The sequence below is a fragment of the Colossoma macropomum genome, unplaced genomic scaffold (genome assembly GCF_904425465.1).
Source record: "Colossoma macropomum unplaced genomic scaffold, Colossoma_macropomum, whole genome shotgun sequence".
Taxonomy (NCBI): Eukaryota; Metazoa; Chordata; class Actinopteri; order Characiformes; family Serrasalmidae; genus Colossoma; species Colossoma macropomum.
This window is the reverse complement of record NW_023494809.1, coordinates 11,582,729-11,726,907: the sequence shown is the minus strand read 5'-3', so window position 1 is coordinate 11,726,907 and position 144,179 is coordinate 11,582,729. Positions and strand designations below refer to the sequence as shown.

General features: G+C 38.5%; 7 protein-coding genes across 9 annotated transcripts; 5 read left to right on the top strand and 2 right to left on the bottom strand.

The window, feature by feature from the left end:
* Positions 1–33,776: 33,776 nt before the first annotated feature.
* Positions 33,777–69,089, bottom strand: LOC118799206 (upstream stimulatory factor 2). Of its 2 annotated transcripts, XM_036558941.1 has the most exons (12): positions 68,998–69,089; positions 66,680–66,753; positions 64,614–64,654; positions 64,376–64,494; positions 61,193–61,300; positions 59,668–59,824; positions 54,884–54,971; positions 51,328–51,366; positions 45,954–46,012; positions 45,567–45,661; positions 37,434–37,562; positions 33,777–34,992 (listed from the first exon to the last, which is right to left on the bottom strand). In XM_036558941.1, the coding sequence occupies exons 1-12, from the start codon at positions 69,079–69,081 to the stop codon at positions 34,915–34,917; spliced, it is 1,071 nt and encodes a 356-aa protein (XP_036414834.1). In that variant the 5' UTR covers positions 69,082–69,089; the 3' UTR covers positions 33,777–34,914. The 2 variants fall into 2 exon arrangements, with proteins under 2 accessions (XP_036414834.1, XP_036414835.1); XM_036558942.1 differs by lacking the exon at positions 51,328–51,366.
* Positions 68,214–80,018, top strand: etfb (electron transfer flavoprotein subunit beta). The gene is made up of 7 exons (XM_036558943.1): positions 68,214–68,317; positions 72,534–72,692; positions 74,247–74,405; positions 74,899–74,961; positions 76,107–76,265; positions 77,566–77,779; positions 79,139–80,018. Exons 1-6 carry the CDS (start codon positions 68,264–68,266, stop codon positions 77,734–77,736), a joined length of 765 nt encoding a protein of 254 aa, XP_036414836.1. The 5' UTR covers positions 68,214–68,263; the 3' UTR covers positions 77,737–77,779; positions 79,139–80,018.
* A 5,751-nt stretch (positions 80,019–85,769) lies between these two features.
* On the top strand, positions 85,770–100,826 carry vsig10l (V-set and immunoglobulin domain containing 10 like). The gene is made up of 8 exons (XM_036558599.1): positions 85,770–85,969; positions 87,534–87,863; positions 88,877–89,146; positions 90,201–90,467; positions 95,812–95,925; positions 96,837–96,877; positions 97,900–97,992; positions 100,502–100,826. The coding sequence occupies exons 1-8, from the start codon at positions 85,777–85,779 to the stop codon at positions 100,568–100,570; spliced, it is 1,377 nt and encodes a 458-aa protein (XP_036414492.1). The 5' UTR covers positions 85,770–85,776; the 3' UTR covers positions 100,571–100,826.
* A 901-nt stretch (positions 100,827–101,727) lies between these two features.
* Positions 101,728–112,939, top strand: LOC118798924 (myelin-associated glycoprotein-like). Its single transcript, XM_036558550.1, has 7 exons — positions 101,728–101,865; positions 102,023–102,074; positions 104,019–104,390; positions 107,700–107,993; positions 110,785–111,054; positions 111,661–111,937; positions 112,795–112,939. The coding sequence occupies exons 2-6, from the start codon at positions 102,035–102,037 to the stop codon at positions 111,915–111,917; spliced, it is 1,233 nt and encodes a 410-aa protein (XP_036414443.1). The 5' UTR covers positions 101,728–101,865; positions 102,023–102,034; the 3' UTR covers positions 111,918–111,937; positions 112,795–112,939.
* Positions 112,453–123,950, top strand: LOC118798528 (myelin-associated glycoprotein-like). Its single transcript, XM_036557910.1, has 6 exons — positions 112,453–112,456; positions 112,795–113,061; positions 117,426–117,686; positions 117,871–117,970; positions 120,908–120,969; positions 123,790–123,950. Exons 1-6 carry the CDS (start codon positions 112,453–112,455, stop codon positions 123,819–123,821), a joined length of 726 nt encoding a protein of 241 aa, XP_036413803.1. The 3' UTR covers positions 123,822–123,950.
* Positions 123,951–127,561: 3,611 nt separating this feature from the next.
* lim2.5 (lens intrinsic membrane protein 2.5) lies at positions 127,562–129,361 on the top strand. Of its 2 annotated transcripts, none has more exons than XM_036558619.1 (4): positions 127,562–127,847; positions 128,411–128,560; positions 129,054–129,188; positions 129,300–129,361. In XM_036558619.1, exons 1-4 carry the CDS (start codon positions 127,673–127,675, stop codon positions 129,359–129,361), a joined length of 522 nt encoding a protein of 173 aa, XP_036414512.1. In that variant the 5' UTR covers positions 127,562–127,672. The 2 variants fall into 2 exon arrangements, with proteins under 2 accessions (XP_036414512.1, XP_036414511.1); XM_036558618.1 differs by having other exon boundaries at positions 127,562–127,888; positions 128,344–128,560.
* Positions 129,362–133,018: 3,657 nt separating this feature from the next.
* On the bottom strand, positions 133,019–135,819 carry si:ch211-231m23.4 (free fatty acid receptor 2). The gene is made up of 2 exons (XM_036558649.1): positions 135,709–135,819; positions 133,019–134,091 (listed from the first exon to the last, which is right to left on the bottom strand). Exon 2 carries the CDS (start codon positions 134,071–134,073, stop codon positions 133,138–133,140), a length of 936 nt encoding a protein of 311 aa, XP_036414542.1. The 5' UTR covers positions 134,074–134,091; positions 135,709–135,819; the 3' UTR covers positions 133,019–133,137.
* Positions 135,820–144,179: the final 8,360 nt, after the last annotated feature.

Genomic DNA, 144,179 nt, shown 5'->3' with positions numbered 1-144,179 from the left:
AAAGGTACAGTGTGTAAGATTTAGTGGCATCTAGTGGTGAGGTTGTAGATTGCAGATCATCTGAAACCCCTCCCTTTCCAAGCGTGCAGTAGAACCTACGATGACTATCATGTTTTCTGCTGTCGCCTGTCCCGTTTTAGTTTTCATTCTCACCTACTTTTTCTTGTGCTAGATAATAAGTATCATCCTCCATTTGTCAAAATTTGGGTTCTCAAACTTCTGACAACACAAAATGGTTAGCCAGCACTGGCAGCAACCACTGATTCCTCTTTTTTCTACGTCCTTCAAGAGGTACCACCAAATTCAAGCTCCGACCTCAACATAAAAATGTCAAAGACGCCCTCTAGAGTCAGTGTTTGGTTTGTCCATTCTTGGCTACTGTAGAAACATGGTAGCACAACATGGTGGCGCAACATGGTGACCTCTGCTAGAAAGAGATCCGCTCCCTATGTAGATATGAATGGCTCATTCTAAGCTAACGAAAACACAAACATTCATAGTTACGGGTGATTACACACTAGTGAAAACATGGTTTTGTAAAATATATCCCACTTCTGCTAAAAGATCCCTTTAAATTTTACACACTGCACCTTTAAAGATTCTATATCCACTGTATTTTGTTTGTTTTTCTTTTGTTACCTTTATTCTAGCATTTATTACATTTTGAATGGAGTGGGGTGCAAAGAAATGTAACCATAAGGGACCACAAATGTTCAGGAACAGCCTTTCCCAGAACTAGAGCTTTCCTAGTGGTATTTATTTGACATGGAATAAAATTCCATGGACATAAAATTAGTCATTATAACTAATATTAGTAACAGTATTTGGAGTGTTTTTTTGTAGATGATTAATAAACTCTTAACAGATTATCAGTAACACACTAACAACATATCAGTAAAGTAGCAGTAGTGAAGCATCTGAATACACTGAAGTAAATATCTTGTAGATGTTATGTAAATACATTACTTACATTTAGTAGATGTCTTGTTAATATGTTACTTCCATTATGCAAAACCTAATCTTACCCAAAACCTAATCCTAACCCTAACCTTAACCTCAACCCAAAACCTAATCCTAATCCTAACCCTCATATGTTGTTCATATGTTACTGAGAGTCTGTTTAGTTTCATCTAAAAAGGACCACTCAAAATGAAGTCACCCTAATATTTTTCATAATAAGACTATTGTATGAGTTGTATTGTATTGTATTGTAAGACTATTCCAGAACATAGTCAGTCATTCTTTTATGTTTTAAGTCAGTTTATTTAGTGAAATAAATTTCTTACTCCATTCCGGAAATCCATTACTCCAGACCGGAAGATAAGCAAAATGATCAGCCAATGGAATTACACTACTTGAAGTAAAATATCTATAATCTTACAATATTCCTACATCAGTCATAAGAAGCCATATTTGATATATTGACTAAACTGAAGATGATTTCACTTGCCAAGCTAACGTTAACTGTATTATTAATCCATAATCTATATTGTTAGGCTCACTACTCTGAAAATGCTGTTATTTGACTTAAGAGAGACCTTTTACAGAAACAGTATTTTTCTAGGACTGATTGGGGATTTCTGGGTGGCCTTTCTGAAAATCGTGGTCACTCTAAGCCGATTGTAAATGATAGAGCATCACTTTTGGGAAAGTATGTGTACTGTGCCAGTCAGGGTACAAGAAGTGCTTTTTTGCTGGTGTATTTATTTTATTGGACAAACAGAATGTTTTTCAGTGGCTAACTGGCTGGCCAAAGCTGATATGTGCATATCATATCACGTACAGTACTGTGCAAATGTCAGAGACCACCAATTTGTCTATTTAAGTTTATTTAAGAAGCTAGAAAAGAATGGAAGCTGTAATAAAAGTAAAGAGTGATGCACTAAATACTGAAAAGTTTGATATTATATTTAGTTCTTGAGGTGTCTGTGTAATTTTTAAGTTTAATATTTGGTGTTTAAAATATGCTGCCCTGTGTTTTTGTACTGGAATTAATAAATGAAGGGGGTCTCCGTTTTTGCCCATTACTGTATCATCATGTGAACATTAAACGATGAATGGACTGATAGATATGGTCCAAAGCTATGTGTAATAAAAAGTACATTAAAGTACATTTAAGTTTTTTTTTCTTTCCATAACATTATATCTGTTATGACAGCGAAGATACATGTGCATCCATACATCCACGCATTAGTCTATATATATATATATATATATATATATATATATATATATATATACATATGAGTGGGCCCAAAAATTTGCCCCAAAATTTCTTGAAAAAAGTCTGATTCCATTGACTTCTATTAAAGTTACCATTTTGGAGATATATAAAAATATATTAAAAGTGCCATAACTTTTGCACAGGCCACATTTTGTGTTTTATTGTATCCCGATATCTTAAATTAATCAAATAAGCAGTAATTGCTCATCAAAATGTGCAGGAGTGTGTTCTCTGTAGAGGATGTTTTGACTTATTTTCATATAGAAAATCAACAAAACATTTTATTTGGCCAGGGGCGTCCTAACTTTTTGCCCACGACTGTATGTGTGTCTATACATGTGCACTTGTGTGTGTGTGTGTGTGTACGTGCCAGTGTGAGTAGACTGTGTGTGCCCCAGAGAAAGGGACGCCAGCACTATCAGAGAGGATCTTCTGGTCAAACAGTAGCAGGCTCCAGCAGGACGCACACCGTCACCCTGACAGGCGCCAATTTGCCCCCCTTTACCTCTGTGCTGGTCTGGGCCAATGACCTCTCTATCTCCCTCTCACTGATTCGCCTATTCATAATATACTTTCACTAGTCCAGTCCTAAAGTTACAGAACTCATTTTGCTCCTTTCATGGTCCTATTCCACCCCACCCACCCCCACAGCTCCCCATTTACTACAAAAACAACCAACAGCATGTTGACCAGTCTTACTCTCTGTGTCGAATCACCTGTTGAATATCAGACACAGAAAGCCCAAACAGAATGTGTTATGAAACTAGGTCAGAACATGTACTTCTGACAGGAAATGCCTGCCATGAATAGAATTTCTATTTCAACAACAGTGGTCACTCAGATGCCTATGTGCTCTATGTGTTGCCATTTAAACACTGCAGCACATAAAAAAGTATTTATTCAACATTCAGCAACAAGAGTCAAATGAATTGTGTGATGTTCCTATAGTTGTGTTTAAGCCTTATGGAAAAGTGGACAGTCCACAGACCAAACCCTAGGGCTGATCAGCCATGTGCTAAATGCTACCATGTTCTAACAAGACCTTTCTCAAACAATGGGACCAAACCAACTAGCCAACCCTGACCCAAACATTGTATTCAACCTGCCCAGCCAACCCTGCCTCAAACTTCAACCTGCCAACTCTGTCCAAAATTAGAATCTACATGCCAGAACCTGGGAAAAACCTAACACTTCCTAATCCCTGGAACCAACTGGCCCAACAATCCAACCTAGTTCCAAAGCCTGAGCCAACTGTCCCAACCATGTCATAAATCCTCACGTTGACAAGCCAACCCTGTTCTACACTTTGGGCCAACCAGCTCAGCCAACCCTGTTCCAAAACTGGGAACAACCAGCCCAAACATGTGAAAAACAAGATAAAACCTTCCTAAACCCTAGGACTGACCAACGCTGTTCCAAACCCAAAGGTCAACTGGCCTAATCCTGCCATAAATCCTGGGGTCAATAAGCCTAAGCAACCCTGTTTTAAACATTTGGGCCAACCAATCAAACCCTGGCCTTAACCATTGAAACAACCAGCTTAACTAGCGCAACATCCTCCTTATCCCTGGAATAAACCAGGCTAACCCAACCAGCCTTAAATCCTGAGGCCAACGCATCCAATCTCATCCTAAACCATGAGATGAACAAACCTAACCAATCAATACCATCCTAAATTCTGGGACTAATCAACCAGTCCCTTAAAAAGTATACTTAAAATTCATTCTATTAAGTAAGCTTAAGTTCAAGTATTTCCCCAAGTAAAATTTATGTAGTAAGTTTACATGTTACACTATTTCAATACTTCCTGGGACTAAATTGGCCCATTTTTCAGTTTATAAAAGTGTACTTTTAAGTGTTCTTTGGGTGTAAGAGTAGTAAACTTTAAGCACACAACTAATTTGTTTAATCTAAGTTTGTTTAATCTAAGTTTTATGTTGTACTGCAAGTGTACGATGAACTACACTATAAGTGAACTTATAGGTACTAATTATATACTTCTATCCCACCATTTAGTTTATGAACGTGCTTTTTTAAGTAAACTCTCAGTACATTACTAGCTTAAAAGCTTTTATACTGCAGGTATACTTTTCTAGTTTTCTTAAAATGAACTTAATACTTATAGTTTATTAGGTATTTATTATTTTTGCTTTTTTTTTGTTTTGTTTTGTTTTTTTTGTTTTGTGGGGGGGGGGTTGCTTTTTCCTAAGTATACTGCCTGGTTTCTATTTAGGTATTATTTTTTATACTTGAAATATATCCAACTGTACTTTAAGTAGACTTAACTAAGTTAACTAATGTGTTAATATGTGCATTATGGACAAAAACCTAGACATTCAACATGTTTTATTCATTCTTACTCAACATGTTTTTTCATGTATTTTCCATCCTGGAGGCATATTGATTAATAGAAACAAAACATCTCTTCTGTTCCAGGTCAAACTGACCCTTTCGATTCAAATCACACTAAATGAGCCGTGAGTCCAACAGAAAAGGTTTCACGCTCCAAAAATTATGTAAAACATTTTTCCTGTATTTTAAAACTTTGAAACAAGTCAGTTTGACCCACAATATAACAGGAAGGTTACGTATAATTTACTTTAGTACACCTCTGATAGGTACATACAAAGTAACTAACCTCATAAAGAGCTATAATAATAGCACTCTTGAATAAACCTCAACCATCAAACCTAAACCCAACCCTGTCCCAAACTTTGGCCAACCTAGTCTGTCCTTAAGCCTGGAACTGCTTGAAATACTGTTTCCTTTTTTTAGGTACTCTAAACCCCTTACAGGACCAGGGGCCCAAAGTTTTATTACACACCTCTATAACCTAAGAATAGCTCAGCCGATTTGCATTCAAGTTCCTGTGGTTACTGAATAATAAGCCTTAGTATGTAATAAGACTGAGGCTAAAACTACATGACCCCTCTGCTCTGGAACTTCCAGCCCTGTAGCAGCAAACCAGTGTGAAGCAATGGCCTTTTCCCCTCACTTGGGTATGCACACTGCGTAGCTTCCCGCTCTCTGGAGCGCATCACTTCCTGTTCCAAACCACTTGTCTGTTCGGTAAAGTGAGAAAGTGCTGCTGCTTTTGTTGAGAATAGGGAAAGGAGCGTGGGGCTGTGTAGTGATTAATGAAGCTCTAGATGAGAGGCGTCGGGGAATAAAGGCATGAACCTGTATGAATAAATAAAGGCGACAAGCTGCCTGGCTGTAGTCATGCGTACACAAAACCCTGCCACCGTGCAGCCTGGCCACACAGACAGAGACAGCAGACAATGGCAGAGACTACAGAGGCGTTTGTAGAGTGTACAACTCATCCTGATGAACAAAAATGAAGTGAGGGGCTACAGCAGTAGGTTTATACTCATCACTCTGGTGAAGCTAAGGTAGAAAAAATGCTCAAGTCCTTTGGGTGGAGCGCCGATACTTTGAGGAAGTATCCAATTCAACAGAACTGACCATTAAAATTCTTAAATTGCTTGAGGGCAAATAGCTGTGTTTTCACCTTCTTTCACCATTCAAATTCACAAAGCCTTGACAGGTTTACCAGTGGTCCATAGCCAAATGACCTCCACAGACCTTGTGACATCTGTTTACTACCATAGGCTCCACTTACCATATAGGTGCACTTTGTAGTTCTACAATTACAGACTGTAGTCCATCTGTTTCTCTGCATACTTTGTTACCCTGTTCTTCAGTGGTCAGGACCCCCACAGGGTGGTGGATGTTTCTCAGCACTGCCGTGACACTGATGTGGTGGTGGCGTGTTAGTGTGTGTTGCGCTGGTATAAGTGGATCAGACACTTGCTAGCTGTAAGGTATGAGGTGAAATGTGACTAGGCTTGTAATGTTAGCTTAGCCTAGCTTTCCTGTCAAAATAAGTGGCACTGATAAACAAAAATCATTAAAATGTGTGCTTGCAAGACGTTAGCCTTAAAAAGATGGTTCTTTAAGGGTTCTTTATAGAACCTTGAACACTCCAAGAACCGTTTGCATGCTTAAATGTTTTTTTGCATGGTGAAATAGTTCTTCAGATTGAAGGAGAATGTGTTGTATGTGGTTCTGTACAGCATCAGCTACTGTTACAAGCTTGACAACATAAATAATAGAAGAAACTTTGGCAGCACTTGAAGGGTGTCTACATAACACATTCATAACATCTTTCATAAACACTTCGTAACATGTTCATGAATGTTTAAATCAACATTTATGAAGTATACATGTTTTGCATGATATTAATATAGACTACTATGTAACTTACTGAGATACAGTATATTATTTTCAGTAAAATGGCTCATTTCTAGACAGGCAAAATAAAAATGACCTCGCTTCATCACTTGGTTGTTAAGTGCATGCTTTGCATGTCACTTTTTTCCTTATAAATATGCTTAGGAACAGTCATTTGACTGAATCTTAGCATGATGGTGTGCCTAATTGTCAAAGCACTTAATGACCAAAGGGGTAAACTGAGGTCATTTTTATTTTGGTTGTCCAAAAATTTTTTCAAAAAAAAGAAAAAAAAAACCTGCCAACCTGCCAACTGTGTCCAAAATTAGGATCTACATGCCAGAACCTGGGAAAAACCTAACGCTTCTTAATCCCTGGAACCAACCGGCCCAACAATCCAACCTAGTTTTTCAAAATAAAAAGAGAACTTTTATTTTGAAAAACATATATCTCAGGAAAATGACATAGTAGTCCATATTGCTATCATGTGAAACATGTATGCTTTCTGAATGTTGAATTTAAATGTTGGTGATTATGTTATGAAGTGTTTATGGAAGATGTTATGAATGTGTTATGTACCCTTCAAGTAAAGTGTTACCAAAACTTTTCAGTAGTGTATGGAACCCTTTTCAAAAAAGTTCTACATAGAACCATATCCAACATAGTGTTCATGGTTCTATATAGAATCATTGCTTTAAGTAGTTGTACTTGTGCTCAAGGGGCTGTTTTGAAAGAAAATGAAGTAAAAAGTGGCACAATGTTGTCCAACGCATAGAAGTGTCCACAACTAAGGCTATTCAAGTAGTCCTACATCTGCTTCAGTGTGTCATTATTGCACTTTTCACCACTGCTAATATGATATCCATAAACCCTACATACACCCTCAACATCACAAAAAACAATCACATATCTACAAGCCACAACAGCTTAGTAAGCCTCTACTGCTGGCTATTACAGTAAGTGTGGTATTTGCGCAACACTGGTAGGCATGAAAGCCGTGTAGTGGAGAGTTGAGGTAATCGTGCGGTGGTAAACACTGGAGGGACACCACAGTGTAACAGCCCGACTAGGAGAGTTCAGAGATCAGTCAAACAGTGCAAGGGACACACAGACGCCGGCCTGTGTCTGACCGGTGGATGACGGATGTGCTAAAAGAGTGGACAGAGGAAAACAGTGACCGACAGTCAAGGTTAAGGTGAGGCAGCTGTGAATCAAGGCAGGCAAACCAGGGCAGCAGCAGCTAAACAAGGCAGAAGAGGAAGGACAGCGGAGAGGAGAGGTAGATGGATTAGAGGTGTAAATCTCTGACCTCAACATGATTCGATTCAGCTCCCGAATCGTGATGATGATTCAATGAATCAAAATCTCAAATTCCAACACTGTTTTGATTGAAGAACTTCAGATTTAGTTTAAAAATATAGTAAATACACAAATGAGACTGAAGTATACAAAGTATATGTAAAAGTATACAATATACAATATATATATAAAAGTATACAAGGTAGCCAAATATAAACAATAACAGCAACACCCAATAAAAGAAACAGAACAGCATTCACACCAAATGTGACATGTCAGCACCCTTCAAATCTCAGGCTTATTATTCAGTAACTACATGCACTACCATGCAAACTGCTTGAGTTATTCTTAGGTTATAAAAGTGTGTAGTGACACTTTTGATCCACCAAGTGGTCCTGGCTGTCAAAGGGGTTAGATGATGGGAACATTGGTGAGAACATCAGCTCTTTTTCTCCTTTTCTTTTTTTTAATGAAACAGTTTCATGGCAGGTTTAACCCCTTACATGGCCAGGGCTCACTGACCGACCCAAAGTCTTATTACACACTTCTATAACCTAAGAGTAGCTCAGGTGGTTTGCACTGAGGTCCTGGTAATTACCCCTCTATGTATTAAGCCTGGAATTTTAAGGGGTTAAAACTTAACACAACTTAGCACAAACAACAGATGTTTTTTTTTAGGTGAAATCACAATCACAAGCTTTTAGTGTTCATGGCAGAGAAAATTCTCTCACACACTGTTAGTACAGGGCAGGAGCCGCTCTGTACCTACTAGGCCAACAAGATCATCATGTTTCAGTAAAAGTTTGTTTTAAACTGTGGTCCAACCATATCAAATCTAATTTGCCATTTTATATGTTTGTGAATAAACATACTAAACATAAAGTGATACAGAAAACACACTTTTATTATTGGTAAAATCTAAGATCAATAAGACAAAACTGAGCTGACAATATACAAAAACTGTCATCAGAGACAATGAATTCTGTTATTTTTCAAGCAGTAACAAAACTGTAACGAAAACATTCTTGATTGTCATACGGTGGCCAAATCCCACCTTATTTTCACTCCTGCCTTTTGTTTTCGAGTGTCACCTTGACCCTCAGAACTGAGTTACAACAGGTAGTGGTTGAAATCTTCCCTACGAAATGGGACCCTCAAATAAAAAAGAACATTACTTCATTAACAGGCGACTAGCGCTGCTCTGTAGGCAACCCTGCCAGTCTGCAGTGACAGCAGAGGAGGGTAAAGTTCAGCAACCTCACTGCTGGGCTTTAGTTAAATATAGGGAATCATATGCCTTCAAAGAGGCAATTATTTATTAAAGCCCACCCATAATTCTTCAGTGATATGAAGCTGAATTTAGCTATTCCTCAGCTTCTCGTTCAAATTTTCCGGTTCCACTTTAAATGGTAACTGCTGCACCATTTAGGATGGAATGTGAAATTTAGCTAGCTAGCTATTGAAATGCCAGCATAACACTTGCAATTTTTTTGTCCTGGTTATAAGGAAAAGGACCATAATATATTGAAGCAACATTAAACTAAGATAATACCATGGTTATCATCATTTATTAACAGAGAAAATACTCACATTTGAGGTTTTCCTTGGTTGCTTGTTCAGCCATCTTGCCAGTTTTTCTTTTTTTTCTCATAACACTCTGTTTGGAGTGTTCTTCTGAAAAACCTCTGTTTGGAGGGCCATGTAGCCCTAACACTTCACCCTACCCCTCTATCTCAACAAAAATCAGGACACCCTACCCCTAGACGTAAACATGCAAAATGGGATTGGTCCGGTCTTGATACTCGACATGAACTGTGATTACAGGACGCTTGCCTAACGTCCCTCATAGAAACCGTAGAATTCCATACAGACTTTTTTCTGCTGTTAAACGTGTTAACATTCAAAGACGTTGTTAACAAAGTGATTTTGACGCTTTGTGATGGACCTGTAGTTTTCCATTTTGTTGCATCTCCAATATTAAATCTACTTTAGAACACCATCAAAAATAGGAGTGTGTAATTTGACTGCGTCTCTGCTTCACTCATGTGCACAAGTTGAAATAAACTGGCAAAAAGTGGCACAAAACACAGAAGGTCATAAGGGTGCGTGTTTTGATGATTGAAAATCATTTTGAAATATTAATTATAGAGGCAGCGCACCTGTTCTGTCAGACAGACGACTAAAAAATGTCAGAAGCACATCCACTATGAATGGGCCATAATGATAAAGAAGCTTTTTCTCTTTTTTTTTTTGGACTTCTATCTCTGCAAATAATAAAAGGTAATAAACAGTCTGTCTTCCTTGAGTAAAAGACTTATAAAGTGTTAAATCCAAAAGAAGAAAGTTCAGAGCAGGAGTATTTATTATTCTCTCAGGTAAAAGCGCAGATGTGCGCTGAGGAAGGCCATTTTTCTGTGAGGATTATAAATACTCCGTAAATTATGCTGCCTAAACCTTTTCTACTTTTTATACCTTTGAGGATTTCATTTTTGGCCAGAAATTGAGCAAATACGTTATTTAATATTGTCCTTCGGATGCATTTTTATGACCCTAAGAGATTTATGCATCATATCTCAAATACACTATATAGACAAAAGTATGTGGACACCCCTTCTAATTATTGAGTTCAGGTGTTTCAGCCACACTTACACTAACTGGTGGATAAAATTAAGCAGTCTCCATAGACAAACACTGGTAGTAGAATGAGTCGTACTGAAGAGCTCAGTGACTTTAAACATGGCGTAGGATGCAGAAAACGATTGGAGAATAGTTGGAGAAAATGATTGTTTTAGTATCTACAGTAAGGATGAGTTTTTGAAATATTAGCACATGGAATAGCTTTCTGTAAACTACTGTGTTTCCTATCACTGTGTAAAAGATGCATGAGGCTCTTTTTAATGCTGGATTGCTCAGAGTAATCGGATCTATAAGTGCTTATACCACATTATTAAATTAAGAGTAACAATAAAACGTCTTATTTATTGAGTATGTTCCTATTCAAGTGTTTACTTGTTCAAACATATAGTTTGTGAGACAAACTAAACAAAAATCTATACATTTTTTGTCAGGTCATGTTCTTTACAAATCAAAGAAACGCAGCATTCAGAAATCAGTTTATTAAATGAGAAGAACAGATTAAACCTCATAAATAAGTTTTTGTTTGGCCTTAAAAGGTTAATATTTAATAACCTAATGGATTTGCTCTCATACAAAGTTGGGGCTGTGAGACTCGAGTAGCTGCAGCTGCTTTAGTTTCTCTCCTGAATATTTACTGTGATTTTCTTTCTTTGTTTCATGTCTATTGATACTGAATTCTTTACAGTCTTTTGACATATGAGGGCACGGTTGCTGCAGCTCTCGATGAAAAAGCCAAAATAGTTCTTAATGTTGAGTTTAAGCTTTATGGCTGTAGACTGGATTAAATGTCGGTTAGTAAATGAAACTGTAGGTCTAGTCGGAGAAGAAAGGCTCTTATACTTTAGCGAACTTCGTTGCCACAGAGCGGCACATTACACTGTAATTTTACAGAACTGCTGCCACCATCAGGTGAAAGGAAGAACTGCAGTGTACCGGCTGGCCACTTATGGCACACTCTAAAACAGAAGTCAGGGGCTAAAATCCGCCCACAGGCTGCATTTGGCCCTGGGGCTGGACTTTGGACACCCCTGCTGTAGATGATGTTTAACTTATTGTCACTTAGAAAATCAACAAAATGTAATTTTCGGCAAACTTTTGCACACAAGGGGCCCAATGAAGATTTCAGGAGGCCCCACCCCCAGTAGTTACACCACTGGTCCTCTGAGCTTCAGACTGATGCATCAAATGAAGAATAGCATCGAGGCGAGGCGTGACAGAGCTGAGTTACGATGAGCTAAAGTCCCACAGTCCAGCACTGACCCAGTCTATCCATCAGACCTCTCACTACAGACCAGGAGGGTCAGCAAACAAACTACCCTCACAAGTCTTTCTGTTTTACTGCCATCTGTCTTTTGCAATAGCTTTTACAAAAAAGAATCAGAATCAGTAAGACATGAATAGATTGATAACCCTAACCCTCAGATTCATTTTAAAATGTAATATTTCATGCCTTGCTATGTTCAATAACACTACTTCTGAAAAATGCAACACTAGAAAAGATTTGACATATAAATGATGCACTCTGTGAAAGCCATAACATACAAAGTGATGCAAGATTCACCAGCAGGCCTTCTTACCTGACAGTGGGGCAAGATGCTCCTTTTAAAGAGGTTCATATGTTTATATGTTCATGTAACTGTATATAGATTTATTGTAGGTCCTGTAGATGTTAAGCTCGTGCACAGACCTGTTTTAACTTTGCAGTAAATGGACATTGGTCCATTTGGCTATATTTGCAATGTAGACATTGTGACCCCCTGGTTCCTACGACCACCACGGTAAAGAGTCTCTACAATCAACAATTTCACACCAAACCACTCATAATAACTCCGTTTACACCTCAAACACTGAATTACACAGAATTCCTGATTAACCATTTACTTATACACGAAATTTTGGAAAATTTGGTGCAATTCCCCTTTAAGGGAATTTGCCCTTGCATGTTTTTAAAATGTATTTACTGCTGCCACCTGTCGTACGCTTATTAGCAGCACGTCCCTTCAGGGGGAGGTGTGTCTTTGCTTTAATGCCTCTCGTGCTTTTGGTGGAGTCAGAAGTGAGATAGTGCTGGTCCCATGTTCAGTGAGCACTGTCAGGTCAGATTAGCCTGAAGGGTCCAGGGTGGCAGACAGTCCAAGGTCAAATTTAAAAAGGTTAAAGGCAAATATATTTTGTGAAGCCTGCTGATGACAGCAAAACGGACGCTGGGGAGTTGGGTAGAAGCAGGCTAGCCATTGTTACCTCGTAAAACTCAAGGTAATGCCTTGTTTTTAGGAAGTCAGGCCTTTGTTTTTCCCCTTTAGTCCTTTAGAACATGTTCTTTAAGTGTACGTTACGGCCATATCCAGATAAAATCCCTAAGCTAAATGTTTCAAAATGGCCAAAATATGTTGCAAATTCAAGTACTGAGAGTAAAATAAAAAAGATCATTTAGATACAAAATTATTACTCATTTTTACAGTTTTTGCTTTCAATTTTTTCTATTTCTTTCTGATATATTTGCTTATGGAATCACTCTTTTGCTTCTGAAACTTCTTTTGTCTCTCAGGTGTGTTGGGCAGGAAATCTGCGGTGCTGTTGGTCGAGGTAAATAACGTAGCGCTGGCATAAAGACAGTAAATGGTTGAAAACACTGCTAAAAGTTACTGCTGCTGTGAGAGAGTTGATAGACAGTAACGTTTAATCACTACAAAAGGGAATGAAGTTGATCTGTCATGGTTGGTTGTTATGTTCTGGGGGTTATGACGGCTGTTTTGTCAATCTTGTTTCTACTCACAGAATCCCTCCATGTCAGCCAATGAAACAGGCTTCCAATTGCTGCACAGCGGTTTACAGAACACTGCAGCTCCAAACCTACATTAATACAGTAAACTTACAACAGACATTGTGGCATCGGCGTAGAATAAGACGCAGAAGACATTGTGCCTTGAAGGTGAATTCTCTTTTATGCTTCTTCAAAAGAGCCTGTGTAGTGTGACAGATAACATGGATGTTTGTCCCAAAATACTGTTTAAACACTGTGTAATGATACACTGTTAGCTAGATAATGCTAACGTATTCATTTTAAACCAAATTGCATTGCTAATGTTAGTAACTCAGTAAAATGTACCATTTAATTTCGCTATTTTTGTCTTTTTTTGTATTTTCAGGGACAGATCGGGCAAAAACAAACATAATAAAAGAGTTTGAGCATGAATATAAAGTTAAATGCAGCGGATTCTCACAAAAGATCTTGTTTTTGTGAGTTGTCTCAAGCCTAAATGTGTTAATTGTATTTAATTTAGTTTTTATTTGGATATTAACGACTCAGGAACACAGTTGCGCACCAGTTTTCACTGTTTTCGTGTATGGTTTGCCTGCAAAAGTGGGCCAGTGCTTTAGGTTTTATAGGATTACTTTTAATTACGTGTGGCTGAATGAAAAACAATAATGAACTGGACTGGCTTAATATTTTTCAAAATAATGGACTGGACTTGGGCATGTTCCCTGCTGTGGCAGTGATCCATAGCTGAGGCTTTCTCTCTGTCTCTCGCTTTCTCTCCCTTTCTCAACTTGTTCTCTATATTCTTTCACACTACCTTTCTTTCTGTGAGCCTAATTCTGTTAGCTGGAACCTTCCTGATGCTTTTTCTTCTCTGTCCTCTCCTTCTGGACCCTCTCGTTTTGCTAAAAGGGATAATATGGTAATAGTTTGTTGAATCGGGTCCATGTGCGTCCACATAACAGCGTATTAATATAAAACCCCGTAGGCCTACAGGGAGTGATCTACTCTTGTTCAGTGTCTGTGCATACAGGCTTCTTTACACCACTCAGGCTTCCATTAGCAGCTTAGTGTTCATATCTGTGTACCTATACATACATAATTAGGCCTCTTATGAAATGTTCTGATAACTGTTACATGCTGTAGTGTCCATTACATGCTAGCTCTTAAAAGAGTGCTGGTAAATCATTATATCCCACAATGCTTTCCAAGTTTTTCCCAGCATGTTCTGCAAAACTGGACAGTACTTAAAACCCACTCTGTCAAAGATAATTATGTAATGATATATCGCTGTTGTCAGAAGAAAACCTCATATCTCCATTTTTGACGTTTTTCAGTTTTTGACATCATTTGAAAATACCTGTTACCCTTTACATTGTGTGTAAATTTCATGATGACTCGACTCAAAGAAACAACCCAAAATGACTTGGAAAAAACTCTGGTTCCATTGACTTACATTAAAAGTAAAGCAGGTTTTTCCTTTTCCTGTAAAGTTACCATTTTGGAGATGCAAGGTTTTCTTCTGACAACAGCGATATATTGTTTTTCATTCGCCAACCAGAAAAATACAAGAGAAGTTGATTTTATCTTTATACATCTTTATGTATTAAAAAAGCATTCTGATTTGTCAGTGTGTTAACCATCAGATTATGTCCATGCCCATAACGATGACGCCAAACCAATGAAAACAGCTGCTGAATGACAAACATGATAGTTTCATTTAATTGGCTGCTGTCACTCAAAGATGCAGCTTTGGCTTTTACCCACTTTAGTTGAAATCATCCTGCATGATTACAGCAGTGTACGCCCCCCCCCCACCCCCACCCCCAACCAAGATTATATGTGACACTTATGTTTCCCCACAGGAAGCTCTGCAAATGTCAAGCTAAAAAGAACAATTATTTCGAAAATGCAGTCGTGCTGTTTTAACACTAACGGATTAGCATTTTCCGTCAATTTGTTATTCACGCCAGGTTTGGGATGTTAGTAAAACTGCTATATTATTTTCTCTGAATTGGTGACATGCAAGACGTTAGGAACATGAACTGTTCTTGTTTTTTTTTTCCTCTCCACATTAATAACTAACTTTGTGTTTCCTCTAGGATTGTTTTTTTTCAGCAGCGGTGGCAGGCCCACGCTTAAGGCACCTCACCCCCCCACCCCCCACAAGCACAGTTCTCTGCAATCCCAACCCCCCACCTCCCCCTCACACTTCCCCACAGAGAATTCATATCAAAAGATACTAAAATTATGACCTTTAATGGTTAAATGTGCAATATTACACTCATTCTGTTGCTTTGCATCTTTTTGTCATCTATTTGTTTGGCAGTATGTGTCAAATCAAAAGTAATCAAATGTAATAACTATTAATTATTCTACTGATCTTTACTGAATTAACGTTACGGGTATTATGATTCACTAATCATGATACCTAATACCTAGTTTGCTAATGTTAATGTTAGGTTAGCTGGACCATTATGCCACGATATATTTAATGTTATCTAGTTTAATCTACCTTTCTTTCTTCTCTCTGTCTTTCTTATTTCTCTCCCTCTCTCTCTCTCGTCAGATGCATAGACATAGGAAGACCAAGTTGAGTGCCGCCAAAGTCCTTATACGAAAGTCTGTTCACTCGATGGCCATCTTTGCAACGCCACCGGGCAGTTATTTCCAGCCATACGAGACCAGACTCCTATCTCGCTGAATGGGGAGAGACCTAAATAATTGAAACTGAAGGTGAAATTACTGTTTAAAAATACATTTGAAATCACTGATAAAACCTGACAAAAGCCTCATTAATAGCTTGTAGCATTTGGCTTAATAATGCACAAAAAAATGAGCTCTGTTTCTTTAAGGGCAGGACACTTGCAACGTTACCAGCAAGCTGATTGGCTCTTTTCTTGAAGGGCCAGGACTTACTCTGTAAACAGACACCATGTTGAGCATTACAAGCTTTCCCATGCATATTTCAACCAGTGACCGGTCTTCTCATTTATAATGTCTCTGGTGCCGTCACATATCTCTGTGTGTCTATATCCATCATTTCAAATTAAAAGCCAAACATATATACCAGAAACACTGTAAGCTGATGAATCAAATTAGTTATCAACTGATCAATAAGAAATGCTCTGGTTCTGGTCTCCAGTGGTCAGAATCAACTTAGCGTGAAAATAATAATAACAACAACAAAGCTACTACTATTATTATTATAATTGTTATTATTATGTAGATAATTATCATTATGTGGGAACCACTGGCGCTTTGTCCTGAGCAGCACTTGAAAAAAATACAATGCTGTTAGCAGTGTGTAAGATTTAGTGGCATCTAGTGGTGAGTTTGCTGATTGCAACCAACTGAATCCCCCTCCCTCACCCCTCCCTTTCCAAGCATGCAATAGAACTTACGGTGGCTGTCAGGTTTTCTGCTGTCACCTGTCCTGATTTCGTGTTGCTTCTTCGTGTTTTTGCTTCTGTGATGATGAGGATTCACTCTCCATTGCTTTTTCTTGTGCTAAATAATAAGTATGATCCTCAATTTGTCAAAATTTGGGTGCGTAAAATTGTTAGCTGGCACTGGCAGCAACTTTCTGATTCTTCTTCTACATTCAAGCAGCTGCTTCAACATAAAAATTTGAATGGCTCAACATGGTGGCCTCTGTTGGAAGAGGACCTGCTCCCTATGTACATATGAAGAGCTCATTCTAAGCTAACGAATACATTCTGATTCGTAGTTACAGGTGATTAAACACTAATGAAAACATGAACCTGATTTCTGCTAATAGATCATCCTAAATCTCACACACTGCACCTTTAAAGTGCAAGAGTTTAAAGTTCCTGAAAAAACATTTATTTTTTGACTTAAGAAGTCTTTAAAAACACATTAAAGGAAAATGCCAACATTTTTCTCAGACACGTTTTCCAGTTTTCAGAGTGTTAAAAAAGTTGTCATTGCAGCAGAAACACATCACTACCCACAACATTCAAACAAGCTGTAAAATAGTCCTGGGTGGAATTATAAGATTACATGTGTTATAGTTTTTCATTAAGTCTTACCATACGTGGGAAATAATCGCGCAACTGTTGCAGAATATTGCGTCACTGCAGTAGTGGTGTACTGAAGATTCCAAAAGCAGTTTTCCAGTGTTGTTGTATGCCCTGTGGAAGCCTATGTGATCTTACCTTGAAAGCACATCTCAAAATACACGGGTCTCATTTATAAAACATACTCGATTGTCAGACTGAATTTTCTCATGAAAAGCTCCCAGCATTTGCATATGAATGATTTATAAAAACAAGCATGCAGCTTAGTCGTGCAACTTGATTAATTTAAAAAGCCACATTTTCAGTTTCTTGCCTTTTATTTATTATATCTTGTTGCATCTAATACAGGAAATGCACATGATCCAGGCATTTATCGTCTATTTAAAATCTGTAAATGTAAAAACATCTATGGCTCTTTTAAGCTATATTTCAAAGTGAAATTCTATGGAGCCCTTGAAGGGACTTGGTACATATTTTTAGGTAAAAATCAGGTGTGCACCAGACAATATCAGGTGTGCACCAGATACTATGTGGTGAGCACTTGGTACTATTAGATGTGCACCAGACAATATCAGGTGTGCATTAGAAACTATGTGATGAGCACCTAATACTATCAGATGAACACCAGATACCCATAGTGTGTAGTGCACAGCAAATGGTATCTGGTGCACACCTGATAGTATTGGGTGCTCACCTCATAATATCTGGTGCACACCTGATTTTTTACTAAAAAAAAGAAAAACAGCTTCAGGGGCTCTGTACATTTAGGACATGATTCCGCAATAAATACATTTATAAAGAAATAAATAAAGACAAATGAAAGGTACCCAGATATACATATAGTGAAAGTCAGAAGTGTACTAACATTGAAGGCTGGTCACATTTGAGAGCAAAAAGCAGTTCGTTTGCAGCATTTATAAACAAGAATAAAGTGTGCGGTTTCCTGGAGCTTTTGTCTTCTGAGGGTGTTGTCAATGACATTACAGTATGTGCTTACCAAGACAGTCAATGAGCCAATCTGCCACCTATGTAATGTATCTGATATAAAGCATTAGACACCACCAACGCAAAAGGCTTCTGCTTCCCTTTTGATATGTCACAACAATTTCATACCATTTTAACTCTTGCGGCTCTGTATCGTCAGTGTTTACTAACTAATCTGACATCTGTTATATTATTTTTTCCATATCTGTAAAAAAATTTTAGAGCTTGAAACAACAATTGTTCTTTTTTTGTTTTCCAATCAAATGAATAAGCAGCTGTCAAATAAGAGAGGGTCTGGTCTCACTGAGCACGGTGGTTGATAGCAGCCCTGGAGCCACTGGCGCTTTGTCCTGAACAGCACCTAAAATAAAGGGCAAAGTTATTAGTCACTTTTAACCCCTTTAGACTCATTTCCAGTTCAAGAGTGCAAAAGTGCAGTCAAAGTGTTCAGCTTTTGACTTTGAAAGTCTTTACCAAACACACCAAAGGCTGTAGTTTTCAGTGGCATCACTACAACAACATTCAATCAAGTTGTAAAACTAGAGTAAAATTATAGTACAGCTGCTGTTAATGAAGCAAGAAGACAAGAAAAAAGACTAGAGATTACAGATACATTATGAAAACATGGCGACCACTAGGAAGATTATTTTGAATTCTGCTCTTCTGCACCAAAAATGATTTTTTGACCACAAAAATGCATAATTTTATTCAACCTCAACTTTCGTAGATTACAACTCACTCCACTAGTCACTGTTGTCTGCGGTTGGCATAGCAACAACCAAGCTGACCAAATGCTTGTGTCCCAACTATAGATATACATACCTAGATGTTGCGTTGTCTCTTGTTTTCTATCTGAGGCGATAGGTCTGTGGTTCGCCATGTTGGAATGGTCAAGAACCTTTACTTTTAACAGCTTTTTAGCAACTCAAAGCTGAGCTACACACATCCTGTTAGGTTTTCTTAAAGATGTCTTGTTTCTTATTAATTAGTCCTTATAGAATTACATGACTTAAAATGAGAAGTAATCCAAAAGTAAATAAAGTGACTTTATTAGATTATATATTTCTAGAAAATATTAAACAATCTGTAAACAGAATACATTTTTAAAGTAACCCCCCCAACCCAGTTTATAGTGCATTTTCTCTGCTTTTCATATGGTTAACTTAGATGCATAGCCACGTTTTTAGGCTGGAGTGGAGGTCTGTACTCCCATGGGACCCATAGGATCTAGCGGCGCAGGGATAATTTTCAGTGTTGTGCGCAGAAACCCTGACTGAAGCACACATGAAGAGAAATCCCGCAAAATAATGATCAGCCTAAAAAAAGTAGAACGATCACTAAATCCTTCATAAACAATACAAAATTATGACAGTAAAACAGTTACAATTAATGAAGTCATTCTAAAGAGCTGTGAAGTAGTCGATCATGTGAACAACGCACAAATTCTCGTAGGAGCCTTCACTCTGACGGCCACAGCTGCCCAGCAAAACACCAAAAATAACTGCTCTGTAGTTCGATTCCTGCTTTGTGTTTACTGCGAATAAATGGCGTTTGGTGAAGTTCACAGTGAGGCTGATGGCCCTGACTGCTATGTTATTTCAGCAGAGAATAATGTATTTGTGAATAGACTCTGTCAGATATTGGATGTCCGTTCGCCTTGACGGAACCGTGCAGGTGGGAGCGGGCCAAAACGCTTTGGTTGCAGGCGGGACAAAGGATTGGACTCATTTGTGAGTGTCACATCCACCTCTCTTTTACAAATTTTAAAAATGGGGCTTAAAAATCTGTATGAAAAAACAAGAAACTCACTAAAATACCCAAATATCTATAATTAGACTTGAATGAAGTAGAAGAGTTGGATTATCAATAAAAGAGAAATGTGAAAAGCAGTGATTTTTGAATAAGCTGAATAAGCTTTTATGTAGCGCCAACAAAAGTTACGTGTTTGCTGCAACGCCCTCTCAGCTATTTGCTGCAGTGATGTTTCTAGGTGTTGAGTGGGTGATGGGGAAGTGGAACAGCAACTTTGAAATCCCCCCATTGTATGCGCCATGAATGGTGGGCAAGACTGTGTCGTACATCACAAATGCCTCATGTCATTTCTAGGAATTTGCACAGAGCCATAGTTAATTGCAAAAACTGATTCATTTTCTTTTACCGACTTTCAGGAAATTCAGTTAAAATTGTGATGCACTTGAACAAAAACACAGCTTGTGTTTAAATATTGACACAACACCTCATTAAAGGTGCAGTATACAACAATCCAATACGCTTTCTGTCAAACTCCTCTCCTCACGGTCTGCCTCCTCTCCGTTCTGTGTGCGTGCTGGATAAAAATCTGATGTTGGTATGCAGTTCTGGCTCTGTAAATGAGAAATTAATGTCTCAGACTGAGCCACACAACCCTGTTCCAGCCAAGAAACGGGAGGAGCTATGGGCTGAATTCCACGCATCATCAAGAAGGAGAGATGGCTGAGCAAACAGCCAAAGAGGAGAAGATCTGAAGAACAAAGATTGAGAAATAAGTTCTTAGATCAGGGTGGGACGAAGAGCTGTGTACAGTGGACAGACCTTGTTGGCTTCCTATTCCCATTTTCCTGTTCCACCTTAAATGGTGCTGCAGATTGATTGTGGCACCTCAGCCACCTGAATGTAACTGCTGCACCATTTAAGGTGGAATCTAGGTAATGTTAGTTACATTACTTACTGTTGTTGTTCACTCTAAAGTTATATCATGGTATTTGTCCATATATTGTCTGTATTGTCTGTATTTGTCTTGTTTGTTATTAATTAGTCTTCCAAAAGTAAATAAAGTGATTTTGCGAAGGATTTTATGACCATGAAGATCTAAATACACAAGCCAGCCCAGTGTCAATCATGCATGTCCATGAATTTGGGGGCGGAGCTTCTAAAAGAGCAATGAAAAAAGGGGGTATTTGTTTTACTCTTGAGCTCAAATATCAACAGTTGTTCTCCAGAATCGTATACTGCACCTTTAAGGCGCACCATATGGACACTGCAGATAAAAATGCTTTCTTTTTTTCTGTTGACATACTGATGTTGTTTTGCTTTTGTTTGGTACCTTTATGGCTACACAGGGTGAAATATTGCATCAGTAATTTTGGGAAACCCAGTGAAATTAACAAATGCCTTATTTACATGCAACTGCTTGGCTAGCATTTGCCAATTTGATTAATTTGGGGTATAAATAAATAATGCTTTCAAACACTGTTGGCATTATGCGGCAAAAAAGGGTTGCAAAGCTCTCACCCTGTCACTTTCTTTGAAATGTACCCACAGCCCAAAGTAGAGAGCACCTGCACAGGTACAAGAATAGCACAGTTGCAGCGTGTTCTTCTCTCCAGACTTGAAGTTAGCTGTTGGCACAGGCTTCTGGGAAGGGACGGAGAAGAATACTGTCCAGTCTAAATCTCCGGTCTTCCCCAGACTTGCAGACACATGGACTTGATATGCATGCTGAGTAGAAAGCCCACAGGGTTCTAAGACTGTCTAATTCTGACATAAATCTAGGCTGTAAGGAAGATATTGGAGGCTTTAGCAGACTTTGCTTGTGGAATTCACTCTGAATGTGTAGTGAAACCCATGTGACAACATGTAAAAGACAATCAGAAACATTCAAACAAATGAAAAATGTCTTACCATTGTAACTAAAACACCATTGATGCAAATGTGCACATTTTGTTGTCAGTGTCAACTGTGGAAGTGAGTCTAGCTGGAGTTTTCTCTTACTACTGCTTTTTATAGGCTTGCATCCTTACAGCCTTGTCAGTGATGTTGAGCACAGGATGTAGATCCAAAGTACATGAGGATCAGAGTTTATAAGCCATTTATCATAAGCTAAATTTATCAAAAATAACGTGAAAATGTGAATTTTCACTTATAATAACATTAACATCATATTGAATGTTGTACCAGTGAGGCTTTAGGTCTTACTCAGAATTGTTTATTTTGTTTTTGCTTTAAGAAAAATGTCAGAATTTTCCTGTAACCTCTGAAAATCCCAAGTTTATTACATACTTATTCAGTAACTACAGGGACTTCAGTGCAAATTGATTGAGCTACTCTTAGCTCTTAGCTGAGTCTAAAGCCAGTACCCACCTTCTCCTCCGCTGAAGCTGCAGTCCAGGGCTTCTCTTGCTGAGGAACTTCATTTACAACAGCAGGCCATGGCCTTCACTCCAAGTCAGAGGTCACCAGCGCTGTTCGTGCGACAAACTAGCTAATTCATCTTGACTGGCTGGATCAAGTGCACTTACAGTGGGTGAAAAGACTGGGGGTTGGGGTTGCTGTGTGGGTATTTATGCCCCCATCAGTATCTGTAACACCCCCTGCGCTGAGGCGACCTCTTCCTGTCAGCTCTTACCCAACAGCTCTGGGTAAATTTACACTGATAAATCAAATACAGCAAAGTGCTGCTATGAAAAGTTTGTATAATACAAGACTGATTTTGGGACCACAATGCATTTACTATTAGTAGTAGTAGTAAGAGTAGTAGTAGCAGTTGTTGTAGTAGTAGAAGTACTGTAACAATAAACACAATTGAAAGGGTAATTGGTAAATTATGTTAAAAATCTGTTGTGTTGGATGTTTTTGTTGTTAGGAGTAGCAGCAGCAATAAAGTCTTTAAACCTGGTGTATGAGTGTTTAGTGAACTTCATTAGTCTACATCATTTCTATACTGTCCTATCTTCCTGAACTTTTCCTTAAAACTGCACTTTGTAAGTTTGGCAAATTAGGGGAATACTGGCCAGCCTGGCTTATTAAACAATAGAGGACAAACTTTAAAGCAACAAAAACACAGCCAATGTGCTAATATTAGCCAAGTTATTGGCTAATATTAGCACATTAGCCAGCTAACGTTAGCTATACAGCTAAAACAACTTCACAATTACAAGTTTTCCAAACAAAAAACAAATTTTTAAGCAAAAAAAGGCACTGTTAGCTAAGTAATTGGCTAATATTAGCACATTAGCCAGCTAACATTAGCTATACAGCTAAAATAACCGAACTCTGAAGCAAAAGACACTATTAGCCAAGTGACTGTACAACTAAAACAACCTCACATTTACAAGTTTCCTGAACAGAGAATGAATTAACAAAAAAGGCACTGTTAGCCTATATTAGCAAATTAGACAGCTAATGTTAGCCATACAGGAGCAAAAGCTTAACAATTACACAGCTATATTACATTACATTACGAGGGTAACATTAATTTCCATAACAGTAATAATCTGACTGGTAATAACCAACATAACTTACCTGTCGCTCAATAAAAAGCCAGTTCAGCATCATTCCTGAGTCCCTACAGGTCAGGGAGCTGTCACAACCTCTCAAGTCAAGCCAATGTTGATTCTGGTTCTAGCTCAAGCTCTGTCGCTCTCCCTTAGCTTATCGGCTTTCTTCAGCTTTCTCCACAGGTGATGCCGCAGAGGACGACTAGGTTTGGTGTTCCAGTGTCTCCATATTCTTTCCATCCTTTCACTTTCAGCTCTGTACAGATCAGCATTGTGAGCAAAGCCCCCACCAACTTTGTTCAAGGGTAACCAGCCCATATTGAGTCAGACTTTCTTTTTGGGTCTGTGTGTATGGTGTCAATACGTAAAGACGCCTGACGTGGTCTGAAAAACTCCTGTCAAATCCAACCCGACAGCTCTGACTTTTAAATGAATATTTCAGGCTTCACAGGGAGACTCACAGCAGCGCAAGAACACCACGTTTTTGAAGATTATTTTGCCTCTTGCTCAGTATGTGAATTCTTTCAGTTTTAACAAACAAATCTTACATAGTGCAGCTTTAAACCGGCTTTTACATCTAAAGTATCTCCAACATGAGCTTGATCATCTTTTTCCATTACATATTTGTGGTATGTAAAAGTATGATACATATGATTATGTACAAATATAAGAAAATACAAGCCCACCAGAGCTTGCATTATGACCGAATTAGATCAGTGCATCTTTTTTTTAGTTGTTTTATTTCAAAAGTCAATTACAATAAAGAACTCAGTGCAAGACTCACCACCTCTAAACTTGGGGGCTCGATTTACTTGTCAATACTGTTTTATTAAATTATTAAATTAATATCTAAGTGGCTGGCTGATGCAGGTATGTGTCATCGCCATCAAAAGAAAGCCTTGTAACTTGTCATAGTCTCTGTCTCAGCTCTGCCCTTTCATGTTTCCTAGCCAAGTGCTTTTGATTTTGTTTTGGTTCAGTTCCCTTGTCCTGCATTTTCACTGGTGTTCCCACCTGTGTGTAGCCCCTCTTTTCCCACGAGTTTCAAGTTGTGTTTTATATTTACAACTGTTTAAATTGTTTAAAAGTATACATCCTGCTTCCATTGCCCACCATGTTTCACATATCTCGTAATCCTTTAGGAACTCCTAATAACTATTTTTTTTTCATGATTTGAAAATGCCAGCTTCTTTATTATGTGAACATTGGGTCAAAAATTGATAAATAGAAATGATGTGAAATATTTTTACATGCACAGAATCACTGTTAAGAATTTTGTTCTTCCTACAAAGTTACTGTCAATAAAAATGGTAGTAATTGTAGTTGTGATGGTGGTGGTGGTGGTAGTAGTTGTAGTGGTTGTGGTAGTTGTAGTAGTGGTGGAGGTAGTGATTGTAGTTGGTGTAGTAGTGGTGGTAGTTGTAGTCGTGGTGGTGATAGTGATGATAGTTGTAGTAGTGGTTGTGTTAGTGGTGATAGTTGTAGTATTTGTAGTAGTGGTGGTATTAATTGTAGTAATGGTGGTGGTAGTGGTGGGAGTTATTGTAGTAATGGCTTTGGTAGTGGTGGAGGTTGTAGTAGTAGTGGTGGTGGTAGTTGTAGTAATGGTGGTGGTAGTGATGGTGGTAGCTGTGGTGGTGGTAGTTGTTGTAGTAGTTGTGGTAGTGGTGACAGTTATTGTATTAACGGTGGTGGTAGTGGTGGGAGTTATTGTATTAACGGTGGTGGTAGTGCTGGGAGTTATTGTAGTAATGGCTTTGGTAGTGGTGGTAGTTGTAGTAGTGGTGGTGATAGTTGTATTAGTTGTAGTAATGGTGGTGGTATTTGTAGTAGTGGTGTTGGTAGTGGTGTTGTACTAGTTGTAGTGGTGGTGGAAGTTGTAGTAGTGGTGGTAGTAGTGGTGGTGGTAGTTGTAATAGTGGTGGTAGTTGTTGTAGATGTAACAGTGGTGGTGGTAGTGGTGGTAGTTGTAGTGGTGGTGGTAGTTGTAGTTGTAGTAGTGGTGGTGGTAGTTGTAGTTGTGGTGGTGGTGGTAGTTGTAGTAGTGGTGGTGGTAGTTGTAGTTGCAGTAGTAGTAGTAAAAGGTAGCAGCAGTTTACCTCTGCTGGTCAGGCCCAATGACCTCTGGCTCATTTACTTAATCACTAAAACTCCTACACACATTCCCACTCACCACTAAACCCTGTTTATTTCCCTTTATGGTCTTATTCTAGTCCTCTACTGCTCATTCACTACAAAAACAACCAACAACAGCTACCACATGTCAAACCACATATTCCAAAGCAAATTTATTTATAGAGCATCTTCCATACACTGCGGTCATTCAAAGTGCTTTACAAATGAGCAAATGCAAAGATAATTCAAATTAAAATAATAAAAAAAAAAGATACAAGAGAATAGAAATTAAAAACCTGATTAAAACCTGATTAGGTTTAAATAGATTTAAAAGAGAAGAAATTGAACATTTAATTAAAAATCAAATTAAAAATTAAATTAGGATAATAAAGTGCTGTCACAGGAGAGAAGTGCAGTAGAGCTAACAGTGTGTTAAATTGGGATGAAAGCTGCGCAAATAGGAATGTTTTTAGCCCGGATTTAAAAGCGTCTAGTGTCTGGGCTCTTCTGATGTCTCTGTCAACTCGTTCCAGATCAGACACAGAAAGCCCAAACAGAATGTGTTATTAGAAAACCAAACCAGAATGTCTACTTCTGACAGGGAAATTGCTGTCATGCTTATATTCCATTCCAACAGCCAATGGTCACTCAGATGCATATGTGGCCGCTGTATTTTGATTTTAAACACATATTAAAACATATTTATTAGTCATCATAGTTTTCAGCTGTGAGAGTTGATTGAGTAAAATTGATTACTTTAGATTCTTACAGTTGCAGTTATAATTTAGAAAGCAAACCTTAAGCCCTACAGACTACTGGACACACACTGTTCTAGCCATGCAGCCAAATTGTGGGCTAAAAGATGGGAACAACTAGCTCAACCAAACAGTCACATCCTAAACCCTGGACCACTCAGGTCAACACAAGCCAACCTTGTGAAAAACACTGTCAAAAACAGAGACAACTAACACAATCATCCAAATGTGTCCTAAACCTTAGGGCCAAGCAGTTCTGTCCCAAAAACAGTCAACCTGCCCAATACTATACTAAACTTTGGGTCTAACCAGCCCAGCCCAGCCCTGTCCTAACATCTAGATCTAAACCTATTCTGTACTCTGCAGCCAACCAACCTTGTCCGAAAGCCTTTGGTCAACTAGCCCAGCATTCCGAACCTGGGACCAGCCAACCCAACCATGTAATAAATCTGGGGAACACCTACCTCTCATCCAGCTATCCTAAACCAACTAACCCAACCAACTTTCACTAATGGAAAATATGCTCAAGTCCTCTGGGTGGGCAAAGTGTAGACACTTTGAGGAAGTTATTCAACAGAACTGACCATTAAGAATTCTCTGTGTTAGCTGTGTTTTCATTTTGTGACAATTCAAATTCACAAAGCCTTGACATATTTACTGGGGGGTCAAACTCATTTTTGAGGAGACTTCTCATGGCTAGCAGATCATGACCAGTAGAGCCTTTATTGGTCAAGCTATCGTCAATTATGGCATGCAAGCACTTCTATCAAACTTCATCATTTATCTATTTTTTTTCTACTCTGAAATGTTGAATTTACTCTTCAGGGTTGCCTTGTGGTTTAATGGAACGAATGCCATACCATATAAAAAAAAATGGTTCGACTGGAGATTTCTGTAACTCTTCAGCATCTCCACAACATCCCTGTCCAATTTACGTTCTTCAATTTATTGACGGTCAGATTAGTAGGAACTTTTGTGGTTCTAATAAGAAATGAATCAACCATGCTGCAAGAGATTTTAGTGCATATAGCACCATAAACCTCCTCTATACCATATTACAGTGACAGTAACAGTACATATATAGTGTGGTGCATTCGAGCAGTTTAAGTAGCACTGTTGGAAGGCCTGAAAACCACGAAGTAAACAACTCCCTGTAAACAACTGGTATTGAACACTCGCGGGACGCCACGGTAACAGTCCAAGCAAGAGAACAGGGGTTCAGAGATCAGTCAAATAGCACTAAAAGAGAGGGCAGAAGAAAACAGTTAGGTGGTTAAGGTGAGGCAGCAGTGAATAAAGGCAGGGAACCCGAGCCAGCAGGAGCTAAACGAGACAGAGCAGGAAGGACAGCGGAGAGGAGAGGTAGATGGATTAGAGGTGTAAATCTCTGACCTCACCACAATTTGATTCAATAAGGATTCTTAAGGAAACAATTCTTCACTCTCAAAGAAGGTTATACAGCACATTTTGTGGTAAAGGTAACTGTCCTTTACTGAACACACCATGTGTATAGTTAAAGGGGAATTCCACCCATTTTTTCAAAAGTTCTTTATATTTCAGTCGTTGAGATGTAAACAGTCATTCAGAATGGTTTGACGTAAAATCATAAAATCGAAAACTTCCAGACTCAGATTTCTCTACAGTGTTGGTGGAAACAGGGGTCACCATGACTACAACACGAATATAGCTATTTTATTTACTATTCAAAACCATCAGTGAACCTACACAAGTTATTATATGTAAAGATGGTGAAATAGTGAAAATATGTTTTTGTTAGGAACTCTGTTGCTTTACAATGCCCTACATGTACCCCTTTACCATGAATGGATTTAATACAAAAGATTTTAGGCCAAAACCTTCTTAACACCATCGTAAAAGTTCTCAGGTATCAGGCAGTGTATTCATAACTATTTCATGTAGTAACTTCCTGTGAGGAAGCATTTAGAGGCATTAAACTCTTCAGCGGTCTGGTTTCATTCACCACCACTATGAACAATTCTCAATCTATAAATTTCACATCAAACCACTCTATATGACTGTTTACATTGTAATGATTTAATTATACAGGAATTTTGAAATTGGTGGAATTACCCTTTGAGGATACAATGCGGTTTTTATATATTTTGAGAGTGAATGCATTAAAATCTCTCATTTCACCACCTTTTTATTTTAATAAAAGTATTATTTTACCAGTTGGTAATTTTTTTTCTTCTACTCCATTACCCAGCATTCAGGTTACCACTGTAAACCAACTGTTGGGTTATTATTTCTTTTTACTAGATCTGTCTGTTTGTTTGTCGGTCTGTCTGTCTGCTTTTTGATTCCAGGGAATTTTAATAATTGTTATATAGTGTAAACAATAGAATCATAGTTTGAAAAGTATTTACAATGTGTTCAGTTACCACTATTATTATTATTATTATTATTAGTAGTAGTAGTAGTAGTATCAGTAAAAAAAAACCATAATCCATGGTAAAGATAACCCGACTCTGAGTTAAGTCATTGTAACAACCCAGCACAATGGTTAAATAATGTAAACCAGCCAGTTGGGTTAAAATAACCCAGCATAAGTTCTGGCCAATATTAACTTAAAGCTCAGTTGTCAGGTAACCCGGCTGAATTGTTTTCAGCCCAGCATTTTTTAGAGTGCAAGACAGATGCAACAAATAAAGAATTTAACACTCATCACCATCTCAAATTTCACCAAGATTTGACAATTATTAAAAAAAAATTCACAAATGTGACTGAAGGTCTTATATGCACATCAAATTCATAAAAACAATAACAAAACACCACCATTTATTTTGGAAGTTAATGTCAGAAAATGGCCAGAGAACTTTATTTTGTTCCAATGTTGAGTGAACACATTCTAGAACAGTGTGGATAAGGAAATAATTCTAGAACAGTGTGGTCGGGGGATCTCATTCTAAAACAGTGCGGATGGGCGGATCATTCTAAAACAGTGTGTAGTATGGGGATCATTCAAGAACAGTGTGGATGAGGGTGCTCATCCATGAGAGGGAGCATTCTAGAATGATGTGAACAGAATGTGGACGGGGGGCTCATTTTTGAACAGAGTGGATGAGGGAGCTCGTTCTAGAGCAGTGTGGATGGGGGAGATCATTCTAGAACAGTGTGCATGGGGGAGCTCATTCTAGGTGAATGAGGGAAATCATTCTAGAACAGTGTGGATGGGGAAATCATTCTAGAACAATGTCACTGAAGAAGTTCGTTATAATGTAAATGAGAGAGGATTCTACAGTGATGCAAATGAGGAGATCATTCTAGAGCAGTGTAGATGGGGGAATCATTCTAGAACAGTGCGAACAAGGAGAACCTTTTAGAATAGTGTGAATGGAGAAAATCTTCTAGAGCAGTGTTAACGTGGCCGCACATTCTCGAACAGAGTTAATGAGGGTGTGCATTCTAGAACGGTGTAAATAGGGGGCTCATTTTAGAACAGAGTGGATGAGGGAACTATTGTAGAACAGTGTGGACGGGGGGAGTTTATTATAACGTCGATGAGAGGGAGCATTCTAGAATGATGTGAATAGAAAGAACCTTCTAAAACAGTGTGAATGGAGAGTACCTTCTAGAACAGTGTGAATGGGGGAGATCATACTAGAACAGTGTGGATGGGGAGATCATTCTAGAATAGTGGGAATAAGGAGAACCTTTTAGAATAGTGTGAATAGAGAGCACATTCTACAAAAGTGAGCATATGGAGGATATTCCAGAACAGTATGCAAAGGGAGAACATTCTAGAACAGTGTGCAAAGGGAGAATATTCTAGAACAGTGTGACTGAGGCAACCCATTCCAGAACACGTTTAAAGAAATTGATGCCTACAACACTTTCCGAAAAAGTTGTGAGCAATTAAGACAAGGAACATTGTGAAATATTCAATAAAACATTTTTAGAAACATATTTAACAATAAGGTACTTTATTAATAATCACTGCTTTCTGTGTTTATTAGCATTTCACACAGCATTTGTGTCTCTCTTGAACAAAAGGCGATAGCGATGATAAAGATCCCACAATAATACCAGCCTCAATAGGAGACAATACGCGTGAGAGAATGTTATAATTCACAGCACATAAATGCAGTTCCTCATGAATTACTGTAATTTTAAGGAACACAGATTTCAGACACGCCACATTCAGAGACATCACAGTTCTAAAATGCTCTGTAACGCAGCTTAGAAGTGCGATCACTGAATGTCTACTATCACTTGGATCTACTGAAGCACCTCTGAAAGCGTGTTATTCTTAAAACAGATGTTTTGCATAGTTAGAACTGCACCAACACATGAACTCCTGCTGTGCTGTTCATCGTAACGCTCTTTATTACTGCTGAGTTTAAGGCCACTAGATGAAACACTTGGGAAAGCACCTTGTAAAAACAGATGAAAGATAAATAAATTAAATAGCAATGTTAAAGTTTCACACCAACTGAATGCAGCAAAATGCAGCAAAAACGTTCACGGTTAACACGGTTAGATGTGACAAAACAGATCATACATAAATAAAGTCATAAATGAAAAAATACAATACAAATGAACAGCTAACATGGCCAGCCACTAGCATGACAAAGCAATTTTACCTTCTTTGTGCTCAGATTCATCTTTTACAATCAATTCACTTTTCAATTAAGAGTGGAAACCTGCATGTGCATTTTTTCTGCTTATTTTACTGCACAACTTTTATTTATCTGCTTTTTAATACAAACAATATTAATAGAATAAGTAGTGATTTTATGTCTGTCAGTGTGTTTGTTTAACCATTTCCAGACCTCTCCTCAAGTAAGCCTGGTATTATTTGCAGTTACCATCCAACACCTGGTTTGGCTCATCAATACTTCATTATATAAAAAAAGAGAGCTGGTGATAAAGTTTAACAAATCTATGTGATGGCTGTGAGCGTCCAGAAGAAATCTGGATCCACTAGCTTACAAAATATCAACAACTTTTTTAAGGCAAGAAATTCTTGAAACTTTTTAAGTGTTTGTTTATTTGCATCTATTCTAGTGATATATGGTGTATTACGAGCACAGTCACACTTGATCAATGGCTTTAAATACTGTGCTTAGGTGACTGTAAATATAAATTATCATTATTATTATTTTCAAATGAGTTTCATAATGAAAGCCTAGATCTTAACAAAACTAAGCTAAGAATGAAACAAAGGCTAATGTCATACATTCTCATTGGCCAGATGGTAAATAGTGAACAACGGCAGAAAAAGCCACAAGCGAAAAAGGCTCCTTGTTGCAAAATGTAACAGATTCGTTAACTCCAGTATTGTCCAGTGTTCTCTGACAAAAACAGTCATTATGTGCTCAAGCAGAGACGTTATAAATGAGGAGACCGGCTGCTGGTTGAAATATGAATGGGAAAGCTCTCAGCGCTCAACATTGTGTCTGTTTGCAAAGAAAGTTCCACCCTTCAATAAAAAGAGCCAATCAGCTTGATGGTTACACCACAAGTGGTAATACTGAGATCTGCGCAAGCGCAGTAGCCAGGAGAACCCAAAAAAACACATTTTGGGCCAAATGCTACAAAATGTTAATGAGGTTTTTACCAGCAAACTCAAGTTTGTTTTTAAAACTGTAATTTGACCCTCAATTTTGAGTATTTTGGTCTCTCACCATTCAAAGAGATAAAAGCCTGGTCTTGTATGGATCGAAATAACTGCCCTGCGGCGTTGCAAAGGTGGTCGCTGAGTGGACAGACTTTCCTATAAGGACTTTGGCTCAAGGCAACTGTAAACAAGAAACCAAACGTAGATGAAACAGATACGTCAGCTTTGCTCTGCGTTTAGATATTCTCATCCAAATTTCAAGGAATAGGTGAACAAAACATATTAACTCAGTACCCCCTTCACCCTAATTAACGTCAGCTAGCTTTAGACATTTGCTGTCTGAATTTCGCTTCTTTACTTTTCCTCTTAAGCTATGAGGCAAATGTAGCTAACAAGTAAAGGATGCGCATACCTCTCTAATTAGCATCATGCTAACTGCAAGCCTGAATCACCACACACTTACCTCAAACGATGTTGAAATATTAAGTAATCTTGAATAAACTTGATTATGTGGCTTCCGGCACTGCATGACGTACTAGTATTCATAATGTTGTACAAATGTACAGACAAACTTCTGGCAGGGCCTGTTATGATCATGAAATTTCCTTGAAGGTGGGGAAACGACTGCCATGTATCCAAAAAGTGCTGTTTTTCACCACTTGAGTATTTGTATCCAAGGAAAATACTAGAAACAGGAAACGGATGAAGCTGTAGTGCCTACCATTCTGCAAACCTGCACCCAGAAAAGTGACATATGGAACTGTGCAATCGATCTTTCCTGTGTGCAGACTCGAGTAATACGGGCAAGTCTGAAAACGCCCTTAGCTGACGAGTTACCATCTAAAATTTAGATGAATAATTTAAGTCCTTTTTTGTTTACTGTATGTCACCATTACAGTACAACCTAACAATGCTAATTTAGCTGATTAGCTATCTTCCTTCCTAGCTATCGATACTCAGCTCCCAACTGACGAAAGATACAATCGCATGAACAAGTTTGGACATCCTCGGCCAAGTTCCGTTTTTAAAAATAAGTGAACACGTCCTCTACAGAGGTGCACAACTTACTGCACAATCACTGTTTATTTGCTGAATTTAACATACTGGGGGGAAATTAAACATTAAACTATGAAGTGCAAAAGTTATGCCAAATTGTAATGTTTTATTTATAATGCCCATTAAAAAAATGTGTTTTTAAATGGTTAACTTTTCTTGGATGCTTCATTATGGTCATACAGACTGCATCAAATGTGTTACTACAGTAGTAAAAAAAGCATTATCTGGGGTGCAGCAGCTGTTACAAATGAACTTGAACCTATTACTGTCCAGCACAGTAAAATATGCTAATGAGAAGCCGTGCCAGGCGATGTGACATAAACGCAAATACATAGAAAACTGTACAATTAGCACAAAAACGCCATACTTAAGTGTGTATTTTGTAGAGGCTGTGTTTCAACAAAACATGGAACTTCACCGGGGTTGTTCAAACTTTTGCACACAACTGTATTTCCGTTCTTCATTTTTTTCAGGGTTTACATTTCCAGGTCTACTTTCTACTACTTTCTAGGTCAGTTCAAATTTTTGAGGCCTACACTCTTAAAAAGATATTCTTCAAGGGTTCTTCAGTAAAGTAAATGTTTCCATTTGGAGCCATGAGTTCTATATAGGGCCATTTCAAGCTTAAATAGTTCTTCAGATAGAACCTTCTTGAAAATGTGGAAAAAAGCGTTCTGCCATCGTTACAATATCACACTTGTACCATATACAACACATTCTTCATTAACCTAAAGAGCCATTTCACCATGCAAAGAACCAAAGCATGAAATTGCTCTATATAGAACTCATGGTTCTAAATAGAACTATTGTCTTGACTTGACAACCCTTAAAGAACCATCTTGTTTAAGAGTGTAAATCAGGCGTTTATGCCGCTGCTACCAGTTTTTAGCTATGCCATCTACTTTTATCCATGTTTATAGATATCATACAGTGTCAGAAACCACATAAGCAAGTCTATTAGAGAAACTCCATATGGTTTGCATGCAGTAAGCGTAATGCTAATTAGCTTCCATTACTCGTTAGCTACGTTAGCTTTGTACCTCCAGTGCAAAACTGAACGATACTTCACTGAATTATTTATTCCTTTTCAATTTTGTTCTTGTACATTATTCAGATGTCAGAAGTCATCTGTATGCAGTTTATTCTTGTGGAGTGCTTTTTCAAGGTGTGGAGCTTTTAGAGACAAATCAGCCTCTTTAGCCCATTAAGCTGAGAGCAGGAGTTTTATCGTTTTGCTTTGTGTGAAGCGATGGCTGTCATAGGTGTCCTCTGAAGGTGAACTGCGATAAGACGCTAATAATCACACGTAGAGCTCATTTTCTATCATCACAGCACCTTTCCAGATGGATACATGGGGGCGTTTTAGCTGTGTTTAACACTAAATTTAGTTCTAAACACTAATGAGATTTCATTCAGCGCTTTTTTCCTTCCGCTTCTGTTATCTTCCAACTTCCTCAGTCTCGCCCCAGCTGGGTTTTCTTAAGGGGGGCATTGCATATGAAACGATGCATTAAATAAACAACTGATACTAAAACAGAAGCACAGATAGAAAAAAAAAATGGAAATGAGGAAAGGCAAGCTAAACACGATACAAACGCTTGTAGATTAGCGCCAGTAGTGAAAAAAAGGAAAAACAACTAAAACGAATACAAACTGCATGGAACAATGTGTCCCGTTATCACAGTCCAAGCTGAATAAACAAACAGTGAAAAATGGTTTTCGGGGTCCGTGGACTGCTCTAGCGGAGATGGCCCGGTCTTTCAGCTCCCCATCCAATAGGCTGCCTGTGCCTTAGAGCAGTGTTCCATAGCCAGCCATTATACCAGAGTTTCTGGTTCAGTCCACAGGAGAAGTCGGCAAAACAGCACATTGAAAAAACAACACCTGTTGGTTTTGTGTGGCTGTAGGCTTCCTTGTCCTCCGGTTGAGGTGGGGGGGGACATGTCCTGTTGCGAGACGCCTCTACTCTTCAGCTCAGTGCAATGGCTCACCACCTCCGCCCGGCTGCAGCTGGGCCCGCAGTAAAGCATTCTCGCTCTTCAGCTCGTCCACCTGAAACCACCAGCAATAGACCACTGTAGTCATGCATCAGCATAGTCCACGTTATTATGCCCATATTAGGAACTCCGGCTCTTAGCTCAATTTCTCTATAGCCAGAATTAACAGGGTTTTTTTTTTTAAAATCTCCTCTATCGCACCCTGTGGTAGAAAAAAAATGTTCAGAACCCGATACGTTTTGTCCTGTGTACATTTTTGTCCCAAATATCACTGGATTCTCTAAATTAGGAGGTTGTTAAAGAACCTTAATACTAATATTGGTACATGCGAGCTAAAGCTACTGCGCATCAATTTGATGTCACTAAGCTACACAACACTAAGGCGGGCTGTGGTGGTGCTCTGAGGAGCTGTGCTACCTTACCAAAATCTTCAACCGTAGCGCATAATTACACGTATACCTGTTAATAAAACATCTAGATAGGATATTTTGATAGGCTAAAACTCCTTATCAAAAATACTGCCAGTATTTAAACTATGAGGCTGAATTTAGTTTCTTTTTTTGCAGCTTCCTGTTTGAATTTTCCAATTCCACCTTAAAGTCTAATGACGTCAACTGAGTGAGCAGTCGCTTTAGCTTACATGTAGCAAATATTCATATTTTGACTCTTTGACGACCTCATAATTCAGAGGATCCAGTGGTATTCGAGAGAAGAACGTTCACAGGACAAAACGTATCGGGTTCTGAACATTTTTATCTATCACGGGGTGCGATAGAGGAGATTTTTCAAAAACCCTATTAAATCTGGCCAGAGAAAAATGGAGATTAGATCCGGAGTTCCTAATATGGGTATAAGAGCATGGTGCTGACTACAAAATAATGACACGACTACAGTGGTCTGTGGTTTAAACCTTTAGAAGTCTATTTAAAATGGACAATCTGGTCAAACTGAAAAATGTAACCATTACTATATCTGTCTACTTGCCTCCTACAGCAATGCTGCAGCAGTCTCTAAAGTGAGATAACTTGATTTAAAGACTTGAAAAAAAACCTTTCTGATGATGCACCTTGAAAGGAGGAAGGACTACAGCTATTTTTTTTTATTAGGGTGGGCTGTTTTGTTTTTTTTTAGCTGGTTAATTCAGAAGGAAGGTAAATAGCTAACATTATTGCCAGAAAATCTCATTTCAGCCTTGTAATTGTAGTAACTCTCTACAAAACATTGTTACTCAAAATAACAGAAATGACTGGTCAGTTAAGAAGGACAAGAAGCTAAAAAGCTAAAGTGGCTATCTAGACATCTTAACTTATTTTTTCTGGCTGAAAATGTAAAAAAAAAACTAGAATAAAAAGGTGAAATAAACATATAACTTTATACATGTTTTCTTTCTGATTTTGTTTGACGACTCAGGTAAGATCTACACTAATGCTAGCTCGCTTGTATTCATTAGCCTATGGATCACTGGCCAGCAGTCAGGATTGGTTGACACCAGGATTCCCAATAGTTATATGACATATTTGCGTAATGCATGCCGGGAATTGTAGTGAAAGACAAACAGAAACATGAAAATAATACATAATGAATATACATTATTATACATGAATTCTCTTAAACTGATGAGGCTGAGGGATACAATGCCATGCTACAAAATCCTACATAACATGCCAAATAACAGACCCAGTTTTAACCTAGAATGTCCCTTTAATACTAACACAGTTAAATAATTACATGCATAGTTATGTACCAAATTACGTTTATATACAATTTACTTTCTGCATTAACAGGTTCAAGTCTGCACTTCTGTCTTTCCCTTTCAGTGTCAATACATGACAAAAACTAGGGATCTACGTTGTATTGGCAGCAGGTATATTATTTCCTATAAACTGGAAAATGTCTTTTTCACTATTGGTTCGATATTGGAATTATAGCTAATAATTACAACCGATACTTGGCTAAGTTGTGCTGAATGCATGCACAAACATACACCTCCCAATACAAATGCTCTGGAGAAAAGTGTCTGCTAAATATGTAAATGTTTATAGTTTATATATAAATAACAGTCACATGATTTATCTATGCTATGACTAAAAAAAAGACTGTTAAATTATTGTCAAGACTTTTGCACAGTACTATATATAGACACAATCTAATAGTATATATGACAGTTAAGAATGGGTGACTGGACAAGATACTAACTGAACCATAAGAATGTTCAGTGAAGCTTAAAAAGAGTAAGTATCACAAATCTAGGCAGTAAATTGAACATGTTTCTCGCTCATGAGATTAATTATTGTACCTAAAACATCACAGATTATCCAGTCTATTTCCAGATGACTCTACTCCCTGTAGCTGGTCTTTTCTTGTGGAATTCTCTCAGGCCCCTGGCGGATCATTTTGCTTCCTTCAAGCACTCGTTTCTTAAAGCCTGTGTTCTCTGCGAGGCAGTTTTTTGGCAGAGATGAGCTAGTGGCAGGCGGCCTCTCCAGGCGGACGTACCTGCTGTCGAAGAATCTCGTTGTCCATCTGGACTCTCTTCACCTCTTTCAGGCTCTCCTGAAGCCTGTGGTTATGCTGCCGCAGCTCCTGGATGTAATCACATGCCTTGGACAGGATTCCTCCTTTACTCTGACAAAGAGAAAAACCGAGAGAGAAAAATGCAATTGTCAACGGTGTGATAGATTACACTGGTAGTGATTTAGATAGTAATACCACATAATTTTGATAATTGGCAATAATTTGGCTAATAACAATAATAATAATCAGACATTTAAATTCATAAGCAAGATCAGAAACCATTCCCTTGCAGCTGGTCTGGTGGCAAATCACTCAATTTGAGTGATTTTAACATGAAATCTAGTGCTTTCTTAGACTAACGTATAGTTCTAATTACTGTGGAATTATTCAGTTCATTGAGCTTAGTTCTATTCAAATATGTCATATGCCCCAATAATGACTTGTTTTCTAGGTATCTGGATTTTGAGACGTTTATTTTAATTAGAGGGCATTCTATATCCTTTGCCCATCATTTGTGTTCTCCTGGCTCCATAATAGCACCTAGTGCTTGGACCCCTAAGATTGCCACTTGCATTTAATTAGTAAGTGGTAGCTAAGCTCTCATAGGAGTTACAGTCCAATGAAAACGTTCTGAAAAATGTTTTAAACCAATTTCAGATGCAAATTACATAAAAGCTGATTGTCTTGGTCACTACAAATGATCAGTTACATGTTAACCTTTTACCAACTGCTGTTCGAAAACTATTGAAGAAGAAATCTGAGTATATGAAAATGAAACTAACTTCACTGCTCATGAAACATGGCTCTCTTTTCACTGTTCAAAATGGCAATTCTTCTGCGAAACGGCAACAAGTTAGTATGTATAATATCCTGTTGGTACCTCTGTTACCTGCCGAGTCAGTTTTTGTCCTGTTTTGCATTGTTTTGCATTACAAGTTGAATTTTACTCATTGTGAACCAACTATGACTCTGCAATCATGACTTTTGGTTTCAGGAATGCCCCATATTGTTCTTGCTTTGTTGGTTTAGCGTTTTTATGGAACACAGTACAGCTGCATATGGTGGAGTTAACAAGGCCGAATACCTACAGCTCAAAAGGTCCTATCAACTTTCAGATGGCGAGACTGTTGTTTGGCCTTCGACTTGCAAATACCCCCGAAATATTGATAAAAAACAATTAGAGCTGCAAACACTAGGCAGCTACATGACATTTATTTCAGAGGAAATTACACCGAAGCCTCAACAACTAAATATAATACAAACATTTTCAGTATTGTGTCCACTTTTTTCCTTCATCAAAGCTTCCATTGTTTTCTTGCTTTGAGTTTTTCAAAGAAATCTGCAATCTGCAGGGATATTCTTCCACACCTCTGAAGTTCAGTCTTAGAAGTTGGTTGCATTCAGTGATGTTGCAGTCTGGGCTCTGGGGTGGCCAGTCTATCTGACAACAGAAGCAGCTTGATTTTCTCTTCTCTCTCAAAGATGACAGCTGTCATCTGAAGGGGACAGTCTGGTGGTTAGGAGCCCCATTTTCTCTCTGTCTCTTTATCATCTCCAGTTTTGAAAAGTCCTGTATTTTTCCCACTTACTTTCGCTTCCTTATGTAAGTGGATTATCTTTTATCTTAATCGCCTTAGGAACATCTTCTGAAAAAAGTGAATAACTTATACTTAATGATCGTTTTGACTGGATATTAAATAAATGAGGGGGGTGGTTTCAGACTTTTGCACAGTACTGTATATGTTAGCCCTACATAAGAAGAGTAATGGGGCGATGACCTTGCTTCAGTGTATTAAGTCTACAGCACTACCTACTGTTTGTCTCGGGCATCATTTGCAAGTGTGTATTTGAACAAAGAGCATCAGTCAGCCATTCAGTGACTAAGTAAGTGACAGCAACTTTGATTGGCTGCAAAAAATGAATTGCAACCTAAAGGCAATGCTTCATTCCCTCAGTTATCACAGGGTATAAGTGATGATACGCTGCAAGTTGCAGATCCTGTAATCTCCCTCCTGAGTTTTTCCCATGTTATTGTCGCTATACTACCATTAGCAAACTGCCTCTAAAGACTATATTTAGAACTACTCTCAAGCTCCAGTGCTTCAGATTATTTAATGTGGGTTTTTAATCGCCGCATGATCTCCTCTGCTTTGCTTTCTGTTAAACAATTCGTAACTTGCTCCATCGGCAACAACAGAAGCACTGACCTGTTTTACTATGGTATTAAAGAAAGCTATGTGTCTCATGTTCTATCACCCTTGGGGCAATCAGACCGCAACTGTGTGTGCTGAAAATACCCCACGCTTGTTCACGGCGGGCTATAATAACAAAATCAGTGCAGGTCTGGTCTCACGAGGCCTATGAGAAGCTGAAAGGGTGCTTTGATTGCACCAACTCAGACTATTTTATGTGAGGGTAATAATGTAGATGGTATATTCGAGTAGGAAGTTATATATTTCTGTGTATATGCTACGATTCCTAGTAAAACTGCAAAGTGTTTCTCTAATAATAGGCCATGGGTGACGAGAGATGTTCAGATTGCTATCAATAGGAAAAAGGCAGTGTTTGCCAGCAGGAATAAAGGGAGGATTAAAGCTGCACAGAAGGATCTGAAAAGGGCTATCAGGAAGGAAAAGGGGGATTATAAACAGAAAGTAGAGGAGGAAACTATAAGACAGTCATAGCAGAGCAGTGCAGCAGAGGCTAAAACTCATCACCGGCTGTGGAGGCACCAGCATGGACCTACAGAGGGGGCAATTACTCCAAAATAAGGCCAATGAGTTCTCTGCCAGGTTTGATGAGCAGGACATTTCGACAGAGCATGCACAGGCTTCCCTGTCTCCATCTCAGAGAAAGCTTGATAGTTCAACGTTCTCCTGCCATTATCACTGCTGGCCAGTGGTCAGCATGACTTTAGGGAGATTTCAAAGAAGGAGGGCAGCATGTCCTGATGACATACACACTTTATAAACCTGTGCTGATAGTGTTAAGAGGTTCATTACATTTTTTCTTCTCATCTGTGTCTAAACTATCAAAGATGTCCGTAAAAAAAAAGTATGTCTATAATCTGAATGTCTTAAGAAGCCCGCCCACGAGATGTTTTTCCAGCAGCTGCAACCTCAACCTTGTCCTCGTCTGGCAGGTAAAAGGCTTTTTTATTATATTTTCAATACATAGTGGTCTGCTATCTATGAGTGTTTGCCAGTTTTCAGACATTACTGTTAAGCATAGCATATTTATGAGCCTACATTGCTACAGTGCTTGTTAACTAGCAATAAAAGGACATAAATTCTACACTTTTCTTGTATCATTTCCCCCTTGAAGTCAACTTACGATGTTTGTGTGGCTTTATGCACCAAAAGAGTTGTATTTAATTTCTTCATGGACAGCAATTCTAGGACTTCAGGGGTCTGCATTTTAAGTCAAAGAGCTTTGTTATTATCTCACAATATCTCCAAATAAAGAGGAAAATTTATTAAGCATCAACCACTGATATACAAGTATATGCAGAAGTTTGAATAGTCAAATCACGTTTTGTTGATTTTCTAAGTGAAAATAAGTTAACACATCCCAAATTCTAGTACACAATTTCCATTTGTTAGAAACAGATAACTTGTACTCCGACTCACTGGCCATTTTATTAGAAACACCAGCCTTGTACTTCCACTCACTGGCCACTTTATTTGAAACACCTACCATGTACTTCCACTCACAGGCCACTTTATTGGAAACATCCCCCTCATACTTCTACTTACTGGCCACTTTATTGGAAACACCTACCTCATACTTCCACTCACTGGCCACTTTAGTGGAAATATCTCCCTCATACTTTTACTTACTGGCCACTTATTGGAAACACTGTTGTCATACTTCCATTCACTGACCACTTTATTAGAAACACCTCCCTCATACTTCCACTCACTGGCCAATTTATTATAAACACCCATCACCCAAAAATATCCAGACAAGAGTGAATCTTGGTCAGAAACTTGCATGGTGGGGCTACAAATGAGGGGTTTCTAATAAAGGTCAGTAAGAGCATAACCTTGACTTTGCGTATTATGGAATGTGTTGAAATAGTAGAGCCTCCAGCTATGCGAGTTTATCCATTCCAGGATCTTTCAGTTTGCTTATAGAAAGTTGGTGTTGATCATGCACTGTTAGACAGCATCTGTATGATTTGAAGAGCTAGTTCTGTTCGAATGGCATTTTCTGCTTCAAGCCTGTTAATACTATTCACCTCCTGGCACTAAAATTGATGAAGCATAATCTCCACAGTTCTACTACACCTTGGGCTGAGGATTATCTTATCCCCATACTAGTATATTAGACTTTACAATAGGGTTTCCGATGGTATTCTTACACAGCATGCTCCAGCGTACAGCTTTATCTGCTCTTCTGAGTATTTTGAGCATTGAGTATACAGCTGACTGTAGTGCTATATACTGAAGGGCAAGGACCAGAGGAGCTGAAGTGGAGTGATTTGTCAGCTGGTGGTGGATAATCACCTGAATCTTAACAGAGGTGGAACCAAAGAGTTAGTCACAGACTTGGAGAACAGAAAGATGCAGCTAGAGAAGTTATTATTTAAAGGTCGCCGAGGTTCAGACTGTTTCCTTTCACAAATATAAGGGTGTTCTTACTGATATAGGCATGAACTGGAGCGAGAATACAAAGGCTGTACTTAAAAAAGCTCAATGCAGGTTGCCTTTCCTTAAGAAATGTATGTCTTCACAGCTTCGCAAGAAACTTTACATTGATGTTTTCTACTGAAGCGTCTTCGTCAGTGTCTTATTCTGGACAGGGTTGATGCTATTCTACTCTTGGACACTGTATACTGTGTTTAAGCTGTACAAATTGTTAAGGAAGTGATATTTGGGGTTTGCATATCTCCAAAATAAGGCCATGACATGGATGCACAATCAGCAATCGGCAATTTATTAGTATTTTCGCCAATCTGTGTTATTGTGATGTAAATGATGAGTGAAAATGTATATATATATATATATGTGTGTACAGGGTGTCCCAAAAAAACTGACATCGTTTCGTAGTCTAATAACATAGCCAATTCTCCCTCAAATGATGAGGACCCCCACAGGACCACAGAGCAGGTATTATTTGTGTGGTGAATCATTCTCAGCACGGCAGTAACACTGATGTGGTGATGGTGTGTTAATGTGAGTTGTGCTGGTACAAGTGGATCAGACACAGCAGTGCTGCTGGAGTTTTTAAACCACTCACTGTCCACTCTATTAGACACTCCTACCTTGTTGGTCCACCTTGTAGATGTACAGTTGTGTTGGTCATCCTCTGGATATTTTCGGTTGGTCAACTATTCTATAATCCAGCAGTGACACTGAGGTGTTTAAAAACTCCAGCAGCACTGCTGTGTCTGATCCACTCAGACCAGCGCAACATACACTAACACACCACCACCATGTTGTGTACTTAGTTAAGCAGCCAGTGTGTGTGCGTTTGGTGAGTGTGCAAATACAGCGGGATATTGAGTCATTCACCCCCAAAAACCTAAAGAGTGCCTAGCTGGAGAAAAGCTGTGGTAGTGAAACTGCACAGAAGAGTCTGAAAACTTTTGCTATTGTGAAACTGCATATAACAGTAGGGATTCTAAGCTGCAGGGTCGCTACAGCAACCAAAAAAACTGAAAAGTTCTTTTCCTGTCACAGGGCTGCCAGATTTGTGCTTTTCCCAACAAATACAGCCGGTTTAAAAGTGAAGTGGGGGTGGATTTTATATAGTTGCGGGGTGCATTTTCTAAATGTGGCTGTGGAAAAAGATCTGAATTGTCTCATGAAAATATATTGATCACTGTGTTAAATAGCTGGCAACTCAAGGACACACAGGCACAAAGAGTCAGAAGAGCAACGGAGGAGTGCGGTGTGATCAGAGGCGCTGAATACATTATTCAAAAAACAGATTTCTGTAAGGCGACACTACCAACAATTAATAAATGAGCAAGTGATTTGAGTTGATATAAGGCTTGTCAGGTGTGGAGATTATTTTAATATGTTTTTAATAAATGTGTTTTTTTAAACTGTGTTTCAGACGTTTACTTTTGCACTTCTGAGTGAAGGAAAATCTACAGATATCCTTTAAAATCAGCCACTTTGTTCAGTAAAGATATAATTCTTTAAAGAGCAGGAAATTCTTACTTGTAATTGGGTGATGGAATTTGCGTTTTTATAATTTTTGGGGGGGATTTTCATTTTTATTGATTTTTGCGGCTTATTTCAGAGTATTTTGCTGCGTAACACTTGCGACTCCTTGTCTGTAAATATCTTGTGCTTTAGTGCTGCTCTGTACACGGTCTATGTGAAATCTCTGACTTATTGGCATTAGCACTGCAATCAAAAGCAACATGCAAAGGTTAATTAAAAATATTTTCACTCAACAGCAACACTATCAATGAACATTATGAGCAGATCACACTCTTCCACACTTTTCCAGTGCCAGAGTGAAAATGGTACAACTTACCCAATGGGTTTCCATGCAAGGTTAACTGTAACAGACCGAGGGGCTGGTATGCTAAATATTACAAGTCGTATTCAAATGTTTGGGCGCTCTTGGTTTTGTTGATTTTCTAGGAGAAACTAAGTTTCGGAACAGAACATACTTCTTCACTTTTTAACGCATGCTTACTTTTTGTTGAATTTAACATATTAGGAAAAATTAAACAAACTATAGCACATTTTATACATAATATACACAAATGTATTGGTACACATTATTGAGTTCAGGTGTTTTAGCCACAATCATTGTTAACAGGTGGATAAAATTAAGCACATAGCCTTGCAGTCTCAATAGACAAACACTGGCAGTAGAAAGGGTCGAACTAATAAGCTCAGTGACTTTAAACATGGCACTGTCATAGGATGCCACCTCTGCCACAAGTCAGTTAGTGAACTGTCTGTCCCGTTAGATCTGCCCCGGACAACTGTAAGTGCTATTATTGTGAAATAGAAGTATCTCGGAGCAACAGCAGCTTAGCCACAAAGCACAAACTCACAGAGCGGGGGCCGCAGAGTGCTTAAGCTCACAGTGCCTATCTTCTGTTGAATCACTCATTAAAGAGTTCCAAATTGTCTTCACAAAATGGGTTTCCATAGCTGAGCAGCTACACACAAGCCTTAAATCAAAATGCACAATGCCAAGCGTCGGATGGAGTGGTGTAAAGCATGACGCCGCTGGACTCTGGAGCAGTAGAAACGCATTCTGTGGAGAGAAAATCACGCCTCTCTATCTGGCAGTCTGAAGGACGAGTTTGGCGAATGCCAGGAGAACGTTACCTGCCTGACTGCATTGTGCCAACTGTAAAGTTTGGAGGAGGAGGGATATGCTATGGGGTTGTTTTTCAGGCTTGGCCTAGGTCTCTTAGTTCCAGTAAAGGGAAATCTTGATGCTTCAGTGTACTAAGAGATTTTGGACAACTGTATGCTTTCAACTTTGTGAGAACAGTTTGGGGAGGCCCTTTTCTGTTCCAGCATTACTGAGTCCCAGTGCACATAGCAAGGTCCATAAAGGCATGGCTGGGTGAGCTTGGTGTGGAAGAACTTGAATGGCCTGCACAGAGCCCTGACCTCAACCCCATCAAACAACTTGAACTAGAAAGGAAATTGTGAGCCAGGCCCTCTCATCCAACATCACTGTCTGACCTCACAAATGCTCTTCTGAATGAATGGGTAAAAGGTCCCACAGACACTCTCCAAAATCTTGTAGAAAGCTTCCTAGAACACTGAAAGCTGTTATAGCTGCAAAGGGGGACTAACTCTATATTAATGCCTATGGATTTAGAATGGGATAAAAGCTCATGTAGGTGTAATGTCTAGGTGTCCCATACTTTTGTCCATATTGTGTATGTTATGTTTTTATTTTTTCTGGTATATGAAAGTCAGCGATTAAATAGAAATTGAGCACTACATTAGGAGAAAATTGCCATATTTGAGTTTTTTAACTTATTTTCACTTAGAAAATCAATAAAATGTCATTTGACCAGGAGTGTTCAAACTTTTGTATTCAATTTTCTTCAGATATCATCATATTTTGCTCATCAAGTTTATATTTTGTCTTTATTTGTGCTCGATATAAAGTGCTGCTCACCGCTCCAGTCTTAGTGCTGTCCATGTTGCAGTCAGGGATGATTTTAGACAGAGTCACGATCCAGTTGTTGATTTTGTCTCGTCGTCGCCTCTCCACTGCAGTGGACATTGTAAGAACATAAGAGCAAAGCATGAGGGTTTAAGCTCAATGTTTAAATGTAGAGTCAAAGACATGACAAATGGCAAAGAATTCAAAGTCAATCCACTCCGCCCTCTAGTGGCAGACTGAAGGCTTTACAGTCAGAGACTTCAAAAGGCATTTTTCAGCCTTGATGTTTATGGAATGAACACATATTTGGTGTGACCTCATTGCTCAGATGTTGTGAGTATGAAATAAAAATGTGTCACAAGTGTGGCATCAAAACAACATCAGAACACACTGACTTGCCTTCGTTGTGCTGCGCCCTCCTCCTTTCATCTCTCGGGGTCCGCGGGCCCTCCATCTTTCTGCAAGAAAAGAGGGGATAGGAAAAGTCAGCCATTCTTTATTGTGACCTTTCATTACACAGCGATGTGTTTATATCACAAGAGCAGAACATGGAGAACGGCGCTGAGCTATTCACCCCTATTCACAGAGGCATTAAAACCGCACAGGTTTGGGTCTGATCCGCGGCTTTAGAAAAGCCTGCAATCCGCTCCGGATCACTGGGGTGTTTATTTTAAAGGAGCGGCTGATCTGAGGGGTTTATGAAGCCACTCTCCGGACCATCAGGAGGCTCCATCCGTATGCAGCCCTTCCACGCGGCCCAGGCGCCGCCAGACAAGGCTCAAGACAAGGCTCAAGTTCTGAACTGGCAGATCTCTCTCTCAGCGTCTCTGTGGAGTCCCTTCTGTGAAACTTGCCAGTGACGTGATCATTTATGTATTTCTATCACATTATGTTTTATTGATGCTGTAGTTCACTTCTGTTCAAAGGTCTGGAATCAATGCTGTCAATAATATACAGTCAATACAGCAGCAGATAAATGTATAAAATGAATCTAATATGTTAGTATTTTACAACTATAGGTCACAAATACTTCATAGAAATTTGTAAGAAAGAAATGTAGATAATGAACTTAATGAGCTCAATTTTGTTAGAACGTCATTCAAGATACTAATTTTAATGATATGCAGAATGAGCTTTTAATAAAATTGAAATTCAGAATTAACATCTTATAAAATTAATATTTTGAATAAAGTTATAATAAAATTCATTCATCAGAATGAAGTTATAATAAACATAATATCGAATATGAATTTCAAATAAATTGTATACATATTATATGCAATTTAATAATGTCCCTAAATATCTACATAATGTAACAAATAATAACAGAAAAACAATACTTTGATGGGGTCTAAGACATATTAATATGTTAATTTATAATATAATAATAATAATATATTTTATGACAACTGATTCCAAACTTTTTGAGTGATAATTTTGTATTATATTTTGCATAATTTTCTATTCCTTAGAAACATTCACAACATTATGTTATGTGTATTTTATACATATTTTACAGAGCCTTGCTGGTGACATCGTGTATAAATAAAAAGAATGTATATACAGTGGTGTGAAAAAGTGTTTGCCCCCTTCCTGATTTCTTATTCTTTTGCATGTTTGTCACACTTAAATGTTTCAGATCACTAAACAAATTTAAATATTAGACAAAGATAACACAAGCAAACACAAAATGCAGTTTATAAATGAAGGTCTTTATTATTAAGGGAAAAGGAAATACAAACCTACAGGGCCCTGTGTGAACAAGTGATTGACCGCCCCCTTTAAAACATAAATTAACTGTGGTTTATCACATCTTTGGAAAGGTGTTCAATTTCCCTAGCCACACCCAGGCCTGATTACTGCCACACCTGTTCTCAATAAAGACATCACTTACATAGGACCTGCCTGACAAAGTGAAGTAGACCAAAAGATCCTCAAAAGCTAGATATCATGCTGCAATCCACAGAAATTCAGGAACAAACGAGAAACGAAGTAATTGAGATCTATCAGTCTGGAAAAGGTTATAAAGCCATTTCTAAAGCTCTGGGACTCCAGCGAACCACAGTGAGAGCCATTATCCACAAAGGGGCGAAAACATGGAACAGTGGTGAACCTTCCCAGGAGTGGCCAGCCGACCAAAATTACCCCAAGAGCACAGCGACGACTCATCCAAGAGGTCACAAAAGACCCCACAACAACATCCAAAGAACTGCAGGCCTCACTTGCCTCAGTTAAGGTCAGTGTTCATGACTCCACCATAAGAAATAGACTGGGCAAAAATGGCCTGCATGGCAGAGTTCCAAGACGAAAACCACTGCTGAGCAAAAAGAACATAAAGGCTCGTCTCAGTGTTGCCAGAAAACATCTTGATGATCCCCAAGACTTTTGGGAGAATACTCTGTGGACTGAAGAGACAAAAGTTGAACTTTTTGGAAGGTGTAGTGTCCCATTACATCTGGCGTAGAAGTAACACAGCATTTCAGAAAAGGAACATCATACCAACAGTAAAATATGGTGGTGGTAGTGTGATGGTCTGGGGCTGTTTTGCTGCTTCAGGACCTGGAAGACTTGCTGTGGTAAATGGAACCATGAATTCTGCTGTCTACCAAAAAATCCTAAAGGAGAATGTCCGGCCATCTGTTCGTGACCTCAAGCTGAAGTGCACTTGGGTTCTGCAGCCGGACAACAATCCAAAACACACCAGCAAGTCCACCTCTGAATGGCTTAAGAAAAACAAAATTAAGACTTGAGTGGCCTAGTCAAAGTCCTGACCTGAATCCGATTGAGATGCTGTGACATGACCTTAAAAAGGCGGTTCATGCTCGGAAACCCTTCAATGTGGCTGAATTACAACAATTCTGCAAAGATGAGTGGTCAAAATTCCTCCACAGCGCTGTAAAAGACAGTTATCGCAAACGCTTGATTGCAGTTGTTGCTGCTAAGGGTGGCCCAACCAGTTATTAGGTTTAGGGGGCAATCACTTTTTCACACAGGGCCCTGTAGGTTTGGATTTCTTTTTCCCTTAGTAATAAAGACCTTCATTTATAAACTGCATTTCGTGTTTGCTTGTGTTATCTTTGTCTAATGTTTAAATTTGTCTGGTGATCTGAAACATTTAAGTGTGACAAACATGCAAAAGAATAAGAAAACAGGAAGGGGGCAAACACTTTTTCACACCACTGTATATATACCCTGGACACCTTGGACAGGTCGCCAGTCCATCACAGGGTTAAATGTTAAACAACATACTGAATTATCTATTTATAGTTATCTGCATGAGACTTCAAATACGAGGCATTTACAACTTCATTATTGATTTCTACAGCTTTCCCTGTGATTTTAGAATCATCTAGAACGCTGCCCATCATTCTGGATTAAACCAACATTTCTTCTTTTTTTGAAATCTGTAAATTTGTACAGTAGAAGCATCTTAATACAATCATATTATACATCTACCTGCAACATATTTGAAACAAATACTGAAAACTGTGATTCCAAACTTTTGAATTGTGATTTCAAACTTCTGAACACTAGTGTGTGTGTTCATATATATCCGCGTCTTCATTGTGTATTTGGTGAAGATAGCGTACTTTTTAAAGATAGCACATACTGAAAATGACCTGTCCCCCCAGCGCTGGCTGAACTCGTCCTGTTATAAACTGCAGCGCTGTGAGCCAGATGCTGTCTGAGATGAGGCCCAGATCTGCTCTAATGGCACGACTCTGCTGGCAGGGCGTCTTCCCCCAGGTCTACTTTAATTAAGCCGCCGCTCTGCCGGCCCCGTGAGGGGAGGACGGAGCCGGGCACGCTGCACTAAAACTACCAGAGGAGAAAAACCTCACTTCTGCTGAGCCCCGGCCAAAGACTTCAATAACGGCTTAGATATTAGAGATGCGCCCTGAAAGCGTTTGTATTTTGAAAAGTAAAGGGCAGGAAAACGGTCTGTCTGCATCCTGTGGCTAGTTATATCAATGATAGAAAAAGTCCAGGCCAGAGATAAACGAAAAACCGCTGAGTCTTAGAAGTCTAGAGTTATTATTGTCATAAATGTATAATTACATTTACAATTAATGACACAGCTATCCATGTAATGCAGTGGGGAATCTTCAGGGCTTTCAAGGCTCTCAAAGAAGACCTAATTAAAACTAAATAAATAAATGCATGTCTGTAAAGTTATCAAATCAGGGTTTTCTTCTCTGTTGTATCTAGACAGACAGCCAAGCAAGCACTCTCATTGGTTAGGACATAACTGGAAACTGACAGTGAAATCAAACACGTTTTGATTTACAACAGACCAATTCCGTGAGAAAAAACATCATTCTAGTCCTTCTGGCAGTAGTAGACATGTCACTGACTGTGAGCTGTAGTCTAACCAGGTTCCAGTTAGTTGTAAGGATTGGAAAACAGCGGCAGCAGCTCTATACTAGGACCCTTTACTGAAAGAGTCACTGTAAAACTGTGACTAGGTAAAATATGTTCATGTTTGTTACAATATATGTTAATGTCTGGCTGGAATTAAACGGCATGGATTTTACCAGATTCAAATGTCAGTGAGCAAAACAAGTTTCTGCAAATCACCAAGCTTGGTGCTAACATACAACTAGAGTCCCACAGTGATGCTAATTTTGCAGTTAGCGTTACTGAAGAGTTGTTTCTTCCTCGTTCTTGACTGAGTTTTAACATTTATGACCCGAACTGGAGGACCAGGTTTGGTTCTGCACTTTGTTCTACTTACAAACACAGACATGGTATGGACTGAAAGTTTAGAATCTGCATTTTCCACATCATTTCTATACTAGTTTGGAAGATTTACGAGTGAGAAATCATTCAGCATATTAATTTGGAGCAATAACTGCAACTTCTAAAGGTTAAAGGGGAATTACGGAGATTTTTATAAATTTATGCATAAATTTTTCCATAATTCAGTTGATGTAGGTCATTCAGAGAGGTTTGATGTGAAACTGTTCACTGTAGAGAAACTTACTGACTCAGATTTCTTTATAGTGGTGGTGATAGGAACCAGGGGTCGTCATGTCTTCAAAATACAACACATATATACAGCACCTACACATGTCTTCTATAATTTCAGATGGGTTGATGATGGTAAAATAGTGAGAAATAAAAAAAAAAATTAGGTTTTCTTTGGGGAATATTTTGTCTTATAAAATCCTGCTTGCACCTCTCCACCATGAGCAGAAAATAAAGGTCTTGGGCATCAGGCAGTGTATTCATAACCATATTTTATAATAACTTTATGAGGGAGCTTTAAGAGGCATTAAACTCTTCAGACGTCTGGTTCCTATCACCACCACTGTGAACAGATCGGACTTATTGCGTTTCTCTAGAACAAAGTATTTCACATCAAACCAATGACTTTGTTTATATCTTTACCATTTAATATGCTGAAATAAAAAAAAAAAATCTGTGCAATTCCCCTTTCACATCAGTATGTATTAACAAATAACTGTATACAGACAGTGGGGAAAACTACAATGTGAAACTGGAGGGCAAATATTGTAATAATGGTACTAAATGTACAAGGAAATTTCACCTAAAAGGCAAATTTTAATATCAAGTGTTCTCCATCTTGGTAAACAGTAGCAGTTGAGAGTAATTATCTCTCAGCACATCAGAGACAGACGAGGCAAATATAAAAAGGATTTTCAGATGAAATGTTCTCTTCAGATGTTAGAGAGTAGGAGGTTGGTGTCTGCGCTAAAGAGCGACAAGCTCAATTGATTTATTGAATGTACGGAGGTGTGAATGTTCTCACCCGTTTAAACCTTCATGCTGCTGTGCGCCATAATCATTCCTGCATGCAAGAGGGGAAACGGGTTTTCAGACATTTTTAGCAAGATTACAATTAACTAATGAGTGTCTGATAACAAATATTAAGTTAAATCAGCTGTTTAGATGTTAAATAAGCATTACACAAATTTCCTGCCACCGTAAATGTAGCTGATCAGCCCAAGGTTTGTTTCTTTACTTTTGCAAAGGCTAACACAGCAAGTGATAGAAGTTTGTGGACACCAATGAGCATTGCACAAAGATTAAATGACATGATGTGCATTTTTCATCCATATACGTGAGAAATTATTTTCATAATAAATTATCAGATAAATGACATACAGTCACGTACACGTTTGAACAACCCCTGTCAAATTAGACTTTTTGTTGATTTTCTGAATTCTAAGTTCTCCTCTACAGAGAAAACACTTTTTCTGCAGATGTTACTGCATAATGCAGAGTTTAACATATGAAATATGCCATAACTTTTTGGAGAGACTACATTTCATGTTTAATTTTTATTCCTGCCCCCCACAAATGTTCAATTTAGCAAATAAACAGTAATTGTGCAAAATAGGTGAAGTAGTGTGTTCTCCGTAGAGTATATGTAGTTTTTTCTACTTAAAAAAATCAACAAAACATGTAATTTGACTGGGGCACACAAACCTTTGCATATAACTGTATATCACATTGCTGTGCAATGATTTCTTCATGTGAACACAGTTTTCAGTGCATCAAAATGAAACTGATTTAGCAAAAAAACTAAAAATGTCATGCGGTGTGACCATCCAACCACGTATGTAGATTAAGTTAATGATCAAAAAGGCTAAATAATCATTTACAATTCTAAATCATTCTTTTTTGTATGTCTGAAACTTGAACCAAACGGGGCAAATGTCTCTCCGCAAAACTTTTGTCTGCAAATTCAGATTTCCCCAAACGTCACACAGCATAACTGACAATAAAGGACTTTTATTCTGTCATGCTTTTAAGAAAGCATCGGCAGTGTATTGCACCATAAAGAAGACCCAAGTGTCCTTCACAGTGCACAACCAAAGTCAGTAGACTTTTTTTGTCAGTAGACACATTTTTGAGTGTGTGTTTCGGCTACTTCAGTTTGCTGAGTCAGGTGGGGCAACCTGAGCAAAATCATGAACGTGTTATTATTATATTGTTTATTTATTTGAAAACAATTAATAACCTTGAGGTCAAGAACAAAGGTTTATATGGGTGTCCAAGTACAAAGACTAGTTTTTACATGCATTTAGTCATTAATAACTAAAAATATGTTTATTAATGTTTAGTTGCACCACATTTTCCGAGTTGTTCAGTAATCTCTAAGACTTGCTTAAGTGGTTTCTGACACTGTACAACATCTAGTAGCACTGGAAAAAGTACATCTAAAAACAACTGCAGCCACTTTGAAGTATAAATTTTGTCTGTATACATTTGAAACGTGTCTTGACTGACGAGTCTAAACTGGCTAAATGTGATTTTTCACCAAACGTTTCCTTTAAGATTAAAGAAAAACATCTGCTAAAATGCTACGATGATATTCTAACAGGACAGCCTGTTTGGGTGAAGTATCCTTTTCATGAAATCCTCATTCTCGGAGTAAATTCAGCACAAACAGTATGAATAATTTAGACAGACATGAATAATTTTGTTTTGCATCTGCCGGTGGCGTTTAAGTATTTATTCTTCCATTAAACAAGCTGTAACTGAAAGAGTAGACAAACCAGTTGAAAAGCCACAGACTTGGACAAGAAACAAAGCACTGTTGGAATAAGAGTTCAGTATTTTTTCAGTACTACAATGAAGTAAACATTAGTATATATCGTCGCTGTCGTGCAAAAGCCTTGTATCCATTTTGGTTGTTTACTTTTTTGCATAATTTGAAAACTCCAGTTACCCTTTGTATTGTGTACAAATTTTATGGTCAATAGACCAACAGACATAGTCCAAAATTACTTCCATCACAAGTTAAGAATGTTCTTTCCTTCTCCTGCGAAGTCACCATTTTGGAGATTAGAGGTTTTGCTACAACAGCGACGATATAAATCATACTTTTTACAAAATAAGGTATAATCCATTTATATTTGTTAGAAACACAGCAGGTTTCTCATCTAGTAATTGGTGTTCCGTCTCTTTTCAGTGATTCAGATCAATTGACCATTTGCAAAAGTCCCACCTCTCTTAATTACTGTTGCTAATTCTGACTAACTTTGAGCTCAAGCTACCTGGTAGCATCTGGATCACTTGTGCTAACAGAATAAGTTAAGCAGCACAAAGGAAATTGAAAACCATATGGAGGACCACGTTTGAAACATTTTCTTATTCAACAAGGACACACAGGGTCACTGACGTAAAGCACTGCTCACATTAATCACCAAAAATTTATTGTGCTAGTAGCGCCCCCTTGCGGAGAATCCTTAGGCTGCTTACTTGCAAAACCAGATCTAAATTCCTTAGCAAAGCCGACACGATTCAGTAACCGCTATGAAGTATTCAGTAACTACACTCAAAAGTACACTACAAAGATCATTTTTCAAGGGTTCTTTAGTGAAGAAAATGGTTCTATATATAATCATGAACACTCAAAGAACGCTATGCATGATTAAAGGGTTCTTTGCATCGTGAAATGGTTCTGGATGGAAAATGTGCTGTAGCTCTATAAAAAGGGTTCTGCTATTGTTACAATAGCAGTACAGTAACCCCAATAAAGCTAACCTTAGAGTCAGTGTAAGTCTGCCTATTAATAGTGTCAACACTGAGCTGGGAGTTTGATCTTCCATTGAGTTTAATCCAACACTTTCTCAGCTTCAGGAATCAAACAAAAACAGCTCCACATTCCAGATGATCATGATAGCACGAGTCAGGTATTATATTCCTCAGTAACACCTTTCCACCACTGGTTAACCCAATGATTCTGACGAATTTACTGCCACCACCGTTCTCACTGCAGCTTTGTTCTGATGAGTATGTTCGTGTGACATAGGAAGGAACATTCAGAGACTTTTCTGACTGGCTGAGAGACGTATCAATCAATTTTGCAATTGGCTCAAGTCTGACCAAACTTCTCCTTTAAAATCAACTGTTGCAATCAAAGACACACATGATGATAATTTATTTTCAGCACTTCTGCTTTTTGTGCTGTGAAGAATTAACTGCAAATCAAGCCTACCAATCACAGCTCATTCAGATCACATGACCCAGCCAGCATGATCTATGGTCGCACCACATGACACATATGTTGTGTACTTATGTTAACTTATGTTACCATGCAACGTATGAAAACACATTGGTGAAACCTTGGCGTGATGTGATTAAAGACTGGTGTTTTTCCTAAAGTACTTGTTTGCTTGGATCACATGAATGCCTGATTGTTGTTCCACAAAAGCAGGATTTCTCAGTTAAACGTCTAGCTTATCCATTAACATCAATGTACACTGTTAATGAACGCATCACTTTTGAACCCCTCAGAAACAGCTGTGTGATACTGCAGCTATTCTCTTTAGCACCCCCTTAGGGCTGGTACTCACACTGCGTACGGATGAGTGCGTGGAGCTATGGAGCGTGGAGCGCCTGGCTGCAGAACATCAGGGGTGGTCATCATCACGTAAAACTGGCCTGAGAGAGAGAGAGACAGAGAGATCATTAGCCCAAAAGGGAAGATTGCAGTGAAGCAACTGTTAGGCCTAGAAAACAGATCTAAATCCCTCAGCAAAGCAGAGAAAATTCTTTCAGATCTTAAGCACCCACTTTGCAGGTTTCCCTTCCCAGCCTTTCACAATGCTAGCCTGGTGGGTGTAAGCCTTTGTTACTTGTTAGCAACATTAGCTTCATTGCTCCAGTGCAAAACTAAAGAAGCAAATTTGACACCAAACATGTCTTGGCTGACTACACTTGGAGGAAGGGGAAAACAGTGTAATATTTTGGCTGCATTATTCCTTTAAGTTCCCATGTCCTTTGTATTTTTGTTTATTCCCTGAGGTCCACTTATAAAAATGACCATTTTCCAAACTCTCTTTATCTCTTACCCTGCATTCACACCGGCAATGACTTTTCACCTCGTCACCCAAATCGCTGATTGCTCATCGCCTGTGGGCATTTCTGAGCTCAAACTGACCTTTATTTGCCATAGTTTCACTCATGCCAGGCAAAAAACAGATGCGTTCCCGCTAAAAATAAAAATCCTGGTGAGAAACTGTGCGTGCCAGAGGTGTGAACAAGTCACTAAGTTGCAAGTAACAAGTATGTCTCAAGTCTTCACGGTCAAGTCCCGAATCAAGTCCCAAGTCAAGGTAGTCGAGTCTCGATTCAAGTCCCAAGTCAGTACAGGCAAGTCTCAAGTCGAGTCCCAAGTCAATGATCCTTCAGCTAATTTAAGGCCATAACACTGAATAATGGTAACAGTACTATAAACCTTTAATGACAGCATGTTAGCAGCGTATGGCTGTGCACTAATTTTTTAGAATTTTTCTTTTTTACCCTTCCAACTAAAATACAAAATCCATGGTACAAATATAACCATGACAGACATACTGGCAACACAAAGAGTAGTGCAACTACATATGAAAAGAATTTTAAAAGTACTACTGAGCTTAATAAAAAAAAAAACACAACTTTATATTTGCAGACAATTTTTGATGATTTTTGGGAACGTTGGGTGCGCAGGATTAAAATAAAACCTAGTTCAGCACTAAAACTAGTTCAGCCAACTAGAAACAACCGCTAGTTTGAATCAAATTTAGATGACAACAGAAACCAAAACACCAGCTTCTTATTTGAATTTTCCGTTAAATGGTGCAGTAGATACCTTCCGGCGCCTAACTGCCACACCATTTAAAGTAGAACAACAAATTCCAATATGAAGCTGTCAAAACCCTCATCAACTTCAGCCTTGTGGTGAAAGTTCGGGTTGTTTTATCTACAGAGGCTGTTAAAATTGGTCAAACAGAGAGAGCTGTGTTTCTTTTGTTTTGCTATCATGATGAAAATGGTCAGTTCACCTGGTATGTTTCTCCAGTAAGACTGGAGTTTAAGTGCTGAGCGAGTGTGCATTGATAATGTCGATGCTTCACTTATTTCCAGCTTATGGAGGTGAACTTGAGCTCTAACGCTTCGCTTGTCTTCCCCAAATAAAATAAACAGAGTATAAGCACAGTAACAGACAGTGACGACGGTGCTGTTTACACGGCAGGAAACAAATTCACTCACATGAAAAGTCTTCCACTTTGAGTCTCCAAATCCAAAGCAGAGTCCCAATCATTGGTGTTGAAGCCAAAGTCGAGGCCCAAGTCTTACCCAATTTTCTCGAGTCGAGGCTAAAGTCATCAAATTCGTGTGTCTTGACTTGAGTCCAAGTCATATGACTCGAGTTCACACCTCTGGTGTGTGCTTACTGTTAGTTAATCTCTGTGTCTGCACAGTCAGTATGTGAGAAAACAGTATTTGGTCTTTGTAATTACTGTCTATCTGCGGCAAAAGCACCGCTGCCATTATTCCATCTCTTATAGGAACAATTATCCACTTCTAACCAGAAAAGGAGCGACTGTTTCACAGTGGCGGAGATAAAGCGCGCACAATGCTGCTCAATGTTCAATTCCTATTGGTAATCGCCACATCACTCCGTTCCTTATTTGCATAAAGTTAAACTCTGCTCAACTTTGACGCGCTGCCGACTCCGCCCACTACGTCACCAATGTTTAACTGCCCCCTGCCAGCTCTCATTGAAAAGGAATGACCTCTGGCTGCCTTGTCGCATCACAACCCTGCTAGTGTGAACACAGGGTTAGAAATATATAACTTGAAGTATAACTTCAACATGAATGGCCCTTCTGAAATGCCCCTGTGGATTCAATACTAGATTAAAACACCCACAGAAACACTCATCTGGACTGAGATTGGTCAAGGTGCTTGCACTACATACATATAAAATGGTGATGGGTTAGAGGGCTTGCAGACTCAGGGGTTAAAGGGGAATCACCTTTTTTTTAATTTCTACATAATTTAATACCTGAGATTCTTTTGTTTTCAAAAACTCATCAGTCGTTGAGACGTAAACAAAGTCATGCAGAGTTGTTTATTGTGAAATGGTTCACTGTACAGAAACTAACTGACTCTGATTTCTTCACAGTGGTGGTGATGGGAACCAGGGGTCACCATGACTACAACACAAATACAGGCATTTTATTTACTATCCAAAACCACCAGTGAACAAACACGTGTCTTCTGAGTTTTTATATGTAACAATGGTAAAACAGTGGTAAATTTCCTTGGGTACTATTTTTCTTTTCTTCCCTTCATTTGTTATAAAGAAATATTAGTAGGCCAAAATTTTATCACGAAACTATGATAAGCCATTATCTCAGACATCAGGCAGCGTATTCAAAACCATTTCATGTAATAACTTTCTGTGAGGGAGCTTTTAGAGGTATTAAACTCTTCAGACATCTGGTTCCTATCACCACCACTGTGAACAATTGTGGCCCGGTAAGTTTCTCTAGAACGAATGAATGACTTATGCAGAAAAAAAAAACAGTGGAATTCCTCTTTAAGTGAGGGGGCAAAACATTCTTTTATCCCATATGATTACATACTTACATGAATACAATTAATGATCTCATCTGATTTGTACAGTCTCTGTCTTGGGATCGTGCACTACACAGTGCTGATGTATTATGTAGTGGCTGTTGTTCGTATCTGTTCAATATTCTGCCAGTATGAATTTCTGTAAAATCATTTCCCCACAGACAAAGTAACTATTACTAACAGCAACACTTTCACTTTCTGAATTCAGAACCAAACAGCCCTGAAGAAAATCTTACCCACAAGCCTGTGACTGCACTGCATTTCCATTTACCAGCATTGTGAAGCTAAACAACCTAAACAACTTTTTTCCTCCCAGCATAACTGGAAAGTTCATCTGATGCTGGCATTTGCTTTAGCGGGCAAAAGGAGAGATGTAATGCTCTGCGCAAGCAGTGGTACTCATTCCTGCATGCAGTAGGCCTGTAAATGACAAACAGACCAAATACCAAACATGTCAAACAAGGCCAGGGGGCAGCAGAAGGGACCCTAAAAAACGACCATTAGAGAAACTTCCTGCTTGGGATGACTGGTTCCCGTTTCCAAAAATGGTAACTAGAAGCCCACAGTATATCCACCGGCGAAAATGAACTGTTAAAGGAGAATATCACAGAATTTTCACAATTTCTGTATAATTACATCACTAAACTCACTAAGAGTGGTTTGGTGTGAAATGCCCTGTTCTAGAGAAATTTACTGAGTCAGGATTGTTCACAGTGGTGGTGATAGGAACCAGATATCTGAATAGTTTAAAGCCTCTAAAAACTACTTCAAAGCTGCTACATGAAATGACTATGAATTCACTGCCTGAGACATTGTTTTTCTAAAGTTCTGAGAAGGTTTTGGCCTTATTTTTAACATATTTTTAAGATCCATTCACGTAGAGCCCTGTTTCCTATCACCACCACTACAAAGAATTCGGAGTCAGTAAGTTTCTCTACAATTATGCTTTTAGTTAATTAAAATTAAACCACTCTGACTTACTTTGTTTGCTGTCAGCAATTGAGTTATGCAGAATTTTTTTTAATTTGTAGAATTCCCCTTTAATCTGGGGCACAATTTCAGTGGTGTGGAAATTTTTCAGTTTCAGTGAAGCAGGAGTTAACAGGATTGCAGACTGCCTTCTGCACTAAACGGTCAGCCAATATACAGTGAGACTTCAATATTATTAATCTAATTACACTTCATTATTATTCCAGTGATTTTTTTTTAGTATTAAGCACTTTTTCCTCAAACTAGTCTTCAGGGAAGCCACATTTTAGCTCTATTCCTCACAATTTACCTACAGCAAGCCATTAACAACACTGAATACCTGGTGCGGGAGCAAAAACGTGGGCCCAGAGAACAGGGAGGAGAAGCACTGGCCTAAAGAATATGATCACCTTCAGAGATTTAACCTGTCTAATGCTCACTGTACCACATATAAAGATTATAATGTAAACACAACAGTGTGTAATTATCAATTACTGGTACAAGACACAACGAAATGTTAAAAATCATTTTAAAGTACCAAAACTTCCATACTGGTGCCTTAGTAGTGGAAAAGTTGCCCTCGTGTGTCTGGTACTGAGAGGGAGGACTGTAGTACTGCAGTGCTGGATGCACTCATCAGTGTCAGATTACAAACAGATATCATCTCATTTACTAGGATGAATTTGTTTGGGACACAGTGTCAGCAGTCAACAGTCAGTGGTCTGTGTGTTTTTATTTATTTTTTTTTTGTGCTCTGACTCACCTCCTGTGTGTGAGAGTGCAGGGTCACTGGGCTGCAGGGACACACCCGTGGCGGCCGCATCACTTACAGCAGCAGGGAGATAAGCGAAGCGTGGTTCACCCCCCATCGCCTCTGCTGCAGGACCACCTTCATTACTAAACGGGCTCTGAATCACAGCCTGCCATTCACACACATACACACATTTTTGTGATTATAGGATTATCAAGTATGAGGGCGTGAGGTCAGATATGTGTCATATACATATTTATATATACACTGATCAGGCATAACATTATGACCACCTCCTTGTTTCTACGCTCATTGTCCATTTTATCAGCTCCACTTACTATATAGGTGCACTTGTAGTTCTACAATTACAGACTGTAGTCCATCTGTCTCTCTGCATACTTTGTAAGCCCCCTTTTACCCTGTTCTTCAGTGGTCAGGACCCCCATGGACCCTCACAGAGCAGGTACTATTTAGGTGGTGGATCATTCTCAGCACTGCAGTAACACTGACGTGGCGATGGTGTGTTAGTGTGTGTTGCGCTGGTCTGAGCAGATCAGACACAAAAGTGCTGCTGGAGTTTTTCAAACTTTGGCACATGACTGTACATATGTCAATATCTATTTGTAATGTAATACTGTGTCCTGTATGTAAAACATATATCTACATCTACATGTAATAATATGTTCTATATGTATTACATATGAGTACCTTTATGTAATAATAATAATAATAATAAGCTCAATGTGTATTATATACAGTGTAATACTAATAAAATTCCATTTATGATGCATTTTCTTAAACCCAAAGTGCTGCAAACCAATAAATAAAGCAATATATAGATATCTAAATATAATTATATATGTACTAAGGCATCTTGATCATAGCACATTCTCAGAGTCTCAGAGGGCAGTTTCTGAACCAGACTCTTCTGACAACACGCAGTATTAAACTAATCTGCTGCTTGATCAGCACTTTTCCTCGGGGATGCTTTGCTAATAAAGGGACTGAGCATCTGGACATTTTTCCACACTTAAAACCACCACAAAGGAGACAAGCCTCGCTTTTACTGAGCCTCGGCCAAAGAAGCTCAAGACTTCAATAACAGCTTGGATATTAAAGATGCAGCCAGAATGCGTTTGTATGTTGATAAGTAAAGGGCAGGAAAATGGCCCGTGTCCTGTGGCCAAAAAAATATGATAAGATAGTCTAGAGACTAATGTCCACACATTAACCCTTAGAAGTCATTACTGTCATTTTGCTATACTAAATGCTAAGTTAGACGTAACACATAAGTAGTTCCAGAATTAATTACATTCATATTCTATATCAGCAGGTTTTGAGCTTGCTGTTCTGACTTTTTCTGTTTCTTACAATGTAAAATAATGACAAGAAGAAAAAGAGAATGTATGAGGCTTGTAAGGTTGGAACATGTATTTCTGGCTTTATCAGCCGTTTGATTAAAACTTAATTCACTAAACCTGTCAATTCATGAGCTTACGAGTTTACAAACCGCATGCAGAATCAGTTGGTATTGTACCTGCTGGGCTCCACTGAAAGCTGCAGTAGAGACCACGCCCACTGCCCCACCCCCTGCCTCTCCGCCCACCAGGGGCCGATCAGTCACCTGGACAACTCGGTACGTCAGCTGAGGGAAACAGAAGGACACTTTCAGCACCTCGTGTCAAAAAGAGTACAGGCAAACTTTTAGCATGTTTGCTAATTAAAGCCCACAGAATTCCAATGGCTTCAAACTGACATATTTTTAAAGGAAAATACTACAAACACAACATCAAATGTTGAAACTGAGAAATTTTATAGTTTTTTGAAAAATATACGCCCATTTTGAATTTGATGCCAACAACACATTCCAAAAAAGTTGGGACAGGGTCATGTTTACCACTGTGTTTCATCACCTCTTCATTTAACAACACTCTGTAAGCGTCTGGGAACTGAGGAGACATTGCTGTAGTTTTGAAAATGAAATGTTTCCCCATTCTTGTTTGATATAGGATTTCAGCTGCTCATCAGTTCGGGGTCTCCTTTGTTGTATTTCTCATTTCATATTCCACCAAATGTTTTCAGGTCTGGACAACAGGCAGGTCAGTTTAGCACCTGGATTCTTTTAATACGGAGCAATGTTGTTGTAATACATGCAGAATGTGGTTTGGCATTGTCTTGCTGAAACAATCAAGGCCTTCCCTGAAAAAGACGTTGTCTGGATGGCAGCATATGTTGACAAAACATGTAAATATTGTTCAGCATTAATGGTGCCTTCACAGATGTGCACGTCACGCATGCCATGTACACTAATGCATTCCTATACCATCATGAATACTGGCTTTTGAACTGTGCACTGATAACAAGCTGAGTGGTCTTTATCCTGGAGGACACAGTGTCCATGATTTCCAAAAAGAAATTCAAATGTTGATTCATCGGACCACAGGGCACTTTTCCACTTCAACTCAGTCCACTTTAAATGAGCTCAGGCCCAGAGAAATTGGTAGCATTCCTGATCCTGTTTGTATACGGTTTCTTCTTTGTGTTTTAGAGCTTTAACTTTTGTGGATGCAGCAACAAACTGTTTTCACAGACAGTGGTTTTCAGAAGTGTTTCTGAGCCCATGCAGTGATTTCCTCTACAGAATCATGGCTGTTTTTAATGCAGTGCTGCCTGAGAGCCCAAAGATCATGGCCAGCAAATACTGGTTTTCAGCCTTGTCCCTTACATACAGAGATTTCTCCAGATTCTCTGAATCCTTTACTGATATTATGTACCGTAGATGATGAAAAGCAAAAGTTCTTCGCTATTTTATGTTGAGAAACATTATTCTTGAATTGTTGCATTATTTGATCGTGAACCTCTCCCCATCTTTATTCCTGAAAGACCCGTTGCCAATTAACCACCAGGTGTTTTTTTTAGCATTACTCAACTTTACCAGTCTTTTGCTGCCCCCGTCCCAACTTTTTTGGAACGTGTTGCTGACATCAAATTCAAAATGGGTATATATTTTTCAAAAAACCAATAAAATTTCTCAGTTTCAACATTTGATATGTTGTCTTTATACTATTTTCAATGAAATATAGAGTTTGAATGATCTGCATATCATTGCATTTTGTTTTTATTTACATTTTGCACAGCATCCCAACTTTTTTGGAAATGGGGTTGTACATTAGCCTCTTAGCTCCAGTCCAAAACTAAAGAAGCAAAACATGAATTGGCTCATTCATCAGAGATAAGGGACACATTTTGTAAATTTGATTTGTAATCAAACCATCCTTTTAATCCAGGCCTTATACAGAGTACTTACTTTCCATTTTTGGAGGCAAGAATGAGCTAAATGTAACGAAGACATCAGCAAATAATGGAGAACTTTCACTTAACATGACCAAGCTCCTCCTGTGAGCACAACAGCACGCAACAGCACGCAAACCACCCACCTCTCAGTACTGTGGGCACTCCTTATTTTTTTAACTATGGCCGTGCAGGGAGCTGGGCATGATCTAATTTAAACCAGAGCTCAAGAAGAGCAGTAGCAGTTCACTCTAAAGAATAAGTATTTGTAAATGTTCCATAATAGTCCCTCCCCCTTCTCCCCTGTCCCATCATGTGACTCCCCTCCTGACAGACATGTGACACGGGCCCCGTGCCAATCCCAGCGAGGAAACTCAATCACATGACTGCCTCCACTAACAGTGCTGACGGTGGGTTATTGACACAAATGAGAAACAACAACTGCGTCCCTGTCTTCAGCATCTAATAGGCCTCGAATATGCCATCTATAGCACTTCGCACTATTAGCCCACATGAGCTGTGGCATTTTTGCATTTGGATTTAATTATTTTTTCACAAGAAGGCCCAACAGAGCTTTTAGTATCATTTGCAGTGTGAGGGTTTGTCACACGAAGAAAAATACAAATAATAACGACAATAATAATAATAATAATAATAAGAAGAAGAAGAAGAAGAGTAATGTTGTTATTAATATAATTTGTTGGATTTTTGTTAGTATAACAAATGAGGCTTCCTGAAAATGAGTCTGTAGTCTCTGCTGGTCTCCCCAGTACTATTTATTTATATTTATTTATTTAAACCCCACATATCTAAAATGACAGATTTTTTTTTAAATGTCTATTAAAGGGATGATTTTATGGAAAACCCAATTTTCTTTTCTTTTTTTTTATAAAAGAGTTTGATGCTGTATAAAACACTGCTACATTTGGAATCTTTAACATTCACTGTAATATATGAAAACTAAGCTGAAAAATCTGTTCTTTTTAAACTATTTTGAACGTTATTTTTGTGATGTCATGAAAAACCTGTATATTCACATATATCAGCCTATTCAGCCTACGGCACATTAGCCCCACTCATGCTGAAGTTATAAGGAATGTTTCGATCTGGATTGTTTTTTAAATAAGGAAGCAGCCCATAGAACAGAGCTCATTTACATATATCAGTCTTAAAGGCACTGTAACAAAAACAGCCATGTAAAAATGAATCAAGGCAAATGTCATAAACAGACACATAAGACAGGGGAAAAAAACATAAAAGACAAGGAAAATGCAGGATATGGGCCCTTTAATGTAGCTAAATTTTAGAAGTAGATTTATAAGTAATTTTGAACCACTCTTATTTATCCATTTTTCATCAAATGTAAAGAGGAGCTAGTACTTTCAAATTGTGTTCATGAAAAGGTCTTTCATTTTGAAGAAAAGCCCACCTGTGGAGAGCTGCTGTCAGGGTGAAACTGATACTGGATGTTGTGGTCCACGAAAGCTGAAGAGTGCAGAGCACTGGCTACAGAAACAGCAGCTGCTTCTCCTCCGGCTGAACGACCGCCTGCATCAGGAGAAAGAGACTTAGCATGGACAGCACCTTCCAAATAACATAGGCCTAAAGCAGACATCATTAAGAGAATACCTTCTCATAATCATACAGAATCACTAGATGAGCCATACCTTCAGGTACCTGCACTCCTTCCTCCTCTTGTTTTTCGTGCCTGAAAGACAATGTAAAAGTAGCTATAGTGAGTAACAGTGACTGCTGTCCAGGCATGAACATTTCACACCATTTGAAAACATAATCTGCCTTTTACATTGTGTGAATGTTTTATGATGAACAGACCAATAAAAATGTCTAAAATGGTCTTACATTATATTGATGTATATATGTGCTCATATTTTTCAAAATTTCTGCATAATTCAATGGTTATCAGGTAAACAAAGTCATTCATAATTCTGATGTGCTCCATTTAGAGAAAAAATAACAAGTCAAAACTGTTCAAAGCTTTAGTGAGGGGACCAGGAAGCCTCTAAAACCTCCCTCAGAGAAGCTATTGTATGAAATAGTTATGAATATGCTGCCTGATGTCTGAGACATTGTTTTAAGAAGGTTTTGGCCTGAAACATATTTTTATTGGTGAAGAGTTACATGCAGGACCCTTTAAGCCAGGAAAATGTCTTACTTCAGATTTTCCACTATTTTACAACCGTCAACATTCATATAAAACTTGCGTGTAGGTTCACTGGTGGTTTTGGATAGTAAATAAAATGGCTATATCTGTGTTACAGTCATGGTGACCCCTGGCTCCTATCACCACCACTGTAAAGAAATCCAAGTCTCTGCAATGAACCATTTCACATCAAACCACTTTGAATTCATCTAAGCCATCTAAATCCATTATTTTGAGTGTGACAATATATAACCATGACTGTTACTGCTGGGTTTATTACATACGTATACAAATGAACGTATAAATCTAAAAATAATAGAAATCTACTCCTCACTTGGTTACATCAACATCTAGTTCCTAATACCTTCCTGTTTTTAAGTTCACTTTGTTCTGTTGGTGACTGCCTCTCAATTGGTCACACCTCTGACATTAGAGCTTCTCTTTTAGATCAAGAGGGCATCAAAAAGAGGAGAATAGAGCCCAAGAAACTTCCTGTGCTGAGAGAAGCTGGACATACTAAGCAGTTTCACTGTGCTTCTATAGTTAAGGGGGAATTCCACCAATCTTTCAAAAATTCAACATAATTAAATGGCTGAGATGAAAATAAAGTTGTTCAGGGTTGCTTGAGAGAAACTTAGAGTGAGAACTGTTCACAGTGGTGGTGACAGGAACCAGATGTCCACCTCTAAAAGCTTCACAGAAAGTTCTTATGTAAAGGAGTTATGAATACACTGCCTGATGTCTGAGACATGGTTTCATCACAGTTTTGTGGTAAAGCTTTGGCTTAAAATGTATTTAAATCCATTAAAATTATTACATTTCAATCCATATTTGAATCCGTTCATGGTGGAAGGGTGCTGGCAGAGTTTTTTGAGGCAAAATAGTCACCCTGAAAAACTTATTTTTCAAAAACGTAAAAATATTTTCCCAGAATACTCATGTAGGTTCACTGATGGTTTTGGATAGCAAATAAAATGTCTATATTTGTGTTGTAGACATTGTGACTTCTGGTTTCTATCATCACCACTGTAAAGAAATCTAAGTCTGTAAGTTTCTCTACAAATGAACCATTTCACGTTTAATCACTCTGAATGACTGTTTACATCTCAAGGACAGAATTATTCGGAAATTTTGAAAAATTGGTGGAATTCTCCTTTAAGTTCCAGCGCTCGTTTAGCCTCTTCACGAGGCTTAAGTTGGCTATTTATTCGCCAACCTCTTGCTCGAATTTTTCCGTTCTACCTTAAATGGTACAGCAGTTACATTCTGGTGTCTGAGACCATTTAAGGTGGAACGGAAAAACAAATTCGAATAAGAAGCTGAATTCAGCTTCGTCTCTTCTGCTCACCTCTTTAGACGCTTAAAACCAATGACCAACACGAAATACACGTTTCGAAACAGTTTTACAGCTTTGTCAACTCACATTCCAGGCAGAAGTGAACTTTCTATCAGCTTATTCAAATACTGATATTTACAGCTGCCTCAAACTGCACAGCACAGAATGTAGGCGTTACATTTCCTTAATAAACTGTCTCTTAGAGGTGCTAAAAGTCAGAGGTTTGGGGTGTTTACCTCGCTGAGGTGTCCACTCTCTGCTCCAGAACCTCCATCTGCCTCCAGCTGTGGGAGAGTGGGCGAGCTGCGAGCTGATCACGGGAACAAACACTCGGGTCACGTGAGAGCGGTAACTGGGGCTGAAGGAGGGAGGGACTATGCTATCGCTAGACTTAAAGGGGAGATCCAATGATTTTTCAAAATTTCTGCACAGTTCAGTCGTTGAGATGTAAGTGATCTGGAGTGGTTTAAATTGAAATGGTGCACTGTGGAGAAATTTGCCGACAGTGGTGGTGATAGGAACCGGGGGTCGCTATGTCTACAACACAAATATAGTTATTTTACCAGTGAACCTACGCGTGTCTTCTGAGTTTTTAGATGTAATGCTGATGATAAAATAGAGATAAATCTGAAAAGATAAGTCATTTTTGGGGACTGTTTTGCTTTACAGCACGCTGTGTGTACAACCATGAATGTACTTAAAAGCTTTCGCCCAAAACCTTCTAGGAACTATTACAAAACAACGTCTCCGGCATCAGGCAACGCATTTATAACAGTTCTACTTACAAACTTTCTGTGACTGAACTTTTAGAGGCATTCAACTCTTCAGACGTGTGTTTTTTTTAAACCCATTGCTCTCTGTAAACCAGTTTTTATCAGTATTATTTCTTTGGTTTGGTTTTTGTGTATTACTGTTTTTAGTACCACTGCGCGCTGGATTGTAATTGCAGTTGTAAGATGCCTAAATGAGGATTTTTTTGTATAATTAATTAATTAATTAATTAATTAATTAATAGAGGAGAACATTTTGATCAAACTTTAATTTGTCTTTACAGAGCTATTGCTATGGTATCCCAGGAGGTTGCTAATGTGGTGTTAGGTCATTGCAATTATATGTCAGGTGGTTGCTGAGGTGTTGCTGGGCCTTTACTACATTATCCAAGGTGATTGCTAAGGTGTTGCTAGGCCGTTGCTATCCCTATTTATTTTTTTGTTTGTTTGTTTGTTTATGTATGTACGTATGTATGCGATCCTCCCAGGTACAATGCATGTACTTACAATATACTGATAAACACCACATGGTCAAAAATAATTGCTTAAATACTGCTATGATTGTAATGTTTATAGTGTTTATCAGCATTTTATAGCCCCTCTAATCTTCACAGGAGTACAAAAATAGAATTATAGTGAACAATCATCCCAATCATACAGTCTTTGAATGTCAGCTACACTTATCATGTGATTACAGTATTTAGTGTTAATTTATTTTAGTATTTAGTGCGGTTTTATATCGGAGACTGTAGATTTTGTCACGTGTTGATCATGTTTTATATAACACAGAATTTGTAATTCTCCAGCTCTTACTTGAGCCTCACCTTTAACCTACTTTTTGCGTACGGAACGCAAAAGCTGCTTTGTTTCAGCCAGACCGTGATTGTGGGGAACACACGAGATAAACGACAGCTTACCAGCTGATTGGCTCGTCTAGGAGAATTCTCGGATCCGATTGGCTGCAGCAGCAGGCGTGCTCCGCTTGTCCCGCCTACCCAGTATCACATCGATAAGGGTCCGACTGTTAGCCGTTAGCCGCTAGCCGCAGCGATGGCAGCCCGGGTTTTGGTCGGAGTGAAGCGGGTCATCGACTATGCCGTGAAGGTACGTGTCCGTTTAGTGTCGCGGTAAACGCAGCCGTGCATCAGCTTCTTAAAGCAGCGAACGTATTAAGTTTACATTTTAATGGCGCTTGTTGTGAGAGCGGCGGTTAGCGGCTGTGGCTAAAGCAGGTAAACCAGAGTTAAACACGGGACACCAAGGTCAGCGCGCATAGAGTTGACTGTCTGAGACGTTATTAAACTATTTATTTCAAGTGTATTTATGTGGACATTTATTTATCATTTCATGTATTTGCTTTGTTGTCTTTTTTGCTGGCATGTAGTTTAGCCTCCTTCATTCATTTTTGCTGACAGTTGGCTTGCATGTAACTGATACTGGAGTGTGTTCAAACAATATTTATTTCCAGTATTTATTTTTACAGTATTTATTTATTTTCTTCACTCTTTTGTAGTTTTCTTCTACTACTACTACTACTAATACTACTAATAAGAATAATAATAATGATAATAACAGGAAGACGAGGAAAAAAATTATGATAAAGCATAATATGCTTTAAAAAGCATGCAAATAGTACAAGCATATGTTAAAGAACAGCAAGAAGGGGGAAGAAGTCAAAAACTACTTGACACATAACATTAATAAGTAAGTTGTGATATTTTTTTAAATACTGTTTAAAGAAATGGTTTGACGAAAAAATCTAATTTACACAATTTTCTACGTACCCCAGTTGTAGTCGACTGGCTGAGAAATGTCTGAAATCTGAATTTTGCTTCTTTAGTTTGGAGCTGTAGCGGCGAGGCTAACATTGCTATCAAACACTGGAACTCAGTAGTCACCCAAATAGCCTGAACCGTTTCTGTAAAAATACTTCAACAAAACTTCTCTCAACCCCCTCAGACCACATCCAGGTCTTTACTGAGGTTGTGCAAGACTTGTCAAAGTGGAAAGAAGTGGCTGCCTGTGGCAATGAAGTTCTGTTTATTTTTATAGCTCAGTAAGTGAGCTTTCATGCTCTGCTTTAAGCCTTATTGTCAAGTCTGTGTGACCTTTCTGAAGAGCTCAGCAGGTCAAGAAAAGTGTTGGGGATGTATTTACAGAAAAGATTTGGGTGACTATTGAGTTCTTGTGTGAAAAATGTTGGGCTCGTAGCTGTAGGTACGAATAAAAAAAAAAGCAAAATTAGGATAAGTGGAAGATTTTCAGCTAAACTGTTCCTTTAACAGAATGTGGCTGACCAAGCTGAACAGACAATTTTTTTCTATAATAGAGTAGTCTCATACATTATCTTTTGTAATCCGATGGTTAAGGGAACTTGGAACAGCTGGAAAAGTGTGAAAATTCAGAAAATAATAACTTTTTTGCAAAAGTGTATAAATATTAAATTTGCTTCTAAAAGTCTTTAGCTACTCTCTTAAACTGCACTCTGAACAATGCATATTACATGTTATGCTTGATTTGTAGTCAGTTGCCTTTATAGACCTTACAAATAGCATGGAATCCACTCATAGGCAGTTTTAAAGCAGTCTGGAGAAGCTTGATGGAACTTCACAAGAAAAGGTCAGGAACTCTGTTATAGTTATATTGATGTTTTCAGGCCAGAGGCCGAGCTTGCTTGTTTGATATGCATCCAACTGGCTTAGGAAGCATAATCTATTTCTACCTTCTCTTGTACACGGTTCTCCACAGCTGGCCAGCTACTCATGAACCAGTGTTGGAAGACAGAGTGCCAAAATCAGTCTGGTCACTGAAGCAGGGGGCTTAGTTTTGACAGTTGTCGGCAGTGCCGGTTCAGACTGTCTATTTTGTATGTGTAGGCTGTCAATCGATCATCTAACACGACTTCATGGGTTTAGGGGCAAAGACACGTAGGCCTAGATTCACTAATACTCTATCTATCGCTATTGAATATTGCTTCTCTACTGGGTGGAAGGTCATCAGATCTCCTCTTGCTGTTCATGTTCAAACAATAGGTTAACAATGAATTGGAGGTGACACTCATTGCAGGTTGTACAACAAAACGTGCTGTGGCGCCCCCTTAATATTCGATTATATTTGAATGTTCCAAATGAGTAATTTACAGCAAAAGACAGAAATACAATTTTACAAGTGTTTGCCTATAACAGAATACAAAGTAAAGGTTTGGAAAAATGTACAATCACGATACTTCAGGGCAGTTTTACAAAACACGATGTGTCACTATTTATTTTTTCTGACATCTGATAAGTAAGAACAGACAAGGTAGTGCCATATTTTGAAAATACTATCAAATACTGTGAATCTGTTCACTTGTATTCAGCATTTCACTGCACTAAATTCAATTAGACAGGACTAATTATGCTGTCTTTGTAACCAAAGATGCAGTTGGGAGGTGATTAGGTACTGATGATATCTGCAGTATGCTCAGAAAAGCTTAATGTGGCATAGTGGGACGTAATTTATCACAATAATGATAAATATTATCATATTGCCCAGTCCTAGTCTAGCATGGATGTTGTCAGTGTTCCACAAAGAGTTTTGTTGTTCACCGGTATGTTAATTTTAATTTCTGTAGCTTATCAAAATTATCTGCTGTTGTATTGTGTCCATAAATGCTGTGCTTATTTGGTCGCAAAATGGTGTTTTCACAAAAGTTCTGTCTTTAACTGATGTTTACTACGTTATTGAACATTTCCCTATAGCAGCGGTCGGCAACCCAAATGCTAAGAAGAGCCATTTTGTCCTTTCAACAAAAATCAAACCACCTTGGGAGGCACAACATTTTATGTGCATTTTACTATCTTGACTGTAAATATGTCTCAATATGTGCTAATATGCTAATAGCTTTAGCTCAACTATAGCCGCTTTTCTCACATCTCCGGCAGGAAACTTTTCCTCAAAAGTAGAATAGTTTCCTGTGTCTCTCAATGTTTGAATTTTTACGAGGCTGAAGTCAGCTTCTCATTCGCCAGGTTCTTGTTCTCATTTTCCCGTTCCACCTTAAATGCTGCCTGAGATGGCAGAATGTAACAGCTGCACCATTTAAGGTGTGACGGGACAATTCGAACGAGAAGGTGACTTCAGCTTCACAACTTCTTAGTGTTTGTCAGTTTCTCAGTGCAGATTAAACGTATCGGGAAATCAGCTGGATTGCTTATAAATGCAAAAAAGTCCATTCATGTCAATTATTGATGTTCGTCTTAAATCCTTCTCTGTCGTTAGCTGCTAGCTAGGCGAAATTTGTTGTCTGCATTGCTATGGTGACCAACAGTCTGCGCACCATTTATTTAAGACCATTTATTGTTAAAACTGTGTTAGAACTATCAGCAGAGCTTTATTTAAGTGTAAAGGAGGATTATTTTATTTTTACCTAAAATTCTAATTCTGCATGAAGTTACATTCAAAGTTAAGAAAATATTTCCTTCTCCTGTGCAGTTACCATTTTGGAGATACAAGCAATGATATGAAGAATTTATATGAAAATGGGTGAGTGGTGCATTGATAAGAGATGGGGAGTCAAGGCATATGAGTCGCATGTTGACCGATTCGCACTGCAATTATTGACTCACTGACTCAAAAGTAATTAAATTAGGGCCACATTGGTGCTCAGTCATTTCTGCAGTGCTGTTCTGCGACTTGCACCGACATCAGGTTCAATATGGCTTCAAATGATGAGCCTTTCATTATAGAAACCCTTCAGGCTGAGGAACAGAATGAAGCGCTACATGCAGTAAATGCAGTGTTAATGTGTTTGTGATTCATTAGCATGTAGTTTGGATAGCAAGCATGCTAGCAAGCACAAAAGCTAATTTTTCAGCTATATAGTTCATGTCAGCTAATCTAGCTGAAGGTTTAGTAAATTAGAGATCACAATCCAATAACCAAGTTACTTGAACTTCAGCTGAGGTAACTATTGCGCTAGCTAGCTAGCATATTTGATATACATACTACAGGCTAGCCAGCCATTTTAAGTTGTTTTGTGTCTGTCTTTCAAACGCTTGCTGCGTTTAACGCTTCAGTTCTGACTGAAGGTTTTTCTGAAATGAAAGGCCTGTTTAAAGTCTGACAGATTTGTTAGGGGTTTACTTTTGTACAACGCTTTCAGCTAAGTGAATGAAGGACCAAACTAAAATTCTGTACTAAACACTTGTACTAGCAAGAAGTGACGGGTTTTTTGTTTTTTTTTGAAAGAGAAATTTCTTGTTCTTGATGAAAAAGATTTCTGCTTTTGATCCACTCCATCCTGTCACTCATCACGGCCCACAATCCGTTTCTCTTTCAGATCCGAGTGAAGCCTGATAACACTGGAGTGGTCACGGATGGCGTGAAACACTCAATGAACCCCTTCTGTGAGATCGCAGTGGAGGAGGCCGTCCGGCTCAAAGAGAAGAAGCTAATTAAGGAGGTTGTGGCAGTCAGCTGTGGGCCCCAGCAAGTGCAGGTAACAAGCAATGTCAAAGCAGTCCAGCAGAGGGTGCTATAGCTCTGAGCACTGTATTACTGCATTAGGGTGCTTGTCGGCCGGTTGTGTATACTAGTTGGTTGAAGGGGAATTACAATTTTTATTTTTTTTTCCCCAAAAATGTATTAATTACTGGGATGTGAACAGCCATTCAGAGTGGTTTGGTGCGAAATGGTTCATTGTACAGAAACTTACAGACACAGATTTCTTTACAGTGGTGGTGATAGGAACCAGGGTCGCCATTATTACAACACAGATATAACCATTTTAAATACTACCCAGCCCACTAGTGATCTTGCTCACCTTTTCATATATTAAAGTTTTCATGTATAATGTTGTTAAAAGTGAAATAGTGGTAAAACTGAAAAGTTTTGGTTTAAGATGTCCTGCATGAGTGGGCAGACCTCACATGTACCTTGTATCTATACTCATTGTCCAGTTTATCAGATTCAGTTACCAGATAGGGGCACTTTGTAGGTCTACAATTGCTGATTGTAGTCTCTCTGTTTCTCTGCAGAATTTCTAAGCTTTATCATCAATGGGCAGGACCCCCACAGGACTACCAATGACTAGATATTGTTTGGGTGGTGGATCATTCTAAGCACCATAAAGGTTCCTCTTTATAGGTCCCTCTTTATTCAGAACCTCCCATCAATTATTTTTATGTGATTCAAGCCAAGCAAGTGCCTCACTTTTGTTGAGAAACCAGTTTTAAGTTATGTTTGGGGTCATTGTCTTGTTGAAATGCCCATCTTCTTCCTTTTTTGGCCGATGAACAACGCTGAAAATAGAGTCTCTGATTATCTTTACCCTGGAAGGAGTTTTGCAAAAGGTCCATTTTCAGTGACCTAAAATGCAGTTTGCATGTGGACGAAAGGCTAAAATGCATAGAAAAAGATCCGTTATTAAAAATACCCGTGTACGTGTGGACAAGGCCTAAATTATCCTTGAATGTCCCTGTACATTGCTCCAGTTCCATTGCAGAAAAGCAGCCTCAAATCATGATGCTCTCCCCTTCATACTTCCCTGTGTTTGGGATTATATGCGCAGTCGTCTTTCTCCAAACATGACAAGTTAAATTATTTCCAAAGATTCCTATTTTATTCTATCTGAGCAGAGCACATTGTCCTAAAAGAGTTCTGATCAAAATGCTTGTTTGTAAATTTTAGATGTACACAAAAGGTGTAAATTTGAAGTGGATATATGAATTATAACATACTGAATGTCAAAAACAAGTGACTGAATACATTTCAGTTACAGTGTTTTACATTGTGTCTCTTCACTGATATTAAATCATATAGTTGGACTTTATTCAAGTTCTGACTGGTAAAGACTGTAGCCGATATGTACCAAACGTCTTGGAGTGAGATTGCTGACCTTGCCTTTGCCTTGTACCTACTAATAAGCAGGCTTATGGGGGTGAAGCTGTTCCTAGATCAGTTCTTTTAATCTGATTCTGCACAAAAGTAGGCCAAAATGCCAAAATCATGTGAATTTCAGCAAACACAAGCAACACACACTCTTTTTTTGCAGGAGACCATTCGTACAGCGCTGGCTATGGGAGCGGACCGCGGTATTCATGTGGAAGTTTCCGGAAAAGACTACGACTCTCTCGGACCTCTGCAGGTGTCCAAGATCCTGGCGGCTCTGGCCAAAAAAGAAGAGGCATCCCTCATCATCCTCGGGAAACAGGTAGCTTGGTTGAAAGATTTCTGAAAATATGTGGTCATAAGAGAGAATCTGTGCTCTGTAAAAGTACTCCACTTTAAGATGACGATGTGGTGCCATCATTGCATCAAGTATTCCTTGGATATTCTATTCCATGGAAGCCTTATTTTAAAACCTGATCATCAGTATTGACTTAAAGACTTAAATTAAATGCAGGGTAGATGTGAAATGAAGTTTATAGAGGAAGGTAATGATGTGGCATTATTAAAACTAAACAGAAGCCTTTATTAATATCCTTTAATAGGCTTTATGGTACTAAAATAAATTTTCTTTCAAGTCTAACTGAGGTTATAGAATGGAAATTGGCATCAAAACACTGGTGATAAATGTTACTGAGAATTAATTAATATCTTAGAAGCCCAGATGGACCTGTTGTGTTTAGGATCATATAAATTCTGTCAGTGTTAATTTAATTCTGGTGTTGTTGTTTTTTTATTGTGTATTTGCTGTCTGACAGGCTATTGACGATGACTGTAATCAGACTGGTCAGATGACAGCAGCCCTCTTGGACTGGCCCCAGGTTTGTCTGTGCTTTCAGCTGGTCACCACACGTACAGCTTCTTTCATTTGCTTTATGTGCTTAATGACGTTCACTGCAGTTTTGTGAAGCATTAAGGATGTTTACTAGCAGGCTAAAATTTAACACATGCCCCAGAGAGACTTTATCACAATGGCGCTCATGTTTGTTGTTATGTATGTGTACTTATTTTATTTGGGTCACTGAGTCACATGTACACCTCAGTCTAACATTACAGCATACTCTGATAAGCCAGTGATCGTTGACCTTGTGTATTGTCTGAGTGAGATATTTGTAGTTTCATCAACCAGTCCATTGTTCAAGTGCTCAGCAATCCAGACTAAGGTGTGACATTTGATAAAGTTGTAATGCAGCCTGTCCACCAGAGGTCAGAGCAGAGCTTTACAAGTATCCTCTTTAGTTGTTCCTAAGATATTGTTTTGCTAATAGAAATGTATAGATTAAAGATAAAGTTTTATTAAATTAACATGGTTTAAAAAAACTTTTAATTTTAATCCTAATCCTTTTAATTTTAATTAATTTTAATCCTGAACTGCATGGTGTTGCCATATGGCAACAATTATTTTATTTTTTTTGCCTAATGACTCTAAAAGTCCATTTTTCTCTTTTCCTTTGAGAAACTGAAGCTGTGGTGTACAATTCAATAGTCCTTCAGGAAAAAAAAATAGATCTACTATGAGTGATTTTAGTGTAAATAAAATAAGTTAAGATTTTATTAAGTGACAAAATATGTGGCAATGGAGCTGCAATCTGCAGTGCTTACAATGGGAGTAAATGCACTGCCCTCGTATTGGACACTGCCATTTTCACATCATTTTTACTTTCCAAGTTGATGTTTTTACTCATACAATTAGTTTTATATTCCTTTGTGTATTCTTAAAACATTTATGCATATGTATATTGATGCCGTTATGTGCTTTTCTTATTCCTAGATGAGTTATGTCCTGTTTTTCATTGACTTTCACTGATTATTTTTTTTTTATGTGTATTTCATAATTAAAACAGCAGCTGAGTAGGTTGCCATGGTGATGTAGAACTATTAAAAGTGGTCTACTGAGGCAGAAGATCCAGGGTTTGAGTGTAAACAGAAGAACATTAGTGATGGCTATTTGTTTTGGTTAACACAGGGGACCTTTGCCTCAGAGGTGGCAATCGAGGGAGACAAACTGAAGGTGATCCGAGAGATCGACGGTGGACTGGAGACCATAAAGATTAACCTGCCCGCGGTGGTGACTGCTGACCTTCGCCTCAATACCCCCAGATACGCCACACTGCCCAACATCATGGTACACTATCGTCACAGATGTGTCTATTTTTATTCTGTTTGATGCTTATGGACCACAGCGAGTGCTCTGTGGTTGTTACCCTGTACTTTTATTATATTATTTATATTAGGCATGGATGTTCAACACCTTTTCTAACCTTTTTAACCCATTAATGTCCAACAACATGATTTAGTATGAAATAGAAAAATGCCAAAGCAAAGTAATGATATTTTGTACAGATATATATCTTAGATCAATAAATATCAATCCTAGTAGCCCCATACTGTATATTGTCTCATCCGACAACTCATTAACTGATTAATTGCTTAATAAAACTGATCGGTAACTCCTTGTGGTCTGGGTCAGGTGTATAGAGTAAGGAAAACTTTTTTTTCTAAAGAAAAATGTGCAGAGCGTGGGGTCAGGTGGACTGGGATTGGGAGCCCCTGCCTTAGATCACATGTGTCAGGCTCTCTGACATCTAACCGTTTCCATTTGATTTTTTTTTTAAGTAGAATTTTCATATCTTTGATTCACAATCAGTTTTGGTTTTGTTAAAAATTAGTCCTGATCGACTACTTTTAATATGCTAAATTAAGTAAAACTTGCTTAACAAAACTTACTTTACAGCCATACAAGATTTATTGTCAGGTACAATTTCAGATATGACATATCAACTTTAATGTATTTTAAAAGATAATTCATCCCAACATCCTAACAAGAGAACATGTTATAACACAATCACAGATGTTTAAGCATTTATTTCTGTGTTAAGCTAATATAAGAGCTGGTGAGATTATTTATTAAGTAGTGTGAAAATAAGTTAACCTGTCCACTACAGAGAACACTCTAAAATCTGTCATTTTTCTGCAGATTGTAAAGCAGTTTCTTTTTATTTGCCAAGTTTAACATATCAAAACTTTTACATAGGCCTCACTTTTGTTTCCTTTCCTTTCTGATAAATACAGAAAATAAAGAGCAATTGTGCATTAAAATGTGCAGAAGTTTGTTCACTTTAACTTTTGCATACCTCTGTATGTGACTACCAGCTGACATACAGACATTACATGCACTGTACAAGTCTTTTAGTTTAACTATTTCCATATACAGCTGTGCTTAGATTTGTCCATTTGGCTTAGCACAGGCTGCAACATTGCTGCGTATGTCCCCATTTTCTCTCACATGGAGTCAACATTTGAGTAAAAAGAATTATGATAATACATTGTTTATCTCACTTTATTATTTCCAAAATGCATATACCTTATTTGAATACTCAGTGAAGTGAACAAACGCTGACAAGTTTCTGTTTGTGGCCCTATAGAAAGCCAAAAAGAAGAAAATCACGAACGTAAAGCCTGGAGAGCTGGGCGTGGACCTGACCTCTCGGCTGGAGGTCCTGCGGGTGGACGAGCCTCCACAGAGACAGGCCGGAGTGAAGGTGGAGTCGGTGGAGGATCTGGTCAGCAAACTGAAGGAGGCAGGAAGAATTTAGAGGCAGCTAGAGCAGCAGGAGCAGCACGCACACATCTACTGGGGTAACATGCTGTTTAAAAATACTCTGCTGTGTAGATTTAGTAATGGATACTTTTATCCATGTTTATAGATTGATAAATAAATCCTAGTGTGGGAACAAACTGAGTGAGAAGTTTCTAGACCAATTCAACGCTTTGTGAAGGTGGGGCTCATAGTGGGGAACGATGGTGCACTCGTCAGTGTTGTCCAAGGACAGTTAGCTCATGGATGGAACGTAAGTTAGCATGGTTGAAAAGTCCTCCAGGAAATTCCAAATAAGTATGTAGATGTGTGTGGAACACATTAAAATACTTCATTACCTCCTGCAAGTGAAAAACAGTTCCATTAACTAAGCTAGCTAGCTTGTTTTGCTTGGGTTAGACCCTAAGAGAACGGACTAGAGAAATTTGGGGGTGGGATTTAAAGGGGCATACCCGTGCATTTCACTGCAATCCAGACAAAAGCTTAATAATTGTCTGCAGACATGTATTCAAGGCCCTGTAAGGCTACTTTTGTGGAGCCTGAATTTGGCTCTTCTTTTATTCATTTTAAAACTTAAATCCTTGGTTGCCATCAACTTTATGTGGCCTTGCACTTAACAATGCTTATATCCAATTAAGTCTGGCACTGCAGAATGTCGAGTCACATGACATTAAAATCTCACAGGAGCAAGACGGCAGTAGTTTTTGAAGTCAGGCGCTGCAATTGCTCACCATCCGCTGCACAAGCTACAGCACACCTTTATGACATCAGAATATCACCCTTATCCAACCTCCGATGACAAACATGACGCATGTGACGTTTGTGTTGTTTTTACAGACCTTCAGATCTGTTATTTCCTATGGTGATCTCGCCCAAAGGAGATGCCATGTATTTAATTTCATCCTTCTGGCAGCTCGTTTTTTTACATATAGCCACCATACACTGTTTTTATTTCCAGCAAAAAAGCTGTAAAAACATATTGGGTCAGGAGTTTTTTTATTTTAAAAGAAATAATGCGCCAGTAGGTCATAATCTTCTCTTTAGATATAAAAAGATCTAAAAAAAAAACTCTCTAATAGTGCATCTCTAGCAAGTTCACGCCGACCGTCAAGTCAAAAACAAACACATCCATCGATACAATTATGCTGATTTTAGGCTGTTTGCGTCATGCTAATTGGTAGATGTAGCTAACAAACACAGATGCTTATATTAGCCTCATAGCTCCAGTGCAAAACTACAGAAGCACCAAACATGTCTTGGTTTGCTTTTTGGGGTAAGGGGAGAAATGTGTACACTTTGACTTAGTAGTTTTAGTTTTAAATAAATCTAGTTTTAAATAAAAAGTAATTCACAGGCTCTAACCTAACCTTTTTTGTGTGTTGTGTTTGTTGAATCTGCAGGTCTGTTCATGGTGGTGGAACCTACATCAAACTCCACACTCTCGCTGTGATCCCCCGCCTGGCCAGCTGCTTCAGGCGTTCTGACTCCATCTACGTGTTTGTATAGCAGTGCTGAGAGACACTGGCCCAAATGAATCAGTCTTCTCAGAGTAATGGTGCTTATCTATGATCAGCTGATGGCTTACATCCTATTGAGTACTATTATAATAGCTAATTCTACATACTGATGAATTACATATATGAACAAGGTAGGATTAGCTTTATTGACTGTTAATGGTTCTTATAGCTGCCAACACGCATCACTGATAGGAACACAGGTAGTTAATGTTTGATGATACCACACTTGATCTTACTATTGCTCTAAACTATTCTAATCAACATGTATTGTTGAACCATTAAACATGTTGCCCATCATGGTGAGAGGGACCTGTTTATCATTAATTCCGACTGACCTACACCCATATACTTGCGCCTAATGATAGGAGGCATCCTTGAATTATTCATTACTAAAACATTGTCTTCATGTCAGTCATCCCTACATATCAAACCTATAACTGCCCGTTGCATTGTCGGAAACTCTTACAGCATTAGCTGAAGATGTCTGACTGTGGGGGAAGACATTACTGAGGGCTCTTGTCATTTGTTTTGAAATGGCAGAGCCATATTCCTTACAGACACAGCCAACCTGTACAGTCATTTTAAAGTTGTATAGTTCATATAAATATCAGTGTTGTTTAATGTAATACTGTTCTGGCTGGACAGTGTCTCTCAGCATGAACTGGAAAGGGAGAAACGAACACTTTCTATGCCGCAAGCGCCTCCAATGAGTTTTGATTGTACAGTATCCTACTGTGAAAATAAAGATAGTCTGTCCTTTTCAGTTGCATTGCTTTGTTTTTGTTACAGAAGGTACCATTTTGGTCATCTACCTTTTAATTCTGAGGAATGTTCAAAGTCTCCTTGGAAGTGGTCATGGCGGGCTCTGAGGAAGAAAGAAACACCATTTGTCAGAGGTGGAAAAGTATTGAAAAACTGTACTTTAAAGGGGAATTCCAAAATTTCATCAAGACATTAATAAAGTAATTCAGAGTGGTTTGACGTTAAATGCTCTGTGCTAGAGAAACTTGCCGAGTCACAGTGGTGGTCATAGGAACCAGAGTTTAATGCCTTTAAAAAGCTTCCTTACAGAAGGTTATTAATGACATTGTTACAGATATAACATGTATAATGCCTGAAGAATTGCTTTTTTTTCAATAGTTTTAAGAAGGTTTTAGCTTTTTCTTTCCATTCATAGTGGAGGGGTACATGCAGGGTGTGTAATACAAAATGGTCTCTAAAGAAACCTTATTTTTGCAGATTTACCCCTATTTTAGCTTCATCTACAGTCCATATAATATTCAAAAGACAAGTGTAGGTTCACTGGCGGTTTTGGATAGTAAATAAAATGGCTGTATTTGTGTTGTAGACATTGTGACTCCTGGTTCCCATCACCACTGTAAACACCTGAGTCAGTTTCTCTAGACTGAACCATATCACTACAAAAAAACTGAGTGACTTTGTTTACATCTCAATGCTTCCTTTATGTTTGTTTCTGGCAGTGGCAAACCTTAAAATGCAGCTTTAAATTTAACCCTAAAGATCTTATTTTCTGCAAGCTGCTACAGGCCATTGAGATTTGTAATGAGTACTTGGAAGATCTAAATGAAAATGTATAGAGTGAAACCGGTTGCTTTCTTTTGTAAATGTAATTGAATAAAATATTTCATTTCAATAATCCTTAAGTAAAGTACAAATCTTACAAAATAATACTTAAGTATAGTGACTAAGTACAGTCACTCCAGTGTTTTCCACCCCTGCCACTAGCAATGATTTATTACCATTTCCTCTGCTGCCTTGTAATAAGCCAAACATATTGGCATGCTAATCATCATTTTAGGTTCCTGTCATTCCTGAAGCCTGAACTCTAGAGTGTGCATTATGTTTCAGTGCGGTTCCTTGCTTGCTGGATAGATGAATTAAATTCCATTTCAACAGGGTTCAATAGAGACTGACAGCACATGCAGAATGAGCAATTAGCATGAGGAGAATTTCAAATGTAGAGCATCTGAAGCCTGATATTCAGCTGAGAAATGTTCCAGCGATCTTCCTCCATGCTCTCTGAGGGGAGGTTTTACCAACATACCCGCCAAGGTTATGTCTCTCCATGTCTGTTCTACAGCCTTGGAGCAGCTTCATTTTCTCTCATAAAGCTTGCATTATCATTTTAAGAGGAATTTCTCATTTTGCCTGCAGCAGAACGTGGATAATTTCCTGTCCAGCTCTGATGGCTGTAAAACCAAGACAAAAAAGACAGATCTGTTTCTCTGAATTTAATATAGGAACTGTTGGTCCCTTTTCTATGTATATTTAATTAAAACCAGAAAGAGATAAATCCAGGGATTATGTATACTTCAGTGATGAAGGAAGATGTTCTGAAAATTTCAGTTGTACACAAGATCTCGAGAGACATGGGATGTATAACCAGGGTTGGGCAAAATACTTAAAGTATTAATGGTTGAATACTGAATACACTGTTCTAAATGTATTCAGTAACATATTCCATTACAAAGCATAAAGTAACATATTCAGTCCACTACTGCTCCCACAGTGCCCTAAGCAGAGTCCAATATCTTACTGATGCTAAACTTAGGATTTACAGACATGTCCACTACTGGGGAGATTATCATTGTGATCATCTCTCAAAAGAGCTCAGCAACAGTGAGATTAATAACTGATCGTCACATTGATTTATCAGTCTACTTGGGCTTTAGCAGAGCTCAGTGACACAGATTAATGACTGATCATCACATTGATTTATCAGTCTACTCAGGCTTTAGCACAGCTTAGTAACACTGAGATTAATAACTGATCTTCACATTGATTTATCAGTCTACTCAGGCTTTAGCACAGCTTAGTAACACTGAGATTAATAACTGATCTTCACATTGATTTATCAGTCTACTCAGGCTTTAGTAGAGCTCAGTAACACAGATTAATAACTGATCATCACATTGATCTATCAGTCTACTCTGGCTTTAGCAGAGCTCAGTAACACTGAGATTAATAACTAATCACATTGATTTATCAGTCTACTCAGGCTTTAGTAGAGCTCAGTAACACTGAGATTAATAACTGATCTTCACATTGATTTATCAGTCTACTCAGGCTTTAGCAGAGCTCAATAACACTGAGATTAATAACTGATCATCACATTGATTTATCAGTCTACTCAGGCTTTAGCAGAGCTCATTAATACTGAGATTAAATCAGCTGTAGATTTTCAAAAGGTTCTCCCACCTTCAAGATAAGTCATCTAAAAGGGCTTTTCCAATTTTTTGAACTAGACTTTGCTCACAACACTGTAGGAAGAAAGTTGGCAAGTTTACAACCAACATAGTGATGGATGGAATTTTCATTTTCTCATATGGGAATCTGATATATGCACATATATCATGAAGGGTGAGGAATATATTTTAAAATATGTGTACATATATATGGACGTCAAATAATGGACACATGTATAAAATATGGATCGTATGTTTATGTCTGTTAGATGGTTGAATACATTCCAGTATAGTTATAATTGTAACTATTATCTGTTTGCTTTTGAATAATTGTTTAAATGTGTCACAGAGCAATATTTTCATTCATGTTTGAATGATTTTACTGCATAGCTTCCAATGTGCATGTTTTTAGAGTTTAGTTACATAGCGACAAAGAAAATGCAAACAAAACACCTTACATTATATTACAAAGTTAGCATATGAGTAATACATGCCATCCATATATGAATAACGTTTCCTATCACATACTGTGTTATAAATAAATGCTTGTAAATGTTGATATATATCCCATATTCAAAAATGGCCAATTTCAAATAAGTTGACACGTCACATACATGTCCACAAGTCGGATATATAAGGGAAAGCCATACATGCCAATATATATATTTTTTAATTTATATATTGCTTAATACCAGATTTCCATATGGATTCCCCTTTTCAATGCTGCGACATTCATTTTAAATGGGGTAAACGTAAAAACGTAAGCCTTCCTTTCTCCAATTCCATAGCCACCTTACTGTTTCCATCTTGTTTGGCTGAGAGATACTGAGCTGATCAAGACATCGTGAACTGAAGGCAACAAGAAAGGTACAAATAGTCTAATTACACACAAAACTGCATACATTTCTCAGGTTATAATAACTCCAGGCCCAATGCTGACCATTATTTGGCTATGTTGCACCAATAGCACCGCATGCACTAGTAGCTTTGGAAATTCTGGTGCCATTCGCAAGTTTTTTGGAAAAGTGGGTCATTTCAGATAAATGTCTTTCATGAAAACAATTACAAGAAAAATGTAGGATATGGGCCCTTTAAAATGACTCACTATAAAAACAAATGTGCTAGCATTAAACAGCAGACTGCAGGAGAGCACAGCTACAGAGTAGAAACCAGAGAACTTGTAGAGATGAGAATTACCACTCTGTCATGTCTTCTGGGTTTCTCAAACGCCAGAGGGCGCTCCCGAGCGAGTCCAAAATGGGTTAATTTGAGCGAAACACAGTTTATAAACGCTTAAACATTTTGAATATAAAATAATACATTCATTTTCCAAACACAGGACAGCATAAAACATTTTAACACTTGGTGTTATATTTTTAAGAGCTTTTAAACTCGAGTTATAGACGTTTAAAATGGCGCCTCATTTACGTCCATGACGTCAGTGAGCGCAAACAGCCAGTGAGCTGCACCGTTTGCCAACCAATCAGCGCTCAGTGTCAGTAATGGTAGTCCTGCTGCCCAAAACCCGTTTACTGTAGAAAAAAGTAAACATACAGGTAAGTTTTCTTTGCTTTTTAAGTAAAATACATTCTTATACTTTCTAAAATTAAAGGAAAGTTCTGGGCTATTTTAACTTTTTGTTTTTAGCTGTTCAGCTCTTTTCACATTCATTGAGGACTCTCTCGCAGGCGCTATCTGGCATTTTGCCGTCCTGTTTTGATTTAACAGAGGAAATAGGAAGAGGTCAGGCTCCTAATAAACTGGCTCTGATAGAAACCAGAGTTTGTGCTGATCCAGTTCAGTTCCTGTACTGCATAAGGTGTCCAGCTGAATGCTGGTTGCCATGCAATATGATCTATTTCCACAGATTTGGTCTGAGTATTCACTTTAACTGAGAGATGCCAGGCAACTGCAAACTTGTCCAACCTGCTGAACGAGGCCATGGTGTGAAAACCAAATGTACTCACGTGTCATCTTTCTTGCTTTGGTCCTAAACAGAGAGGACAGCCAAAGCTTCATATTCTGGGTTTGTTATGTAACCTCACAAAGACTCAGTGATCCTTATCTGCTCTGCTCTCAGGTTGCTTCTGGTTCACTGACCGCTTTAGATCTGTTTGTCAGGACTGGAAATCCAAACATAAGGCTGTAGTGTGAGGTTTTATGGTGAAGGAACCTTTACAACGTGCCTTAGATTTCTAAACGTGCAAATGGTATTAAGGATCTCGGTGAGCCACTGCGCATGCGCGGAGAAGCAGCCGTAGTCAGAGATTCTCTGAGATAGGAAATTAATTAATAACATAACATTATTACTGCTACACTGAAATACTGACGGTTAGAAACTATAGCTGTTAGTTATGCATGTATCTGCACAGCAAAGAAGTGTTTGTGCCACTGCTGTAGCTTAACATAACAGCATTTAGAGATGCCAACAGACATTTTTCTGGCTCTCTGCCTCTGATACCGTCTGCTACAAGCTGCGGTGTAGCAAGACTGTGAAATAAATGGGAGAAGAGCACAGTCTGGATGTTTGTTGGATTGCCAGTTGGTTAAATGTGTGCTACTTTGCCCTGTTTCAGCTCATTTTCTGGAATAAATCTATGAAATCTCTATCAGCAAAGCAGGTTCGAGACGAGTAAGCTAGCAAGCTAAGCTAGCTAAATCGCGGAGATTCATGAGCTGTTTGGATCGTCACTTAAGTATTTATGAAGAGAAACAACACACAGCATACCATTTTCAGTTATTTTAATGTTTAAAAGTACAGCATACAGGTATGTACCAGTCATTTATCACATACTTGTCCACAGTATTTTATTTATTTGTGGATTATACTGTCTCCGTTTGATGATATAAGAAAACGATTTTCTGAGACGCTAGCGCAGTGCCGTAAATGATCCCTAACTGTCGCAACTCCATGTGCTGTTACTTCTCTCGCAAAACCTTTGTTTTTGTCGTATTAGCGATGACGTAGCTCGATAAAAAATGGACATGTAGTAGAAAACATGTTGAAGATGAACGACAGGACAGTCAAATTGTTATACTACGATCTACGCCCACAAAACAGCAGTTTGTTCGGGGTACTCAGGCGTTTTTTCCGTTTACTTCCATTCACTCACTCAGAGTCTCTGCACCGTCTCCCCCCTGAGGGAGGGTCTCCGGCCGCGTGCGTTATTGGAATTAAACCCGAATGTGCTCATTTTACGACACAAAATTTACCCTTCATTTAATCCGTTAAAGTGATGATTTATGAGTTACTTGATGAACTACTGGGGTGAAATGGGACCTGAGCAGCCTGGGCAGTTATGCTAGAACTGACCAATGAGAGCAAAAGGGGCGGGGCTTGTTTCTCATTCCCAAAAGTTTTTAGAACTGTGGAAAGCCGAGAGGACTTGGGTCGACATCCTTTCACACTTTTTAAGGTGGACTAACAGGACTAACAGTGCTCTCGTCATGTATCGCAGTCCCTGTAAGTTGACCAGGCTGGCTCTTGTCCTCATTTGCTGCATAACAGGTAAGAGTTTCACCAGCACTTTTTAAACTTCCTCATCTAGAACCACTTCTTAGATCTGCATTCTCTTTGGAGCTGTGTGCAAATGTATTTAAAGGTTAGATGTAATAGAACTATGATATGTACTTTCCAAATGAATCTGTACTTCATACCTATGTAACGTTTACTCATTTAAAGGGAAATTCCACCGATTTTCAAAAAAAAAGTGTGTACATCAGTGGTTGAGCTGGAAACAGTCATTCAGAGTGGTTTGATGTGAAATGTTCCATTGCAGAGAAACCTACCAAGTTGAGTTTATTTACAATGGAAGAGATGGGAACCAGGAGTTGTAGCCATTTTTAGCATCTAAAAATGGCCAGTGAACCTACTTATGTCTTTTAAATGTGACATTAATGAAGGAAAATTGGGATAAATCTGAAGTTTTCTTTGGGTACATTGCCTTACAAAGCCCTGCATGTATTCCTCTGTCATGAATCAATTATATATATATTTCTAGAGAGGTTCTAGAGAAACTTGCCAGCACAGAATTGTTCACAGTGGTGGTGAATGGAACCAGACGTCTGAAGAGTTTAATGCCTCTGAAAGTTCACTCTCAGAGATTTACTTGAAATGATAATGAATACTCTGCATGACATTTGAGACATTTTTGGCAGAGAGGTACATGCAAGGTGGATAGTGGTTCACTGGTGGTTTTGGATAGTAAATAAAATGACTATATTTGTGTTGTAGTCATAGTGACCCCTGGTTCCTCTCACCACCGCTGTAAAGAAATCTGAGTTGGTTCACTCAATGAACCATTTCACATCAAACCACTCAGAATGACTTTGTTTAGATTTCAACCACTGAATTCTGCAGAAATTCTGAATCTTTCAGTGGAATTCCCCTTTAATAATAGTGACATTGACCCCATTTTTAAAAAGCACTTGCCATGTGAAGATACTCTATAGGGGCTGCTGTATTGTATTAGCTCTTATGTACAGAAAACCAGTTAGTCTTGTACGGACTCTGATCCAACATGCAGGATATGTGGGGAAAAAGTAAAAACACACTGATGCATCCGGAGGTGGTGATTCAGCTGTATTGTTTGGAATGTTAGAATTGATTACAATCAAAGAAAATTAGGCATACACAGTGATATTGGTATTGGCAGATTGCTTTACAAAGATGTAACGGCCTAAGACAGATGTTTAGTTTTGACCTATATTTCAAATCGATACTTGTTGATGTATTTATTGTACTATGGAAGAGCAGAATATTTAGGTGACGCTGGGTTTTTGAGCCAATCTCTGCATTTTATTCATTTTACTGCATTTCTATTGTAAGACCAATAGAATCCAGGCAGCCCCATATCCTGTATTGTATTAATGTTTATGCATCAGGGTCAGCATGTATGCACAGAAAAAAATCAGATATTAAATTTTTGTAAGTGAAAATAAGTTAACTCATTGCATAAAGTGTGGGATATTTTCAGACAAAAATTCCAAATTAAAAGCTTGGTTTGTTGCTTTTTATTGTTGTCAGTGTACTACATCAAACATCATATACTGCTCTTCTTTTCCATCCACAGGCTGTGATTGCGATCTAGTCGTCTTACCCACTGGACCTACCCTGATCAACGCTTTTGTCGGCCACAACGTGACACTCGGTGTGTCCATTAGCGGAGTTAGCGCACCTATTGTATCATGGACGAACGGGACGCTAACTTTAGCTACGTGGACTTTGGGCTCTAGCACTTCTCCTGTCATCGCTCCTGAATCCCAGGGAGTGTTATCAGTAGACCAGAGTGGTTCCCTTGTGTTCTGGAACGTTCCACTCAGCTACAACGGAACTTACACAGTGACAGTAACGAAGGTCGGGGCTCGTGTGGCGTATGTGTACTTTACTCTCTTGGTGTACGGTGAGTGAAAATTGAGATATTGTGTAGTAGCTGGAGCCAGGAGTCAGACCACAGTATACACTCTTCAAAGGATGGTTCTTCAAGGGTTCTTTAGTAAAGGTAATGGTTCTGTTTAGAACCATGAATTCTATATAGAACCATTTCCTGCTTAAATGCTTATTTGCATGATGAAATTTTTATTCAGATTGATGGAAAATGTGTTGTATGTGGTTGTATATGTTAAAGTGAGGAGAATTGCCACTCAAAATGCCTTCTGGGTTTGTCGGACACTGGAAAATGCACAAATTTTCTAATCACACTTATTTTCTAAATATTTCAGCAATGCTGTTTATATATTTGAACGCTTTTAATACCAGTAAGTTCAAAGCGCTTTACTCAGCCAATAAGCTGAGCAGCTCACCAGCTAAGCAGCACTGCTTGCGTCCTACTGCCAAAAACCTGATTTACTATAAAAAAAAAGAAAAGATAGTGGAGATACTACACTCCTGGGCCAAGCCCAAAATGGCAAAACATTAAGCTTTCAGTAGTCTTAACAATAAATCATTAAACAAATAGGTAAAATAAGTTAATATCAAATAGCTGGCGATGGACGCAGTCGAGCACAACTATCTACACGTTTTGGACACGATTTGTAGTTGCTGAACTAAGTAATTATACAGCAGTTACTCCTGTTTTGGTCTCAGAACATACCAGAATTTCATCACTACTAAATGGGAAATGTTCTAAATAGGAATGATGCCACTGGACCGCTCTACAGGGGATTGGTATTTTTTTGATAATCTGTTTCTGATTTTCTGTCTCATCAACATTGTTGCCGACTAATCAACGTTGTCAGCCAATCATTTACTGTGCTTGAAGCACAGCGACCTATAGATTTTAATATACAGTGGTGACCGAACTGTCCGTGACTGACACAGACTAGCCAGTAAAATCTGTCGGTAAGAATGCAGAGATAGCCAGCTCACTGACCTTTAGTGCTAACTCTGACTTTCTTTTATCCTCTGCCTTCACAGAGAGCATCATGGATGTTTCTTTAAACACGGGTCTGCAGGATGCTGTTGAGGGAGGCCCTACGTTCACTCTGTCTTACAGCTCCAAGCAAGGACAGGCCACAGGATCACAGTGGTACTTTAACAGCTTGGCAGTGGAAGGCCCTCGGTACTCAATAACAGGGAAGAGTCTGACCATAAGGACACCAAGCCGCAATGACACGGGCCAATACGAGGTGATCCTCACCAACCCTTTCAGCAGAGCAACACAACAGAGAAACATCACAGTGCTGTGTAAGTGTCTGTTTGGTCATTTTTCACTTTGAATCAGGGGTCCAGCTTTAGCCTTGGAAAGCTACCACACTATACTACACTGCCTCTGTTTTACCTTACCTTACACTGTTTACATGTAGCCTGATATTTGTTAATAATCCCAAAAGCTCAATGGGAATAGAGTACGTCTATGTAAACACCCCACTCAGAATAGGCTAGTCCAATTGAGGCCACTTGGAAAATAATTTCTATCCGATTGAACGAGTAAATAATCCATGAAATAGAAGAATAATAGCCGTGTAAACGCCTGTATCCGATTACATTCCCAATCGGAAAGTTTAAGCACATTCTGCGCATGTGCGTCACGTCATAGCAAAAGTTTATAATGTTCAACATGGTGGAGCAGAAACTGGTCTGCAGAGGAGACACAGTTTATGCTTTGAGCTTTAGAAGACTGCGGAGGGACAGGCGTCCAGTGTCTCAGAACCTGACGTCTTCCTCTCGCCCTTCTTTAATAATAATTTTGGATCGGGTTACTTGTAGTGTGCATGTAAACAGAGATTTTCCATCAGATTGTTGAGTAGAGTGAGCATAAAAACACCTCAGTCTTAATGTGTAATAGGAATATATTCAGTCGGATTGGCAAAAATCTTTGGACGTAAACACAGCCGATGTTGTAGTCTTTGAAAAGTTCCTCCCTCCAACACACACCAGGTAAGTTTATATGAATTTTTATGAATATCATAGATTGTGTAATGCTTATAATACTCAAAATACCTTACCATGTGACTTTATTGACTTTATTACCTTGTTTTTAAGACCCTAATTCTCTTTCACCTGTTGCCACAAATAGCATGTGTTCAAAGGAATGCATCCCCCAGGAGGTTGCCATGGCTGACATTGAATAGAGTCTAGTGGGGACCACTTAGCACGATAGTATTAGCTTAATGCTAACCACACCTACTAGCTTTCATTCATCTTTAGCCACTCTAGCATGTCTTGGTAAAACTACTCCTTTCAACAGTAGGTCATTTCAGGTGCTTTTTTCATTGCCTTCCTCTTTGGCTGCCTTTAGATGGGCCAGATCAGCCGGTTCTGGAGGTCAGTCCAACAAAAGCGGCCTTTGTTTCCGGAGAGACTCTTTCGCTGTCCTGCCGAGCTGAAGGGGAACCTGCCCCCTCGGCCTCCTGGGTTTTTAATGGACAGGCTCTTCCTACCTCCTCTACTGGAATGCTCAAACTGACTGATGTGCAGACAAGCCAAAGTGGGATATACACGTGTGTGTTAGTTAACACGAAGACCAGCAACCGTCTTGAGAGGAGCATCACCATAGAGGTCCGAGGTAGGACTGGGTGAAAATTGAAACTGATTGCCCAAATATTAAAAATATACAAAATACAGTAAACTGGGGCTGTATGTGAAATTCAGATAATATCAAAGCAGTGATTTATAAATGCATTTTGAACTGTATTTAAACAAAAGCAGGGCAAAGACAAGATAAGTAATATTTTATTTCATCAGCTTCATTGTTTTCTTTGTAAATATACGCTTATTCTGAAATTGATGCCTGTAACACGTTCCAAAAATGTTGTGAAATGTTAACACAACAACATTTTTAACATATGATGCAGCCATGCTTAGGTATAAGCATAAGCATCAAAACATAATCCAGCAGTTTAGGAACGATGGGCCTCATTTACACTCAATCAAGTTTTTTCTTAAGAATTAATCCTAAAAAAGAAAACACTGGTGAATGTCAGAATCTTTGTGAAAACTGCGTAACGCTTTCTATGAATACTATGCCTATGAGCATCTGTAAACATTCATTAAATGTTATAGTGCATTATAAACATGACTATGAATATGTATAAAAATAAATTATGCTTTATAGCCATGTTTATTAAGGCAATAAGCCACGACAGGCTGTGCGGTACTGTGATTTTATCACAGGAACACTGTTCTTAGTCACGACACGAAGCGGAGAGCCTAAAACTCCCTTCCCTGTGATAAAATCGCAGTAACGCATGGCCTCAAGTGGCTTATTGCTTTTATAAAACGGCAACCAACATAAAATACAATAAAATACACAATTTTTTTTATTATTGTTTTTATATTAATAATTTGAAAAAAATCAACAATAAACAAGTATCCCGCCAAGAAATGTAGTTCCTTTAGAATTTGGTATCGTTGCCAAGCAGCCATGGACTGAATGAGGAAAACGTTCGGTCACTTTTATGTCTTTTACTCTCTGTGGTGTAAAATAAGCTCCCCGGACAAAAAATTAGTCATCTTGTGTCTTTATGGTGGTAGTAACTTCAGGCTCCTGCAGATGGTGTTGTACAAGGATGATCGGGCTGTAAATACCTGTGGGGTGTGCCGGGTCCACCAGCAGTGGCAGAAATCCCAGTCTACAGAAAATTCTTGTCAGAATTGTGGCCAAAAGACAAAACTACGGCTCACGGCTTGTGAATAAAAATGGCTTCGCTTCCAGGCAAGAATTACTGCTAGAAGTCAATGCACGTCCTTCACAACCAACTTCTGAAAGAACACTTTGCAGGGAACTGCATACCATATGGAGCAGAGTGTCACTTCTGCTCACAAAGTCGCCCAGTTACAGTGGGCGAAGAGACACAAACACTGGACTGTTCATGATTGGCAACGTGTTATCAGGTCAGATGAATCTTGTTTCTGCTTGTATGTGAATGATGCTGGGCGTCATGTTCATCGTAGAGATCAGGAAGCCTTCAGTAAGTGCGTGCAAGGTGTGGTTCAAGCTGGAGGAGCTCTGCGATGTTCTCAGGGTCCCTTAATTATGCGGAAATGGGTCCTTTGGTTGAGGTGATGGGGAATTTAAACCACAGTGCCTACATTGACCTGCTGGACAACCAGGTTTTGCCTTTTGCTCGTCATCTAACTGAGGAACATAACATTCCTATCCCAGTATTCCAAGATGACCATTCTCGCATTCACAGGACTGCAAATGTGACTGATTGGCATGATGAACATAGGGAGTATTTACACATCTGGACTGGCCCTCAAAATCCCCAGATTTGAATCCTCTTAAAAAACTGTGGGACTACCTGGAACAACGAGTGAGATGCCAGGGAAGGCGTCCACGAAATCTGGCCGAAATGCACAATTTGGCCAGAAAGAGTGGCTGAACACTGATGTCACCTACATCCAGAAACTTGTCCAGTCCATGTCAAATCAAATCACAGCTGTTATTCATGCTCGTGGAGGAATTCTATTAGGTATGTTTCAGTCACAGGTGACTAAATTTTTGTCTGGTGAGATGCACATTATGAGAAGATTCAAGGAATATAAAGAGATCTCTGTGTATAAAGCGCAAAACTGAAAACCCCATTTTGACACACACTCAGTTCAATAGCAGTGCTGCACTGAAAAAACAGCCATCAATTTTAATTCTGCATTTCACATACTGTGCACCTGCACTGCCTTATTAGGCTTTGCTCTGCTTTCTATTTAATAATACTCGTGAATCATGTGTGAGTACATGTTTACAGACATTTAATATAGTAACCCTTGAGAATTGTAATGGTAGTGTATATAAATCAGCTTTCAATGATATCGTTTTCAGATCATAATCATGAAATGCAATATATGGTGCTGCACTGTTTTTCACTGTTGATGTGCTGAGGCAGTGAAGATGATGCCTGTCTGTTGTGCTTGTAAACACTGTGAGCTGGTTGAGGTGGTTTCAGTGCTGATTCAGACAGTAAATGGAGAGAAGTCATGTTTTTTTCAGGTGTTTCTTTTGTGGCTTTGCTTGTTCTGTAACGTAAAGCCGAGAAACACTTTTAGAAGGTTTAGAATACTTTTATAGCCCATCTGTTTGTTTAACTATTTCCAAACCTCTCCAGTATTATTTGTAGTTATCATCCATTACTTGGTTCATCTCATGTCAAACACAAGGCCCGCAGGCCAAGTTAGGCCCGTGGCAAAATCCTATGCGGCTCTATAAGGATCTATTAATATTAGCCCATTTCACCATGAGCTGCACTACAGTTCTCAGCATGCACTGCAACGTAATGTGTGCTCCCACCCCCTCCCCAAGAGCGATCTGTGGGAGAGCACCACAAAAAAAAGGTTCCATGTGTCTAGTTCAAGCGAATGGGTAGTTTTAAAAAACCTACTGTACACTGGGGACATTTAAAGAGGTTTCACAGTTAGCTGCAGCTAATGTAGTCTGTTGTTGTAGTTTTGGCATATTTTGGCCAATCCTATTTCTTATTTTTACCCCAATCCTTTGTTTTCGAGTGTCACCTTGCCCCTTGGAACTGAGTTATAAGGGGTAGTGGTTGAAATCTGCCCCTATGAAATGGGACCCTCAAATAAAGAAGAACGTTGCTTCATTAACAGGCTACTAGTGCTGCTCTGCAGGCGACCCTGCCAGTCTGCAGTGACAGCAGAGGAGGGTAAAGTTCAGCAACCTCACTGCTGGTCTTTAGTTACATTTAGGGAATCAAATGCCTTCAAAGTGTGACAATTTTTGATTATCACCCACCCCTAAGTCTGCGGTGATATGAAGCTGAAGTCATTCACCAGCTTCTCATTCGTATTTTCCTGTTCTACCTTAAATGGCTCAGCAGTTACATTCTGGCGCTTCAGGTATCAGAACTGCTGTACTATTTAAGGTGGAACAGAAAATTTAGCTAGCTAGCTACCAAGACATCAGCATATTACTAGTGCTTTTTATGCTTCTTATGAAAAAAAAGACTATAATATATGGAAACGACATTAAACTAAGACAATACAAGGATTATTGTAATTTTTGACAGAGGAAATACATTTGTGGGTTTCTTTGGTCGCTTGTTCAGCCATCTTGCCTTTTAATTTTTTCTCATAACACTCTGTTTGGAGCGTGCCTCTGAAAACCTCAGTTTGGAGGGCCATGTAGCCCTACACTTGACCCTACTTCTCTGTCTTAACAAAAATCAGGACCCCTAGGTGTGAACGCTCAGAACGAAGGGATAGGGCTAAGTGGTAGGGGCAAGGGGTGAAATGGGATTGGGCCTTTGAATAAACAATGGCCAGTTGAGGTCACACAGCTGATCTAATCAATACGTCATTGTTTTAAACCTGGTGAGCTTGTGATGAAATTTAAATCTTTGTTATGGCTGGAAGCATCGAGGAGAAATCTGGAAGCAAACCAGCTGCCAAGATATCAACCACTTTTTATGAACTACACTCTTGGTAAAAAAGGCTTCTGTATAGAACTGAAATAGGGGGACCCTTTTTGGTGCTATATAGAACCATTTTTAAAAGAGTTCTTTAAAGAACTAATAAATTGTAATACTAATAAACTGTATAACTGGTTTTCCCATTGCTGAGAAGAACCGATGTATGCATTCACATGGTTTTTTGGGTGTTCATGGCTCTATATTCTTAAAAATAATTCTTCAGTAAAGAAAACGGTTCTATACAGAACTAAGAACACACAAAGAACCATTTGCGTGATCAGATGGTTCTTTGCATTGTATAAGCGTTCTTCAAATTGATGGAGAATATGCTGCAGGTGGTACCATATATAGAGAAAAGAGTTTTATATATTACCAAAAAGGTTCTTCTATTATTAGAAGCATGAAATGGTTCTATACAGAACTCACAGTTCTAAGTAGAACCTTTGGCTTTATAAAAAGATGGTTCTTTAGTAAAGAAAATGGTTCTATATAGAACTATAAACACTCAAAGACCCCTTTGCATGATTAAAGTGTTCACCGCATCATCAATGAGTTCTTCAGATCGATGGAGAAAGTGCTAGAGATGGTTCTATGTAGAACATTTTTGAAAAGGGTTCTGTATAACACCCGACAGGATTCTTCTATTGTTACAACACTTTTTAAAAATGTTCTTCAAGGGTTTAGTAAAAAAAATGGTTCTAAATAGAACCACGAACATTCAAAGAACCCTGTGCATGATTAAGGGTTCTTTAGATTGTAAATGGGTTCTTTAGATTGTTAAATGTGTTGTAGATGGCTCTTTTGAAAAGGGTTCTATATAGCACCAACAGCACCACTCAAATGATTTGCATCATGAAGGGGTTCTTCAGATTGCTGGCAAATGTGCATGAATGTGCTATAGATGGTTCTATATTGAACCTTTTTGAAAAGAGATCTATATAGCACCCAAAAGGGTTCTTCTGTTGTTACAAGCTTGACATTGTAACAATAGAGGAATCCTTTTTAGGTGCTATATAGAACCATTTTCAAAAAGTCTCTATATAGAACCATAGACAACACATTCTCCATCAATCTGAATAACGCTTTCACGATCATGCAAAGGGTTCTTTGAGTGTTCATGGTTTTATATTCAACCATTGTCTTTACTAAAGAACCCTTGAAGAACCATTTTTTAACAGTGTAGATTACTCTGAGATATGAGAATAAGTTGATGAAGACATAATGCCCTTATGAATAGTTTTGAATAATTTAAATGTAAAAATCACAATTTTCAAATCAAAAAGAGCTGCAACTTTAATTCTGTCCTATATTATTCCAAGTTGTCTCAAAAGTGGTGAGTGGAGAAGTGCATCCTTTGTTAAACCGAGCTTGTGAGCTAGCATTCAGCCAGAAGAAGAGGTTAAAACACAAGTTAATAAAATAAGATAAAGGCATAACAGGCCGACATCCAGTCAGCTGCTCTGTGTATTTGTCTGTATTCTGTAGGCCTGAGTGGCTCAGCTATTGCGGGTATAGCTGCTGGAATCCCCTGCGGTTTCCTCCTGCTGCTCTTTTTCCTGGGCCTCATCGCTCTGTGTTACTTCTGTTATAAAAAGAAAGGTATGCAGTGTCTCTTCTCGTCCACCTACACTACCGGTCAAAAGTTTGGACATCTCTACTCATAGTAAGAAATGAGAAAAACCCTTCTATGTTCCATATTTTAGCATAATAGTGAACTCATCAAAACTATCAAATTACAGATGGAATTATACACACACCCCCGCCCCAAATAAATAAATAAACAAATCCAAACAATCTTCTGTTTTAGAGAGTCAGTTCAAGCATAGCCCCCCTTCGTCTTAATACACACTCTTGATTGTTCTCTCAGGCAGCTTCATGAGGAGCCAGCTGAGATACCTTTCCAGCCAGACTGAAGAAATTACACACATCCTGAAATCATGTTGCTGAAAAACACTTGATGGAGGGTGTTTTTAAAAACTACATTTTTACATATTTTTTTTTATGTACAATGTTTTTTTTTTGTGGGGGGTCTTTTTTATTCATCCGCTTCATTATTCATATTCAATTTAATAAAATTGCTTTTTCCAATCAGTTAGTGTACCCAAACATTTGACTAGCAGTATATACTGTCATGCAAGTTTGAAAAGTTTTTGATCTTATTGTCTTAAGATAATTTGCTGTATATATCGCTGCTGTCGGAAGAAGAAAACCTCGTAATGATAACTTTACAGGAGAAGGAAAAAACATGCTTTACTTTTAATGTAAGTCAATGGAACCAGACGTTTTTCCAGGTTGTTTTGGGTCATTTTAGTCCATTCATCATGAAATTTACACATTATGTAAAGAGTAATAGCTATTTTTAAATTATGTCTCTCTCTCAAAAAAGGTTTTCTTCTGACAGCAGCGGTGTGTGTGTGTGTGTGTGTGTGTGTGTGTGTGGGTGTGTGTGTGTGTGTGTGTGTGTCAGCACAAGTCTTTTTACTGGTTTATTGTTTATTGTCCCTCTACAGATCGAAATCCCAGGTATCCTGTATCTAGAGCAGTGGAGAAAGTAAGTTCTCATCAAAAAATGCTAATGCTGTTAATAATAAATAAAAGCTGACTGTTAGCTTTTCTTAGGCCTAATTAACACAGTCTACCTCTGGGTGGCGTGAATGATGCAGCAGTGTGAGTGCAACAGCTCGAACACACTGGCCTTTCATACGTACAGCATATGTGCTGCAGAGCTGCAAGAAAGTTATACAGACATTCCTTTATCCAGACGGACAAATGGTCACAATAGTCACTCTGTACATGGTGTGTTTCTTTATCCTCGACAGCATTCTGACTTGTGATTAGTTTCAAGACTGGTAAACCTAATGGGAAATCTGTTTGCAGCACGGAATGTTCAACTAGTATTTTATAATGAATTGAATTAAATAAAAAAAGTAGCATTTTTAAGTTTGTATACAGTTTTCTGTTTCACTTTCATTGATTTTCATGCTTATTTCAGTGTATTGTGATAAAATACACTGAGAAAATGTGGCCTGTGCAAAGGTTTTATACTTTGTGTAGTAGTGGGCAATATTCTGGTTCACCTGCTTGAAATTCTTTTTAAGGAATTACTTTTGTCAATGCTGTTAATTGCAAATAATCCAATGTAAAAAAATACAGTGCAAAACATGCTGATTCTCTCACCTCTTGCGTAGCAAGTTGCAGCCTGAGATGTTAGTCAAGTTTTTTCAAAGGAGTGATATCAGATTGTAATGAGTTAATTAGTTAACTGGGGGAAAAAGAGAGTGGAAGGAAAAGCCCGTCTCTTGGGGTTAACAGTTAGCCAGTAGCCTTTACGTGTGCACCACATATGGCGCTTCCTGCTCATCCAGCTGCATTGGGCGACGCCGCGGTCTCTGCCTACAAGCCGAGAAGCTCCGCAACTTCTCAGCTAAATCTGATTATGTGAACAGCTGTAATATATTTAATAAATTCCAGTCGTAGATTAAAACTTAAATGTGGCAGTATGAAAAGGTGTAGTGGTGCTTCATGTGTCTTGTGTATTGTATAAGTATTAACTGTCATTTGCTCTCCCAACAGGCTGTGAACAAACAACCAGATCTGACCATACCACATAAACTACTGACCAACGGGTTTAAACTGCCGCCTGACTATAATCTCCTCCGACTCCAGGTTTTGTATTTCACCTCAGCCTGTTCCCTCGTTTAGCTTCCTTTATGACTGCTTGTGTACTTGAAGCAATGTACTGTGAAAATGTTTAGGCACCTCTGGTCATTTGACATGTTTTGAAAATAAGAAAACAGAGAACACACGTTAAAATGCACAATTACTATTTATTTGATGAATTTAATATCTTAGAAGAAAAAAAAATAAAACAGAAAACGTGGCCTGTGCAGAGTTTTATATTTTATGTAGTAGTGGGCGATATACGGGTTCGTCTGCTTGAAATTCTTTTTAACCCCTGTGTGGTGTTGGGGTCTGTGTGACTCATTTTCAGTGTTTACCAAAAGAAAAAAAAGATGTGATTTATTTCAACCTCAGATTCCTCGGCCTTTGCTCATTTTCTGTGAGGAACATATAAAATAACACAGTTTCAGTGACTTCACTCTGTTCACCCCCTACAAATTTATGTTACACATGTGGTGTTGGGTGAACCCACTGTGTCCCCTCACCCTGTTCTCCTCCTACATGGCCTGCTGTTAGTGTGTGTGTATGTGTGTTTATATATGTGTGCGTGTGTGTGAGAAAGGAGAACCCTATGCTGGCCACTTGTGATTTAATAAACATCTGATATTTTTACATACATTTTTATGGCTGTATTGACTTTAAAAAACAATAATGCGGTGGGTCCACCAGACCACTGAGTAACAACAACATCAACACCACACAAGGGTTAAGGTATTAGTTTTGCTATTACCAATATATCAGTATCATAACATGCTGATTCCTCTCACCTCTTGCGTAGCAAGTTGCAGCCTGAGATAAGTTAGTCCCAGTTTATTCAAAGGAGCGATATCAGATTGTAGTGAGTTAATTAGTTAGCTAGGGAAAAAGAGAGTGGAAGGAAAAGCCCGTTTCTTTGGGTTAACAATTAGCCCCCCCCCCCACAGCGCTCAGCCAGCTGCTTCAGGCGATGCTGCAGTCTCGGTCTACAAGCCGAGAGGCTCCGCAGCTTCTCAGCTAAAACTGATTGTGTGAAGTGATTCACAGTGGTTTGGTGTGAAATGGTTGATTGTAGAGACTCAGATTTCTTTACAGTGGTGGTGATGGGAACCAGGGGTCACCATGACTACAACATACATATAGCCATTTTATTTACTATCCAAACCCACCAGTGAATCTACATGAATCTTCTGAGTCTTTATTTGGAATGTTGATAATGACAAAATAGCGGTAAATCTGAACAAAATAAGCTTTCTTTGGGGCTGTTTTGCCTCACAACACCCTACATGTATCCTTCCACCATAATTACATATTAAAAGATAGGGTTTAAAACAGTAGATACGTTTTTTTGGCCAAAATATTGTCAAATGCATCATAAAACAATGTCTCAGACTTCTAGCATTAACTCATAACCATTTCATGTAATACTTTCAGTGAGGGAGATTTTAGAGGTGGACGTCTGGTTCCTGTCACCACCACTGTGAACAAGTCTGACTTAGCAAGTTTCTCTAGTACAGAGCATTTCACACCACACCCACTCTGAATGACTTTGTTTACATCTCAACCCTCTAATTATAGAGAAATCTGACGAATCAGTGAAGCGTCCAAAATGGGTTTATTTGAAAAATCTATACATAAATACATTATATCATAATATATAACAAGCTGTCAATAGTCTTAATTATACTGTGACGTAAATTTTTTAGTATGCATTTTTATGTATTTTTAGTTTTTTAGTATCCAGCCTTCCGTCCAGTGGCCACTGGGATAGGCTCCAGCACCGCTCTCCCGACCCCATCACGTTAAAATGCCATTTTTCAGTTTATCTTTAGAGCCCATGTGTTAAACACAAAGCCCGCAGGCCTGTGACACAGTCCTATTCGGCCCGCAAAATTATTTTAATTTTCTATTGTTATTAGCCCGTTTCACCCTGAGATGCACTACAGTTCCCAGCATGCACTGCAACATAGTGTGCATTTCGACCCCATTCCCCAACAGCAGTCTATGAGCCAGCGGTTTCACAGAAAGAAAAGATGCCTGGTGTCTGGTTCAAGCAAGTTATTTCATTTTTCTTTATTGTTATTAACCCGTATCACCCTGAGATGCACTACAATTCCCAGCATGCACTGCAACATAGTGTGCGTTCCGAACCCCTTTGCCCAACAACAATCTCTGGGCCAGTTACACAAAAGGAAAGCAAACAGGCCGTTTAAAAAAACTACCTAAAGCAATTTATTTATATTTAGAATTATTTTTGAAAATATATTCAGTTCCTATTTTGCTTTTGCAGTTTTGGCATATTTAGAATAAACAATAGCCCTTTAGGGTCAAGGCAAAATGTTAAGTAAAAATGAAATAAAAACACAGCTGGCACAGGGATTTGCTGAGATTTTTTAATATGGCCCTTTTAGCGGGTGAGTTTGACAGCCCTGCTGTAGATTTTGTGGTTTTCACTGAGAAAATCAATAAAACATGTAATTTAAACTTTTTTAACACTTTTTAAATGTTTGTTTTTCAGACTTTATCTGAACGAGCTGGACCGTTGCCGTTAGGGACCGTCCCCGTGAGGATGGCCACTACCGTATAACACAGTGATGTCGATGCTTATGTGCCCAAGACCAGATTCCAGCAATGAGTAGATCTACCTCACCTCCTTTGTTTGCCAAAAATTGAATGACTTCTTATAGTCTGATTAGAGTGATATTGAGATTTATGAACATACATTATCTATATTACCACACAGCCTATCTGGATACATGCTGGATCAAACATTTGACATAATGGCGACTGTAAAATCCTAATAATAGACTAATTTTATCATATGCTGTCAATAGCACAACTACAGCCAGTCATTAAGCCACGCTAATGAAATTATTGCAAGTTTAATGTTCATTGTGTTTCACTGTTGAGGTCAATGACAGGCAATGATGTATTTTTATTTATTTTTTTAGTAAATTAATATAAGCTGTGAGTCACAAACCCTTTTAATATGCACTTTTATCTGTTGATATAATTTATGTGAAGCTCCTTTTCATTGAATATTCTAAATAAAATACATGTGCATTGATTTCACGAGTATGGCCGTGCTCTTTCAGCAGGTTACCGCGGTGCGTTCCTTTTCATGCTTTAAAGAACTTTTGGGTGATTTAAAGGCCATTTCGACTGTTTCAGATCCACTGTTCAGGGTTATGTGTGGTTATTTTTATGTTGATCTTTTTCCTTCACACCACGAGACCAGAGACTTCTGCTTTCATTTCGTCTGCAACATCATTGCACTGGTTACAACTGTAGAGATATGCTCACTCTTTTTACTCGGAAACCGAAACCTTGCTTCTGCCCTCACCCCTGATGTTTTTTACTCTCTGTATTTAAAGGAATAGTCCTGTTTTTGTCAGTCTAACATCTATCAGACTCATCTGTGGTGTCTGATCAATTATCACTGACAGTAGTTTTGATATGTGTCCCTGTGCTTAGGAAAAAACTGAAAACACATTGACTTGAAGCACACATATAATAGAAGTCAATGGGCACGTGGCGCCTGCCCATTTCTATTCAGCTTCTATTATGTTCTTTTCTGTTCTGCATTAAAATGATTGCCCATAGTAATCGGCTGTACGCTGCAGGTGCGGCTGATAGAAATTAGGTTGGAGCACTGCAGCTGTAGCTTTACAAACACCGGTGACAGACTTTGAGGGAAGCTCTGAGGCTTGTGAGAAAAGACATCACTCTTATGAAACCCTGAAAGTGACATTGATGTTTCCTCCAGCTTATTTCTGCTAGTTTCCGGAGTAAATGCTTAAGTTGCACTAATATGGCATACAACGGTGGCAGAGCCCCTGTTTTGGTCACTCAAGCTGGATCGGAGTGAGAGAAAGGCCACAGGTATTCATTTTTAATTTGAATTTAAATGTGTTAAATTCAAGTTTACCTGCCGTGTTCATACTGAAATGTCTCAATCATGTAGAATTGTTTCCGGGTGCTTTGTGAACTCTCTGTTCTCAGTTTGAAACAGTATTCTTCTCATGTGCTGTGTTGTCAGGATTTAGACGTCATGGGACGATGTTGGGTGCTCCTCTGCTTTGTTTTGCAAGGTAAGTGTTGAGTAAGTGGACAAAAAAAAAATACAAAGTTTAAACACAGGATCTCTTCACTCAGACGCTGTAGGACTTGATAGCTCATTATTAACAAGATGTAGTATAGATACTTTGGAGCCATGAAAAGCTGTTTCTGTTTTTATTTACCACTCAGTGATGAAGGCATTTTAAATCTGTGGAAGCCCATTCCTGCCAGATTGAGTCGAGTCTCATCATAAAGTCGAGCGTTTGTTTTGTTTTTCTTTTCAATTTTCTGTTTCTGAAAGCAAAATATCAAATTATTGACTTAGTATCTCAAAATAATGACATTTGTTCTCAAAATCAAAGCTTAGTGTCTTGAAATAATGGCATACTTTCACTAAATATTGACAATATCTCCAAATAATTACTTATTTTCTCAAAATATTGACATCTCGAAATGTTGATTTTTTTTTTTTTTCTTCCAATATTGGATTTATATCTCAAAATAACAACTTATTTTCTCGAAATATCAACTTTATATCTCAAAATTATTTTCTTGAATTATTCACATCTCAAAATAAATTTTTTTTTCTGTTTTTCTTTTCAGTCTCTTTCTGGCAGCAAAATAATGACTTAGTAACTCAAAATAATGATATTTTTCTCAAAATCAAAGCTTGGTATCTTGAAATTATGACGTTTTCTCAAACATGTTGACCTAGCATCTCAAAAGAATGACTTATTTTCTTAAACTTATGACTTGGCGTTTCAAAATTTAGACTTATCTTGAAATACTGACTTTGTGTCCCAAAATAATGACTTATTTCCTCAAATTATTGACTTGGCATGTCAAAATTTCATCATCTCGAAATATTGACCTCACATCTTAAAACTTTTTTTCTTCAAATGTTTACTTTATATCTCAAAACAATGACTTATTTTCTTGAAATATTGACTTTATATCTCAAAATACTTATCTTGAATTATGCACATCTTGAAATAACAATCTTCTGCTTTTCTTTTCAATCTGTTTCTGGCAGCAAAATATTGACTTAGTAACTCAAAATAATGACATGCTTTCTCAAGAGGTTGAGTTAGCATTTCAAAATAATGACTTATTTACTCAACATTTTGACGTTTCAAAATTTGGACTTATCATCTCGAAATATTGACTTTGCATCCCAAAATGTTGATTTAGCATCTCGAAATATTTACTTTTTTTTTCTTCAAATATTGACTTTATATATCAAAGTAATTATTTTTTTTAAAATATACACTTATATTTACACTTCTGGAAGTAATTTTTTTTGTCTCAAATTCAAGGCTTAGCATCTCAATATAGTAACTTAGTTTCTTGAAATATTCACTCAATATCTCATTTATTTTAAGAAAATCTGTGGAAATAATGTGTAATTAAATTTGAAGTTAAGTAAGTATATTGGGATAATAAGCCATTATTAGGATACTAAGTGATTAACATACCATCATTATATATACCCCACTAATTAGTTGTGCAAACTGCTTGTCTATATTATCATACTCTTGCCTCAATACGTGTGGAATTGTTAAGTAATCATGCATAGACTTGCTTATGTGACACTGTATGGCATAAAAATGGGCTAAAAACAGCAGCAGCAGCCATCTTGAAACCTGAGTTTAGTCTGGACTTAGTCTCAGAGACGACATAAACAAGACTGAGGAGCGGTTCAGTCTCTCTAACACAGTTTGAGGCAAGTGTGATGGTTCAGGCTTGTGTTTGCATGATGCTAACCTGACCTTTCTGTTACTTGTTAGCTTTGTTAGCTTTGTAGCTGCAGTGCTGAACTGAAAAAACACACCAACAAAATCTGATTTGAAGTGGAAAAATGTGTAAATTAGATGTTTTTGGCCAAGTATGACTTTAAAACTCTTTAGAAACATGGTTTATGAACCTGCTTTAGACCCCCCAGTGAACAAACGTCTCGTTCTGTCCTCACTGCCCAGTGCTTCGGTGGGCGTTTACAGAGGCCGAGGAGTGGAGTGTAACCATGCCAGCAGAGATCAATGTTCTGACCAGATCGTGTGTGGTCATCCCCTGCACCTTCACCCACCCTCCGTCACACGAGCCGTCCCAAATCATCTGGTACAGCTACTCTAGTACCAAGTACCCCATAGTCTACAGTGAAAAGCCTAAGGACGTCATCGAGCCTTTCCATGGCAGAACTGAGTTCGTAGGAGATGTGAAGTCTGGAAACTGCAGCCTGAAGATCAGCCATGTTCTACCAGCAATGAATGAATATCAGCTTTATCCTTGGATCGATCCAGATGCAGTCAAACACAAGTTCTACCACAAAACCGTGAAGCTAAAAGTCCAAGGTGAGTCCAAGATGGTTCTTCAAGGGTTCTTTAGTAAAAGGAATGGATCTATTTAGAACCTTGAGTCCCCACTCTTAAAAAAAGATGGTTTTCAAGGGTTCTTTAGTAAGAAAAATGGATCTGTTTAGAGCCTTGAGTCCTCACTCTTAAAAAATGGTTCTTCAAAGGGTCTTTGGTAAAAGGAACAGATCTATTTAGAACCTTGAGTCCCAACACTTAAAAAGATGTTTCCACAAAAAGGGTCTTTGGTAAAAGGAATGGATCTATTTAGAACCTTAAGTCCTCACTCTTAAAAATAAATGGTTCTTCAAGGGTTCTTTAGTAAAAGGAATGTATCTGTTTAGAACCATAAGTCCCCACTCTTAAAAAAGATGTTTCCTCAAGAGTTCTTTAGTAGGGAAAATGGTTCTAAATAGAACCTTGAACACTCAAAGAACCCTTTACATGAATAAAGGGTTCTTTGCATCATGAAAGCCTTCTTCAAACTGATGGAAAATGTGCTGTAGATGGTTCTATATAGAACCTTCTTGACAATGGTTATACATAGCACCCAAAAGGGTTCTACTATTAGTATGGTGTCAAGCTTGTAACAATAGACTTTTGGGTGCTATACACAACAGTCTGTAGCACATTCATGCACATTTTCATCAATCTGAAGAACCCTTTCATGATGCAAAGAACGCTTTAATCATGCAAAGGGTTCTTTGAGTGTTTGGGGTTCTATATAGAACCATTTTCTTTACTAAAGTACCCTTAAAGAACCATCTTTTCTATGAGTGTGCATAGATGCTAAAATGTTTTTTTGTATGGTGAAACAGTTCTTCAGATTGATGGAGATATATGTTGCATATGGTTCTACAGCCTAAAGAACTTTAAAAAAAAAATGGTTCTATGTAGCACCAAAAGAGTTTTTCTATTGTTACAATGGCAAGCTTGTAACAATAACAGAACCCTTTTTGCTGCTATATAGAAACATTTTTTAAAAGGTTCTATAGAGAACCATATACAACACCATCTCCATCAATCTGAAGAACCAGTTCCTTTGCTAAAAACCCTTGAAGAACCATCTTTTTAAGACTGTACTGCAGTGGTTCTCCATCCCAGTCCTGAGTCTGTTGCCCCAACTAGAACGCTTTGCGTGATTAAAGGTTCTTTGAATTGTGAAAAGTTTCTTCACGTTGATGGAGAGTGTGCTGTAGATGGTTCTATACAGAATCTTTTTGAAAAGGGTTCTATATAGCACTAAAAAGGGTTCTTCTATTGTAACAAGCTTGGCATCATACAAACAGAAGAACCCTTTTTGGTACTATATAGAACCATTTTCAAAATGGTTCTATATAGAACCATATACACCGATCCTTGTTTCTACACTCATTGTCCATTTTATCAGCTCCACTTACTATATAGGTGCACTTTGTAGCTCTACAATTACAGACTGTAGTCCATCTGTTTCTCTGCATACTTTGTTAGCCCCCTTTTACCCTGTTCTTCAGTGGTCAGGACCCCCATGGACCCTCACAGAGCAGGTACTATTTGGGTGGTGGATCATTCTCAGCACTGCAGTAACACTGATGCGGTGGTAGTGTGTTAGTGTGTGTTGCGCTGGTATGAGTGGATCAGACACAGCAGTGCTGCTGGAGTTTTTAAATACTGTGTCCACTCACTGTCCACTTTATTAGACACTCATACCTTGTCAGTCCACCTTGTAGATGTAAAATGTGCTGCTGCACAGTTTGTGTTGGTCGTCCTCTAGTCCTTCATCAGTGGTCACAGGATGCTGCCCACAGGACGCTGTTGGCTGGATATTTTTGATTGGTGGACTATTCTCAGTCCAGCAGTGACACTGAGGTGTTTAAAAACTCCAGCAGCACTGCTGTGTCTGATCCACTCGTACAAGCGCAACACACACTAACACACCACCACCACATCAGTGTTACTGCAGTGCTGAGAATGATCCACCAAATAACATGATTGGGTATAAAAGAGCATCAGAGTCTTTCAGAAGTAAAGACAATGAGGGGTTCACCACTCTGTGAAAGACTGCACCATCAAATTGTGCAGCAATTCAAGAATAACATTTCTCAACATAAAATAGCGAAGAACTTTTGCTTTTCATCATCTACAGTACATAATATCAGTAAAGGATTCAGAGAATCTGGAGAAATCTCTGTTCGCAAGGGACAAGGCTGAAAACCAGTTCCACTTTTTTGGAACATGTCATTGGCATTTAATTTAAAATTGGCATAATTTAAAAAAAAACAATAACATTTCTCAGTTTCAACATTTGATATGTTGTCTTTGTAGTATTTCCCTTTAAAAATATGGTTTACATGATTTTCACATCATTGCATCCTATTTTTATCTACATTCTGCACAGCATCCCAACTTTTTTGGAAATGGGGTTGTAGAACCATTTCATTTACTAAAGAACCGTTGAAGAACCGTAGTTGTGTTACCTTCTCAAAAGGAGTGTAACCTTACCATAGAAATTGATTAAGCATTACTATGGATATTGATGTAGGGAAATCATGGAAATGAGTGTAGTGTAACCTTGGAAACAAGTGCATCCAGTTGGTCCATTGAGTACTTTAGTTCTACTTCTACTTCTAATATTCTCACAACTGCCTCAACGTGAGAAATACTAGATTTATCAGCTAGATTGAAGGTTATTTCATAGATTCAAGACATTTTCTCCGGTCAGGACCCCAGGGCTTTAAATTAACTAATTTAAAAATGTGCTGGGGCCCTGTTTCTGTATTTTGTCTAGAGCCCCAGATTCTCTATATGTCATTTATCTCAAGCTAATTTTGAAAGTGTGAGCAGAGGGCATGGATTTTGAGAGTGAGAGTCCCATAGTTCATCAAAACACCCACAGAAACTTTGAACATTGGGGCTCGTTAATCACTATTGCAAAGGCTGAAATCAAGCTAACAACTCACAAGCAATATATTGTGCAGCGTTAATGTGCACAAGGTTCCCAGAATTACTATCAGTCTACACAAAATCACATAAAACCATGTAGGTGGTGGTTGCAGCTGCACCACACTGCCATCTGCTGGTCATTTGGACACTTTCCCGCAATTGGTTATTAACCCCTTATACTGCAGACTTATTATCCAGAATGAATTAGTCAGCAACTACTATGAAACATGTAAGTTGTGTAATTCCGAGAGTGAGGAATTGAAGCCTGGAGCTTCCCATGGGGTTTAGGGGCTTAAAGAGGGCACAAATGAAGAGTGTGAATGTGTGAATGCTGCACATGTGGCCGATCTCTGGCTAACTTTCAGTATTTATTGCTTTTTATAACAGAGACCACACCAGTAGTACAACTTACTGTTGATGGAAATCCAAAAGAGGGGGAGACTCTTCGTATTTCCTGCGCAGTGGTGCACACTTGCATTTCATCTCCCCCTACCCTTTCTTTTGGGGACACAAGTGGGGACGTCGAGAATAACCAAACGGACCTGGGCCAGGGCTACTGGCGAACTGAGAGCACCATCTCTTTCCCTGCCAGAGCCAGTGATCAGGGCAGGGCAGTGGGCTGCTGGGTCGGTCATCCAAGCAGGCAGGCGGCTCCAACTTGGGTGGAGATAAACGTACACTGTAAGTCTATAATACCATCTCTGTCTCGTTAAATGCATCATGGACATGTGGTGGGATGTCAGTAGTAATGCAGTGAAGCAAAAGAGAAGATCTATGTTCTTATTCTTAAATATACATGATGGATGTGGAGCAAGTTTATTGCTGTGCTTTCAACATGCTGGTATTGTATGATGGAACCGAATGGGAACTTAAAGGATCCATTTAATGGAAAACCCAGTTTGAGTTCGAGTTTCAAAATGTGACGTCCCTTCAGTCAGCTTAGGAAACTAAGGCCCAATCCAGTTTCACCCCTCGTCCCTACCACTTAGCCCTTACCCCTTCATTTTGCGCATTCAAAGAAACCCATAAATGTGAGTATTTTTGGCCCTTAATATTCACCAGGGTATATTTTGGTTTTTCCATCTGAATTTATGTGACCAAATCATAAGGCAAATTATTCAGTAACTGCATGAAATAAATGTACATTTTTATTTTTTGTTTATTTATTTTTTGTAAAAGCTCCCCTCAAATTAACAGAACATGTGTTTTATAAACATACACATATCGCTATATGCTTACAATTTACTGCTGAAGGCCAAAAATCTTAGACGGTCTTTGTATTTTTTTATAAAAATAATTTGTACAGAGCAGATCACTGAAGAGACACCATCTGTTTATAGTTTATGGCCCAGATTTGTGGAAAAATGGGTCGACTTTCAGTAGAAAAAAAAATTGTGAGTTCAGCTTCTTTTATTATAGGGGTTTAAAATTACATCACCCATCTATTTGACTGGAAAGAAGACAGTTACAGCTCTCATACGACCCCCACCTTTTGAATGTAGCTTATGAAATATGAAAGTTATGAAGAATATGACGAAGTGCGTTTTGGAACCACTAGTGGTCCCAAGGAGTTGAAAAAGTTAAACAATTACAATAACCATTGGATTATCTTAGTTTAATGCTGTTTCGGTGTATTATGGTCCTTTTCTTCGTAAGAAGCATAAAAAATCGCTAGTAGCTTGCTGATGTCTTGGTAGCTAGCTAAATTTCCCATTCCACCTTAAATGGCGTACCAGTTACATTCTGACACCTCAGGCATCACAAATACGCCACCATTTAAGGTGGAACGGGAAAATTTTGACAAGAAGCTGCCGATTAGCTGAGTTGAGCTTCATATCACTGAAGAATTAGGGGAAGAATTATGAATAATTGTCACACCCCCCTCTTTGAAGGCATATGATTCCCTAAATGTAACTAAAGCCCAGCAGTGAGGTTGCTGAACTTTACCCTCCTCTGCTGTCACTGCAGACTGGCAGGGTCGCCTACAGAGCAGCGCTAGTAGCTGTTAATGAAGCAACATTCTTCTTTATTTGAGGGACCCTTTCAAAAAGGGTCTTTATGGAACCATATACAACACATACTCCATCAATCTAAAGAACCTTTTCACCATGCAAAGAACGATTTAAGCATGAAATGGTTCCTTATAGAACTCATGGTTCCAAAAAGAACCATTCTCTTTACTACACTCTTAAAAAGATGGTTCTTTAGTACAAACAATAGTTCTATATAGAACCATGAACACTCAAAGCACCCTTTGGATCATGACAGGATTCTTTAGAGTGATGGAAAACGTGCAAGAATGTGCTATAGGTGGTTTTCTATAGAACCTTTTTGAAAAGGGATCTGTATAGAACCAAAAGGGTTTTTCTGTTGCTACAAGCTTGACTTCATAACAAAAGCAGATCCCTTTTTGGTGCTACATAGAACCATTTTCAGAAAGGGTCTTTCCCTTCAAAAAGATGGATCTTTTAGTAAGGAAAATAGTTCTATATAGAACCATGAACACTCAAGGAACCCTTTGGATCATGGGGTTGTTCAGAGTGATGGAAAACGTGCATGAATGTGATATAGAACTTTTTTTTAAAAGGGATCTATATAGCACCTAAAAGGGGAAACCAGTTTGGTGCTATATAGAACCCTTTTCAAAAAGGTTCTATATAGAACATACACAACACATTCTCCATCACTCTGAAGAACCCTTTCATGATGCAAAGAACCCTTTAATCATGCAAAGAGTTCAGGTGTTCATGTTCTATATAGAACTATTTTCTTTACTAAATAACCTTTGAAGAACCATCTTTTTGAACCATGAACCATAGAACCTTTTTGAAAAGGGTTCTATATAGCACCCAGAAGGGTTCTGCGATTGTTACAAGCTGGCATCATCACAGTAGCAGAACGCTTTTTGGTGCTACATAGAACCCTTTTAAAAAAGCTTCCATATAGAACCATGTCCATCAGTCTGAAGAACACTTTGACAATTCACAGAACCCTTTAGTCATACAAAGGGTTCTTTGAGTGTTCATGGTTCTTCATAGAACCATTTTTTTTTACTAAAGAGCCATTTTTTTAAATTGTAGATGAGGGCAAGAGCTTTTCTACTGAACAAGCTGCTCCTTGTCCTCTGTGTGACCATTGGTGACCCCTGGACTTGAACTATGACCTTCAGGACACTTTCATAGCTTTTCTTAATGTATCATATGAATGTTTGATGTATCATATCTTTATATGATACATCAAACATCAATAGAGCTGATGGAATGTACAACCCAGGGGGATATAGACCCTGGGAACATAGGCATGGGTGTAAGCTTCCATTACTTGTTAGCTGCATTAGCCTCGTAGCTCCAGAGCTGAACTAAAGACACCAAATATATCTTTTCTGATCGACTACAATTGAAGGAAAATGTAATAATATGTTTTTTTCCACTGGATTTTAAGGCCTACAGCTTCTCCTCCCATGTTTCTTTAGATGCTCCTCGATCAGTTCATGTCTCTGCTGAGAACAGCACAGCTCTGGTGGGTGGGAATGTAACTCTGGAGTGCCGCAGTGACGCTAACCCACCCTCCTCCACATTCCTGTGGTACCTTCAGAGGGACGGATCTGTGCGAACACTGACCACTCCAGAGGACAGCATCACGGTCACTGACCTGCAGCACGACCAGAACAGCTTTTACTGCACGGCCCAGAACATTCTCGGAATGGCCAACTCTTCCTCACCCTTTATCATCACTGTGGAGTGTGAGTCGGAGATCTGGGGCTTTTCTGCCTCTATTGTATGCACAGAGTGTCAGTGGTACGCAGGGCGCTCAGTGTGGACAGACTGAAAAAACAGGGGGCTACAAATTTGAAAACATTTAAGGAGGACTTTTATTCATAGTAGTGCTCATAGTGATATACTAAGATTTCACTATTAAGACTAGACTCAGTGTATTAGATACGCCTCCCTTGTGCTTCCACCATGCTGGCGTACATCTGTTGATGTAGTTTGTGTTGGTCATCCTCTAGTCTTTCCTCAGTGGTCAGTTTCTCACCACAGAGCTGCTCTTGACTAGATATTTAGGCTATATTTAGGTGTTCTCAAGGTGTTAGGTGTTTCTAATAAAGTGGCCACTGAGTGGAAACACAAAGTAGATGTTTCTGATGAAGTAACCAGCGAGTAGAAGTACAAGGCAGGTGTTTCTAATAAAGTGGCCAGTGAGTGTAATATTATATTTTAATTTAATGTAATTGTAGCTAAAGTTGTCAAAATTGTCTCTTACAAAGAAGGACATAAGACACATTACGTCATCACAGAATTCAGGTACATACATGGTTGTTTATGTCTTCTTAATGTGATATTTCCAGACAAGCCCTCCATCTTGCCTGAATCCAGCTGTGTTATCCATGGTCCAGCGTTGCGATGCTGGTGTAAGGTCCGATCCCTGCCTAGCGCCTCTGTGGAGTGGACGGTGGACGGCACGGATGCTCAGTCTGCCCTCAGCCATGTTGAGATGTTCAGTGTACGACAGAACCACACACTCAGCGGGGAGATGCTGTTTAACATGACTGTCCAGCACACAACTGTGACTTGCAGGGCCTATCAACGATCATGGCCAGCATGAGCACACCCTGCTCATAAAGGGTACAGCAGTGATTCTCTAGTTTTATTATAGTAGTTCATAAGTATGAGGGTGAAAGTGTTGAAAGTGCACAACGTATGAATTGTGGGAATATTAGCTAACTGCTAATTCTGTTACCAAAGTGGGTTCTAGGATCTAAAACATCATTTGCATCCACTTACAACATCAAGCATTTATCTACTCATTATTTAATCAAGGAAGGTAAATATGAGGGCATTTTCACTTCTACGATAATGCTAACTTCTGCTAGCACGCCTGTGGGATTCTAGTAGTTTGTAATTGCTAGGCTAACGGCGATTCACATTTTTGGCTGTTCTTGATTAAAAACAGATATTTGAAGCTTCTAAAAGACATCCTTGGCTTTACGTGAAGGTTGTGATAGACATATTAGCGTATGTTCTACCTTTAGCAGTTTCGTAGTGACTCTCGTATCTAGAACTTCCAGAAGGCCTACCATAATTTTTGTTCTCTCAAAAATGATTCCTCTGTCACTGTAATTATGCTGATGGTTAATCTAATGCGTTAGTACTTCTCTTCAGGTCTTGGAGGCCTAACCAATAGCAGAGCTTGCTTAGCTATTAGCTATATATTAGGTCTGCAATTTCCCTTCGGGCAGTTTTCCACTGCATGTTTCAACGGTTTAACACTTTTGTTTCCATCCAAAACTTAACAATGAAACAAGAGTAGTGCTGTAATACTTAGAGTTTAAATACAAGCATGAATCTGTTGAATCTATTGAATAAATGACAGATGTGTATTTTTCAGTTCTTAATAATTTGGCATGTTCTGAAGGCCTAGAAGACCCTGAGGGTTCCTCTCTGCTGAGAAAATGTTAAACTTTGTTTTCTGTCTGTTTCAGCGCCCCCGCAGAACGTGTCAATAAGCCAGCGGCCGCTGCATGTCCTGGAAGGCCAGTCTCTCACGCTCTCCTGTTTGAGTCACGCTTTTCCAGAAGTGCTGTCCTACAGCTGGTACCTGGTGTATGAGGACAGGGAGGTCCAGCTCAGCGAGCGGTCAGAGAGGCTCCACCTGCAGGTCGTGGGCAGGCACATGGGGCCATACCGCTGTTCAGCTCACAATGAAATCGACCAGAGTCGCTCCACCAGCACGCTGGTTCGTGTGGACTGTGAGTGTCTAAGTGCTTGGGGCTTTCTGTAGGGGGCTGTGTTTTCCAAATGTGACCACTGTAGATTCACTGTAAAAATGGTTTGTCAGTTCAACCTAAAAAAAAATACTTCATGTGGTAAACTAACTACTTTTATTCAACTAAATAAATACTTTGAATGAAAGATTCTTTCATTGGTTGTTGGTTTGCTTGTTGAGTCATTCTATGGAAATGTTCATTTTCGTGTCCCTAGCATTTACAGATATAGTACACTTGAAAAACATATTAGGGTTACAATTTATTTATATTTAGGTTTTTAAATCAATTCTATAGAATTCGAAGCACCACAGAAGAGCTCGTCCTCACAGTCATGTGTAAAGGATGAGTGCCATATTTTGAGGTAAAAAAACATGTTTTTCTGCAATTTCAACTGCAATAATCTATACATGACTATGAAATATATTATTTAAATGACATAAAGAAAACAAATGCCAAATACATATTATAAAATATATAATGAAAGTTATGGTCCTCAGGAGTCGTGTCACTGGTGTTACTGCATAACAAAAAAACTCATATTTTGAAATTAAAATCACGTTGATGACATCACTTGACTTCCTTTTACCTATTTTCTGAGTATCTATGAAAAAAAGCACATGGTGAGTCCACTGTGTCTTTCCAGTTGTCAGAAATTTTCTCATTTAGCTCATAATTTCATATGAAGCTTTTAGCTGAAGTCACTGGTGTGACCCACTTTATTCTTAGACAATTGTGAAAAAATAGAATACAAATGGATTAAATTACATATTTTAGTGGATATTCTATGATAGACAACTTGTGGTTTGTTGCTCTGTAACAGCCATTTTGTAAAATGCATTTTTCATTAAAAATGTCGCTGGTGTTACCTTTCTTACGTGTAACACCAATGACGATCAGTAACACCAGTGACTCCTATGGATAGATAAAAGAAAGTGGACATTTGTGTAGAATGGCCCTGTTACTACATGAAGTAATTTTTTTTACGTTGAATTGACAAACCATTTTTACAGTGTTATTTTACAGTTGGGGTGGGCAATATGGCAATTGTGATATTATGATACTTCAGGAAGTCACAATGTGTCACAATATTTCTTGTTTTCTGACATCTTATAAGTTGGAGAAGACAAAATAGAGTCATATTTAATAAATACTACCAAAAAGTATGAATAAAATGACTTATATTCACCAGATTACATGCTATGCTACACTTAATGCAATAAGGCAGGACTAATGATGTGTCCTCAAAAAAGCATTTTGTGACATGATATAATTTAACAATAAATATTGTTGTATTGACCAGCTCTATTTTAAATTGATGCTTCGGCAGTTCATATAGTTTTACATTTAAAGGGTAATCCCACTTAATTTTCACATTTTCTGTATAATTACAAGATGGAAAGTTACTCAGAATGGTTTGATGTGAAACGCTATGTTCTAGAAAAACTTACCAAGTCAGAATTCTTAACAATGGTGGTGATAGGAACCAGACGTCTGAAGAGTTTGTCTCTAAAAGCTCCCTCACAGAAATTTATTACATGAAATGCTTACAGAAACATTGCACAATGTCTGAACCATTATTTTTGTGACGTAAGTTTTTGGTTCCTATCACCACCACTGTAAAGAAATCTGGGACAAGTAAGCCAAGACATGTTTGGTGGTTTCTTTCTTTGGTTTTGTTTTGGAGTTACATAACTAATGTATCGAACAATGGAAGCTTATATCCGCCAGTTAGCATCATAAACGGGATCAAAACATTTACGAGATTCCATTTATAGTCCTGTTTACATTCATGTAAATAATCTGACTTAACTGCTGCATGAGCTGCCCTCTTCCTCACGCAGATGTGTTTACCCACATATGAGTTCCCCTCCTTGATTAAAAGCACAGTGCCTGGCTTTCCGAAGCTGACAAGATGGTATTCCTGCTTTCCCCTCCAGCTTCAGTAGTAAGGCAAATATTGAAAAAAAGCGTTTTTTATGGCTTTACTCGAAAATAGACTCCAGCGATTACAGCTTTTACAACATGTTTGGTTTGGTGCCATAAAATGTTATGCTATGCTGTTCACATGATTGTAGTTGTTAGACTAGCAGTCTTAGTTAGACTTCTGCCTGGTTTGCATGTAAATACAGTTATATTTATAGTGTTTTTTACTCTACAACTCAACACAGTTTAAAGTAAGTGTTGCGCAGCGCCACCAGGTGGTCAGAAGCTTCCTTTAGGAGGGAGAGGGGTTGGTTGGCACAGTTTCCGCCCTCTCTCGCTGTATATTTCAGGCCGTACATTGGAAAACCCAATTAGCAGCATGTGACAACTTGTCTTAGCTAAAAAAAAATAAAATAAATAACAGACACTGTGTCATTCTGGAATTAGTGCATTTAAATTCATGTTATGCAGTGCCAACAAACAGACATAATCAAAGCTTTTCATTTAAGTCACAGATATAAACCAAAGATGATTTTAAGTCAAGAAAAGTTTAGGAATGTTTAGTTTATTTCATCACTGGCTTGTATAGAACAGTGGACAAAGAAGAAAAGTAACTTCCAGAAAGACTAGCATGTTTTTTTTTCCCTCCACAAATTGATTCCACTGTCAATTACTAGTTATGTTAGTGGTGAATCTCACACGTTAGCCCATCACCAATTTAAATATGTCTCAGTATGTGCTAATGTACTAGTATAGGCTAAAAATATAATAGAAACAAAAACGCAGACTTACTTTGCTCTGCTTTAAGCTTTAGCTCAGATATAGCAGGAAACTTTTCCACAAAATAGAATAGTTTCAGCTTCGTGTTTGCCAGTTTCTCGTTGCAGATTAAAGGTATCAGGAAACCAGCTGGAGTGGTTATAAATGCAATTAAGTCCTATTATCTCAATTTCAATAATATGTTCAATAATATGTTTGTCTTAAATCTTTCTCTTTGCCGTTTTGTTAGCTACCAGCTAGGCAAGATTGTTGTCTGCGTTGCTATGGTGACCAGCAGTCTGCGCACCAATCTTCAGGGTTAAAGGGTGAATTAGCAGTTATACATTAACAGCATTTAAGATCTTTTATTGTTAAAACTGTTTGAATGATCAGCAGAGCTTTATGTTGCTGCTAAGGAGGATTATTTTATTTTTACCTACAAATCTAATTTTGCTGTGGAGCCAAACAGAGCAGTAAAAGAGCTGTGTACAGCTCACAGAGCTGCACGTTGCTGACCCCTGCATTAGGCCTTCGGTTCCACTGAAGTCCTAACCAATGGGAGAGCTCAACCAATGGGTGGTGTTGGGTCTGTTTGGACAGTTCTTCAGATTGTTGAATGTGTTGTAGATGGTTCTTTTGAAAAGGGTTCTATATAGAACCAAAAAGGGTTCTTCTATTGTTATGATGTCAAGCTTGTAACAACAGCAAAACCTTTTTTGGTGCTATATAGAGCCCTTTTCAAAACGGTTCTACATAGAACCATATACAGCATATTCTGAAGAACCCTTTCATGATGCAAAGAACCCTTGGGATCATGCAAAGGGTTCCTTGAATGTTCATAGTTCTATGTAGAACTATTTCCGTTACTAAAGAACATTTTTTTATCTATTTGGAACCATGAGTTCTGTATAGAACCATTTCATGCTTAAATGGTTCTTTGCATGGTGAAAAGGTTCTTCAGATTGATGGAGTACGTGTTGTATATGGTTCTGTAATTAATCTTTCAGGGTTCATTATAGAACTGTTGTCTTTACTAAAGAACCCTTGTGGAACCGTCTTTTTTAAGAGTGTATAACAAGCATGATAATCCTATTAAAGCCACTGTCTTCTTTGTATTATGTTAGCTACAGCCTCCTAACATTGAGGCCCACAGTGTCTCCCTGCGATTGTACTTCACAGCCATTAGCCAGCTGTCACAGGATCCTGTTATAAGCATTTTTCTTCATTTACGATAGCATGATAGCTAGCGGCCCACCTTAACTGCAGGAATAAAATGATACTTGAGCTTTGTATTATGTTCGCTACAACCTCCTAACATTGTGGCACACAGTGTTTCCCTGCGATTGTACTTTACAGGCGTGACGCACAGTAAAGATACAAGAAATTTCTTGTGTGGCTTCCATTTCCAGCTGTTAGCTGGTTAGCCATAGGTTATGGATATAACACAAGTGATAAATGTTCAAATATTGGACACAAGTCTGTGATCCTCATCATAAGATTAAATTTATCCTCTCTTTTTCGCTTTTTTACTCACCATTAAGGGTGGCCGAGAAGAGTAGTGTGGTCTATTTTTTTTTCATTTTTAAACATGTACAGCCATGTTGAGGGGCTTTAAATAAAAAGTGAACTAAAGACAACTTTTTCATTGTTTTCTCATTCCCTAGTCGCGCCAGTCATTTCTCCAGACTCCTCCTGCACACTGGAAAAAGGACAGGTCAGGTGTGAGTGTGTGGTTGAGTCTTATCCACTGGCAGCTGTGACCTGGACTGCCCCTGGTGTTCAAATCAATCGAACGGTCAGCATGGAGTTCAGTGGGAGTCTGAAGTCTACTCTGACCGGGCACATGGGGAACGGACAAGATCATTTGATCACCTGCCACGCTGCCAACAAATATGGACAGATTTCTCTGCAGCTCACACTCAAAGGTCTGTCCACTCTCCTTTATTTAATCCTGTGGTTTCCATTTTTAGAACTAATGACCAAAGGCAATGAACATTGTTGTAAATGATTTAAGACACCTGAGTGTATCGCTGCTCGCTGCTATTAATAGGGCAACTCTAACATATAACTTCGTATTGCTAGTACATTAGCATCTCGCTTTTGTTGCAGGCTCTTCTGCCTCGTCCATGTCTTCACTCGCCGCTGCAGGATGTGGAGGCGCTGCTTTAGTGCTCCTGATCGCTGCGATTCTCTACTGCACACAACGCAGGTGCGGACCCAGATTAAAGAAGAGCTCACCCAAAAATGCTAATGTCGCTGAAAGTGAAAGTTAGTGCTTGTATATGTATGTGAGAATATGCTTCCCCCTCACTTTCTATAGATAGCCATAGAGTGGCTACCTATAGAAACACTTTAATAACAATTCAGTATAGGGGGACATGATGGTGTCCTTTTATTAGGCCTCATCAAACCAGTAGTTGGTAAGTAGTAGTCTGGCTGCTCACTTCATTAAGCAGTAACTACGGTGAATTAAAGTTTTAAATCTTCTCTTTATAGATGGTCAGTTTTGTTTACAGCCAAATGGTGATTTACTATTGAACTATTGATAAGACAACACCTAGTGCTTTGTAAAGAAGCACATTATAGACCCAATGCTCAGGAAAGTGTTTTGCAAAAGATTAGGAACAATAATACACATATAAAAGTCCTGCGTAAAGTGATTAATTCACTCTAGTCACTGCTCAATAAAGTAGCAACGAGGAGTAAATCAGCAGTTATTGGCTTGATAACTTAGTTACTGATAAGGCTATTGACTTGATAAGATTTAATAAGGGCATATTAGTTCACACCTCAGATGTTTTGCAAATGATTATGATCTAAATTAGACCAAATAAAAGTGTAATGAAGGAAAATGCTCAGTGCACTCTGATGAGCCAGTTAATTACAGGCTAGTGGCTTGATAAGGCTTAATAAGTAAAGTAAATTATAATATCCCCCTTTACTTGGGCTGCCTAACATATTTTTTACTTTGGCCTGTGAGGATGTTTGATTTGGTCCGTAAAGTTACCCTAACCCCATCTCATCACCCAATGGAAGAATGAACTTATTTTTATACTATAATGTACCTTATGTGGCTGAATGTATGGGGACGTAAACATCTCACCTATTTAAGCTTGTTGAAAATCACAAGCACTACAACAGCCAGTCCATTTGAATTTGTACCCATTCCATCAAAGGGCATTTGTTAGGTCAGACACTGATGTTGGACGATGAGGCCTAACTGGTACTCGACATTCCAGTTCATCCCTGTGGGGTTCAGTGGGGTCGAGGTCAGGGCTTTGTGCAGGCCACTCGAGTTCCTCCACACCAAATTCATCAAACCATGTCTTTATGAAGCTCACTTTGTGCACAGGGGCTCAGTCATGCTGGAAGAGGAAAGGGTCTGCTGCCACAAAGTTGGAAGCGTATAATTGTCTAAAATGTCTTGTATGCTGTAGCATTAACATCACCCTTCACCTGTACCAGGGGGCCTGAAAATCAGCCCCAGCCCATTATCCCTCCTCCACCAAACTTTACTGTTAGCTCTGTGCATTCCATTAGGTGGTGTTTTCCTGGAATCCACCAAACCAAGATTCAACCACCAGACTTCCAGATAGTGAAGCATGATTCATCATTCCAGAGAACACATTATCACCGCTCCAGAGTCCAGTGGCGGTGTGCTCAATGCCACTCCAGCTGAGGCATTGCACATATTGATCTTACGTTTGTTTACAGCTGCTTGGCCATGGGAACCCATTTCATGAAGTTCCCAATGCACAGTTCTTGTGCTGATGTTATTTTAGTGAGGCAGTGTGGAACTTTGTAGTGAGTGAGTGATGCAACAGAGGATAGATACACTCTGCAGCCCCTCTCTGTGAGTTTGTATGGTATACCGCTTAATGATTGAGCTGTTGTTGCTTCTAGATGCCTCTATTTCACAATAATAGCACTTACAGTTGAGAGGGGAAGATCTAGCAGGACAGAACTTGTGGCCGAGGTGGCATCCTATGACAGTGCCATGTTTAAAATCACTGAGCTCATCAGTACCACCCATTCTACTGCCAGCGTTTGTCTATGGAGACTACAAGGCTATGTGCTTGATTTTATACACCTGCTAGCAATGGGTGTGACTGAAACACATCAACTCAATAAATAGGAGGGGTGTCCACATACTTTTGGCCATATAATGTAACTTAATATTTTAGTGTTGTAGTAACAAAATATAGTATAATGTTACAACATTTCTAAAAACTCAGTTTGGCCCACTAGAACATTGCACTCTGGCCCCCCACGACAAAAAGTTTGGGCACCCCTGCCTTATAACTGAATGTTACTAAAATTCCCTCTCAGTCAGAAAATCCCCAGATACAGTTGAATGCAAAAACACTCCCAGGTCAAAGATTTTGCTCATTTTAGTGCCCAATCTCCACTTATTTATTGAGTTAAAAAATAAAACATATAAAATGTGCCATAACTTCTACACAGGCCATACTTTATATTTCCCCCCAATATTTCGAATTCAACAAATAACCAGTAATTGTGCAGTAAAATGTGCCCTGTGGAGATGTGTTAACTCACAAATCAACAAAACCAGGTCATTTGACCAGGAGTGGCCAAACTTTTGACTGAATAAAATGCTAGATGGCCTTGGCCATAATATCTAACTTGGCTAGCCACAAAGGAAAAGCTCATTGCCAGCACATCAGCATTTGTATTTGTATCAAATCATGGTTTACTGTATTGATCAACCTCTAATTCACCTGTATAACACCATGCTGTATCACATTCACTATCATCAACTACTGCATCCGTGCTTCATCATAACATGCAAATGTGCTCTGTGGTAACAGTATTATGAAAATATAATTTGATATCAATGATTTCATCGGAAGACAAATAATGCAGTAGTAATGAAATGTATTACAAGTCATAACATGGCATATGTTTATAAAATATCTCTGAGCATTACAGCTCTAGGATCTGCATTTCATAACTTTGCGATCTAAAGCAGGGTCATCATTGTTTATTAAGATGCTGCTTCCCTAAGGAGCACAGTTTCATTCATAAATCATGCCAGAGACGAGGGTTCTCTGCTTTAAAAGGCAGAAAATTGACTGGTTAAGGATGGCCCTGTGTCTTTACATGCAGTATGTTTGTGTTTAAACAGCAGGGAGAACATCAACCCACTGGTAGAAGTTGAGCTGAAGGACAATGAACAGGAAAAGGGAGGTAAATACTGAGGTCTCATATTAAGTCCTGATATTAAGCCATTATATAGTCATGTGCAAAAGTTTGATCACCCCAGATTGTTAAAAAATTGTATGTTTTGTTGGTTTTCACATTATCCTACAAAGAATAACAGTTTCTTTTGCTGAGTTTGATATATTGGAAAAAATAAAACATAAAATTGGCCATAACTTTTGCACAGGCCATATTTTATGTTTTTCCCCCCAATATGTTAAATTCAGCAAATAATCAACATTGAATTAAATCGTGCAGAAGTGTGCTCTATGTAAAGGATGTGTTCACTTATTTTTATTTAAAAAATCAACAGAAACATAACATTTGATCAGGGGTGCCAAAACTTTTGCACACCATTGTATATGCGGGGAGTTTAAAGGAATAGATCAACCATATTTGCTCATGTGACAAACAATGAATGGAAGGTAGTTCGGCACCAGCTGGCATGATATAATTCATTTAATGCTAATTGGTGGCCATTTGCTTTCATTCACTGTTAGCAACGTTAGCTTTTTACTGAGCTATTCTGTTAAAACATTATGCTAATATTGCCTAAAGCTAATAATTACTTCATGAGCATCCTCTAGACATGTAACATACTGACAGGATAATGTGACACTAATGGACACAGACTAAAAGGGGAATTACTACGGTGTCCAACACTCAGTACAATGAAAAATGCATTGCAAATTCATATATGTGATGCAAATTCAAAAATCATGACTACGCCTGAGCTTCATTTTACAAACGTGCTGCAAATACAGTCACACTAACAACTAAAATGTTTCTGGAAGACTCTGAGAGAGGATGGAATATCTGTAGGTGGAAAAACTTCCAGTGAGTTCAGGGTTAACTTGGTTGGCTACACTGTAAAAAAAAAAATAATAAAAAAATACCGTAAAATTTAAAGTAATTTACTGGCAGCCAATTGTAGAGCATATATACGAAGTACTGTAAAATATTTACACTGTAAAAAATGTACTGTAACATTTACAGTAACTTACTGCATATTCACAGTAAATATTATACAGTATTTTACCGTATATTAAATGTACATTTATTTACTGTAAATGTACAGTTCTGCTGCCAGTAAATCACTGTCAGTTGCAATGTCTGGTATATTACTGTAATCCAATGCATCGCTCTAAATTCCCAGTCTATTACAGCACAGTCCTGTAAAATAACAAACCAGTACTTTACTGTAAAATAAATACTGTAAATTTGCAGAAAGGGTGTATAGTAAACACTTTTAAATATTTTACAGTATTTTACTGTATTGTAGTATAGGGGGTGCACAGTGGAAGCCTAGATAGCTCAAAGTTCATACCCATGACAAAGCTTTATTTAGAACTTATACAGCAACCAGAGTAAAAGACAGGAAAATCACTTTTTAAACCTCTAAATCACGCTGGAGGCTGTGAATCAGGACACAAACCTTAATGATGGTAGCTCACACTCCCAAATTCAGTACTCAGCAGAACTGCTCTAAAGTTCACTTAACCTCTACACATTAACATCACATACTTGAAACTGCAACCAAAACCCTTAAATCACTGTTCTAAGATAAATACAGTCCAGCTTAGCATGGGCAAAGAATCATGGGAGTCGAAGCATGCTCTGACTTTGCTTTACAGTTATTTACTGTAAATTTACAGTTCTTTATTGGCGACTCTCCTGCCAGTAAATTACTCTAAACTGCATTGTCTGATATGTTGCTGTAAACAAATGCTCTAAAAGCCTATTGTTTTACAGCATGAGCCTATAAAAAAAACCAGTATTCTACTGTGAAATAAATACTATATACATTTACAGCAATACTAACTATATGACATGCCATAGCTGTACTACAGTAGTCATATCTGGTATTGCTATTTGAGGCATATATGCTATTATATAGTGACACTCTACAGCTAATTCCCATTATGATACAGTGATATTAGTAATAAAAGTTAACTTACTTTTACCAGTGAAGGTTTATGCTGCATAGAATTTAAAAGTTCGAAAAGCTCCATCCGCTTTCAGTGTCCTCTGGAAACATTTCCATCGTGTTGTGACTGACTCTGCTGCATTTTCATGTGTTTTCCAGTGTTGTCATTTTGAGTTTGCAGAGCGTCTACAAATTTGCAGCACCTTTCGTTTTAAAGAAAATGTTTTCCTCATTTGCTGAAAATGAAAAGTGTTGAGTCTTGTCGGCCACTGTAAAAGTTTCACCAATTTTTCAAATTTGATCACTAATCGTCATTCAGAGTGGTGTGATGTGAAATGTTCCGTTCTTACCGAATCAGCATTATTCACAGTGGTGCTGACAGGAACATGATGTCTACAGCACAAATATAGCCATTTTATTTACTGTCCAAAAGCGCCAGTGAACCTACACGTCTTCTGAGTGTTATATGGAATGCTGATGATGGTAAAATAGTGATAAACCTGACGTTTTCATTTTTTTAGCAACTGCTTGTACCCCTCCACCGTGAAATATATATAAGAAAAAGTTTAAAGCCAAAATCCTCTCAAAACTATCATGAAAACAATGTCTCTGACATCAGCATATTTGTTGCCGTTTCCTGTAAGAACTTTCTGTGATGGAGCTTTTAGAGGCATTAAACTCTTCAGATGTCTGGCTCCCATCACCACCACTGCTGTTTCTCTAGAACTGAACATTTCACATTACAGTTTGTTTACATCTTAACCATTTAATTAGGCAGAAATTTTGAAAGGTTAGTGGAATTCCTCCTTAAACCTAGTCCTGGGTTTACATCAGTGATATCCCATCAAAGAACGCTGACCTTTTCTTTCTTTTTTCTTCAGATACCAAGTACTCCAGAACAATGTGGTTCTGATGGCTGCCAGAGTGAAAGTATTTCGATATTTCTTGCCTATTATTTTAAGTTTTTAAATATTACAGGAGAACAAATATTATGTGTATTATGTTGAATTGACATAGAATTTGTAACATTATAGAATTCCAGTTGCTGACTCTTTATGATGGTTCACGTTTGAGCTGGTTTCAGATGCCCTGATATAACTGTATGTGTATTTAATGGAAGTAACTAAATATAAGAAATCAAACTAAAGGTCCTAAAATGGTAATCGTTGTTATTTTCTTAATGAAATAAAATGCCATACTGAACCTCTTGTCTCCAAACGTGTAACTTTATATGAAAAGGATTTTTTTGTTTTTAGAGTACGCTATTACTAATACTGGACGATTTTCTATTGGTCCATTCATCATGAAATGTTTATGCAGTGTAAAGTGATTTTGAATGATATAAATAATATACAATAATATATATTCAGAGTGGTTTGATGTGAAATGGTTAATTGTAGAGGAACTGACTGAGTCAGATCTCTTTATAGTGGTGATGATAGGAACCAGGGGTCATCATGTCTTCGACACAAATATAGCCATTTATTTACTGTAAAGATGAGTAGTGAACCTGCACATGTCTTCTGAGTTTTATATGCCATGTTTATGATGGTCAAATAGTGGTAAGTGTGAATAAATATGCTTTTTTTAGGAACCAGGCTGCCTTATAACACTACATGTACCTCTCTACCAGGAATAGATTAAAAAAATATAGATTTTAGGCCAAAAATTTCTCAAAACTATCATCAACGTCTTTTACACCAGTGTATTCATAACCATTTCATAGAATAACTTTCAGTGAGGGGAGCTTTTAAAGGTGGACATCTGGTTCCTATCACCACCACTGTGAACATTTCTCTGTAAAGTTTCTCTAAAACAGAGCATTTTGCACCAAACCTCTCTGAATGACTCTGTTTACATTAGAATGATTGCCTTATGCAGAAATTTTGAAAAACTGCTGGAGTTCCCCTTCTTGCTCCAGTGTAATCTGTGAGGTCAATGAAAAGGCCTAACATTTATCATCTTCCAGTCATAAGCTTTCCCGGACAGGTAGCGCTGTAGCCGAGTGTATATGTATGCATGTATTGGAATGGTCATGTGTTTGTTCCGAGTGCGTCCCCCACGGGTTCCGAACAGCATGGCTGGCCGTGGCTTGAAAGAAAGTGTGCACTTCAGCATGTTGCATTGACTACCCAGCACTGTTACTGCAAGCATCTGCACATCCACAGTTCTAGAACACCCAGTACAACAACAAAAAAAAAAGCGACACACATACCCACATGCACACCCACCCTTCCCCCTATACCGTGACCCCACTCCCAACGCTGACCGTGGGCCAGGCCTGAAAGGGTCACGTGGAGCTGGCACCGGCAAGCTCAAGTGCATTTGTTCTGCGCGGACAAACCTGTGTGTTTAAAGGATTTTGCCACCATCGACAGAAAAGCAAGAGGGATAACTTTTTGGAATTCGGCCTAGGGGGTCCTCTTTGACGTTACGCTCACTGCAGGCTCCCCGCTCTCCTGTCTTGCTCTCTCTCCCTGCGGAAAGGTTCACACTTGAGAGTGTTTCTTTATCCTGAAGGACTCAGGTAAGACGCCCACATGCTCTGGAGAATTTGCTGAATTGAATTTAGAAGTAACGTGTAGAATCAGGGTCGATGGCTCACTGTGCGTCATGAAGTTCAAGTGGCCCTATATGTATATAGTCGTGTGCAAATGTTTGAACACCCCTGGTCATTTTTTTTTAGGTGAAAATAAGTGAACTCATCCTCTGCAGAGACTTAAATATGGCATTTTTCTGCAAATCGTAGTGTGCAGTTTCTACCCGTTTGCTGCATTTAACACACCGGGAAAATATAAAGTACAAAATATAATGGGCCTTTTGTACAGGCCTCATTTTATGTTTGTTTTTATTTATTTTTCCAACAACGAGCAGGGGTGCCTAAACTTTTGCATGTGACTGTAGGTGTATATGACCCCATCATTGTATATTATTTCATGTAAATAACTAAATGAACAAAGTTTATGGTTATGTGTATATATATGTTGACTGCACAAGTTTGAACACCCTCAGTCAAATGACATTAGAAAATCAACAGAACATGACGTTTGACCAGAGGCACACAAACATTTGCATATAACTGTGACTACATGTAACTAAACCAGCTAAAGTCAGAGGTCTACATTGAAATTATCATAATCAGATCATAATGTGAACGTGGAGGTTAGTAGAAATAACAAAAAATAGGAAATCCATCTAAATTGAATGCTTTAAATGGTCATTTTTTTGATTTAGCTTGTATTCCATGTACTTAAGATAAAATATCAAATATAACTTTGTAATTAAATCTACGGAGGCCACTGCCAGGCAACAATGTGAAACTCAGTTGGTATTTCATAGCTAAAAAGATTCATTTCTCCCATTGACAGCACAGTTGGCTTTATATAAATACTGCTTCTTGGTCATTTGGTTGTAATTTGGCTGAACCAATAGTCGAGGTTCTAACCAGTTTCCCTCATATTAGCCTTTGGTACCATTACATCTCATTGCCTTTGCCTGCGTCACCATGCAAATAGTATTACTGGCTACTGTCACCATGATTTACATTACATTTAGTTTCAGTGGCTGGATCAAGAGATCAGGGCCTTTCTTGTGAAAGTATGTTTGACTGGTGGTAGGTTTGGTTGATGCAACTTTCTCAAGATATGTGTTCTTACAAGGTACAATTGACATGTTTTAAAAATTTTGAGTTAATAAATGTCCATTGTAAACTGTCTTGACTCAAATGCAATAAAATGGACTGATCACAATTTTCTGAACGTTTCTGGGGCCTTAAATGTGATCCTACTTGGGGGGTGGTGGGTTTGAGGGGCCCCTTACTCACCCCTATCATAGTCCACATATTGCTGGAAACGACCCTTTCAGAGATTGTGGATCTAAAACTCTAAAACCTTCAGTCAGTTTATAGCCTTTTAATGCTAACATCCTCATCTCCTTGTTATTTTAAGCTGACCCTAAAAAGATCCTTTTTTCAGTATTACTCATTGCGGTCAGTGGTAACACAATGTGTCGCATCCTCATATTTCCTCACCACATAGTGTAATGTGTCGAAAGTGTCACATATCTCTCAAAACTCATGAAAGGCTTTGTTTGTTCATGCTTTCTGGCTTGGAAAGGAGGACCTTCGCAACAAATTCTAAAGCATTCAGTGTAGGAAGCTGAATACATATTCAATCTTAAGAATTTTTTTGCCATACTTGCATCTAATAGAGTTGATAAGGCCCAGTACAGATGATATAACATATGCGTCACTTACTCACTTGCATCAGTGCTATTTAACGGTCATTTATCACAGGTTGTTTCTAAAAATGACCTGAAATTAATGCGCTTCTTATCCCATTCTTAGTCATTCCTTTATCCATATCTACTGTGTGACTGTACGCATTGTCCACTGTCTGACTGTGTTTTGCTAGCATTAGCACTGTGATTGTACCCTTTTTTTGAAACCAGTGGTCAGTAAGTCACATCATATTATATTTTTGTAGAGGATGATGTTCACACTTTACATTATAGCACAGAGTCCTCTGGTCTGACTAATATGGTTGAAAAGGACTACATGAAATCAGGCTAGCGAAAGCTATAGGCTACTGAATTAGTCTACCAAACGGCACAAATTCAAAATGTCGGTCCTAGCCGTCACCCTTCGTACTGAATGTTTGGTGGCAAACAAAGAGAAATGCTGTGCACTAACATTGCCATGTGATCCTCTCTGGCCACGCTGAATGCAGTGTGTTCAGCTTTGCAGCCTCCGCAGCATCTATCAGGATGTATAGCTTTATGGGAGGAGGCCTATTCTGCGCCATTGTGGGGAACATCCTCCTGGTGGTCTCCACGGCCACCGACTACTGGATGCAGTACCGCCTTTCTGGCAGCTTCGCTCACCAGGGCCTGTGGCGCTACTGCATGTCCGGCAAGTGCTACATGCAGACAGATAGCATTGGTAAGTCACATGCTAATCAGGTCATCAGAGCTAATGGTGACGTTTTCTGGTGATGTGAGAGATATGAAGTGAACACTGGTTAATATTAGGTTATATTTGGTTAATATTATAACCCTGCTGAAGAAAACATCACAGCACAGCATGAATTCCAGTGCTGGTTTAACTGGTCACCCAGCATGATCATACTAGCCTCCAAAACACAACATACGCTGATTTTGCTGGTGAGCAGCTATGCTATGCTATGCTGTGCTGGTCTATGCAGGTGTTTTAGCAGGGTGGACAGATTAGCTCATAGCTAATGTTAGCTAACAGCTGACAAATTAGACCAAAGCACTATTAATATGAAATATTTCTGATCACTTAATCACTGATTTAAAAAAAAAAACAACCTAGCACACCCATAGCGAACGTTTGCTAATTGCTAACATGTCTATTTGATAAAAACACAAATACTAAAACGTAGAAGTGCTAAATGCCTAAATGTAAAATCTATCAGTTCTCAGTTGGAAAATTAGCGTACTTGCTAATCTACTGTCTTCTCTTTCCTCTTTCTCTCCCCTCAGCATACTGGAATGCCACAAGGGCCTTCATGATTCTGTCCGCGATGTCGTGTTTCGCAGGAATCATCGCCGGCATCCTCTCCTTCGCTCACTTCTCCGCTTTTGAGAGGTTCAACCGTTCCTTTGCCGCAGGGATCATGTTTTTCGTTTCAAGTGAGTTCCTAGCCTGCTGAGTGCTAAATTATTCAAAGGGCTAAAGCTGCTAATACTGAGGCCCTCATAACTCGTGTATAGCTCATTGGTAGCATGTTGCTAATTGTTAGCCACATCTTTGTGTGCATTTTGGGTGAAGTAGGCATTTAACCCACTTAAGTGTTTCAGGTATTCACTTTCACCCCTTCTAGAAAAGCTTATAATGAATGTTAATGAAGAAATAATTTATTGCAAGTTATTCTGGAGCATTTCTATTAGTTCCTTCATCAAAAATGACAAAAAACGGAGATACAAGGTTTTGTCCAGACAACAATGATGTGTTTTGGATGCTGGTATGCTGGTCAACAAGCATGACCATGCTGGGTGACCAGCTAAACCAGCACCAGACCAGCATAAACCAGCTTAGACTAGCTTTGACCAGACCTAAGCAGTTTCTTAACAGTTACTGACTCATTTATAGTAGTAAGCTAACCTAGATGCTAATTCTCGGCAGCTCTCTTTGTTCTGCTTGCGATGGCTATCTACACCGGGGTGACGGTGAACTTCTTGGGAAAGCGTTTTGGTGACTGGCGTTTCTCCTGGTCCTACATACTAGGCTGGGTTGCCCTGCTCATGACCTTCTTTGCAGGTGGGTAAAAAGACGATGATAGCCATTTTCCTTGTAGCCTCAACAGATGATCTCTGAGGCATCATGCTGTAGTCAGCCATCAGTCTCAGTGTGAACTGATTTGCTTTGCAGGTATATTTTACATGTGCGCCTACAGGATGCATGAGTGCAGGCGAGTGGCCGGTCCGCGCTAGAGGGACGAAGAAAAAGGAACAGAAACTACGATGACAAGAATCAGGACGAGAACGAGTCTGCAGTTAGCAGGCCTGTTCACAGCAAAATCAGTGCTTCAATCAGTGACGTCAGGGCTGCCTCACAGAGTCAAAGTAAATGCGGGGAAAGCAGCTGAAAAATAAAAGGCGCCTCAAGTTCTCTGCCTCTGCGGTTCTTGCTTCACTCTTACACAGTCCATATCAGGACCAGTAGCAGTTAGGTCATTAGCACTAAATGTATGGCTATGATGGGAAATGAAAGTGAAAAAAGATAGAATTTTAAAAAGAGTTCAGATCAAAATGTTATGTTCATGCTGGTTAGATTTTGAAATAAATTTCAGACCATTGAAAAAATAATATTGTTTATTGCTTTTGTTTATTTAATATTTTGAATTACAACCACATTGTATGATTATTTACATTTACATTCATATCCATCTCACTGCTGTTAGAAAAAAACTTTGTATCTCCAAAATGAGGACTTTACAGGAGAAGGAAAAACCTACTTTACTTTTAATGTAAGTCAATGGAACCGGACTTTTTTCCAAGTCATTTTGGGCCATTTAGTTTGGTCTATTTAACAGAAAATGTATGCACAATATAAAGGGCAACAGGAATTCGAAATGATGAAAACTGAGATATGAGGTTTTGTTCTGACAGCAGATATATATATATAGTTTGTTCCCTGTACAGGATGGAGGATGTGCACATATTTTCACTTAGAAAACATGTAATTTGACTCATTTAAACTTTTTGCATATAACTGTGAAATAGTATCTGAGAAGTTTGCATAGAAGTTTGTACACTTGCTTGATGCAGGCACATTGAAGGCCTAGAAGGCCTAATGCAATAGACTATCAGGCCTAATGCAATAGACTATCAGGATAACTGCAAAGTGCAACCAATTTAATTTTGACAGGTGTTTTTTTTTTCTGAAGAAAATGTAATTTTTTTGGAAATTTTGTTTGTATTCATGTTTAGAGGTAAGGAGCAAACAACTGACAATGCTACCTTTGTGTGCTGTTGATGCAGAGCTTGTATTAATATTGTGTACCAATTAAAGGCATTTTTATCTCTTTTTTAGGTGGATTTAAGTCAAAAATTTAGAATCAATTAGTTTTTTCCACTGATTTTTATGATAAAGTGACAGACTAGAAAACTCCCCTTCTGATGATGCGTCTTGAAGATGAGAGTTACTTGAAACTTTATAAACATGTGGGTGAATTTTTGGGCCTGTTTTGATTTTTTTTTCCTACAAACTCATGAATGCAAGCCAGATAGCTAATGTTACCGCTAGGAAGCCAAATATCTTACTGCTGCTGTATTAGCTGTCTTCAAATTGTCATTACAGTGGGGAGAATAAATTACCCAAACAGAGCTGTGCTAATGTTAGCGTAGTTGTATTCATTAGCCTATAGATCAGTGTCTAGACTAGCAGTCAGGATTTGGTGACACCACAGGGATTCCCAATGGTTGTATGATGTGTTTGTACAATGCATTCTGGGTATTGTGGTGAGAAATTCTCTCTAACTTATGAAGATGAGTGACATAATGCTGCTCTGCAAAATACAAAAAATATAAAAATAAAATATTAAACTCTAGTTTTAGGTTAGCTCAAAACTGACCCAATTTAAAGGTTTTAACTGTGGTTTTATTTGTCCTTCCATTTCCTTTTTTAGCTGCCTTACTGTAAGCTCACTGCTGCAGAACATTTCTAAATCAAGCCTCAAAGTGTCTGAATTAAAAAAAAAAAGCACAGAAAAACATGGATCTCAAATTCGAAGACTGGGTTAAATACGAATAATAAAGGAGTGAGCAGATAAAGCTGGATAGCTGCATCTAACAATGAGCAGCGTACATTTTAGGTACATCTTTCATTTAATATAAACACCTTTTAGCTATTCGTTCAGTGTATGTCCATATTAAGAAGTCATTGCATAGCTGAGTGTAAAGCATTCACATTAGGAATAACAGTGCAGTGGAGCTTGAGGCTTCTTTGTTTGATCACAGTGAGAGCATTGGGATTGCTGATTTGCTTTCAGAAGACACAAGCTGGACATTAGATGGACATCAGCCATTCTCTTAGTGCTGTTGATATGTTGTTGAACTAGATGCAATTAAAGGGCCCATATCCTAAATTTTATTTTTCCCCTCGACATCCACTTCATGACGTTCGCCGGAGTGTTGGGGTGGGGTTCCCTGGTGGAAATGTTTTTTTTTACCCCTGTACTTTTTTCACAATTACTCAACAGGAGTGTTCAAACTTCATATTAAACTTTATCAATATAAGCTATTTTTACATGTAGAAGCTGATGAGAAGATATGGTGTGTAGGTCTAATACAGGGGTTGGCAACATGCAGCTCTTTTACTGCCCTGTTGCAGCTCCACAGCAGAATTAGATTTATAGGTAAAAATAAAATAATCCTCCTTTGCAGTGAAATAAAGCTCTGCTGATCATTCTAACACAGTTTAAAAATAAATGGTCTTAAACACTGGAGTTAATGTAGCCTATATCCACTAATTCATTAACCTTTAAACCTGAACATTGGCTTGCAGACTGTTGGTCACCATAGCAATGCAGACAACAATGTTGCCTAGCTAGTAACTAAAGAAATGGCAAAGAGAGAGATTTAAGATGTACATTGATAATTTGGAGATTAACAAACTTATTTATTTTATTATATATTATATTATTATATATATATTATTGTATTTATAAGCAGCTGGTTTCCTGATAAGTTCATTCTGTAATGAGAAACTGTCAAACATTAAAAAGTCATGAAGCTGAAGTCAGCTTCTCGTTCACCAGATTCTTGTTTGAGTTTTCCCATTCCACCTTAAATGATGCAGCAGTTACATTCTTGTGCCTCAGGCACCAATTAAGGTAGATAAGGAAAATTAGGACAAGAAGCTGGTGAATGAGAAGCTGACGTAAAAAGTTGAACGTTGAGAGGCATTTTACAAGAAACTTTTTCACTTTTGTGGAAAACTTTCCTGCTGGAGATGTGAGAAAAGCGGCTACAGCTGAGCTAAAGCTTTAATCTGTACTAGGACATTAGCTAGCACATATTAAGACATATTTTCTCTTTACTCTCATGGGAGGTTCAAGACCCCAAGAAGACTTGCTCAATTTGAACACTGGTTTTAAGTATCAAAAACAGTTTCATTTTTACACGGTAAGTAAAATCTTACCTCTATGGGGGATCTCTTTAACCTTATGGGGGGTCCAAGACTCCCTAACCCCCCTCCCCAAATTCGAAACCTGGTTTTAAGTACCTGTTTAATTTGTACATGACCATTTTCCAACTTGCTTTGAATTAAATATCCTGTTTTTGTTGCATCATTAAGACTGTTGAATGGAAATGACCTCTCTTCTGATTGGCTACATCATTTAAAAAACAGTCCGGGTTGAAACCCTCCTTATAACTTCATGAATGCGTGGTACTAAACTGCTGTGGGTTGAAAAGGTGTAAATCCATTGGTTTTTTGGCATCAACTTTGTTTTATGGGCTGAGAGGTCAATTTTAAAACTTTACAAATGTTAATATATCAAAAAAAATGTGGAAAATGTTATGTTTTACCCATGACATGTTGTGCTAAATTATGGCTCTTGTGCTTTGATGTTAGGCCTGATAAGCCCTCGCACAGGATGTTCTGCAACTGAAGCCTTCACTGACAACGCAGTTCAGTCCAGAGTTACATTTGAGGCCAATGCTGAAAGCGAACAACTACAGTCTATGGTCTTGCTATCTGTATCCTACAACATAATATTCTGGGAATCTACTTCCAGTTCATTTGAGGCGTTAGGGTTTGTGCCTTTGTGGCGCCTGAAGGACAAGAGTTTCCAGAAGGAGATCTTGGTGGTGTTTCGATAGGTAGTGGAGGAAAAGTAGAAGATGATGGGATCCAAGCAGGCATTCAAGGTGCTTAGTAGCAAGGTGTAGTATCTCCACTGTGGGCTGTTGTTGGAGCTGTAGCCCACCACATGAGAGATGTTATAGGGCAGGAAGCACACCAGAAAGACGGTCAAGGTGCCCAATGCCATCCCGATGGCCCGCTGCTTCTTCTCCTTGGCTATGCGAGGCCTGGTGTAGAGGATCCAGATGCAGTTGAGGTAGCAGAACATGCACACCAAGAGGGGCACCAAACAGAGGACCACGAAGAACTCCAGGCGCATAGGGAGAACGATTTTGCTCTGGCTTTCGGTGAAGTTCTCGTAGCACGTCGTCTTGGGAATGGTGCTGTTTTCGTCGTTCATATGCACCACCACAAACACGATGGTGCAATGGGCTCCGCTGAACAGCCAGATGAAGACGCTGCCAGCGACGGCATAGAGGAGCTTGCGAAACTTTCGGTAGGCGATGGGGAAGGCCACTCCCAGGTAGCGGTCGACGCTGATGGCCATCAGCAGCAGCGAGCTGGTGTATATGGTGGTAAAGAAGACAAATGACGTGATGGAGCATAGCACCTTGGATAAGTGCCATTGCAGGCCGGACGCCGCCTCGTACATCTTCAAGGGCAGGAAGAGGAGGAAGAGGATGTCAGAGGTGGTCAGGTTCAGTAGCAGGATGTCCGTAGGAGTGGGATTGTCAATCAGCTTCCTGATGAAGGCATAAATGGCCAGGATATTGGCTGGCAGGCCGATTAGGAAGGTTACGATGTAGGAGGAGAGAAGCACCCAGTGGTTTATCATCGCGTTAACTGCAGGATGCTGGAGGAACAAGATTGAGATGCTGCTTTATGGAAATTATGAAGCAAATTAACCAAATTAATGCACATCTTACAACCATGGAAATGGCTCTGCGGTAAAGGGGAATGCAGAAATTGCACAATTTGTGATTTAAACAAAGTCATTCAGAGTGTTTTGATGCCAGGCACCTCATTTAGAGAAACTTGCTGTCTCATCCACAGTGGTGATACGAGCCAGACATCTGAAGCGTCCAAGGCCTCCAAAAGCTCCTTCACAGTTATTACAATCACAATATTACAATAAACCTAAAGGGGAACTCCACCAGTTTTTAATTTCTACATAATTAAATGGTTGGGATTTAAACCAAAGCCATTCATCCAGTGGTTTGGTGTGAAATGCTCCATTCTAGAGACACTTACTGAGTCAGAACGGTTCACAGGAACCAGACATCCACTTCTAAAAGCTCACTCACAGGAAATTATTACATAAAATGGCTATGAATAAGCTGCCTGATGCCTGGGAAATTATTTTACAGTAGTTTTGTAATGAAGTTTTGGCTTAAAATGTCTTGTTTATCCATTTATTTAGTTCATGCAGGGCATTGTAAGGCAAAACAGTCCCCCAAAAATGTATTTATTTCAAATTTTTCACAAAATTACACATAAAAACTACATATAAAAAAGACACATGTAGGTTCACTGGTGGTTTTGGATAGTAAATAAAATGTCTATATTTGTGTTGTAGACATTGCAACCCCTGGTTCCCATCACCACCACTGTAAAGAATCTGAATCTGTAACTTTGTCTATTAAAAACACTCTGAATGACTTGCGTTGTACATATCACAACACTCATCACTTCCATTGTTCTTCTCTCACTTATTTCTACCATGTTTCTCTATAATGCACTTTATCACATTAAATCACTCTGAATAACTTTGTTTACATAATGATTTAATTATGCAGAACTTTTGAAAATTGATAAATATTAGGACAGTGCCACTGTCACTTTTTCTTGTATTTTCTGTGTGGGACCCTCTATTTTAGATAAGTGTAATGCAACTAAGAGATAAAGAAAACCTGACCTGAATCAAATACCTTTTGTTGAGTTTCACTCGTACTATGAGTCATAAGCATCTGCCTTGACTGTGTGCTGCTTAATCATTTACCAAAAATGTCCTTTGTGGTTTGATTGTGAATAACCACATTACAAATAAAGAGCTTCGTTGCTAGTGTACAAACATGCACACGGACTGGAAAAGCAATCAGTTTACATTTCCTGGATTAATAGTTGACCTTTTTTCATGTCTGTGTGGTCAAACAATGTCAATCATTAGAAAACTGGATTAAAATACATGCTTGGAACTGATTGGAAATGGGAATGCTTGTTTTTTTTTTTTTGCTATTCCACCCATGAAAACCTCAGCCCGCACGTGAAGGAGTGAGGTTTTAATGGTGTAAATATCATTGCTGATCCGTCTGTAACTGCTCAGGACATCAAACTAACACATTCTGTTTATTTACTTCAAAATTAATGAGAAGATGGAACAACAGAAAGCCAAGCAGAGATTGATACAGTATCATTGAAATAGTGTCAATTAAAAGAAAAAAACACAAAAACAAACAAACAAAAAACTTACCCTGACAGTGATGTCCAGTGTTACAATAAACAAACTCTCACTTCCTACAATCCGCACCCAGTTTTCACTGTTAAATAGTGCAGTCTAACACCGCATTACCTGAGAGGTTTAGGAATCTGTGGGTCCAGATGCACTGTGTAATCAGCACAAACAGCACAAAACAAGCCACAGCCTTCGGAGAGCTCAGGAAGTCCATGCAAATCTATTCTAATTGACGGCACTTGGACACGTTCGCGCTGCAGCAGGAGATAATATCTGACCAAAACTACTACACTGAGCCTCAGAAGGACAGTGTGAAGGTTTTAACCCAGTGAAACATGATTCACCATGTATGGAATATACTAGCTCATACACTTTGTAATTTTTATCAGTAGATTTGATGACTGCATGCAGCTGCAGTTTCCTGTCAACTTTCCCTCAGTTGAAGGCACTTCAAGAATCCCCCAAAAGACATTAACTTCAAAACAGCAGTCTGAATAAAAACACATTGTCACTGTCCAAAACATAACCCAACGCAAGGTAGTATGTCCATTACAATGGGCAAAAGTGCATTACAATGTGCAAAAGTTTGAGTAGTCGAATTACATGTTCTGTCGATTTTCTAAGAAATAAGTTATTAATAAGTTAACGGCAACACTTTCTATGAATGTCACGTTTGTAAGCAACTAAAAGCACATTTATAGCATGTTATAATGCATTCATAAGGCATTATAAACATGGTTATAAATATTTATAAAAATGAATTACATTGAATTACACTTCATAGCCATGTTTATTATGCATTATGAATTGTTAATACAATGCATTTTAAGTAGTGTCAATAACATGTTATACTGTCAGTGCCAAAGACGTCAGTCCCAGCTCGGAGAGCGTAAAGTAAAGACAAATACAGAGGTTTTTTTTACACCCTGGGATTTCCAATATTTTATTTCTCAGCTTTACATTACATCACAGCAAACCAAGTACCCATGAGTTCCTCCCCTGAACCCCCTCTGACATCACACTGAGCATGAAGCTACTGTGGAGTGAAGGCCTGGAGAGGGAGAGGCGAGAGAGTAGAGTGCTGCCATTGTAATTTGTTCCCTCAGTGGTTTTAAAGTCAAGCGCTACAAACCTTCACTCACTAACATCACTACACTACAGTACAGTAATGCTAATTTCTGCTAGCATTCTATTGGATATGCAGCACTAGTTTAAAATCTGACATTTGAAGCCTGTAATGTGCTTTACTGTGTATGTTTTAGTGCTTCAGTAAATTCTTCAGTAAATTCTTCAACTTGAAGCCTCACTCTTAACACTGGAGGAGGCTTTAGTACAGTAGGCTTCACTTTGCTTAGAGTGGACAAATACAAATTATGAGCTCTCATAATTTGTTATGAACAGTACTTATAATGCATTATGTTAACAATTCATACTGCATAATAAGTCTGGCTATAACATGTAATGCATTTTTATAAATATTAATTCCAACTATTCAAATCTTTTTCCTCTTGACCCAGCTAGAATTTTTTTTGTTCTAAAAATGTTCTGAGAATATTACACACACGTTCTATTAATGTTCTCAGCAGGACGTTTTTTTTTTTTTTTCCCCAGAATGTTCATCTGAGAATGTTCTCTAAATGTAATATAATCTGTGGCCCTGACAACATCCTAAATATATCGCCCCAATGTTATGTCTTAGTTAACATTACAGGAAGACTATTTGAAATGATAAACAACCTTAATACGTTCTTTGAGAAATTGAGGCCCCCAAATCATTTAATTTGTCCAACTTTTATTGTCTATTTTTAACTGGCTAGCAAAATAAAATAAAACCAGCTTTTGACAATAAGAGCTTTATAAAAACAATTTGTTTAAATATTTATTTTTTGCAGTATCTCAACTCTCATTCGTGCCCCCTTGCAATTCCTTTGCACCCCACAGTTCGAATACCTCTGGCATAGAGTAAGAAGCAGTGGAGGCCATGATTCCACCGAGAGAAGTGCTCTTTATTAAACACCAGGCCAGAAAAGCACTGAACTCGCAGGGGTGGTCACCACTTCACCCTTACAGATGAATGTCAAGTCCCAAACAGAAGGGGGCGATGGCAGCAACCATGGCGCTTCACCCAGTTGCCATCAGCTCTCTCCACTGCGCACTGCACCATTGACGCTGGCATGAGCAACCCTCTCCCATGAACCTCCTGCATGGCCACCAGCATGAGCATCTAGAGGCCAGCACCAGGCAGTAGCAGGTAGCTACAATATATCGCTGCTGTCGGAACAAAACCTCTCTATTTTTATTGTTTTTCAGTTTTTGACATAATTTGAAAGTATTTTTTGCTCTTTACATTGTATGTAAATTTCATGTTGAATGGAGCAAAAGAAATGGTCCAAAATTATGGTCTGGTTCCATTGACTTACATTAAAAGCAAAGTAGGTTTTTTCCTTCTCCTGTAAAGTTACCATTATGGAGATGTGTGCAGGAGTGTGCTGTCTGTAGAGGATGTGTTTACTTATTTTCACTTTGAAAATCAATAAAACATCTGACCACAACTTTTGCATACGACTCCAAAATAGTAACTTTCAGAATACAAGGCCTTTCTTAACTTCTAATACGAGTCAATGTAAAGAGACTTTATGCCAAGTCATCTAGGAGCATTTTTATTGGTCCATTCATTATGAAGTTTTTTCATAGCTGCTGTGATCAAATACATGAAATGAAAAATTGAAAATACATAAAAAATAAAAATTGAAGAAATGTAGATGCTTGTTTTTAGATGGTAATGATATTAAGAAATTTTAAAAACTGGATATGCAGGTTTCCACCAGGCCATTGAAGGGTAAATTACAATGTGGGTGACCTTGTTGGTTAATACCAATGCTTAAAAATAAATAAAATAAAACATATAATTTAAATTGTTTTATTTATTTATAAGATGTTGTGTTTAAGCCATGCATGTATTCTAATAATACTCTTATTTCAATTGTTTATGGTACAGTTACGTTCCCTGACTAAAGGTACTGAGATGTACCCTTGAGGAGTGGTGCGCCAGTGACAGTTTACTACCTTTATTTCTAAGAGTTTGGAATGTTTTTGGCAAGCTTTGAAAGTTTGCGTTTAACCTAGAATTGCCACAAATGTTCACTGCTAACAGGAATAAGCATTATCACCGAGGTGTTATTTCTTGTTTTTGACCGAGTGTTGACACTGAAGGCCTAGCTCTAACAGTCATAATGTGCCAGATGCGTCACTACGACAATAATGTGACACATTAGTGATAAGATAATACGAAAAGTGTGACGATAAATGGAGATAAAGGCTCCTTGAAGAGAAAACTTGTAAGACATTAAAAAGAGAAAAATGACTCATTTTTCATGACACATAGACGATAAGCATCTCTATTTTCTGTTTTAATGGTAGTGAATGTAAGAGTAACAGAGTCTTTACATCCCTGCAAAACGTCTGATCAATAAACAAACACCCACATATGTTATTTGGTCCACTTAAGCCCTGGCAGTTCACCAGTGAAAAAAGATATAATATCACTAAAAACAAACTGTGGAGCGGTCTTTAGAAAATTAACTGGGTATGAAAGCAGCCTGATGTTAGCTATCAAATACTGCTATCTGAGGTTGCACCAACTGAAGCAGCATCAAAACTAACACTGACTCTGTTCATGATCAGGTTCAAACGTGGGTGGAGGGGCCTAAATCAATACTCAAGTAAAAGTATTGATACTTGCATAAAATATTCACACAAGTAAAAGCATCTTCCCCAAAACAAGTGAGTTGAACTACAAAAGGAGCAGGTCAAAAATCTGCTTAAGTACTGAGTACTGCAGTGGAACCTCTTACTACATCCAGCATTTATCAGCACAGGAACTGAAGACTGTGCAGCTCATTTCTTCTCTTTTTGAGTTTCTTTTGGTCTAAAATATAAAGCTCCAAAATCAGAGATGTAACCAATCACAAGTACATGTATCTGTAACTAGTTACTACCAGTGGCCTAATTGCATTCCATCACTCATCCAGCTGTTTTTTTTTTTTCTTTCTGAAACAATATGTTTTCCCCCACCACTTTTGGACATGTGATGCCTGCCCTGGTGACAGAAACCAGACATCTGCAGAGCTTAATATCTATACAATGTCACCCTAAGTCATAAATAAAATGGCTGTATTTGTGTTGTAGACATTGTGACCCCTGGTTCCCATCACCACCACTGTAAAGAAGTTAGAGTCAGTAAGTTTCTCTACAATTAATCATTTCACATTAGACCTCTCTGAAAGACTTTGTTTACATCTCAGTGATTAATCTCGCTGAAATTTTTAAGAATTGGAATTCCCCTTTAACACCACACCATGAAAGCCTAACACATAATAAAACAATATAATGTACAGTACATAACAGCATAAAGTGTTTGCATAGCAAATTACTTTATTACTCAGAGCCTAAACTGTGTAATCTAAAGGTGAGGTTTTGACTCAAACAGGTTCAGGGCAGTCAGGATATTAGCCTGGACAGTTTTTTTTTTTCTCCATGGAAGCATAACATCCTGCATTAGCCCACTTTTGGTTAGCAGCATGGCCGCATTCTGGAAACATCCATAAAACCTGTTTACAACAAGTGGACAAACAGTAATTTTAGAAGCGTCCATCTGCGGCCCTCTTGAAACATCATACGAGTCCAGTGAGCACCTGTCAGAATGTTTTGGGAATTGGGAAAAGCTGGATGATCATTGGGCCCTGTAGCCACGTAAACTGCTCATACATACAGTAATGCTAAACAGACAAAATGACCACCCTGTTTTATTTAAAGAACAGGGATCTATCACAGTCTGATCTTCACAACACATGCTTGTGGAAGTGTATCATGGCACAAACTAAAGAGATTTCTAAGGACCCCAGAAGAAGAGTTGTTGATGCCCATCAGGCTGAAGAAGGTTACAAAACCGTCCCTAATGCGTTTCGAGTCCACCAATCCTCAGTCAGACAGGATGTTTAAAACTGGAGGAAATTCAAGACCATTGTTACGCTCCCCAGGAGTGGTCGACCAACAAAGATCATACCAAGAGCAAGGCATTTAATAGTCCGTGAGGTCACAAAGGAACCCAGGGTAACTTCTGAATAACTACAGGCCCGTCTCACAGTGGCTAATGTTAAAGTTCATGAGTCCACCATTAGGAGAACACTGAACAACAGTGGTGTGCATGGCAGGAGAAAGCTGCTGCTCTCTAAAAAGAACACTGCTGCCCATCTGCAGTTTGCTAAAGATCACATGGACAAGCCAGAAGGTTAGTGGAACAGTGTTTTGTGAATGGATGAAACCAAAATAGAGAAAAATACTGTATTCCAGCATAAAAACCTTATCACATCTGTGAAACATGGTGGTGGTAGCATCATGGATTGGGCCTGTTTTGCTGCATCTGGGCCAGGACAGCTTGCCATCATTGATGGAACAATGACCTCTTGCTATACCAGCAAATTCTAAAGGAAAATGTAAAAAAATGTAGGGACTTCTGTCCATAAGCTGAAACTCAAGAGGATGTGGGTCATGCAGCAAGACACCGACCCTAAGCACCCAAGTCGTTATACCAAAGAATGGTTAATGAAAAATAAAGTTAATATTTTAAGAATGGCCAAGTTAAAGTCCAAAGAGTTGTAGCTGAACTGGAAATGTTTAGTTTCAGTTATTACTGCACAAGGGGGTGCATCTGACCCCATTTGCAGACAACTGTACTTAATAGTCAGTGTTGAAACATCACTATTAGAGCTAGCTAGGCTGAGCCATACATGTTTGGGCCATGTATGTCAAAAATGAGTACAATAAAACACTTCTATGTCAATGCTAATTACAGTTAGCACCCCTATGGGACTGTAGTAGTATATTAGCTATCTGCTATATTAGATATCAGTGATTCCCATTAACTTTTTTTTGGCCATTCTAGATTACAAATGATGTTAATTCTCTCAAAGTTGTTCATCCAAAGTGGTTGATTTCACTGTAAACTGTTTGTTTGTAGTTCATCAAATGTGTAAAACTTTCAGTTCAGTTTCTGATGTCCTGACCAATGGGAGACTGCGCTTGCCTGTGTCTACCTAGACATAATTTTCCATTGGGCGGTTTAAGAATTTATGCCAGTTGTTTCCAACCAAAAGTTAACAATGCATCACAGTCATGTTGATTCTATAAAATAAAAATGAACTAAAAAAAAATGGTTTCTTTCTTTTTTTCATAGAAATCATTTGGCCTAAAAGGCCTGATGGGGTTTCACTCTGGTTAATTGCTGTTTTGGGACAAGTAGTTTTTACTTTAAGTGTAGTATAATTACTATGATTTATTAAATCCTTGCAATCAATAAAATCATGACTGATAAGAAGCAGAAGATCTTGCTGTCACGTTATTGGTGGTTTTTAACTGCTTGCTTTTTGAAAAAAAGTGGACACAAATACATTAAGTTCTGCTCTAGTTACTTCAGTCATCAGTACACATATATACTACTTTTCACATACTGTTATTTTTATTAATAAACTCATAAATAAAGTACATAGCTGGACATATTGGAAAAAGTGGACACAGTAATGGAAACACCTAAGAACACATTAATATCAAGTCTCAGAAAAAGAAGAATGTGGGCCAGGATCATCCTGGAAAATGGAAAGATTATGAGTGAACAGGGTTAGCAACACAAGGATCATGTGGCCCTGTAGGAAGGCCTCATACGTCTTATCTGTTATACAACCTTGCAGAGCAAACATCAGACTCAATAACGCCCATAAAATGGCAGCCTGTACAATCATGAATTCTCCACTATGTTAACAATAAAGGCATCCTTTGACTTTCTCTCCTCAGGTAAACAAGTCCAGATGTAGGGAAAAAAAAGGTGAAGCACAAATATTCAGACCATGTTTTTATTGTTCCAGTGTCCATAGGTCTCAGGTTTTGTATTCGTTATAACAGGGGCCTGTCTCCCAAGGCAGGCCAGAGCTTGATCAAACCCTATGTTTTCTCTCTCATAATGGTGGATCACTTTTTGCCAGACTACATCACAAACGTATGCATGTTTAACCCACTTCAGGGCTGATAAAGTTCAGGATTTTAGATCATAAACAGCTCTTGGACCTATCAGGGCTGAGCTCCTGACCAATCGGGGACAGCTTTCTGATGGAGGTGGACCTCTCCAGTCCTTTTTGTCTCACTTTGGGTGCACTGTTGTGTGTGACTCCATTTACAAGCAGCATGTTTCACTATTGCTATTCAAAAGCTCCAGCAAAAGTTGCATCATATCATACATACACTCACAATGAGCAAATAGCAGTGAGCCAGTACAGGTGAATGGAGCGCATTCTTTTTTCATCATGATCTTTGTAGCGCCCATCACATGAAAAACGTTTCTTTTCTGTGGAGAAATTGTAGCAGGTGGTATGGCCAAAGATGTATATGGGATAATTCCATTTAATCAGTTTCAGTACATATAACAGTATTTATATTCTTATGTTTTTTATTTAAAATAAAACAAATTTAGATGTTTAAAGCTGCACTATGTATGCTTTGGGGATTTGGAGACCTCTCTGGTGGAAATGTGTAATTGCATGCCCCATGTGTAACAATATTTTGTAACATGGGTTGTGCTTCAAACTGCTTCCCTAAGTGGATGAATCTGATGATTGTGAGCGTATTGACATTAATATGTTATGTTATGATGTCTGACAATTGTAGCTCCAGCAGGCACTAACACTGTAGCAGCGGTGACAGTGTTGCCTCACAGCAAGAAGGGCCTGGGTTTGATTCCCCGGTCAGGCGACTAGGAACCTTTCTGTTTGGAGTTTGCATGTTCTCCCTGTGTCTATGTGGGTTTCCTCCCACAGTCCAAAGACATGCAGTCAGGGGAAGTGAAGATGCTAAATTGCCCCTAGGTATGAATCTGTGTGTCTGCCCTGTGATGGTCTGGTGGCCTGTTCAGGGTGTTTCCTGCCAACTGCCCAATGACCACTGGCATAGGCAATGACCCAGTTGGATAAGCAGCTTGTGTGTGTCTTTAGTTTCTACATTCTTATGTAGTATGACTTCCTTCTATGAAAAATAGGCCATGATAGGCCATGATAGGCCATGATAGGCTGTTTCCTCATAAACTTAAGCCTGGGGTTTATTATGAAGAGCCGATTGTGTGAAACATGAGGAAGAGCAGCTTATTTTTCAAAACAGCCTTAGTGTTATAAAACTTCATCATAAAACAAATTAACCACAGTTATATTTGAAGCTGCAATGCAGTCAAGAATCCTGTCTAAGCAGAATGTGCTTTGTGGGACAGGCCCCATGTTATGCACCTGGGACCGAATTACGGAAACTTTACGGAATCTTTTTGTTTTAAATAAAGATCTTACAGGCCAAGAAAAGATTTTTCACAAATTTGTACAGTATTATAAAAGCAAATCTGATCTTAATTTTTTTCTTATCTTACCACATCTTATCTCAAGAAAACTTAACCTACT

What these genes read in the sequence shown, in the direction of transcription:
- etfb (XM_036558943.1), top strand. Translation starts at nt 68,264, where the DNA reads ATGGCAGCCCGGGTTTTGGTCGGAGTGAAGCGGGTCATCGACTATGCC. An exon ending in TCATCATCCTCGGGAAACAG is followed by an intron (nt 74,406 to 74,898) that starts GTAGCTTGGTTG and finishes GCTGTCTGACAG; the next exon opens with GCTATTGACGATGACTGTAA. An exon ending in CCCTCTTGGACTGGCCCCAG is followed by an intron (nt 74,962 to 76,106) that starts GTTTGTCTGTGC and finishes TGGTTAACACAG; the next exon opens with GGGACCTTTGCCTCAGAGGT.
- LOC118799206 (XM_036558941.1), bottom strand. Translation starts at nt 69,081, where the DNA reads ATGTTAGCCTCGCCGCTACAGCTCCAAACTAAAGAAGCAAAATTCAGA. An exon ending in AGGAGTGCAGGTACCTGAAG is followed by an intron (nt 64,495 to 64,613) that starts GTATGGCTCATC and finishes CTCCTGATGCAG; the next exon opens with GCGGTCGTTCAGCCGGAGGA. An exon ending in CTGACAGCAGCTCTCCACAG is followed by an intron (nt 61,301 to 64,375) that starts GTGGGCTTTTCT and finishes TGTTTCCCTCAG; the next exon opens with CTGACGTACCGAGTTGTCCA.
- vsig10l (XM_036558599.1), top strand. Translation starts at nt 85,777, where the DNA reads ATGAGAGCAAAAGGGGCGGGGCTTGTTTCTCATTCCCAAAAGTTTTTA. An exon ending in GAGAAACATCACAGTGCTGT is followed by an intron (nt 89,147 to 90,200) that starts GTAAGTGTCTGT and finishes GGCTGCCTTTAG; the next exon opens with ATGGGCCAGATCAGCCGGTT. An exon ending in CTTCTGTTATAAAAAGAAAG is followed by an intron (nt 95,926 to 96,836) that starts GTATGCAGTGTC and finishes GTCCCTCTACAG; the next exon opens with ATCGAAATCCCAGGTATCCT.
- LOC118798924 (XM_036558550.1), top strand. Translation starts at nt 102,035, where the DNA reads ATGGGACGATGTTGGGTGCTCCTCTGCTTTGTTTTGCAAG. An exon ending in GGTGGAGATAAACGTACACT is followed by an intron (nt 107,994 to 110,784) that starts GTAAGTCTATAA and finishes ATGTTTCTTTAG; the next exon opens with ATGCTCCTCGATCAGTTCAT. An exon ending in CTTTATCATCACTGTGGAGT is followed by an intron (nt 111,055 to 111,660) that starts GTGAGTCGGAGA and finishes TGATATTTCCAG; the next exon opens with ACAAGCCCTCCATCTTGCCT.
- LOC118798528 (XM_036557910.1), top strand. An exon ending in CTCTACTGCACACAACGCAG is followed by an intron (nt 117,971 to 120,907) that starts GTGCGGACCCAG and finishes GTGTTTAAACAG; the next exon opens with CAGGGAGAACATCAACCCAC. An exon ending in CAATGAACAGGAAAAGGGAG is followed by an intron (nt 120,970 to 123,789) that starts GTAAATACTGAG and finishes TTTTTTCTTCAG; the next exon opens with ATACCAAGTACTCCAGAACA.
- lim2.5 (XM_036558618.1), top strand. Translation starts at nt 127,673, where the DNA reads ATGTATAGCTTTATGGGAGGAGGCCTATTCTGCGCCATTGTGGGGAAC. An exon ending in TCATCAGAGCTAATGGTGAC is followed by an intron (nt 127,889 to 128,343) that starts GTTTTCTGGTGA and finishes AAAATCTATCAG; the next exon opens with TTCTCAGTTGGAAAATTAGC. An exon ending in GCTCATGACCTTCTTTGCAG is followed by an intron (nt 129,189 to 129,299) that starts GTGGGTAAAAAG and finishes TTTGCTTTGCAG; the next exon opens with GTATATTTTACATGTGCGCC.
- si:ch211-231m23.4 (XM_036558649.1), bottom strand. Translation starts at nt 134,073, where the DNA reads ATGATAAACCACTGGGTGCTTCTCTCCTCCTACATCGTAACCTTCCTA.